We start from the raw sequence: 142,296 nt of genomic DNA, 5'->3' as shown, positions 1-142,296 counted from the left end.
AATGATGCAACTGACAAGGGATTAATTTCCAAAATATACAAACAGCTCATACATCTCAATAACAACAACAACAAAAATATCAAAAAATGGACGGAAAACCTAAACAGACATTTCTCCAAAGAAGATACACAGGTGGCCAACAGGCACATGAAATAAATGCTCAACATCACTAATTATTAGAGAAATGCAAATCAAAACTACAATGAGGTACCACCTCACACCAGTCAGAACACCCATCATCAAAAAGTCTACAAACAATAAATGCTGGAGAGGGTGTGGAGAAAAGTGAACCCTCCTACACTGTTGGTGGGAATGTAAATTGGTGCAGCCCCTATGGAAAACAATATGGAGTTTTCTCAAAAAACTAAAAGTAGAGTTGCCATATGATCCAGCAATCCCACTCCTGGGCGTGTATCCATACAAAACTATAAAACTATAATTCAAAAAGATACACGTTCATAGCAGCACTATTTACGATAGCCAAGACATGGAGGCAACCTAAATGTCCATGGACAGATGAATGGATAAAGAAGATGTGGTACATCAGTACAGTGGGATATTACTTAGCCATCAAAAAGAATGACATAATGCCATTTATAGCAACATGGATGGACCTAGAGATTATCATATTAAGTAAGGTAAGTCAAAGACAAATACCATATGATATCACTTATATATGGAATCTAAAATATGGCACAAATGAATTTATTTATGGAATAGAAACAGACTCACAGACATAAAAAACAAACCATGGTTACCAGAGGGGAAAGGGGGTTGAGGGATAAATTAGGAGTTTGGGATTATCAGATACACGCCACTATACAATATAGCACAGGGGACTATATACAATATCTTGTAATAAAGCATAATGGAAAAGAATATGGAATGGAAATGATGTATATATATGATATATATATCTATACATATGTAATGGAAAAGATATATGTGTGTATGTGTGTGTGTATATATATACATGAATCACTTTGCTGTACACCAGAAACACAACATTGTAAATCAACTATACTTCAATAAAAAAAAATAAAATACAAATACTGCCTCTTTTTCTTCAAAATATTTCTAAATCCCTGCAATGCTTTTGGGATTATTATGTACATGGAATTTTAGTTCCTATAACTCTTTGCTAATTATACTAATTTTTCTTCAAACACCATGCCAAATTAGTCCTGAACAAATACATTTAAAAGTAGATTTTTTTAAAGTACACCTTTGGCTGAAATCCAGAATTTATGTCTTTATTGGACATTGAGAATTTCTAACACAAAATTATATACAGCTTCTAGCTGAATTTTCATGGCATGAAGGCATCAGCTCAACTTTCCCACCACGTGTCCAACAATATTTCAAATTTATGTTTGGTAAATGTGCATTTCCTGCTAAGCTTAAAGAATGTTCAGGTGAAGTATCACAGTCCAAACAGAGTGAAAAGAGCTTCCCTCTGTGGGGCAGCCTGGCGTGGGGCCTCTGACCCACACGGGGTGGTTTGGGGTAGCAGCCCAGTGCACAGGGAGAAGAAGGAGTCCCCGTGGAGGGAAGCCAGGCTGGCCATCAGAGTCTGAGCAGGCCGAGGAGGGTGTCCACGTGAGTGGGGGGCAGTGCAGCCCCGAGAAGCTGAGCCAGCGTGAGGTGAGGAGGACATCGTGCAGGGAAGATGCAAGACTAGTTATGAACAGGGGAACTGATCAAACCATGTTAGTTTATTAAGGATAATGGGACCCAGGTTTCTTACATTTGGTGAAGGTAGTTACAAATATGCAAAGGGGAAAAGAACTAGAATTAAACCTGTGTATTGAATTGGGATTGAAAGAACTGTAGGAACGCAAGTCCAAAATATATAGATAGATAGAAGTAAACACAAATGGAAATGTGTTTATGTTTGCTCCAAAACACACATGTATGCATACATGTGTACACAGGCATATTTATATGCATACGTATATGTAGCACTGTTCTATAAATTGCTTGGAAACCATGCCATCTCAGTAGCGATGAGCACACCGAGGGTGCAGATCTTGGCTTCTAAATTGCTTTCTCCACTTAAAGGTGCCGGGAGAAGTTAACTGATTCTAGGGCTGGGCAGGGAAAGTACAAACCTGGAACACCTTGCTGCGCTGAAGTGCTCAAAGAATGATGGGACATGTCGAAAGCAACCCAAAGTCAGCGTGAAGGACCCCCTCTACTGGTCAGATTGGGGACAACGCGAACATCAAGATAAATAATGGTGGTAACAGATTGTACTCCATTCAACAAATTGGAAAACGTGCCTCCATACAAGTACAAAAAATAAATAATAAATTAAATGCTTAAAGAGGAATGGGATACTTACATCATGTTAAAATACCACTCTACAAGATAACTCTGAATTCCAAAAGGGAAAAATGTAACTTTGCAGTGAAGACTGGCACACTCTACCAGTAACGGGGCAAATCAAAATCCTATACCATGTCCTAGGATGCAGGGAGAAAAGCACAGCAGCACTACTGTGTTATTCCTGCCAAAGACACATAACCTGGATTGAATGTTGAGGAAACATCAGACAAACCCAAACTGAGGAACATTCTAGAACATAACTGGCCTGTAGTCTTCAGAAGTGTCAAGGTCCTGAAAGTGAAGGAATGACCGAGGGCTGCTGCGGCCTGAAGGAGATGGAGAATGACAGCTCCCTGCATCCCGTCGTGGTTATCAGGACAGGTGACGGAATGCACATGGGCTCTGTGCATGAAACGGTAGTGCTGTACCCAGGCGAATCTTCTCATTTTGATGCTTGTGTGGTAGCTGTGGAGGAGAACATTCTCATCTGTAGGAAATACACACTGAAGTATTCAGGAGTGATGATACATCAAGAGTATCAACGAACTCTCAAATGGTTTAGGGAAAATGTTCCTCATTATCTGAGTTTTTGTATCGTTTCAAAATAAAAATTAATAACGTACAGAAGAAGGGAATGTCCCAGAATATGCTTTAAGTATCCTCCTTTAATCCACTGTGTTTTCCATGTACATTTGCAGCAAAGCTGTAGGCCTGGCTCAAATTATTTTTTACTAGATTCAGTCTTTGTAAGTGTTTGGTAGTATTTTAACTTACAATTTATAAAATTTTAAGGTAATACGTAATAACATTTTAAAGTAATAAGTAAATGTAATTTAAAGTAATAATATATGTAACAAGTAGGCAATTTATGATACCAACAAAATTTCCATGTCATTGAAAGTAACCGCTATAGTACAATTAGTGGACCATTTTGTAGTAACTTCTAACTTATTTCTATGTAATACTTTGTGGCTTATGAATGATAAATGAATATTAGCTATTAAAAATGATTTGTGTCACAATAAAAATACTTACAGATTTAAACTGGGAACTCAAAATAGCATTCTGTTTTTAGCAGACAATTCCAGAAGATATGAACAACGAATCGAATTCAAAGATTAAATTTAGCCAGTATCTAACATTAATGGTGTATCATTTTTCACTTGAAGATAGCCACAGTCAGTAAAGGAATCAGAAAAGCAGCTCTTTGCCTAGAGCAGTTTATCTGAGAAACTGTTTGGGCAAAAAGGTCTTTCCTTTACCAACTTGTTTTTATTTCATAATGAAAGCAGAACCATCTCCCACTTGACAATAGTTAATCCATTCTTGACACTCAAATGTTCTGAACAACAACAGCAAAAAGTAATCTGTTCCCCGTTATTTTCAACGGGAAAATTTACTATACATTATACATCAACAGAAACTCCATAACCAACTTACTAAGACAACTAAAACACAGTGGAGTGCTTTCATGTAAGTGGCAAACACACAAAGCAGCCATATAAATGCTTTGAACACTGCTTCCTGATCACCCCACAATGAACGTGGTGTTAACCAACACTTGCTCTGTATTCCCGTAGGTTTGCATGCAATTTTGCATTTGTAGTATAGCACAGCAAATTACAAACAGCGATAAGTGGATCTACTAGAGAAAATGCTTACAGTATACTAGGGCAATTTCCTGCAGCGCAGCTCACCAAGCGAGGTAGACGCCTGGAGCTGACAAAACTCGAGAAGCTGCTGCTGGAGATGTTCCTGGATGCTGATAAATCTTCAGAGGAGGTGGGTGACACTATATAGAGAAAAAATTGCTAGTGGAGCTCTGCTTATACTGTCAGCACTTATGTGTATCCATTTCTTTGTAGGGTGTTAAAGAGGCATGAGGCCATTTTTCAAGCAAGGCTTTCCATCCTCTGGCCTCATGTTAAGAACAGGGATAGCGGCACTCATGGAATTTTTAAACCAGCAGCGTCCAGGGGCTTGGTCTGATGCTTTTCCAGGTCTTTGCCGTGGTCTTCCTCAAGCTCAGTGGTCAGTAATCCCGCAGCAGGAGATTTTTAGGAGCTTCCTGACATCTCTCTCATGCCTGCTGCCTCTGGAAGAGTTACAGCTCTGCCTGGGCACCCACCACCTCTTTAGAGCCTTTGAAATCAGTCACAAATTGCAGGGTTAATTTCTTCCATAACCATGGACTGCCTGTAGGAAACCTTTTTTCTTTGCCCTGTCAATAATAGTGAAGGTTTCATCTGCAACCTGGACCAGGTTTGGGAATGTTTTCTATATGAACATCAGCAAAAGTCTTTGTATTGAGAAGCGCCCATGTTTTGCAAACGCTAGGCTCTATTGCAAGGCCAATAGGTATGATATGCCTGTGTACGGACCCAGCTGGAAGGGGGCACTTTGTTTCCATCTTTCAGAAAATCAGTAACATACTGATTTTAATAAGAAATGAAGGTTTTATGCCCTCTACCAAAAAATTGTCATAATAAGCAATGAATTGCCCATCTTTAGAGTCAAAACTTAATATTTTAACATTTTCAAAATACTAAAGATATCTGTAATGTTAAGGGCATCCCCTCGGTGGTGGGAGCCGCTGGCACACACAATCTGAACCATTTTACACGCAGCCAGTGGTCAGATTCGTCCATCAACTCACTCGGCATCCCATTAAAAGGGAGCCTTGCGCATAATGCTGACGAGATGGCAGGACAGGGACCTCCCTGACTTTTTCAGGTATCCAGACATCTACCTAACCTACCGCATCCACTCATTGCTATGGTTACTGGAGAGTAAATCCCTTTTGTTTTCTTCTCCCCCCGGGGGAGGGGGGAATGGCTGCCCAGGGGCTCCAGGGCCCTCACAGGGCTCTCCTCTCCATGGGAAGTTGCTGGGTCAGATTCTACAACCTGGTCAGTTCTGATGCTACATCTCTCTCTTTTCCTCTGTACCGTCAGCCCTTTGGGGGTGATCAGCTCTCTGCTAAACTCGTTGTCATGTGCTATGTTTCTGCTTCCTCCTCCCAAGAAAGTAATGTGATCTTCCCAAAGGTTGGTTTGTCAGTTTCGTTTTGTTGGAAGGAGGCTGCAAACATTGACTTTGATATTGGGAGCACTAACAGCTAAAAGAATTTTGTGATGATATTGATTTTAAGTGAAATATGTTTTTAAAGCTTTGAGTTGGCGAGTCAGGGAGGAGAGGGCTTGTCCTAGAGCTGCAGCTTCGAGACCCGGATGAATGCCGCATCACGGACAGGCAGGCCAGGAACGGACTGGCTTCCCTCTTTATTCACTGTCAGTGTGTTTCTTTAAAAAGCAAGCTCTTTTCCCACTTTCCATATTAGTCCTGGGATTTAATGGTAAAAATCGAAGTGCCCTACCTCTCTTTTGAAAAGTGTTCTCCCAAGTGATGTTTGAAAGATAGTCTAGTATGGAGCAGGAAGAAAATATTAGAAGTTTAATTTGTATTTAATTTTCCACGTCATCCTTTTAAGTGTTTATCTTTTGTATACCATTTATAAGGCACATAGTAATTTAGTACAGCAGCATAAGTTTATAGTTTGTAAATAAGTATGCATACACAAATAAATATGCTTACATTGCTGGTATGTTCTCAAAAAAAACCACCTTTTTTTGAGAACGAAAGGTGCGCAGTCACGACCGTTTGGAGACCTCTGCTCTATAGACGCAGTCTATAGACGTTTTCCCCAGTCCTGGTTCCCTGTGTCCATTCTGTGAGCCCCTTTGCCGCCACATCTGCTCTCTGAAATACACCCCTTTCTGCATCCAGACCTCACCCCCAACTCAGGCAGTCACGGCCAGGGTGTGGGGAAAAGGGTGGCCCCAGGAGTTTGCTGTCTCCCCTCTGCCCCTGTCAGCAGCCCCATGGCCTGAACAGCTAGTGTAGCCCATGTGTGCCAACACAGGCTCTGGAATCAAAGTGGGTGCAGAGCCAGTCGTCTCCTTGGTAGTGACGTGATTCGGGGAGAGTCGTGGGACTTCTGCCAGGACTTAGTACTCATCCTTAATCTGGCGATGAGAACAGCGCCACTGTCGGCGGGCTACGGTGAGGGCGCTGAGAGAGCGGCCCAGGTGCACAGCAATACCTGGTGCGTCGTGTTGCTATTACAGTTATTATTATCCATAATAACAAAACATAGTTTGAGACGACTTTAAAGCAAAGTCTCTTTGCCTGGATATCCAAGATGAACCTGTTTTAGGATAAATTCTGCTCTACTAGGAAGAACGGTTCAGCCAGCTGTCAGTGGGTTTCTTCTGAATCCTTTTTGAATTTTTCAGGATTCCCCCTGGAAAAAAGCTCTCAAGGAAGACAAAGTGGAGAATGGCTCGCTCTTCAAAGGCGGTGGGGGAATGGTTAATTTTGCCATTTACTAGTGCCTTAGACACAGAAGATGCTCAGTGAATCCTGCTATAGATTGAATGCCTGTGTCCCCGCCAGAATTCCTATGTTGAAACTTAATGCCCAAGGTGATGGTGTTGGGAGGTGGGGCCTTTGGGAGGTGCTTGTACCACGAGGGTAGGGCCTGCCTGAAAAGGATTAGTGCCTTCGTAAAAGAGACCCTAGAGAGATCCCTCACCCCTTCCACCACGTGAGGGTATAGTGAGAAGATGGGCACTATGAACCAGGAAGCGGGCCCTCAGACAGACGTGAAATTGGCTGGTACCTTGATCTTGGACTTCCCAGCCTCCAGAATTGTGAGAAATGGATGTCTGTTGTTTAACTTACTCAATCTACAGTAATTTTTGTTATAGCAACCTGAGCTAAGATAAAGCTTGTCTCTTATTCCTAAAAATAACACAAATAGTAACCATAATGTTAAAAAGGCACATTGTGGCCAATGACATATAACTAACATCATCCCTCCTCTATGAAGCCAAGAGCTTAATTAGGTTTCAATGGCTGAATAGAGTATGATTAAAAACAGACACCACCGAGATGTCTAAGTGCTTAATTCCTCTTCCTGCTGATTTTCTGCTAGAACAAAAGAAAAGCCCCAAGTCTCTGTTTCCACTGAACAGAGAGTGGCCAAATCCCAAATTAGGAAGCCTCGGGGTCTGTTTTTTTTTTTTTTTTTTTTTTGTATATATGATTTTATTTTTGCATGCAGTATATTTTACTTCATTGTTCCTCCTGCTTTGCCCCATCCCAGCTTTTGTAAACTCCTTGACAATAAGTGAAGGCCAGGAAAGGTGCAAACTCTAAAACTTGGACCCAAGTAGAGGACATTGGTAATGTTCATTTTTTTTTTTTTTTTTTTTTTTTTTAAACATCTTTATTGGGGTATAATTGCTTTACAATGGTGTGTTAGTTTCTGCTTTACAACAAAGTGAATCAGCTATACATATACATATGTTCCCATATGTCTTCCCTCTTGCGTCTCCCTCCCTCCCACTCTCCCCATCCCACCCTTCCAGGCTGTCACAAAGCACCGAGCTAATATCCCTGTGCCTTGCGGCTGCTTCCCCCCAGCTATCTACCTTACTACGTTTGTTAGTGTGTATATGTCCATGACTCTCTCTCGCCCTGTCAAAACTCACCCTTCCCCCTCCCCATACCCTTAAGTCCGTTCTCCAGTAGGTCTGCGTCTTTATTCCTATCTTACCCCTAGGTTCTTCATGACATTTTTTTCCCTTAAATTCCATATATATGTGTTAGCATACGGTATTTGTCTTTTTCTTTCTGACTTACTTCACTCTGTATGACAGATTCTAGGTCTATCCATCTCATTACAAATAGCTCAATTTCATTTCTTTTTAAGGCTGAGTAATATTCCATTGTGTATATGTGCCACATCTTCTTTATCCATTCATCCGATGATGGGCGCTTAGGTTGTTTCCATGTCCTGGCTATTGTAAATAGAGCTGCAATGAACATTTTGGTACATGACTCTCTTTGAATTTTGGTTTTCTCAGGGTATATGCCAAGTAGTGGGATTGCTGGGTCATATGGTAATTCTATTTGTAGTTTTTTAAGGAACCTCCATACTGTTCTCCACAGTGGCTGAACCAATTCACATTCCCACCAGCAGTGCAAGAGTGTTCGGGGTCTGTTTTGACAGCAGATGTGTGGAATTACATGGAAGCTCTATTGTTCATTCCAAAGAATGTTTCACTGCAAGGCTGCAAATACATCTCAGTCTATCAACTAAGGGGCACAAAAAATACAATTTTACTTATTTTTAAATGTGTAAATTTCTTTATTGAATCCAGTTTTGCCGGTTGTCATGGGCTCAGTTGTGTCCCCCCAACTTCATACGTTGAAGCCTTAACCCCCAGGAACTCAAAATGTGACGGTAGTTGGAGAGGGCCTTTATAGAGGTGATTAATGTAAACTGGAGTCATTAGGGTGGGCCCTGATCCAATATGATAAGGAGATTTGGACACAGACGATACAGTCCAAAGGACAGCCATTTGATGACACAGGGAGAGGATGGCCATGGACCCACGGAGGAGAGCACCTCAGAAGAAATCAACCCTGCTGACACCTTGATCTTGGACTTCCAGCCTCCAGAGCTGTGAGAAAGTAAATGTCTAAGCCATCCAGTCTGTGGTACTTTGTTATGGCAGCCAGAGCAAACGAATACAGCTGTGTTTCAGAAATGGTCTCTTTCAATTTGAGGAGCCCCCCTTTTTACCCTAAAGTTTCTTTGTTTGTTTTTTGCGGTACATGGGCCTCTCACCACTGTGGCCTCTCCCGTTGCAGAGCACAGGCTCTGGACGCGCAGGCTCAGCGGCCATGGCTCACGGGCCCAGCCGCTCTGCAGCATGGGGGATCTTCCCAGACCGGGGCACGAACCCGCGTCCCCCGCATCGGCAGGCGGACTCTCAACCACTGCGCCACCAGGGAAGCCCTACCCTAAAGTTTTGCTTCAGTTTGGGGGAGCTTGTGTTATGCTGCTGTGTCAGGGCAGGAGGTTCATGACATTTACCCCACTGGGTCTTCCAGACACTGCACAGGTGTTCCCAGGGCTCGCTACATAATTTGCAGGCCCAGTGCAACATGAAAATGTTGGGGTCTTTGCTCAGAAGCTTGAACAAAGCATTGTTAAAGGTAGTAAAACAGAAGGCTCCTGTCCTCCATGGTCTCTCCTTGTTGTGGATGCTATTCAATGTCGATATAAGTAAATAATTATTCGCACGAATTTTACCATTCATCTTTATATTGGACAATGCCAGTTGTGAATAATTTGTACGGGGACTCACAGTTCCTATTTCACAGCTGGTAGGCGCACAAGTATCTTGTTCTCGCCAGAACAGTGGAAATCCTGCACAAGCCTAGCTCATTCCACTTGACATACACATCTGTTACCAACCCTCCTTCCCATCGTCGTACTGACCAGCTGAACAGTTCAGAAACAGGAGGCTGCTTTTCTGTCCCTTTCCTTCTATGTCACTATTTTCAGCTTTAGTGGTCGGTTAACAGAGAAATAACGTGAGTGAGAAAGGTGCTTGGTTGTTCGCAAAAGGCTGTTGCCTTCTTTCTGTGTTTAAAGCAAGCTCTGGTTTGCAGGGAAAGGGTGCGTGGTCACCGACGTGAGTGCTTACCCTGTACTCACTCTGAGCGTCAATGAGCATAGCATGTCCACTTCAATGCTGTGCTCACAGGCAGGGCGACCGCTCTATGCTAATGAGAAGGTAAGAAACCATGGACATGCACATAGGCCGTCTCCTCTGCTCACATATGTGCTCCGTTGTCCCATCCACTTCACTCACAAAACACAAGTTCAAAACTAAAATTACTGGGCTTCCCTGGTGGCGCAGTTTGAGAGTCCGCCTGCCGATGCAGGGGACGCGGGTTCGTGCCCCGGTCTGGAAAGATCCCACATGCCGTGAAGCAGCTGGGCCCGTGAGCCACGGCCGCTGAGCCTGTGCGTCCGGAGCCTGTGCTCCGCAACGGGAAAGGCCACAGCAGTGAGAGGCCCTCGTACTGCAAATAAATAAATAAATAAATAAAATAAAATAAAATAAAATTACTAAGAACTTCAAGGGACAGCTGAGCATTAAATCTAGTGTGGTGCCCTTCCGAGGGTGGGGCCTATCTGGGGGCAGGCCCTTCTGGGGCTGGAGCCTTTTGGAGGTGGGCCCTTCTGGGGGTGGGGGGTTCTGGGAGGGGGGCCTTTTGGAGGCGGGGCCCTGTGCAACTCCAAGTGTTGCCCACCGTGAAGTCCACCCTGCCTCTCTCTCCATTGCCCTTCCCCAAGGACCTTCAGGCTTTGGACACTGGAGTTGAAACTAAAGAAATATGTCCAATGCTTTACTGCTGTGGTGGGTTGGTGTTTTTTCAGGACTGATTGACTCTCTTTACTCAGTATTTTCGGTCCCCTCCCAATCCCCAGGCTTTCCCCTATAACGTGGTGCAAGGCTGGCCTTTCTGTTGGGTCGGACCATTTGGTGAATCACCGCAAAAACCTGCCCTTCTTCCACTGCCCAGGAGGGTAGTTCTGCAGCTCAAGCTAAATATAAATACACGTATTAAATGTATTTATGTGTTAATTTACATATACACACATTTCTATATCTACACATATAAAATTCAATATGATTTGCACACTATTTGGGTAAGATGGAATGCACAGCATTCGAGAGACTTTCCTCAATTCCGTGATAACAATTCAACATTGTCTTAATTAGTCCTCACACATTCCCCACCTTTCAGGTGTTACAATCAAGGTTCGGTGCAGTCCAACACTTGCCTAACGTTATTCGCTCCGTATGTGGCCTCTTGCCTCAGCCTAGAAGCCCAAGTGGGTGCTTCGGCCAAGTCTCTGGCCAGGGAGACAAAGCCAGAAGATGAAGGGAGGAGAAGTCTCGATCGGTATCTCTTCTTGGGTCAAACAAAGGGCCCTTAGCAAGAGCCCTGTTGGCCCTGGCTGGGCAGGAGACTGAGAGCAGAGGTCTCAGCCGCAGAGGGTGCGGGCACTCCTGGGAAATGCTCAGGTCAGCAGGGAGCACGGGCTTCTCCTTCCTGCCAGTGTCCCAGGCGCCCTCCCACCTGATAATGTCCCTTGTCACATGTCTGCCCACCTGTCACTGTTCCCCTTATAACAGCATGTTCAGGAAAGGGCCCGAGAAATACATTCAAACTGCAGAATCACAGCATATGGGGTAACACGTTGACCCACCCTGACAGCTTTTGATTATTATGAGGGGCCACGTGATCTTGGGGCAAACTGATATATTTCAAGAATCAGCAAAATGACGCCAAGAGTAACATAAGGGCTAGTGATCGTTACTGGTCCGGAAATACCTCCGGGAGCCCTTCTGAACATCCTCCCCTGCCCCGTGCCCCCCGTCATTCCTCCTTGTCACCAAGCGAATGCTATTTAGGTTTTCTGAAAGAAATATGGACGACATAGTACACTGTGTGTGACCCCTGAAGCGTAATTCATCTCTGAACAACAATTAATACTGATGGTTTGAAGGATGGATACTTTCCTGGGCAGAGGAAGGAGCAGAACATACGAGGCAGCCCTTCCACCCTGCATATAAATAATCAAAGCCAGCAGTCGCCCCTCATGCACGGCCACTGTGGTTTAGGTACTGCAGCTTGTCCCCAGACGGAAGTGGGGTTGGAGCAGGTTACAGTCAAACAGAATTCAGGCTGGAATTGGACGGTCTGAGTTCTAATTCTGACTCCCTCATAGATTACTCGTATGGCCGTGGAAAATCACCTCTCTAAGATCAGTTTTGTCATCCATAGTTACAATATTTTCACAAGAAATTTTAAGAGCTACCCTCTTGGCAACTTTCAAATATACAATATAGTGTTATTAAATATGGTCACCAGACTGCACATCACATCCCCAGAACTTATTTATTTTATAACTGGAAGTTTGTACCTTTTGACCACCTTCCTCCTTCACCTGTTTCATCCACCGCCACCCCCCTGCCTCTGTTCTCTGTATCTGTGAATTCAGTTGTTGCTGTTTGGGGTTTTTTTTGTTTGTTTTTCTGTTGTTGGTGGTGGCGGTTTTTAGGATTCCACATATAAGTGAGATCACGGGGTATTTGTCTGACTTATTTCAGTTCGCATGGTGCCTTCGGGATCCATCCATGTTGTTGAAAATGGCAAGATTTCCCTCTTTTTATGGTTGAATAATAGTCCATTGTATGTATTCAATATGTCTTTTCTGATACAACAAAAGTCATTTTGTTTGTGACTCAAAGAAACACTCTCTATGTTGATATTTTATAAGGAAAAGAGAAACAATATGCTACTTTATTTTCTTTTTCCTTTTTTGATGTACCGAATTCACATTTACAATCAGTATGTGAAACCCATTACATACATGCACTTCTCGGTATTAACACTAGAGTCTGGTCTATTGTCTTTTTTTGTTTTTCTTTGTCTTTTTTGGCTGCACTGAAGGCACGTGGGACGTGCCCCCTGCAGTGGGAGTGCGGAGTCTTAATCACCGGACCACTAGGGAAGTCTCCTGGTCTATCGTCTTTATTGAACGGCGTTGGGTGTTTCCAGCTTGCGACCATTATGAATAATGCACTATGAACCTCTCGATGTAGATTCCTTTTTCTTTCTTCTGAGTTAATTCTTTGAGCAACTTGCTCCAAAGTCAGGTGACCTGATTGAAGAACGGGAACAGTTGATACACCTCATTTTCTATTGCTCTGTGTCTTACCGCTCTCCTAAAAATCTGAGTCAAATTGCAAGAGCACATCTGTTTCTCGCAACTCTGCCAATAATTTATGTTCTCGTTTTTTGTTTTTTTTTTGCGGTATGCGGGCCTCTCACTGCGGTGGCCTCTCCCGTTGCGGAGCACAGTCTCTGGGCGCGCAGGCTCAGCGGCCATGGCTCACGGGCCCAGCCGCTCCGCGGCGTGTGGGATCTTCCCGGACTGGGGCACGAACCCGTGTCCCCTACCTCGGCAGGCGGACTCTCAACCACTGCGCCACCAGGGAAGCCCTATGTTCTCGTTTTTATGTAAATATTAATGGAAGCTTATTGTCATTTTAGGATGTTCTCTGCATTTTTAAGTCCTGCAAAAGTTATAAAATGTGCTACTTTAAATATAGCTGAACGTCTAAAGAATGTCTTATTTTGCGCTCATAAACTGGAATTGTACATATAAGTGTAATAATTAAAGGGTTAACCATGATTCTGTTAACAAAAAATGAGAATAATGAGAATACTGACCTCACAGGGTTTGTCCTGAGGATGAAATTAGATACTCCAGGTAAACCACTTAGCACATTTCCTGGCATTCAGAAGGCACACGTGACAGTTGATTATCATTTTTATGGACCTCTGTTTTTATCTTTCTAAAAGAGTCAAAAGGTATCTCGGAAAAATATCAACTGCTTCGGATGTTATGGGAAAGTGATATCTGTGTTGACCTAATTAGAATGAAGTGGAAAATCCTTTTTGTTTAAACCTTGTTGAAAATCTTCTAAATTCTGTTAGCTCTTCTGCTTTAGCAATTAGAAGAAACGTTAAAGTTTTTCTGATAATTGAGTTGCTTATTGTGACCAAAGGCATTATTAATCCGGACATGAATGCTTACAAAAGATTAGTGCAGATGAAGATAGAGAAGTGATGGGAGGTTGCAGTAAATTCGATGGAAGCCCTGACATGAGTGTTTCTTCTTTTCCTCCTGCGATTAGAACGCAGCTTACATCCTACTTAGGTGACGGTTCAGGTCCGCTACGTGCTTTTGGAGGCGCTTGGCCTTTCACAGACACCCTCGTAAGAATCATCTTCTGGTCCCTCTCACTGTAAGAAGCCTGAGGGACAGAGATGCTTTAACAACGAGTTTACAACGCCATATCAGTTCAGTAATCCAGACGGCATCTGACCCTGCAACGCCAGTTTACGCTTTGAGTTGTGTCAGCATCCCCTATAGGTTTGTGAATTTAGGAACGTGGAGAAGGTCCCCTCTCTTCCAGGAAGCATCTCTCCCCGTTTCTTAGCATATCTGAGTTTCTACTTCTAAGTGCTTCACTATCTTGTGTTAAACACTAACCTCTCACTGCAGTTTCTCCTTTAAAAGCAAATGAGTTTTAGGGATGGTGTTCATATCAGATCTCTTTCTTTGGTCGGAGAACAAGTTGTTGGTGGTGGTGGGGGGTGGGTGTGCTAAAAAACGGAAAAATGTCTCCAGAGGAGAAGGGAAAGGAACTAGACAAAAGTACGAAATTGTGGGAAGGGCTTTGGATTCAGCCCTGACTCCATAACTATACCATTTTCTAAGAATGTGTAAAGCTAACTTCCAATTTGTATTTTATTTTTCTTGTCTCTCAATGTCTCATATGTTCACTTGTGGAAAAAAATTTATTTCAAACCCTGGGAATAAAAGGTAGGTGGAAACACTGATCAGAGTTGTTTGTGATGCTTTGCAGGGGTCTAGCTGCCTTAAATTATTTTGTGGAAATATTAATGATCTAAACCACTCAGAAGAGAAAAAAATTCCTGTGATTAAAAAGCCATTTACCGGGCTTCCCTGGTGGCTCAGTGGTTGAGAATCTGCCTGCCAATGCAGGGGACACGGGTTCGAGCCCTGGTCTGGGAAGATCCCACATGCCGCGGAGCAACTGGGCCCGTGAGCCACAAGTACCGAGCCTGCGCGTCTGGAGCCTGTGCTCCGCAACAAGAGAGGCCGCGATAGTGAGAGGCCCGCGCACCGCGATGAAGAGTGGCCCCCGCTCGCCGCAACTGGAGAAAGCCCTTGCGCATAAACTAACACCCCACACACCAAAAAAAAAAAAAAAAAAAAAAAAAAAAGCCATTTACCCAACTCCTTTTTAATGTCCCTTAATCTTTCCCCAAATTCTCACTTGATAGATTCCAGGTCTGTCATTAAAGTCACTTTCTTGTGCTGTCACCCTCCATCACACACACCTGGCAAAATCCCACCTGGGTAAAACCCAGCAGTCTGTCAACCCTGTGTCTCTTCCTGGCAGCTGAACGTAGTTGGAGAAAAATACAACCATGCTGGCAGGTTTCACAGTAAATTCTCGACCACAAATCCAACTGTATATCTCTAGTCGACTGAGTCCCTGCGCCCCTAGAGAACTATTTCACACCTTCTTTCCTCAAACCCCCAACCGTGGGATCCTCAACTCTGGCCACACCTTTGAATCACCTGGAAGCCTGTAAAAAGCAGCAGTGCCCAGGCCCCAACTCCAGAAAGTCTGATTTAATTGTGTAGATAGAACAGGGGGCCTTGCTATGAATTTGCTTTTTTTTTTTTTTGCGGTATGCGGTCTCTCACTGCTGTGGCCTCTCCCGTTGCGGAGCACAGGCTCCGGACGCGCAGGCTCAGCGGCCATGGCTCACGGGCCCATCCGCTCCGCGGCATGTGGGATCTTCCCGGACTGGGGCACGAACCCGTGTCCCCTGCATCGGCAGGTGGACTCTCAACCACTGCGCCACCAGGGAAGCCCTATGAATGTGCTTTTAAAATTCTCCAGGTGACTCTTGTGTACAGCCAAGATTGAGGACCAACCCGTTCCTCAGACATAGCTGATCACCCTTCTGATGACTGCACTGAGAAAATCCAATCAGTAAGGAAAAAACACCCACAGACTCTCACCAAATCTACCTGCACGGGGCCTTCACTCACTTCTGAGAGAAGACCAACCCCTCTGCTTCTGCATTCCAGCCCATCACCATTCGAGCAACCAAGGGCTTCGTTTAGTCACTGCTCCCTCTCTCTCCAGCATCTCCCTTGTATCCTTTCTACTGAATCGTGTCCACAACTGTTCAAACTTCTCTTGATTTTAAGAAATCTCTTCTCCAATCCCAAACCCACCTTTGCCACCTCCCTTTTCTCTCCTCTCTTTGCAGCAAAATTCCTCAAACTTTGTCTTTACTCAATACCCAAATTTCTTCTCTCATTTTCTGAAATCCGCTCCAATCACAGTTTCATCCCCTCGTTGTCAAACCCAGTGATTAATTCTCAGCCCTCATCTTACTAGATCTCTCAGCAGCATTTGACAGTCACAGCTTCCTCAGAATACACGCTTAGCCTCTAAAACTTTGCTTTGTCTCAGGTTTCTGAATTCTCAGTCTCCTTTGGTGGTTTCTTCTCATTTCCCTCATGTCTAAATATGAGTGTGTGGGAGACTGGGATTGACACATATACACTATTGATACTATGTATAAAATAGATAACTAATGAGAACATACTGTATACCACAGGGAGCTCTACTTGATGCACTTGTGGTGACCTGAATGGGAAGGAAGTCCAAAAGGGAGGGGATAAATGTATGTGTATGTCTGATTCATTTTGCTGTACAGTAGAAACTAACACAGCATTGTAAAGCAGCTATCCCCCAATAAAAATTAATTTAAAAAATAATAAAATTTTTAAAATGCAAAGCTTAAATAAATCAATAAATATGAGTGTGCCCCGCAGACTTCCTAATCCTTGGGTGGTCTTGTCCACTATCTACCACTGACCTACTGATGACGCCCACATTTCTAGCTCCAGTCCAGGCCGGAGCCTTGAATTCCAGGTTCCTCTCTTCAACTGCCTGCTTTCCAGATCCACTTAGATGTGTTAAATCCAACACGTTCAAAACCAGGTTCTTATTCTTTCCCTACAATCCTGCCGCGCTTGCAGTAGCTCACGTAAAAGACTATGGAATCATTCTCGACTCATCTCTTTCACTGTCCGCTTTTAACTCTTCCGTAAAAGCTGTGGGTTCTACCTCCAAAATATATTCTCAGTCTGAGCAGTTCTCATCACCTCCATCACTACCACTCTGTTCCACTCTGTACCACTCTGACCCTTTTTATACGTCTTGGACTATTGCAGTGGTATCCTAACTGGTCTTCCGGATTCCATCTTTGCTCTGTTCCTGTTTATCTTCCACTCAGCAGCTAGAGCGATCCATTTAAAATACAAGTCAGATCTTGTTACTTCTCTGCTTTCAGCTCGCCAGTGGCTCCCCATTTCACTCAAAATCCAGTCTTACAAGATTTAACAGCCGACTTCCTCTGCAGTTTCATCTCCTACACTTCCCTCAGCGCTCTCTGCCTCAGCTGCACCAGCCTCCTTAGTGCTCACTGAATACAGCTAGTGTGCGCCCACCTCGGGGACTTTGCACTTGTGTCCTCTTCCTGAATGCACTGGACTTGCTCTCTCAAGGATATGCCCCAGTGTCTTCTACCAGAGCAATGTCTGCCACCACACATACACACACACACACACACCATTGTCACCACCACCACAATCACCATGATCTCTGTCCCTCTACTTTTTACCCCTTATCAACAACTGATGTATTACATATTTATTTGTTTCTCTTCTTCCCCTCTACTTGAATGTAAGTGCTATAAAAACAGATTTTTTTTTTCTGATTTATTCTCAGTGCTTAGAAGGGGGCTTGGTCCATAGTAGGTACTCAGTACATTTTTGATGAATTAGTGAATGAATCAATCAATCAGTTAATCAAGCAAGCAAGCAATGGAAATGTCAGGGCATCTCAATCCCAGAAAGGGATTTTTTTCCCCATAGTTTCCTATCGTGTTACCCTGTATCATTCTTTCTCTGCCTCTTTGGGTTGACTCCTAGATAAATTCTTCATATAAAATCATTTCAAGCAAGGTTAATCCTTAGGTCCCTATATCAGATATGACCCCAAAAGTCACACCTTGCCACGTACACTTGCCTTCAACCTCCTCCCCCCACATACTGGCCATGGTTCAGCAGCTGTGGCTCTTCCTTCCTGTCGGTTCCAGGAGCTCCTTTTCAGCTCTAGCTCCCTCCTTTTGGGTGATGAATTCAATGTGGGGAGAGGCGGCAGCTGCCCCGACTCCATCTCTGCCTTCTCTGCCCACCGTGACCCAGCAACACACAGACTGCCCAAGCCTGACTTGGCCTGTGAAGTCTGGGACTGGCCAGGCCAGTCTCTGGTGCGTTTCCATTCCCTGCAGCAGCTTGGCCATTTGCAAAATAAAAATTGTAAAAGTACCGACAGGAAGATATATACACCATATTTTATTATTCTAAGATACCCACTTTCTCTCCTCTCTCTCTCCTCTCTCTCTCTCTCTCTCTCTCTCTCGCACATTTCACATCTCAAACATCAGGAATCGTCTTGTAGTTGGTGGTGGGCAAGTGGGAATTCCTACGTAGCCTGAGCCTGTGTCAGCAAGATTACGATTCCAGGGCACGCCTGGCTGTCTATTCCCCTCGGTACTTTAGGCTGAGGACCTTTGATGACCAATTAAAGAAGGAAAATAAAGCTGGTTATTGTATGAAAACCTTGGATAAGACAAACAGATACCAGCATTAAGCCATGCAGAACAGAGGGCAGCAACTTGGATGACCTCAAGGCACTTCTATAAGAAGTGTGGTGTGACAGAGGCTCTGGTGCTCAGAGGAACATACCCATGGGGAAAACCTGGGCATTGAAAACTCTCAGTGGGAAAGTAAATAAGACTAGTGAGATGAAGTTTAGGAAAATGCTAACCAATTATTTTAACGTATTTTTATGTGCTCATTAGAGCGCTACATTATAAAATCTGTATCTGTATTTAGATTTGATACTATAAATAATTATCAAAGAGGTGTTTTTGATATGTTTTAAATTTAAATTATTAGGGAAAAAAAAAACCACTGTATCATAGTTTAAATGGTAGCATTTTTCTGTCGTGGTGATACATACAACAAAAGTGTACTATACCATGAAAGGAGGCCTAGACTCAATGAAATACGGCTACTAGCCCCAGGTACATAAAAGTACGAACCCCTGGTTTAACAAAACCTAAGCAATCTCCTACACAAATGAACTGCTTTTGCTACCTGGAGCTCTTTGAGAAGACTATAAACCAAAAGCTCAATATTAACCTACAATTATTAATTATATTACAAAGTTATATTATTTGGAAGATGTTTTCAAATGACTCAAAATTAAAAGACCTTAGTGTCACATTGGTTCTGTAATTATCCTCACAAATATGTTACTTATAAAAGTTAATGATGTAGAATCATCATGGTAGCTTCAAGTAGGAAGTTGCCAGGCAGATGGGAAAGTTTTCTTGCCTTTTGTTTTCCAATTGTTTTCTTTCTTTCTTCTCTTCCCTCCACAATGAGAAGCAGCCACTGTCTTTAAAGGTTGGAATATTTTTACTTTTCTAGGTTTTTACTTTACTGGGTTAAACAAAGTAACATGCTAAACATTGATTCTAAACAGGACTAGTCATCTAATTTTTATTTGACAAGCTTTGGGGTAACAATTTGATTTGGAAATTTGGTCTTTTGTGACCAAATAATCCTCTTCCCACTGTTACATGCTGTGTGAGCTACAAGCACTTTGAGGTCAGGAATGCACAAAGGCCCGGCATTTCCTTGGGATTAGTACCATACAAATGCAAATTAAGGACAGTGGAAGGCTGTGTACATCCCTGTGACTCTCACTGCTCTGTTCTGTGCTTCCTAGGGGTAGCAAAGCAATCCATTGTTTTAAAAACACACAATTAATTGCCTTAGCTGCTGACTCTTTCACTGGCTACCTGAAGAAGAGAAGGAAGAATTCTTTCCCATAGAATCCACCCCTCTGGATCCTATTCAATTATTTTTAATAGATAACATGAAATCTCACAGGAGTCTTACACAATTCTAATTGCAGGGATTTGTACTCGAAGTATGGAGTCTTATTTTGCTCCTTGCATCTTCAGTCTACGCTTCACATGACCCTCTGTGGTAAGCCTGAGGACCTGTACATACCCTCTTCAAACTCTTTGGCTGGTTGGCACAGTATATAGATATGTTGGAAATCAGTTCTTTTCTGTGGCATAATTTCTTCCAAGGGAGTTGAAATGCTTTGCAAACACTTTCTCATTTGTCAGTCAATCCATAAAGCAAGCCATGTTATGCGAATCCCTTCCTTCTTATATGTTGTCTTGCGGTGATTTTCATGAAGTTCTGCCTGTACAGTGGCTCTGGTTTGGGGGAGGAAACATGGGGGCTGGGAAGAGAGGTCAGGAACAGAAATTGCCTGCCTGACAGAACTGACCTCAGTTGATGGCAGAATGGTCCCCACATCCTTTATCCTTTATGCCTGCTTAGAAATAGCAACATGCCTTTCCATTTTGTGTAATTATTTAGCTAATACCCGGTAGGATTTGTAAGCCCTCACATTGCTGTGGATTTATTTTATTTCAGAGTGATAGTGACTTTATGACCCAATTAACACCAGTGTGACTTATTTGCACTATTTGTGGGAGGGAGAGGGGGCGCAAGAAGACAAGACAGACGGATCCTATGTACCACCATCAACAGGATGACCGCCACACACTCCTGTCCATGGAAGAGGGGCAGTTGGAACCTTTCTGTTCTATTTATCAGAGCCCTGAAGCCCGGGTGATTGTGCTATATTTTAACAGACGAGTGTGTCAAATGTCTGAGGGAAGGAGATACTGAAATAGCGGTGTTAGAGTAATCAATATTTGGTGGTAGTGAATATGTTGAATTTAAAAGACGTCAAACGTCAAAGACGATGACGAATGACTATCTACCTAACTGCAGATGCCGCCACCCTCAAATTACAGGGTAGGAAGGGAGACTGACCCCAGAAATGGACCGGTGGGGCCGGCTCCTAATCGCAGCAAGGTTCCTGGAAGCCGGACAGCCCTTGTATTTATAGGAGCAAGCGGCGCAGCCCGCCGTGACCCACGGCAGCAGCAGCGCAGAAGCAGCCGGGGAATTGTGACCCTCCGCCTACCTGGAGCGTTTCCGCAGCGCCTGATTCAGAACCACCGGGCGGACAGCTCCCCGGCGCCCTGGTGCAGGGCGCCTACTGCGGAAGGGAACGTGAGCGCGGAGGGTCCGCGCACCCTCAGCGGGCTCGGGCGCCGGAAGAGCACACTGCGTCCTCCTGAGGGAGACCCACTTGGTTCCTCCCTTTTCCCCCAGGGGCAGCGAAGGGCCTGCGGTGGCCGTCCCGGGCGGCGCGTCCCGACAGGCGAGGGGACTGGCCGGAGCCGCCCGCCCGCCTCCTGCCCGCCCCCTGCCCGCCTCCTCGGCCCCTCGCCTCGCCCGCTCGCCTCGCCCCGACCCGGTGGGGCGGACGGGGGGGCGTTCCCGGCGCAGGGCCCGCCCAGCCCCTCTCGCCCGGCCCGGGTCTGGCTCCCCATTGGCCGGCAGGCTGGAGGCGCGAGGAGGCGGGGCCCGCCTCTGGCGGCTCGCGCCCGGGAAGGTTGGCCGGGGAGCGCGGGGTAGCCGCCGCGGGGAGGGCGCGCGGCGAAGCGGTGGGCGCAGAGGAGACGCAGCGGCGACGGGAGCGGCGGCGCCTGGTCCGGGCCCGCAACCCCTGCCTCCTGCCGCGGCCCGCAGCCCGCGGCCGCCCGAGCTCCGAGGCGCTTCCCCGGGCGCTGGGCCCGAGGCGGCCAAGACGGCGGGCCGGCCGGGCGCGGGGCGGCGGGCGCTGTGCTGCGGGCTGCGCTGGTGGGGAACGGCGGGCCGCGGCGCGGGCCCGGGGCCCGGCGCGTGCGGCTGGGAGGCGCTGTGGGGGCCGGCGCGCGGGCGGCGGCCGGGGCCATGGCCGAGGGCGGCGGGGGCGCGCGGAGGAGGGCGCCGGCGCTGCTCGAGGCGGCCCGCGCGCGCTACGAGAGCCTGCCACATCTCGGACGACGTGTTCGGCGAGTCGGGCCCGGACAGCAGCGGGAACCCCTTCTACAGCACGTCGGCCGCCTCGCGCTCCTCCTCGGCCGGATCCTCGGACGACGAAGCCGAGCGCCCCGGCCCCGCGCGGGGGCCCCGGCGCCCCCGCCGCCGCCGCGCAGGAGTCGGAGGAGGACGAGGCTGGCGCGGGCTGGAGCGCCACGCTGCGGGACCGCCCGGCCCCGCGCTTCGAGGGCACCGGCGGTAAGGCGCGGCCCGGGGGCGGGGGCGCGAGAATTCCCGACGCTCCACGGGTCGGCTTGCGGGTGGCAGCTGTGCGTTTCAGGAAACACACGAGGCTGCGGCAGCGTGCTGGGGCTCCGCCGAGTTCCTCGGTGGGTGGACAGGATGAGGCGAGGCCGCGGCAGCACGGGGGAGTGTGTACCCTCACGTGCTGGGAGTGTCCCCGCGTCCCGCACCAGAAGCCACTCGCCCCTGGGGGTTGGGTCAGAGTTAGGTTCTCCTAGTTGAGGGATCCTGAAAACCTGGCGTGTCTTGGGGCGGGGAGTCATTTTGCGTTGCTGGCCCCAGAGCAAGCCTTACCCGGGCGCCACGGGTGGGGCAGGTAGCGGTTGGAGCGAGGCCCTGGGAGGGCTGAAAGGCCTCCCATGGCGTCTTTACTGGGCTTTAGTTTTCTACAGTTAATCTGAGAAACTTTCCGTGTCCGTGCCGTTGAGAATCTCTTGCGAAAAACAGGAAAGAGTGAAAGGACCAGTTGGGCAGCATTAAGGCGTATGCTTTTGCACCGGAAGGCACTTTCACGTGTGTCCTGCTTACTGTTACGGTCATAGACCAGCCCCTGATACCTGGAGAAGGGCTGGCAGCTCTGGCTGCTTGAGGTCCTCTTTGCTGCCTCCTTTCTTGGGAGGTGGTTTTAAAATATCTCCACTTTCCCCGCGGAAGCTCGGTAGCCTCTGCTCTCTCCCGGAGCTGGAGGCCAGCCATTTGCACTTGTCCTCTGATGCTTTTGTTCCTTGCTCTGCGCCGCCTTCCGTGGCAGCCCCTGGTTTCTGCACACTGTTTTCATGGGTGGAATGGCAAGCAGCCGGTGATGCTGACGACCAGGGAGTGGCCGCAGTGGGCATGATGCTGGGTGAGCTGCGGCTTACCCTGTGGCTCTCCCCGTGGCTCTCCCCGATTATTGTTTGACTGGTCGGGAACACAGCCCATAGAAGGACAGGGACCAAGGGACCCCTGGCTGGTGGCTGGACTCAGATCAGGACATCAGGCTGCAGCCTGCTGCCAGGGCTGGCTGGACTCTCAGCAAGGAGTGGTCTGCAAGCCTCCAGCAGTCAGGCTGCAGTGTGGATATTGCTAAGCTACAGCTAGGCCTCCAGAGTCCAGGTTAGCTGTGCAGTGTTGGAGGTGGGTACATTTAAAAGCAGGTTCTTGTTTGGGCTTTGATTAAGAGTGTGGGAGTTTTCAGTCACATCACTCTGTATAAATCCTTTTACCACCCCCCCCCCCCATATTTTCCAAAACGTCATAAAGTCTTCCAGCCCCAGACAGCTGTTTTTCATATCGGCTCTTAAGAATTTGTACCTCCCCAGAGCCCTGGTTTGGCAGGCTTATGCAGAGCAGTTTCGCCACTGCAGCACGAACGGTCGGGAAGAGCAGCGTCGTGTGTCAGTTGGCGTTAGGTTCAAGTTGCTTCCTTCACGTGTCCACTGAGTTCACACCTGGACCTGAGAATCGCAGTCAAGCAGCATAAGCAAAGACCTTAGCGGTTATTTGGTGGTATATTTATACTATTTTTGCTTTCCTATTTTTGTGTAGGAGCACAGCCCTAATTAAGAACTTTCTTCTTCCTTGCAGGGCCTTCTCCCTGAGGGAATTGGGGTAGCTAGCGGTGGAGGGATGACATTGATGGTTTATTAAGTAAGAATTCAGGTCCCTGAAACAATGGAATAGGGTTTACGGGGGCTGAAAATAGGTGCAGAAATACGCTGCTGGTGAGGGAAAATCCTTGTGCCTTACTGGTGCGGAGAGAGAGCTGTGTTAAGAGGCTTGAGAGCTGCATCCTGGATGCCCTGAGCAAAGAAGGGTCAGCCTGCAAAGTTTACCAAGTCCGTAGCTCAGACGCTCCAGCCAGAGTGTGCTCCCCACTTTTAAGGAACGCAGCCTGTACCTCCCTCCATCTTTGTTTCCCAGTTTGTTGATGGATCTCGCTGGGCTGGTACGGTGGGAAGGAGACCAAGCCGGAGGGTGGCATTTTGATCTGTAATCAGCCCTCATCAAAGAAAACCCCAAATGGAAATTGCTGTTGCTGCTAGAATCAGATGAGGAAAGCAAAGGATTCTAGACTCATGGAACAGGCTTCCTGCCTGCCTCCCGCTGTGAAAAACCACGTAGGCGTCTGTATGGAAATAGGCGTGTATGCATGTGACTGTCTTAAGTGAAAATGCGTTATCGCTTGTGCTGAGCCTGGTTTCTTCTATCAGAAAGAGGTTATGACCGCTGTCTGGGAGCCCTCTTGATGACCTGGAACCCTTTTCAGAGAGTCCCTGTGTAGGAGAGAGACGCTGGGCACCACTGTGCCTTTGATCTGCATTCAGAGCCGCCTTTGATCTGCATTCAGAGCTGCTTTTGGCCCGGCGTGGGAGGGAGAGTACACAGTAGGGAGACATTTGATGCCCCGGAGGAAGCATTTCTGTAGTTAAGGTTGTCTTCTCAGCCTCTTCGTTCTGTTTTTTTCAGTGTATTTAGCTCCCTAAGTGCACTTAGGGAGGCTCTCCAGAAGTGCACTTATGGGTGGGGAGGTCCTCTCTCTCACACCCCCTTCCCTTCTCTCTCCTCCCGCTGGGTCCCCTTGGGATGGTTTAAGTACAAAGACCCTGTGTGGGTCATTTTAACCCCTGGTGGATGGAGGAGTCTGCCTGGGAGCTCAGGGCCCAGGACTGTCTTCTAACCAGACTCGCAGGGTATCCCCCGAAAATAGCCCCCTCAAGCTGTCAGCCTCGTCTGCCCACCGTGCAAATAACCGGCACAGCATGCAAGCTCACTCTTTGGAAACAGCATGAAATTCAGCTGCTTTGGGAGCTCCTGCCCTTTCTGAGCAGTCTTGTGATTCGTTCTTTCTGAGGAGGCAAAGGAACAGGCAGATTGACAGATGCTCGGGGGCTTCTTCTGTTTGGCTTTGTGGGTCCTTTGTCTTGGGAAGCTGGGATCTGAGCTATTTACCCTTTCCATGAGAGCGTGGACTTCACAGGAGTTGTCTTCCCATGTCAGCCGCCCTCTGTCATCATGCAGTGGGGAGGTGTGACCTTGAGAAGCTGGGGGGGGGGGGACGTATGGCATTGATAGTTAACACTGAAATGTTTTATCTTTAGAGTTTGTTGTTGGTTTATTTGGTTTAGAGTCTTTTTGACTAACAAGGAAGAAGAGAAGCACCTTTCTCTTAAAACCAGAATTAAACCGAGACCTTCTACCGTACTGGAATTTGTCAGCTAAGATACTGGGCCCCTCTGGTGTCAGGTAAGCAGCTGCTCCCACCTTTAGCTCTGTGGCTCCGGGGGGAACTCAGATCATGATGAGCTATGAGATAAATCGCATGCAGTGCTACCTAATACTCAAGCGCATGCACGGCCACGCAGATTTCAGAGAAGGGAGCTTCCTGGGAGAGGTGTTTTGCTCTTTTCCTAGGAGTCTTCTCCTGTGGTGGGGAACTTGAGCTCATGAGGAGTATAATAACCCACAGTTTGCATCTGTAACTTGCTTTTTCATGCATTATCGCACTGAATCGTCACAGGTACTCTGTGTGGGAGTTCTCTTCTCCACTTTACAGAGAAAGACAGATGGGGCTTTTCTGCCAGAGTCTGGGGGCAATGAGATTACCTTGGTTAAGTGATCACCACCGTCTAACTGCTCAGACTTCATAATTCAGGAAAGGTAGTGGGTTGGGTTTGTTTGTGTGTTTGTTTTTCACCTAGAATTCTTTCCAGTCAAAAATATTTATATTGGTTTTCATGTTTATAAGTGGATTTGCCGTTCCCTTTTCTGGAAACATATATAGTCCTGTGAGGCTTAATGGAGGTATGGATTTGTGTATTTCAGTGGGATTTCAGTCCCACAGTCCGGGACTGAAACAGAAGACCTAGGATTTTATCTAGCTTCTGATTTAATCCCTGCTCCCCTGAGCCATGGTAATAGGAGGTCAGAGCTCCTCTGCGGGGAGCAGGGCTTTGAATACACCAGCACCCTGGGAGTTTAGTGTGGTCTAGTACTCAGTTTTACAGTGTAACACTCACCTTTATTTTTAAGAGCTGTGAGTGTATATTTTTTTCTTATTAACAAGTAATATATGTTCATTTTAGGAAAAAAACCAAAAAGAAAAACGATAAAATTTTAAAAAATCCCATAATCTCCCGTTACTCAGAGATAATCACAGTTAACTCATTGAGTGTACCCTTCATAAATCTTAGGTTACATATTATCGGGTCACCTGCTTTTTAGTTCTAATTAGTATGTTGTAAACATTTTCCATTTCAATTTTAAAGTGTCGTTTTGATGAAACAGCTCCCTTTGGGTGGGCGTTGGGTTCCTTGCTCCCCCCCCCCGTTTACATATATTTATTTATGTTTATTCTGCTATGTTAAATATTCTTGAAGTTTAAGTTTGTGTGCTCGTCTTTAATATATTCCTTAGCATAAAACGATCAAAGCAGAGTTGAATAAGGATTTTGTACAATTTAACATTTTTGATCTCTCTTGTAAAATAGCATTCTGGAAATGCAGCTACTTACACCCTGGCCAGCAGTGTACCATAAAGTCCATTAGAAAGTCTGGCTTCTAAGGCAGCAAACCAACGTGTGATTCCTGCTGGTAGTGTGGCCCTGAGAGGGTGTTCCCTGTAATAAAGCTTACTGAGGTATGACACACATGAGTCACCGTGTGCAGCACAGCCCTGCAGCTCCCCAGGTCAAGGTAGAGTCTCTCCAGCCCCTTCCCAGTCAGTACCTAGTACTTTTTTTATTGCGGTACCGCAGGCCTCTCACTGTTGTGGCCTCTCCCGTTGCGGAGCACAGGCTCCGGATGCGCAGGCTCAGCGGCCATGGCTCACGGGCCCAGCCGCTCCACGGCATGTGGGATCTTCCCACACCGGGGCACGAACCCGTGTCCCCTGCACCGGCAGGCAGACTCAACCACTGCGCCACTAGGGAAGCCCATATCCAAGTCTTATTTTTACAGTCTTTTTTATTTCGCCTTGTAGGATTCCATTGTATAAATACTACAGTTTGTTATCTATTATCCTATCAGTGGACTTTTGGACTGTTTTCAGGCTTTTATGAATAAAGCTGCTACCAATATTCTTGAGCATGTTTTTGATAGACATATACATAATTTCCCTGGGGCGTATATACCTAGGAGTAGGATCTCTGGGTCATAGAACAGGTGTGTCACTTCAGCCTTGGCGCCGTAGACACCATGGGCCAGGGGGATCCTTTGTCGCAGAGGCTGTCCTGTGCGTTGAAGGATACTCAGCAGCCCTCCTGGCCTCTGCCCGCTGAAAGCCAACAGCATGCCTTCCTCTAGTCGTGACAAACAAACTTCTCTCCGGGCACTAACAAGTGTCCCTTGGGGAGCAAAGTCATCTGCAGTGGAGAACCACTGCTGCAGTAGACACTGCCAGATGGTTCTCCAGTTTATACGTGCACCAGTGGTGTATGAGATGTGCCATGTATTCATTTAGCATGCATGTTGAACCCTGCTGGGATAAGTAAGGCATGTCTCCCGGGGTCCAGTAGGAGAGACAAAGTGAAGAAAAAGAGGTAAGGGTCTGTGATCAAAGTAAACCTGCATTTAGATGGGATTCCAGAGGTACCTCACCTGATCCAGCTGGGTTGCACCTAATCCTCTGGCAGAGGTGGCCCCGAAGCTGCATCTTGAGGAATAAAAATGAATCAGGTGAAAAGGAAGGAAAAAGGCATCTCAAACAAGGGAGCAACTTAGGCAAAGGCTGGGGTGGAAGGTGGAAAGAAGCTGTGCCATCTTTGCCTCGAGCTGAGCATCTTTACTTGAGGCCTTAGTGAAAATGGCTTGAAATTTGATGTTTGTCATTGTTACCATTGCAAGAAAACTGTAGCTGGAATCTGAACTTGAAGTCCAGGCATGGGTACGGATTTACCTAGCAAATGCTGGATCCCCCAGTGAGGGGAATTTGGCAGGTTTGGCGAGAAATAAGTGCTTAGAGAGGGTGGAATCCATGGAGAGGCACTGGGGGTTTTTCTTTAAGGAAGGAAGAGGGGATATGAATGACAACCAGAGTCAGTGTGGTAAAACCTTTATGGCCAAAGGATGTATAGTACCAATATTAACTTAGGGTGAGGGGGAGAATGTCATGCTACAAGAACAATAGGGTACCTAAAATATCCTGTAACGTAAAGGGACGCTCTGCCTGGATTGGCACGTGGTATAAAGAACTTTCTTCCCCTTGTTTGTGAATTCCAGGAAGAATTACTACAGAAGTATGACTGTCTGGCCATACTTTTTTTGATTTATTAAATGCATACTAAATATTAGGTGTGTATTTAATAAATCAGTTTATTAAAACAATTAGAACCACAAATTCTTTCTCTTCTTATATCCTTGCCATTGCTTCCAACTTTAACCAAGGCAACATCACTCATTGGTCAAGGCATTGGAGCCTTCTTCATCTGCTGGGATTCCCAGATTCCAGTTTTGTTGATGCCCCGCCCCCTGCTTCTATCTCTCTTCCCATTGGCTGTGGAAGAAGAGTGATCTTTACAAACCGGAGCTCATCCACTCACTTCTCTGCTTAAAACCTTTCAGTGGCTTCAACTTCAAGCCAAAGGGAATTCCCAAGTCTTTCGCAGGGCCTGCTAGCCTTCCTGTCCCACGTTCCTTTGGGTACCTGTCCTAGAGCACTCTCTCGCCACGTGACCTGTCCATCTCAGAGCCTTTGTGCCTGCCAGACCTTCACCTGGAATGTTCTTCCCAATACTGGAATAGCAGCCCTTGCTTGTTGGTCATTGGTGGTCTTGGTTCAAATGTCACTGCCTCCAAGAACCTAAAATCACTGCCTTCCCTCTGATCCCTTTTAGCACCCATATAAGCTAACTCCTTCCCAGGGCTGAGACCTTGGATGTCTTGGTCACGGTTAGAACATGGTAATTCCTCAAGTTCTGTTGGATGAATGAATGAACAAGAGACTAGATGGATGCGGAAGTAGATTTTTTAAATGGGGGTGGGAATTGGTGTCGGTGAATAAATGTTTACAAGGACCTGTGTGTTTTTAACATCTAAATTGTGGAAGCATGGATGGGGAATGAGTTCCTTCCCAGGAAGGCACTGAAGCAAGTCTAGGATGGGTTTAACAGGGATTTCCATCCTGGATGGAAGACTGAACTCGTTGGCCTCTGGGGAACACTCCAGCCCTGGGCTTCTACAACCTGCCCACTTTCTAGTAGCTGGAGACCTCCAAGACAGGACTGTGTTAGGAATTTGCAGGGAACCAGCTCCTTGTACAGCTTAATTGTTTAACAAACGCCTGTGTATCACTTACTGTGTGCCAGATAGCGTCCTGAGCACTTTCTAACCTATGTAATCCTCATAACAACCCTGTGAGGTCAGGACTATTATTTTTCCTTTATTTATTTTTTATTTTTATTTTTTTTGTGGTACGAGGGCCTCTCACTGTTGTGGTCTCTCCTGTTGCGGAGCACAGGCTCCGGACGCGCAGGCTCAGCGGCCATGGCTCACGGGCCCAGCCGCTCCGCGGCATGTGGGATCCTCCCAGACCGGGGCACGAACCCGTGTACCCTGCATCGGCAGGCGGACTCTCAACCACTGCGCCACCAGGGAAGCCCTATTTTTCCTATTTTCAACATGAGGAAACTGAGTCACAGAGCGGTTAAGTGACATAGTATGGACTGGTCCCTTTGATTAGGGTACAAGTAAGCATCATACTTAAGCATGAATTTGAACCATGGTATATGCCGGTCAGATCAACTAATTAAAAATAAGTCCCTTGCAGGGGGCTCTGAGTTGAAGACCATTGTCATTCTCCAAATCTGTCTCACCCATTGACTCTCATCCCAGGCTTTGGCTGCACTTAATTTTCCAACGCCCCCCTACCCCCCACCCAACCCGTGCAGCGAGAAGGGCCGATGCCTGGGTTCTGGGCAATGGAAGATGAGGCAAAGTGTGGACCCCATGCTCGGGCCTGACCAGGAGGAAGGGCTCCTCTGGGCCACACGTCAGAGATGCTGGGGCCAGCAGATGAGAGGACCTTGTGTCTGAATCAGCATTTGGAACACAGCCACCTGTGGATCAGTCATGTCTGTCATGGACTAAATTTATGAAGAAATGAACTTCCCTCTTGGCAGGGGCATGCGGTGGAGGGCGGGTTTTACAGGAGCCAGCAGAGTCCTATCTGCGCAGATGTTGAAGAACAGAGACGGATGGGGGAGGCGAATTCAGACCAGCAGGGCTCTCGCTGATCATCTGTACAGGATTCACGAGGGGAGACTGTGGGAAAAAAAGCCTAGAGAAAAAAAATGAATTATTTGCATTCTCTCCGTGAAGTTCCCATTGTAACTTTGGAACAGGTGAGATGATGCAGGTAAGCAATGTGCACGGAGTATTCTAGACGCAGTTATTCATTGCACATTGATGTTTTGAAGTGGTAGAGGGTTTGAAAGGGGCTTGGGGGCCGGTTTCTGGTGGGAGCAAGCATGCCCAGGGTAAAGGGCCTGGGCTCTGCTGGCCCTGCAGTCTTGGGCAGGGGACCCAGTGGAGCTCCGCACCGAGAATCAGTAAACACATGCGGGAAAGCACAGAGCTGGTGCTTCATTCCAGGTAGCTGATTCTCATTCCTTTAAACTACGTTTTTCCTATGTGGCCAAAATGGATGGATATTGTGCTAAGAAGGTTTTCAAAACCTTTTAGCAACCAGAAACCTCAGGACAAAACCAGGAGGCTCTCTTGGAAGCCGGAGGGAGAGGCCCCAGAACCCACCCAGCTGACCTCCCCACCCTCTCTGGCAGCCCTCGGTCGCGTGGCACCCTGTGAGGTGCTTCAGGATCCCTCTCCCATCTGCCGAGGGCCTTCATCTGGTGGAACCCAGGCTGGATGGGGAGAGAGACTCCACGGGCAGATGATAGACATCGGTGAGAAGCAGTTAGTGTCCTTGGCTCTGCTGGGCCCCATCCTCTTTCCCATGGTGGAGAGGAAACCAGTAGGTGAATGCAATATTGTTGCCTCAGAGCCACCAAAAAGCTTCCGTGGCAAAGGCGATTAAAAATTTAATTACTTTAGAAGAACCAGAGAGGGAGGAGACCTGTTTTCTCAAGTTTGGAAAACAGAGTTACAAAGAGAACATAAGGGATTGGGATAAAGGATAATTTTCTGGGAAGAAAACAATAGAAACAAGTGGAATCATTTAGAGAGTGGTTAATGAAGGGCTTGCTTATGTGAGCTCCTTCTACATTTGGGGAAGTGGAGAATCAGTTGTATCTTAAAGAAGCTTCCCTGGGACCCCCGCTGTGTCAGTGGGGTGTGCTGAGTAAAGATGCCGAGGATCCGTGAGTGAGTAGACCTTCACTTTAGAATTCACACTTGAAAAAATCTACCCCTTCTTCCTCATCTGCCTGTAATGATGCTTGCTTTCCTTGGGCCCCAGCGTTTGAGGTAAATAAAAATGTTCCATTTGGTTTGCTCTTAGCGCTCTTGTATTTCAGCAAAATTCCCAGTCAGGCTTCCTTGGCTAGCTGAGAAACCGGACCACAGGTGTTTCACCTGAGGGGACATGCATTCAGAATTCCAGTGGAATCTAGAAAATTACATAATTGGAAATTGGCGATAACTCCAGTGAGAAGCCGTTTAAGATTGGAAGAGGTGAATTTTAGGTAAAAATCAGCTAAGTGTAAATTCACAGCGTGTATCACACGTTTATAGACTCATTGTCTTCAAGAAGTTTGGCAGAGAAGAAATAGAAAGATTTTGAAAAGATGACGGTAAGTTCAGGGAGACGGCAGATTCCATCAGGGAAGTTGGAGTGGCCGGCTGCCAGGGTACAGCCCAGACTCCGCGTGAGATGCTTTGTTGGGAGGGAGGGGGACCTGTCCCAGCTCAGCATCCAAAGCGCCGCCTCCTGCAGGGCAGCGCCAGGCACCCAACGAGATCCTATGTGGTCTGACAGAGGAGGCACTCGGTGAAGTACCCTCCCCACTGTCTTGCTGGGCTCCTAAGAGCAATTCCCAGTGTCCCTGCTGCCAAAGGACCAGCCAAAGCCATGTGCCCCCTGGGGTGTGCCAACATTCTTTCACCCCAGCAGGGCTGGAAAACGTTTAAGTACAGCTGCCTGGAAAGCTAAAGTTAAATGGCCCCCAAAAGAAAAGCTCTTGAGTTCAGATGTCATCTCTTCTTTTGAATACACTTCATCCACGTGGCCTGTGATGGGCCAGGCACTGTGTCAGCAGCTGGGGCTTGAGAAATGGATAAGGAAAGCATGGTGCCCAGCCCTGAAGACAGGAAGTGCTCAAAGACTTGTGACCCGTATGGTGGGTGCTGTCGTAAGAAAGGGCATCCTGGTGCTGTGGGAGCTGCCAGGACCAGCACTTCTGTAGATCCGTAAATGTGACCGGCACACGGCACCGAGGGAAGCCAAGGATGGTTCGCTCAGATACCTGCTTCTCACCGGCTCCAGAGTGTCTCCCCCGGGATGGGATATCAGGAGCTGGGCACGCGGGATCGCTCTGCATAGAAGGATCACAGCTGTGCCTACGTTCTGACCTGCAGCCGATTCCCGTTTCCATTAAGGAGTCCAGCTAAAGGCGATACTGACAACAGATCATCTTACCCTACACTTGTTACTGGGAATAAAAAAAAAAAGTCAGTGATGGTTGTGGAGTTAAAAGGAAAAGGAATACTTCTTTTCTTGGTAGTTTTCATACTGTGCAGTCTTTAAAAAATTATACACATGAACTGTCTAATTTTATTTACATGCATTAATACCATACATGGAGTTTAACTGCAGTCCTGTTTCACCCTCTCTTGTTAGAATTCTCCTCACTGCCTGCCTCCGTGTAGTCTGTGTTGACCACTTGTTGCTCATTCACAAACACATTTGTGCATATACATCATGTGTAGGAGTTTTGGGGTCACTGTTTAACAAATACAGACTCACTTTATATACTTTGTATTATGCTCTTCTCATTCAAGAATACTTCATCAGTAACTTCCTCCTATTCCTAGCTTAGTTTATTTTTATAAGGAATGGCTGCCAAACTTTTAGCAAATGCCTTTATTTTTATCAAAATGCATTTATCGCTGTGGTCCTATTTTTTATTCACATTTAATTTATGGACGAAGTAGATTTCACTGATTTCCTGGTATTGAGATTCCCTTCCTTTCCTGGAATATATCCAAGTTGGTCTCTTTGATAGATGGCTGAATTCCGTTGTTTGCTGGTATTAGTTTAGTGTTTCTGTAGCTAATCCATCCTAAGCCAGATTTGTTCATTGTTCCCCCCCCCCACCATCTCTCTCAGGTCTGAGTATTAAAATAATGCTCAGCTTCATAAAATGAAGCTTATTATTGTTGGCTTGGCTTATTATTGTTTAATTGTCTGTTGCCATTCAGCCGTGGAATTATGCGTTAGACACAGCTCAGCTGTGAACCTGTCTGGTCCCAGTATTTCTGAATTTTCCACGTCTTGAATCATTTTGATGATTTATGTTTTCCTAGGAAATCATCTATTCTAGGTTTTCAAATTTGTTAATGTAAAATTCCATGCAGTTTTGCAAAATGGTTCTTTCGGATTTGCTTTTGTAATCTGCACTTGCTTTTATGTGTCTGTTCTCAGCCCTGGTCTTCTGTGTTTGTACATCCTCTCTCTCCCCTATCCCCTCCTCTCCTTCCCCTCCTTCCTTCACTTTCTCCACTTTTCCTCTCCCCCCATCACCCACCTTCTCTCTCTTACCTTTAATTGGGCATGTGAGGTTTTTCTGTATTATTGGTCTTTTCAAAGAATCAGCTTTGAGGGACTTCCTGGCGGTCCAGTGGTTAGCACTCCAAGCTTCCACTGCCGGGGGCCCAGGTTCGAGCCCTGGTCGGGGAACTAAGATCCTGCCAGCTGCGTGGTGCGGCCCTCCCCCCCAAAAAACCCAAAAATTAGCTTTGAGTTTATTTGTCCTTGTTATGTTTTTTTTTTAATTTAAAAATGTATCTTTGTTATAACTTCTTTCTTTTGATTTATTGAGCTGTCCTTTTCTAATTGGTTTAGATGAGTGCATGGTTTTTTATTTTTAAAACTCTTTAGTATTGAAGGCATTTGACACAAAAATATCCTTAGAGTATAACTTCTGCTGTATTCTGTAAGTTTTGGTATCCTTTCCATTGCTTTCAAATTTTTTCCATTCCTCCTTTTGATTTCTTCTTTGACCTAAGAGTATATTTCTTAATTTCTAAGTAGTTAAGAGTTTTTGTTACCTGATTATTTAATTCTAATTTTATTGGATTGTGATCAAAGAGCTGTCCTTTAAATCTTTAATTTGGAAGGTTTGTAAAGGTTTTCTTTGTTGCCAGATATCTAGTTAATCTTTACAAACATGGCATACATAGCTAAGAAAAAATGTATTTTTTATTTGAGGGAAGTAAGGGTGTCTGTCTGTTTCTCTATTCTCTCTGTTTTTCTTTTTTCTGTCTAGTAGATATTCCCATTTGAAGAGCTGAGTTTTTACCATATGCTTGCATATTTAGGAGTCTTTAGCTGCCGTGTTGTTTCGTGCATGAGTACTTATACCTTTTATATCTTCCCACCAAAGTGTGCCTGTAATAATGTCCCTCTTCATCTTGCTTAGTACCTTTAACTTTAAATCCAGCTTGTTGGCTGTTAATTTGCCTTTCCTGCTTTCTCCTCCCTTGCATTTGTCAGGTATCTCCTTGCCTGGTGCATTGTTTCCAACCCCTTATTGCCCCTATTTGTGTTTCACAGACAGCATGTAGATGGATATATATTTTTGACACAACATGATAGACTCTTTAGTTGGAGAAATCAGTCTGTACACACTTTTTTTTTTCCATTTTATTTAGTTTAAAAAAATTTTTTTTTAAAGATTTTTTCTATGTGGACCATTTTTAAAGTCTTTATTGAATTTCTTACAATATTGCTTCTGTTCTTTATGTTTTGGTTTTTTGGCCACAAGACATGTTGGATCTTAGCTCCCTGACCAGGGATCAAACTTGCACCCCCTGCATTGGAAGGCAAAGTCTTAACCACTGGACCACCAGGGAAGTCCCTGTACAAACTTAAAATGATGACAAACAGGCATGGTTTTATTCCTTCCATATTATTTAATTCACTTTTTTTTCTTACTCTTTCCCTGTTTTTGGTGTTTTGATCAAGTTGTTTATTCTTTTTTTATGCAATAAATATGGAAGTTCTTTCCATTTTGGGGATAAGAGCTTTATTGAGATATAATTCACATGCCATACAATTTACCCATTTTATGTGTACAATTTAGTGGCTCTTAATGTATTCCCAATTGTGTGAACAGTCAGTTTTAGAACATTTTCATCATCCCCAAAAGAAACCTTTAGCCATCACCCCGAGCCTTAGGCAACGGCTAATTTACTTTCTGTCTCTGTAGATGTGCCTGTTCTGGAAATTTCATATAAATGAAATCATACAGTATGTGGTGATTTGTGACTGGTTTCTTACCATTAGCGTAATGTTTCCAAGGTTCATCCACGTTGTTGTATGTGTCAAAATTTCATTCGTTTTAAAGGCTGAATGATATTCCATTGAGCTGATATATTTACATTTTGTTTACTCATCAGGTGATGAATATTTGGACTGTTTTCACTTTTTTGCTGCTATGAATAAAGCCAAAACCTTCATGTACAAGTTTTAGTGTGGGCATAGTTTTCATTTTTCTTGAGTATGTAGCTAGGAATGGAATTGCTGGGTTGTATGGTGACTCTCTGTTTAACTTTCTGAGGAACTGACAAAATGTTTTACAAAGTGGGTGGCCGCCAGCAGTGTGTCTTTTTTTTTTTTCGGATTTTTTTTAATGTGGACCATTATTAAAGTCTTTATTGAATTTGTTACAATATTGCTTCTGTTGTATGTTTTGGTTTTTTGGCCGTGAGGCATGTGGGATCTCAGATCCCCGACCAGGGATCAGACCCACACACCCCGCATTAGAAGGTGAAGTCTCAACCACCAGGACCGCCGGGGAAGTCCTGTTTTTTGTTTCTTTGGTAGTAGCCATGCTAATGAGTGGGAGGTGGTATCTCATTGTGGTTTTGATTTGCATTTCCTTAATGATTAGTGATGTTGAGCATCTTTTCATGTGCTTGTTGGCCATTCATACATTTGTATATTGTAGAAATGTTTGTTCACGTTTTTTGCCCATTTTGTCCAAATGGCTAAACATTTGCCTAAGGCAGGACTGAAGCCAACTGTAGAATGAACTTCTAGGATAAAGTCACAGTCTGAAGTTTTGTTCTTTTAAAAAAGCATTTATATTTTATTAAACATTTTAGGTGTCAAAATTCAAGAGGTTGACAGTATAGTACAGGAATAGCCATTTCTCATGCTGTCGGTGGCTTTCCTGTACCTATAGTCGCAGCACTGAGCACCTGTGAACACTTGTGTTCACCTCCTGTTGGGCTAGGGAAGGGGCAAGGTGGTCGTGTCTGCCAACACAGGGACTTGTGCCAGTGACAATGCACCTTCCTCCCTCACAGTAGCTCTTGAAGGTAGAGACTTACCTTCTTTTCATCTCCTAGACTTGAGGACTTGGTCACTCTGTGGGGTGATGCGATGTCATTGGCAAAATCCCACGAACTAAACCTTGGGTGGCTGCTTACAGGTATTCTTTGAGTATTTTTTAGGAGTAAACTTCAGATGTTGCCTCACTTGTAACTTTTACTTCTAATATTTCCGACTGCAATTGCTACCTCCTGCAGTCCCTTGAGGAAAAACTGGGAACGTGGCAGTGGAACAGTGTGCTTTTCTTCCACGATAACAAAATCATTTCTGAATTTCTGTCTGCACCTCGAATTTTGATATACGAGCATGGCTATGTGCATGGATTTTGGCGTCTTTCCGAGGAGACGATTCGTATCACGTAAAGAACACTTACGCTCTTGTGACACGTCAGCCTGGTGACCCAGGATTCTGCAGGCCAGCCAGAAAGGCAGGACCGGGGGTAACTCCCTCACCCCTGTAGGCTTTCGGCGTTCAGAGGCCTCTGGATGTGTTTGCAACCTTCACATGTGTGCTGTGCAAGATGCAGAAGGAGCACATTAATTCAGGGGAACAGATCTTCAGAATCACATTTTCCAGGAGGAACTTCGTAACTAGGATTCATAGTTTGGGTGATTCAACAGTTCTTCATCTTCTAACTACTGAAAATGGTAGTTATTATCCACATGGCAATCATTTCAACAGACACTTTGAGTGTAGCGTTAGTTTCCATAGGCTTAAAACTACAAGATGTTGTCTTCTTAAAGGGCACTCTTGTAAGGTTATTTTAAAACGTGACTAATGGAAACAAAATGATTCTGTAACACTTTCTTTTCTTCATACTCTATTATTTTTCATAGATTGAAAGTGATTTATTGTGGATGTTGTCATAAATGATTGTGGAATTTTTTTCTGTTCCTGAATTTTTAAGCTGGCAGAGTTGACTTTCTGATTTTAATTCATCTTCACTAGGTGAAGAATTCACAAATAGGACTTTTTCTTGAAATACTCATAGCCTGAATGAAATTGAATGGTTATAAAATTACAGTAAGTTCTCAAGGGCTGTTTGCTTTAGTCTTACGAAAGCTAGTGCCTGAAATAATTCTACACAGATTATAATGCTGATATAATCTAAACTATTTTTCTGCCTTCTGTCGTTACTTAAATTTTATGACTCAGTTCTAAAGGATAGATATTTTTTCTAAAGTTATCTGGACTACGTACGTGTAATGTTTGTATTAACTGTCATTCTGTTTCTTGATTTAAGTATTTGAAAGCTCTTAATCTTGCTACTTTTTTTTTAATAAAATGGTCAGCTATTCCAGTCTTTAATTACTGCAACATTTTACTCATACCAGTAAATATACATTTGTACTTTAACTTATAGAATTCCACCATAGAAAGCTTATAAGTTTATATTTTCAGCCTGAGTTACATCCTGAATGCTTCATTGTAGTGAAAGTGAATACTCAGATATTAATAACCAACCTGAATTGCATGTCCTGTGCCTTGTGCCTGAGATGGCTGTACTGCTTAGGCGTGATGAAAACCTACCTGACTAAATGGTGGCGATCACCCATTACTTCAGGGGTGTCAGAAATGACACTGACGCAGGCATCGGCCTTCAGCCTCGCCAAGGCCAAGACCGTTCAGCTCGTTAGTCATCAGTTTTCTCTCCTCTTTGCTCCATGGAGTCTTGTTCTATTCCATTTGTTGTTAGAGCTTTTCCTTCCTTGTTTTTCCTCTGCTGTGGTGCCTGGCGCCTAGTGGTATATACTCTGAATTCTTTGTCTTCAAAGACCTTTCCTTTTTATCGTGATAGCTGAGGAGCCTTTATTTTGATGCCTGGGGAGCTATTTTCACGTCCCGTGGTTCCCAGATGTTCTCTCACCATCCGGGCTGCTCTGACATCGTCCACAGCCAGTTCGTGTCCATCTCCATGTTCTGTTTCCTTTTTAGGTACGAGTTCGTTCTGCCTGAAGAACAGTCTTTTTTTTTTCTTTATCCTTAGATTCAGAAACTTAACTGGCATATGGCCCTTGTCTTATCCCTTATGTCCAGAGCTGGGTGCCCTGTACTGCCTGTCCTTCATCTGTCCTTTTCTCTCTCTCTGTCTCAGGATGTAGCTTGAAAGTCTCATAGCCTGTCCCTTATGCTTTTCATTTCTTCATACTTGGGCTTTTCTGCTTTATTTCTTGGACTCAGTCTTCTGAGTCAGTGCTTCAAGGGATCATCTGCGACCACCTTCCTCGTTCTCTTTGCCTGAAGAGTTGTTTAGTGCGGAAATCACGTTTTATAGTTACAGGAAATCTTTTTTCCCCCATGTGTGTTGCTGTTGCATCTCTTTGAGTGCTATTATTCCTGTTTTAATTAAAATTCAAGTTGGCATCTGTATCTGCCAGCAGCTCTCTCTCCCTGAGTGAGTGCTCTGTTTCTTCTGAGTCACCATACTCCCTGTGCTGTGAGACCCTTGGAAGGGCGGCTGTCTTTCTTTGTGGGCTTGTGGGCCTGGGTGGTAGAGAGAAGGCAGCTGACACGTCCTCGGCTGACACCTGCAGGACCTCCTGCTTGTTCTCACAGGCTCAGGGGCAGGAAGCCTCGCCTGTTCTCCAGCTGTTTCTCTACCTGTGGAGCCTGGGAATCTAGGTGAGTGCACAGGTGAGGCTGACCGTCCTCCCAGGTCCACAGGTGTCCTCAGGCCTCCTGCACCTGGGGCTCCGGGGTGGTCCCTCCAGCGTGAGGCAGGAAAAGGAGGGGGCAGGCTCCCCTCCCCCCGGAGCCTGCGGGTCTCCGCACCGGAGGGGCCCGGTGGGGACGGGTAAGGGCCGTGTCGGAGTCACCGTGTTCTTTCAACGAGAAACGTCAAAGACTATCTGAAGGAAAAGAATAAAGGTTTATTGGGTAGCATTTAAAATGTTTTACTGCACGCTTGGGTAAGTATTGTTATCCCCATTATACAAATGAAACAGGCTTTGCGAGGTTAAGGGGTGTATACCATAAGCAGCAGTGCTGGAAGCAGGGGTCTAACTCGGCTGCTTGGGCTTTCCGCGAGAAGAGGCCTGGCACGCAGTGAGCATGCCCTTGAATGCTGGCTCGTACTGTCCTGTACTGCTCTGCCATCCCCACGGTTACGAACGTGGGTGCTTTGGAGGAAACAGCGGAGAGGTGGGTGGCTTTCCGATGAGATTCATGTTCAGGGCTTCCATTCCTCAAACTTTCTTTCTTTTTTGGAGGGGGGGGGGATTTCTTTCTCTTTTATTGGTGGGGGGGGAGTATATAATTGCTTTACAACGCTGTGTTAGTTTCTGCTATACAGTGAAGTGAATGAGCTGTATGTATACATATATCCCCTCCCTCTTGGACATCCCTCCCTCCCACCCCACCATCCCACCTATCTAGGTCATCACAGAGCACCGACCTGAGCTCCCTGTGCTATACAGCAGCTTCCCACTAGCTGTCTATTCTACACATGGTGGTGTATGTATGTCAATCCTAATCTCCCATTCCTTAACTTTCTAACAAGGACTTGGTCTGGTAGTTGCTGGGATGAAGACAAGAAGCCATTAAAGAAGGGCAGGAGTCTCCCGGAAGACCCTCATTCTGGAACCCCAAAGTCATGACCATGTGAGCAGTGGCTTGAAGTGGCCTTTGGCCGGAGGGACGGGTGTTCAGCTGGGCCAAATATTACATAATTGAGGCCTATTAAACGTTGTTCTTGCTATCATAAAAGACTTTTAGTTTTGGACTTTTAGCCTCGCTTAAAATTATTTTGACCTATTTTCCACGCTTTCTACGTGGAGATTAAAAGACTAGTTCCTCAGAGCCAAGAGAAGGTGGCCCCAGTTTTCTGGTCTTGTCTCGGCCGGGTTCCGTGACCTTCAGCCAGCCCGTGTGTCAACATCGGCCAAACAGCTTATCAGACGCCTCGGAAGCTTCTGGCTTCATATTGGGTGAAGCTTGAGAGTGTAAAGAACTTTTTGAGTCAAAATTCCCAGGTCTGCTGTGAGTCCAGCCAAATTTTTGAGTTCTCAGACTTCCCAGCCTCCGGTAACTCACTTGGCAAAGTAATTTCACCCGAGCCTCAGTTTTCTAATCTGTAGAATGGGGACATAGTGGGTCCTCACAGCCTCGTCGGAAGGCATAACATGTTTGTAAAGTGTCTGTGTCTGACCCTTAGCAAGTCCTCCGACAGTGTTTGTCCCCTTCCCCTGCTCTGTCTGTCCCCTGAACCCTTCCCAGGCCTTTCTTGAGGATGAAGAGGAGAAACTCTGGGCCATGTGGGCAGCTTCTACGGGCTCCCCAGGCTCACTCCCTTCGGGTGACCAGTCAGATGTGCACGTGGGTGTCGGTTTCCTTTAGAATCCGTTCATCTGGACAGCGTTGCTCGTGAGAAGTGTGGATGTAGAATATGTTGAGTAATGTTTGGCACAAGCATTTCTTTTTTCAGGAAAGACCGGGCAAGTCTGAGAATTCACAGGTTTAGGCTGGATGCCCTGTTTGGCAGACGCCCCTGCTTCTATCAGCCATCACTCCTGGCAGGGGCTCTGTGGCTGGGGTCCTGCTCTCTTACACCGTAAGGCAGTTCTGGCCCTTGGTCCCCCTTCCCCAGGCCCCGCCGCATCACACTTCCGTCCAGGTGCCTCTCCCGCCTCGTCTGGGGTCGGCAGGTGTTTGCTGCCTGGGCACTGCCGGCCGTGCAGATGCCCACACGGCCTCTAGTTCGGGAGATGCCCGGGCAGCAGAAATCCTGATCAGAAGATGAAGAAGCGTGTGAAACCTGGTTACTTACTGATGCCGGCGTCTTTTCCGTGTTTCTTTAACCCTCCGGAAGTCAGGGGAGAGCGGAAACTCTATACACTTCTTTTCCTCCCTGCTCTGGCTGCCATCCCCACGTTCAGAAAGAAGATACCTCGCGCTGGATCCCGGCACCCCGGGCAGCTCCCCGGCCTGACCGTGGCAGGCCCTCAGCTCCGACGAGCCCTTCCCAGCACCACGGCCCCTCTCTGCCCTTGAACTTGGCCTGTGAAGGGTCTGCTGCTCGCCCTTCTGTCCTCAGGCCGCAGGCACTGAGGTCCTCCCCGTGCCAGGTCAGGAGTTCCCTGTGAGAACTGAGGCAGTCACTGAGCTTCTCCCGAATGCCGAGGACATGGACGTTCACGTGCCCCACGGGCTGGGCGCGGGCCGCGTCTCGTGGGCGTTGTGTGCACCCCACGGTCGCGGGTGGCCTGTGACCCGGGGGCCAAAGCCAGCATCCTTTCCTCACATCCCACAGCCTCCCGAAAGGTGGACGTGGCAGTCCATGCCCGACAGTCTGCACGGGGCTGCCCCTGCTGGTAAATGTCAGGCACGAGGCGGGAGGGACAGCGTGAGTGCTGCGGGGACAGCGGTGCTTCCCAGGTGACGGCAGACAGCACACGCCTCTCGGGATGATGGAATCGCCCGGGCTTTCACGTCTCGTCCGAATTCCCAACCGTGTGCCTTGGTAGCCAAGTGACCCCCTCGGAGGCAGGTTTCTCACGTAGGAAATGGAGGGCCCCTCGCCCTGCCTGAACTGTCCAGCATTTGTAAAGCCCCTTCCGTGGTGCCTGCATGTAACAAGGCGCCCAGGAAGTGTTGGCCCTTTTCCTGTTCCTGGTCTCCCGTGCCCATGCGGTGGACGGTGAAGTAGACAAGTGTTTATTGAGCACATCTGTGTCTCAGTCACCGTTCTAGGCTCTTGGAATTCGTCAGCGAACAAGACAGATTCCTGCCTGCGTGAGGTATACGTTCTTGAGGGGGAGACAGACAGTTAGCGATAACCAGGGCGAACAGATGGTGTGTTAGAATGGAAACATTAGGAAAGAAGCAGTGGACAGGATTAGGGGGCTCGGGGGTGCTGGAGCAGGGGACAGCAGTCCGCTGCACGGTTCAGTAGGGCGGACGGGATTAGGCCCCGTGGAGAAGGTGAGATTGGAGCAAAGGTGAGGGAGGTGGATATCCTTCCCGGGCGGGCAGGGGAGCAGCTAGTGTAAGGCCCCAGGTGGAGGTGTGCCTGGAGGGGAGGGAGGCCGAGTTGCTGAGAGTGGGTGACGGTGCGGAGGACAGGCCGTCCCAGAGGGACAGGCTGGAGGCGGATCACGGAGGGTCTTGCTGGCCGTCGTAGGGGCATGGCTTTAACTGGAGTGGGATGGGGAACCTTTGGGGTGTTTTCAGCAAAGAGTAGCCTGGCCCAACACAACTTTTAAAGAGATGCTCTGGGGCAGGTGTAGGATCTGGCCACGTAGTAACCTGAAGAGCGGGGCTGGAGGAGTGCAGGCTGCGATGGGTGTGTCTTGAAACTAGAATCAACCACGTGCCCTGATGGATCGAACGATCTGACCTTGGGGACTGAGCTTTGGAGGAATCGTCAGCAGTGTTGACAGAAGAAAGATGCATCATTTTCCCAAAAGCTTGGCTTGACGCCGGGTGGAGCTGACGTCAGCAGGGTCTCCTGACATCCTGCAGTTGAGTCACCCTCGGCCTCCCCCGTGCCCTTGTTAATATCGTTGTCACTGGTGATGGTGGTAGTGGTGTTGGTAACAGCTGTCTGAGAACCAGACCCCAAGGGCTGGTGTGCGTTGGCCGTTATGGCTGAGTTCCCAGGCATGAAGGAGGTGGGCTTAACCACTTTCCCCTATGAGGTGAGCATGTGCTAGCATCACCGGGCCAGTGGGAGGGGCTCTGGAAGAGGGGCCAAGGTTATCCCTGCTGTGGAGCCCTCCTGAGAAGACCTGCTCCCCTGGGCATCCCCGGGCAGGACCTCCAGCTCTCTGAGTAGTTGGCTCCTGAGAAGATGCCAAGTGGCCGTCGGCAAAGCTGGGAGGGCTGTTCTTTTGCAGGAGGGCTGCCAGATAGAACACAGGGTGCCAGGTCAACTTGAATTTCAAATAAACAGTGAATCATTTTTTTGAGTGTAAGTTTGCCCCGAATACGGCATGGGGCATACTTGTATGAAAACATTACTGTTGTTTATCTGAAATTCAAAGTGAAGTAGGCGTCCTGTATTTAAATTTGCTAAACCTGCCTAGCCTCTGTTGGTGTGTCCTTGCTAATGGGCGAGGTGCCCCTTCGTAACCTGTCAGAGTTGCCGAGTAACCGACTTGACTTTGGAAGAGACGCTTCATTGTGTGGGGAGAAGATTCTGTGTGTTCTTGGGTCCGTCTTTCCCCGTCGTCTGAGCAGAGAATCAGGTCTCATCCCGAGCTCTCATCAGAGCCCGGTACAGCCTGCCCTTCCTCTCCTATTTCTCCCACGTGAGTTTTGCCAGGGGACTCCCTGCTGACCCACTGCTGGGTTTTAAGTCCTCCTGGATGAGGCAGTGCTGAGGACCGAGGCTCAAGGTCTTCAGCCCTGGAAAATCCAGGACTAGGAACCGTGGGAGTGGTGTCAGGTGCCAGCGGCACAGAGGCCTTGGGCTGGCTCTGCCCTCTGAGAGCTTATGGTCTGCTCTGCTGGGGAGACCTCTGCTTCCAGCCCTGTCCTGAGCACCTACTCTGCTAGCTATCCCCTCCCTCTGTTATGGGCTGATTATGTCCCCTCCCTAATTTTGTATGTTGAAGTCCTAGGACCGCAGAATGTGACTGTGTTCAGAGATAGGGCCTTTAAAGGTGGTTTCATTGAAGTGAGGTCATTAGGCTGGGCCCTCATCCAATGTCACTGGTGCTTATAGGAAGAGATCAGGACACAGACACACACGGAGGGAGGCCCCTTGGGGACACAGGGGGAAGACGGCCGCCACAAGCCAAGGAGAGACGCCTCAGGAGAAACCACCCCTGCAGACACCTTGACCTTGGACTCCTAGCTTCCAGAACTGAGAGACAATAAATTCCTGTTGTCTAAGGCTCCCAGGCTGTGGTACTTTGTTTTGTTAAGTCCAGCCGATGACTAGACCATCGGCAAGGAGATGCGAAAGGCAGACGAGAAAGCAAGGCAGGGAGGCTGGCCTCCCAGGGTTGAGATGAGACATCTTAGCTCTGCAGGAGGCAGGTCTCGCAGGGAAAATACCATCCAGCTCCGAAGCTACGGGGCTGTCGCTCTTCCTTGAGGACCCTGAACTTCTTTACGTGTCTTAGTTGTCACTTAGTCGGTTACATGTAACGGAAGAGTCACAGCTCAACCGAGTTTTGCATGTGCATATACCCATGTGTTCTGGGGGAGGCTTCCAAAGAATGTTATCCTAGAGCTATTTTTATGGCAGTGACATCTCTGGGTAATTAAAATTATTTTTATATCGTTGTTCTTAGGAATGAATTTGGTAAATATTCTTTAATACCCTCTGTTGCTTAGGCTAGTTTCCCATTTAAAGACTCATTTTCTTTTGTAAAAATGTCACCTCCAAGGTCAAACACTAAGAATTTGAAGCCTGGATTAATTTGAAGGCTGTAAAACCAGCACTTGATTCTAGGTTACTGGTGTTGTTATGCTGTAGAACTTCACGTTGTAAAATTTTTAATGTTTTCTATGTAAGTGCAATTGGTGAGCTTTTGCTTTAGATTCCACAGTTAGGGGAACAGTGTCCTAAACTTAAATTGGACAAGTTAGCCCGTGAGGGTAGCAGAGCACTTGGCAAACCATCACAGCTTGACAGCTGGGCGTCCTCTCCCTCCTTACAGCTTCCCGAGCTGGGATGGTGGCCGGGAGATTTCAACCGCAGGGGCCAGGTTGAAGGTTTCAGGTGAGCGTACCGGTGTGGGTGGCCGGGTAGCTGTAGATCCCAGCGCCCGGAATTGGGCCACAGAGAGCTGAAGATTCGGCCTGAACAAAATGGAACTCCCTCATTGTGGCACCAGTGGCACCAGTGGCACCAGTGTGCCTCTCAGCTGTCATCTTAGGAAGGACCCCGAGGTGTGACTCCAAACCCCTGTGGCCCCCAGGTGCATGAAGGTTCAAGGCACCCTTCTGGGTTTAAAACTCGAGTGATCGGTTTACTTAAATACCTCATTAGTGGTTACACTAATCCTCTCGTCCTCACACGGCCCACGGGTGGCTCTGTCCTGGTTTAAAGGATGGAGGCTCTCAGTGGTCCAGGGGCGGGCCAGGTGCACCCAGGGGCTTCCTGTGATGCCCCTCAGGTATGCTGATCTCAGCATCCATGGGGCTTCCTGGAGTACCTGTGGAACCTACCAGTCCAAGAGGACCTCCTGGGGGTGTCCCGAACCTGCCCCTGCTGTGGAGGTACAGCAGCACACTCCATGCAGAGACGGGTCTGCAGGTCCCTAGGACGGAGAGCCCCACAGGGGTGGCAGATCAGGGAGGGGGGAGAAGTGAGGAGAGAGGAGGGGGGAATGAGGAGTTCAGGCAGAGGTGCTTGGGGAGGGGAGGGGGTGAGTGGGAGGGGAGGGCGTGGGGGGGGCCAGGGGGTGGAAGAGGAACGGGGGGGAACCGACGAAGGGAGCATCTTCCCCTGCCGGCGCTCAGAAACACTGCCCCGAATGCAGCGGCAGGGCTGGCTCAGGCCTGGGCCCTGTGGAAGCTGTAAGGGAAACCACACCAGGGCTGGTGAGGGCGATGGGCAGGGTCACCACGCGTGCTTGCCTGGTTCACGGGTGGGAGGGGCACCTTACCTTCGTTCTTTGGGAATAATCCTGACCAAGGGGTGGGTAGTCTCCAGGGAGATAAAAAGATAACAGCATGTTTCCCTGAAAACCTGGGTAAAGGATGTGGGCTGGTCCTTTGGGGAGCCATAGGTAGGGTTGGAATAAGAGAAAGGGATTATGGAGGGTCCACAACCCAGCTGGGGATGAGAGAGAAAGTAGGGCTAGGAGCTCGGGGCCCTGGGTGCTGGGTGCCAGGGCAGGACCCCACGGCCAGGGGCAGCAAAGCCTTTAAAAGCCACCTGGGTTTCTAAGCAGAGCGGGCTGTGTGGGACCCTAATGGGTAGCCTCTCTGCTGAGCTCTGTCCCCAGCTGGTGGCGGACGCTGGAAGCAGCCAGTCTGTGCCCCAGGACCAGACCCTCCCGTGTCCCCTGAGAGCCCCCAGAGCCGCCTTTTCCTCCTCCGGCACGTTGCCCTCCAGGGCCCCTTGAGTGAAAGTGACAGAGCTCTGGGTGCTTTTTAACTGACTTTGGAGGGGGAAAGAGCTGCCTGGAATTAAACAACACTTGACTCTTTAGGTTGAAACAGGCTCAGACGGCAGCCATCAGAGCCCTCCACCTCATCGGCTGGGCTGCTCCCACCTAGTGGGACAGACTGGGGGGTAATCCCAGCCCTAGGCCCCTAGGGTGCGGGCAGAGGCGGCCACGGGCATCCCAGTGGCCGCAGGGCTTCTTCTACAGGGCCAATCCCCGGTGACACCTGGCTCCTCCACACCTCTCAGTGCCATGCCTGTGGAATAGGGGTCAGGAGGTGCTGAGGCCACCTGGAGCAGGTGCCCAAGACCAAGTCCAAGGCTTATCTTCTCTCGTTTCTGAATCCTCTCCTCTTTACACCTTGCTGCAGTCCGCAGACACCACAAGAGCAGAGTTTTTCAATGATGCCTCGAGCCCTTTGGTGGGAGACCCTGGTGGCTGCTAAGTGGCCGTTGCCTTCTCTCTGCTCGATCTTTCAGGATGCAGGGCATGTGAGGAGAGGGAGGATGCTGGTGCGGACCCGGCTTTGATGCCGATGCAGATACGGATCCTCTTTGCCCGGTAGATGTAGCCGTCTGTTGCTTGACCCCAGCTGGGGCCCCACCAAGCATTCCCGGCTGTGGAGCTAGTGTGAAATGCACCCGGCTTGGGTACACCCAAGGGGAGAGGAGCTGTTGCTGGTGTGCTGGGCGCGGAGTCGGGTGTTCAGCATGCGTTGTATTAGAGATAAGTGGGAATCCCTCATTTCACAGATACGAGCGCAGAGGCTCAGGGAGGTTCGGCTTTGGGCGCAGAGCTGGGTCTGGCTGCACAGCTCCCTGCAGGGCAGTGTGTGGGTGCGCCCAAACCGTCCCAAAGACCATTCAAGGTGGTGGGAAGCAGGATCTATTGCTTATACCGAGGACTCCCGAGTGCCAGCCTGCAGACCACTGCTGGTCAACGGGGAAGTTCCTGTTGGTCCACAGTGAAAAGAAAATGAGTCAGGACCCTGGGGTCATGGTCTCGTAATGTGTCCTTGACTGAGAGTTCGTCCTTTCTCCCTTTTTTTTTTTTTTTAATGTTAAAATGGTTGAGGGTTTTTTTGTTTGTTTTTGAGGGGGAGGGAGTTTATGGCAAAATAAACTCTGGGACCCTATGAGTACTCTTCTGTTTTTCAGATTGTTATTGACGTGTGTGAAATTGAGAAGCCTGTGGGCAGGGACACCTTTAGCAGCCCCCTTCCTGCCCACGATCAGAAGGGTCCTCACCTGTCCCAGAATTGGGACCAAATCCCTCACCTGCTCCCGCCGGCCGGCACCTGCCTCCTGGCCCTTGTTCCGCCCTGAGGCCCGGGGAGGGCCAGCTGTTCCTCTGGACTCAGCACCAGGGGAGCTCACCCAGGCACTTTAAAATAAAAGATTCAAAGCAGGTCAGGTTTTCATTTGGGCTTGAGATCTGGGAATGAAGCTTCATGGTCCTGGGAAGCGTCAGTCCTGCCTTTTCCAGTAAAAAGTTCATTTCATCTTCCGCTCCTTTCATATTCTGCTTAACCACATCATTAAATGAGCGAATGCCCGGCAGGACACCTGTGTCTGGCTCCCTGCGGCCCCTTCCCCGGGGCAGGCTTGGGCTGCCGCGTAGCCTGGAAGAAAGGCCTGCCGTTCGTGGCTTCCTTTTTGTCTAATGCTGTAATGAGGATTGGCGCCAGGCATTTGGGGGCGCTTCATAATTGTAAAGCCCGTTCTATTTATTGGCTGTTAGAGATGGTGAGGATGAGGTTTGTTTCTCTTGGAAATAGCGCATTCTCTTAACTGCACCAAAAATACTGTCGGAGCCGTATTTTATGGATGACCAAAATACAGTTCTTTGTCCTCTCGGCATCACACAGTTTGGTCTTGGACACTGTTCTGGTACAAGGAGAAAAGCATGTTAGGACTTAGCCCGTCAGGTGTTGACGGGCAATAGTCGGTGTTACATTTGCGTAGCGTGTTACACTTTTCACTGATACCAACGTCATGTGTGGGTTACCCCACAGTATGTACCATTTTATAATGTTGCTGTCTGAGACGCAGTCCATCTATAAGACCTCTGTTACATCCCTGTGGGGAAGGAGAGAGCAAACGTATTTTTTGCTGGGGGGCAAAATTGGAAAAGTGCTAAACAGTGGTACCATATACAGTTTCTGAATCCTTCCTAAATGTTTTGATGACTAAATACGAGAGTGAGTCAGGACCCTGTCTCGGACCCTCACTTTGAGCTGCGGTCACGAACCCCCTTCTGCTTCGTTCCAGATGTCTCCCGTCAGCAGCCCCCACCCCCAGTCACACAAACGCCCAGGCAAACTCCATCCTCGGCCACGTGCCCTGTGCTCTCCTGAAGGACTGAGCCCAGTACCCGACCCGTCAGTATGAAATGGGGGTGGAGAAACGGCCACTGGGCCCTGCTAACTCCCTGGGTGACTCTGAGCGTGGAGAGGCTGGGCGGCGTGGGAGCGCGCCAGCAACTGATGGCAAGGCTGGGACACCCAGCCTTAGACTAGGTTTGCCCTCTCCTTGTTGGAGGTCACCGGCAGAGACAGCCAGGAATACCACTGGCTAATAAACGTGGATCGGTGTAGTTTGCTTTGGCGGGGCGTGGGTGGGATGGGAGGGGAGCACCCCAGGGCCTCAGGTGAGAGGTCAGAGGCATCAGGAGGGCTCTGCACGGGGTCTGGGCTTCTGCTGGGTGATTCTAAGGCAGGTTGAGGACACCAAGCCGCAGCCAGTTCTCGACCGGGAGATGTCCAGACTCATCAGTGACAGAGCATCTCGGTCACCTTTATGTAGAAGGTGGAGGGTGATCGTGGGCCGGGTTTGCAGCATAAAGCAGCAGTGCCCGCCGTGGCAGACGGAGCCTGGGACGTTCGGTTATTTTATGGTGTGGACGCCGCCTGTGCATGTCCCACCTCGTCTGTTCCGGAGCCTTGTTTATGGTCAGTTGGGAGCATCCCAGCCTGGCGGTCACTGCGAACTCCAAAGCTGTGCTTTATTTTCTGCCCTTCCCCCCTCCCCTGGACCCCACTGTCCATCTTTATAAAAGGGATGGGTGATGCCCTCCTGCCCTAGGCAGGCTCACTTTGGGACAGGGTAGTGTTCTCCAGTCCCATCCCAAATGATGGCAGACAGGTCCCATTCTCCACATCGAGTCACCTGGGAATTCTAAGTAATAGGAGTCAGGTTGCTGTTGACCAGTTGACACAAGGCCACACTTTACATGTTTTAACGAAACGTTTACTGACTGGATTTTTCAGTCCTCTTTCTGTTTTACGGAGTCGGTAAAACCTTTTTCAGGGCTGGAGCATTTCCACAGCCCTTCTGAAGGTGCTGTGTCTGCAGTGCCCAAGGAAGGAAAAGGCCCCGCCTGCCTGCCTGCAGAGATGCTGGACACCTGTGCTCGCAGGTCCATAGACGGGGTTTGGGGAGTCCTTGGACCCCTTCATATTTTATGGAAAGTTTTACATGTAAGTGTGCATGTGTATGTTTATACGGAGAAATTTCATCGATCTTGCAGAATCTCCAAGGGATTTGCACTGCAGCAGAAAGCTCGCCTGAAGCCCTGGAAACGTGGAGCTTTCGGTACCGACATGTGCGGGGAGGATGCGTGGCTGGAGGGCCAGGCCCACTCGGCCGCGCTCCCTGCAGCTGGGCCCATGCCCCAGGCCGGTGTCTTCCCGGTCTCCCTGGCTGGAGGGGCCAGAACAGGAACCCTGGCCTGAGGTCCCCCTAACTCCGTCTGTTCCTCTCTTCAACCAGGGCCCCTCCTTTCCCACTTGGGGACCTGACTCACCAGAGCCCGGGGTGGCCACAGCTCCTCCCGGCCATTCCCTGGGTTGGGAGGGCTGCCACCGTGCACGTAGGCAGCCCTAGGACTGTGTTTAAAGAGAAGCCAGCGGGTCTGGGTGTTGTAAATGACTTTGACCTTCTTTGTTTTTGAGGACCTGTTCTCGACTGTGTGTCTGACTCCTGAGGCATGTGCTGAGGGGCCTGGTGACGTGCGGACATGCTTGTCTGTCTTTTCATTTCTGCCTGTGGCCCGTCTTCTCCCATCTCACAGATTCCCTGGGGAACATCTGCCACCCCCAGAGGACACACTGCAAACTGTGTTCCCTGAACTTGGTAACTGCAACTCAGTCACCTAAACTCCTACCTGAGTCACTCCTCTTTTGAATAGAATTGGGGAAATATTTGGTCATTGGCCGTGATTCAGGGGGCAGAACTCCGCTTCCTGCCTGCTCCCTGATCCACGGCCTGGCGCCTCCCAGGCCGGGCATCACCCGGGAGCTGGTTGAAATCCAGGTCCAACATCCAGACCCCCGACCCGGCAGCGTGGCAGGTGCCCCGAGGTTTCCAGCACATTCAGGTTTGATGGCTGCTCTTCACACATTTCAGTATTCAGTGAAGCGAATGTATCTGAGAAGCAGAAGGAATTTGGAGAAATAGGCCTGTCGGTCCTAAATCTCTCTTAGTGCCGCTCTGAGATAAGAGAGCGGATATAGGGCTTCCCTGGTGGCGCAGTGGTTGAGAGTCCGCCTGCCAATGCAGGGCACACGGGTTCGTGCCCCGGTCCGGGAAGATCCCACATGCCGCGGAGTGGCTGGGCCCATGAGCCATGGCCGCTGAGCCTGTGCGTCCGGAGCCTGCGCTCCACAACGGGAGAGGCCACAACAGTGAGAGGCCCGCGTACCGCAAAAAAAAAAAAAAAAAAAAAAAGGAGAGAGCAGATATAAGCTAAATGGAGAATGTCTCTAGGCTGTTCCACTTAAGGCTGGTGGTGAGCGAACCTGCAATGTGGCGAGATGGCTGGAATTCATGTTGGGGGCCCAGGTCCCACACGATCTCAGCCTCTTAGAAACGCTTCTTCCCCTTCCTCCTTTCTCCCTGTTAAAAGACATTTAAGAAAGAATCTTTCTGTCTAGGTGTTAACGCTAATGATTTGTTTCTCTTCCTGAGCATTTTGAAGTATTTTAATTTTTATCAAGACACACGGGTCTTGACCCAAAGCAGTGAAGTCCTAGTGATGGAATTTCAAGGTTTTCCACAAGTGGGAGGTTTTTCAAAGCAATAACGTAAAGAGAAGAGCCGTGAGTGCCAGGCCCATAGTTTACCGTCTGTGAGCACTTGTTCTGGACTGAACAGGTGGAGCTGGTGATGGCCAGGTGGAGCTCCGGCTGTTGGGATCTGGGCATCCCGGACCTCACGGAGTTGGTTGATTCATTTGCTGTCATAAGGGTCACAGGGTGACCAGACGTCCAGGTTTGCGTGAGACTGAGGGGTTTCCTGGGACCCAGGACTTTCAGCGCTAAAACTAGGACAGTCCTGGGCAAACTGGGCGGTTGGTCACTCGAGGAGATGAGTCTGTTATGAAAGCACGTGTGAGGTGTTAAGGGCTCTTTAAATGCCAGATGCTGTGGTCACTTCACTGCAAGGATGCTGGCCTCTATTTAAACTTTCCCATTGGCGTTTGGTGGGGAGCTCTCTGGCCGGTGGTCCTGTACCATCTCGCTGTCTCTTGAGAGACCCACACGCGTGAGTTTGGGGGCAGCACAGAGCCAGCATCTGGGACTGGTGGGCCTTTGAAGAGGCCGAGTTCTGTGGGTGTTTGAGAGCTCACTGCTCAGAGCCTGGCAGCCATCAGCTGGCTGTACCTGGCTTTTGCCTCCATTCCTGGCTTCCCCGACGAAAGCACCTTCCTATCGGAGGCACCGTGCGTGCTTGTGCCTTGGGGACAAAAGGCCACGTGGGCTGCCAGGGTGAGCAGTGACGGGAGCGGAAACCCAGGCGTGAGGACAGCAAGGTGCCGATGGCAGGTGAGGCTCTGGACCAAGCAACAATGGTGATGGAACCTGGGGGACCGGCGGCATCCTCGTCCGTTCCAGGCGAAAATACCTTCGTGTCCAGTCAAGCTGTTGAAAAAGCTTCTTGACTTTCAAAGAAACTGGTTTGCTGTGTGGATAGGAAGATTCCTGATTTTTTCGGGGGGGAATACTTTTCGGAAAGAGGATCTGGGACAAGCAGATGACAGTTGGAGGAACATTGGATCATGCAACCATTAAGATTCAGTTTGAGGGCTTCCCTGGTGGCGCAGTGGTTGAGAGTCCGCCTGCCGATGCAGGGGACACGGGTTCGTGCCCCGGTCCGGGAAGATCCCACATGCCGTGGAGCGGCTGGGCCCGTGGGCCATGGCCGCTGAGCCTGCACGTCCAGAGCCTGTGCTCCGCAACGGGAGAGGCCACAACAGTGAGAGGCCCGTGTACCGCAAAAAAAAAAAAAAAAAAGATTCAGTTTGAGATTATTATTGAATATCATGTTAATAAAAACAAGAAACTAAAGTAGTCAAAAGAGGGAACGTGTGTTAGTACTTGTGATGTTTTGACCGGAGAGTTTGGTGAGATGTAGGTTTCACAAGTGGGAGACGGGGAGGGAGAGGGGTTCTGAGGGAAACAGTGCAGTGAGATTGTGTGCAGGGACTCTGGGGAGAGAAGGACCCAAGTTCAGATCCGCCCTCTGGCATGTAGGCCTGGGGTCCTTGGGCCAAGTATAAACCCTCCTCCTAGTGTTTTCCATCTGCTGAGCACCCGCCGTGTGCTGGGCACTCTGCTAGAAAATTGCCATATGTGCCCTCAATCCAGCTTCACAAATATGGCAGATAGTTTTATTATCCACATTTTACAAATAAAGAAATGGAAAGTGAGAGGCTAGAAGTGATTCGTGCAAGCCTACACAGGACCTTGGGGCAGGATCTCAGGTCCGCTGGACTCTCCCATTACGCCATGGTGCCACTTTACCTCAGTTTCCTCATCTGTAAAATGGGCATTCTTGTGATTATAGGAAATAGTGTTTCATGTCCTTAACACAAGTCTCTGTACCCAGAGGTGCTTCCCCATCTTCCTTCCCCCTTTTAGTGCTGAACCGTTGCTCTAAAGAGCTGTTTCCCAAAATAGCACTGCTGGTCCAGAGCCTGCTGACTTTCTAGGCATCGTGACTTACTCACTCTTCCTTACTCTAGTTAAAGGACTATTGTTGAGTAAACACGTTTTTAGTCACTGAACTCAACTTTGCTCTTTGCAAAGGTGGCAGTTAGAATTGCTGCCTTTTATTTTGCCCAGCGGCGTAATGCACCAAATGAAAGAGGCCTGCTTTTCTTTCTTTTTTGCTCATGTGATGTACTCACACCCAGCCTTAGGTTTGAAGTTTCAGTCTCCCGCACATGGTATTTCAGGATTCGGGTGTAGATTCCCCCATAGCTCACGCGGTCCTCTTGTTCTCTGAATCACAGTGGCTCCTGGCTGGGGAGCCTTGACTTTGAATTGAGAGACAGATGCTGGGTAGTTACAAGGTTTCCTTCCTGCAGCAGGGGCTTGGCAAGTAATCGCCTTGTTTTTTAAGGGAGAATTTTAAGCCGCATTTTAAAGGGCCAGACCCACAGCTTTTACATGGCAGAAAAAAAATGAAACGAATCTTTAAAATAACTTGTACCCCCCTTCCTGATGCAAAAGGGATTTTGGAAAAGAAAGCTTGACTTCCATTGAAGTGATGGCAGGATGAGAAAGGCGGGAGATGGTCCAGGCCGTCTCCGATGGGCACCATGTGCGGAGTCAGAGTCGGTTTCTGCTCCCACCCCTTCCCGAGTGCACAAGGAGGGCTGGGTTATTATAGGGAAAGTTAGAGAATACAAATAAGCAAAAAGAAAAATACCCAACATTCCCACATTTTGGTAAATATCTTTCCACATACCTGGATGTGTGTGTGTGTCTACGTTCACTTTAAAGATGAGCTTCTCTGAACGTATAGGGTTTGTACAGATTTTCACTTTTATAACCAGTGCTGTGGTGAGCATCCTTATACCGAATGTCTTCGTCTCCCTGTCTGATCACCTACCTGGGATACATCAGTGGAAGAGAAGGTCTTTGATGACAGATGCCAAATTTCACTCCCGTCTGAAGCGTGAGTGCCCATTTTCCCATGCTGATTCTGGCCGTTACCCTTTTGAAAAAAAAATCTTCGATAGCTTGATAGAAATAAATGGTGCCTCATCACCAGTGGTTAATGTATCTGCTTACTTGTGTTGTTAAACATGAATTCATTTACTTATTGGCCTTTCGTTTTATGCCTGTTGTTCAGTCCTTTGTGGGTGTTCCTTTGAGGTGGTTATCATTTTTCTTCTTGATTTGGTAAGAACTCTTTATATATTTAGATATTATCTCTGTGAAATATGTTACAAATGTAGTTCCAATTTCCAACATGGTGTTTTGTCCTGTTACTGGATTATGTTCCAAATGCAGGAGGGGATTTTCGGAAAGGAAGCCTGAGTTGGGAGAATGTTCAACGTCACTATGGAGACTTTCCTCCTTAAACCCACCTAAAACTCATGGCCTTAGAAGAAGTGAGTTTGAGGTTACGGCTGAACAACTAACTCTAAGCCAACGTCATCTGTCCCTGCTGCCTTAGGGGCTCTGAAGAACCTCACCAAACTTTGGAAACATGCATTTACCATTTCCTTCTATTTTTTGATGCTGGATTTTTTTTAGAACATGGAGCTGGAAGAACTTTTAATTTTTAAATAAAATTTGTAGTTTAGCAGACAGGTAGTATGTATATGTGTGCATGTACGTAGAGTGTCCTTCGTATAAAATTTTTAAATTTCTAAATGGGAAGGAGTAGAGGCATGGACAAAAAAAAGACAAGACATTCATATTTTGAAATGACCTTACCTCATTTCCAGGATTCATTATTTCTGAGCCAATAATAAAGTCACCTTTAACTGAGAGTACCTGTCTCTCCTGACCCCGATTCAGTTGCTTAGTAAGGAGCTGGTATGGTTTAGATTCAGAATTAGAATGAAGGACAAGACAGGCAGAATACAGGCTGGCCCAGGATGGCCTGTGGACCTGGGGAGATCCGCTCCCCCCAGCCTGGGGATGCCTGCGAGGCTGTGCGCACAGGGCGGCCCAGGCTGTGTCTGAGGTCAGGAAGGCGCCCTGTGCTGCATTTCTGCCTGTGCAGGGGACACACGGGGGCTGTGAATGGGGGCTTCTTGAACAACCAGAGGTAACCCCGCATCGAAACCTACAGGGCTGAGGAGCTTCCCCGTGACAGGCTCTGGGCTCACAGGACGCACTGGGCAGGGCTGAGAATCCAGAGGAAGAAGTGGTTGTTGTTGCTTTTTTTTTTTTTTAATTTGAAGACAATAAGAAACGTTTCACGGAGGGTCGGTGACCTGTCCTCTGCAGGCAGTGCGGCCCGCGGCATTTCACGTAGGGCTGCGAGGTGTGGGGGGTGGGTCACGCCAGCAGAGGCGTGATGGCAGGCTGGGGGAGGAGCTGCGAGAAGGCTGGGCAGCCGTGGCCTGAGGGGCTGCGCAGGGGCCTGGGGGAGATGTCGTTCAGGGTGTGTAGCTGCACGGCCTGCCTTGGGAGAGGCAGGGGGTGGATGGAGGGCTGGGGTGGACGGAGGGCTCCGGTGGCCCGAACGACCGTCCCGGGGCAGGTAGGGGGCGGGGAGGGGAGGAGCCGGGGTCGGGCAGGTTGGGTCGCGGGCGCACGTGGAGCTGCCAGCTTGGAGCGTAGCCGCCGGGGTGAGCGCGGGAGGCCGTGCGGCGTGGGCTGCGGTCTGTGGACGCGCGCCCACTGGTCCTCGGGCGGCCTTACTGTCTCGTGCGGATATCACAGCAGGGCCTTGGGCGACGGCTGTCTCCTTGGGTTGTCTCTCTTGTCTTCATCCACAAAGGAGGATAAGATCGGCCCCCGTCTCGGGGATGACGGAGGAGATGGGCCCCCTGCGGGCCTCGTTCCACACGGACATCGTGGTCTTGGGGGCGGTGGCCGTGCCGAGATCCTGCGGCTGCGGGGGAAGCCTCGTGCTCAGGGCGGAGCTTGACGGGGACGTTTGCCCCCCGGGGTTTGTAGAGCAGGCGAGGAGCAGGGCAGTGTTCCAAGGGAGGTTAAGAGAGAAGCAGCATCTTCCCGCGGAGAACGGCACAGCCTCGGGAGATACCCTAGCTCCCTGCGGGCCCCCCGTGCCGTTTCTTCCCCGACTCTGAAGCATGCTTTGGGGACGTAGGGGAGCAGATCTGAACGAGCCGCACGACTCCAGGTGACTGGGAGGGTTTTCAATGTCGAGAGAGAGGGAATGGCAGGTATGGCCATGGGGTGGGGGACCCTGTTTTGCCCCCATTGCGGACAGCATCGACTTGACAGCATGTCTCATGAGTGAAAGGACCACCAGAGGACCCTTTTTTTAATAATCCCTGCACAGGAGATGATGTGATTCCTTAGTGCTGTATTAGATCCTGGCCCTACCGAGAGGCAGTGGAAAGTAGGAATATCGCTTCGTGTGTGGTGGCTTAAAATCATAGTCAGAAACCCGCGTGCCAAAACAAGGTGTCCCCAAAATAACTAACGTTGCCCTTGATCCCCAAAAGCGAAAGTGCTCTCGTTACGCTGTGATGTGCTCTCCTGATGAGTTCCTGGCCTTAGATGGACACCCACAGTGGGACCTTGATGAGGAATCTTCAGTCTCTGGCTGTAGCATCCCTCCTCCTCGCACTCCGATCAAGCCGGGGGTGCGTCCTCATTTGGCCTCGCTGGCCTTTAGGAAAGAGGCTTGAGTCTCATCATCACGTCAGTGTCGGGAGGCACATGCCCCGTGGCAGCGCTTGGCAGGCAGCATTAATAGCAGTAGCTGGTGCTGTCTCCAGTTTTAGTGTGTGCCAGCTGCTGCGCTGTGCTTTCTGGGCAGTGTTTAATTTTGTCCTCGCGGTTGCTCTTGGGGGCAGATGCTCCGATCATCCCCATTTTACAGACGGAGAAACCGAGGCTCTGCTGGGTTACGTGCCCTGCCCGAGGCTCTGTTTGACGGTCAGCTCTGCCTGACTGCAGCCCCCGTGCTCCATTTGTGCAGAGCATCCTCGGAGACTTTGCAGGGCCAGGAGCAGCAGCTGGTCAGCTCGGTGCTCGGCCAGGGTCTGCGGTCGAGAGATCCACTCCCAGGCAGAGCTGCCCTGGCGAGACCCTTCCATCTCTGGGAACCGGGTCATCCTCCTTGCGTTGCTGGCGTCATCAGCACCACAGCTGCTTCTCCTCGCATGCCTGGCACCGTCGGCGGCAGCATTTCACACCGATTGCCATTGCTTCTCCACTTCTGCCGCCACCACTCGCCTCTCCGATTCCACAAGCCCCCGCGGCACACAGCTTTAGCGTCCAGACTGAGTTGTCTGCAGGACTTTGGTCCCTCTCTGCTGTGGGAGATGAGCTTCACCCCCTTTATCTCAAGGAATTTGCTTCACAGGGATCCACACTCGGCACCTTGCACCTGCGCGCCTAGGCTCTCCTCCCGCGGCAGGGGGCTGTGTGCACCTGCGATTAGGAAGGGGCTGGCCTGGCCCGGGAGGACTGACCTCATGCCAAAGGCAGGGCAGTTCCTCACCTCCCTTCTAAGATTTCCCTGGGAGAAGGGCCCTCCCTGTAGGAGCAGGCCTTCCCCACTGGCTGCTGTGCACGGAGCACGTGGGCTGCACCAGGCACTGCGCTCAGAACTGTTCGGATACCGTCTTGATGGCCCTGTGAGGGAGAGGGGATGACCCCTTCTTCCAGCAGGAGCAGTAGCCATGAAGTCAGAGCCTGATTCTTTTTTTTCTGGGGGATAACAGCTTTTTTGAGATATAATTTACGTACCATACAGTTCACCCATTTCCAGTATACAATTCAGTGGTTTTTAGGACGGCCGCAAATACGCGCAGCCATCGTCACAGCTTTAGAACATCATCGTCTCAAGGAGAAACGCCTTATCTGTCAGCTGTCACTCCCCTACCCCTGCATACTCCTTGCCTCCACTTTCCAAGGAGCCAATAATCAACGTTCTGTCTCTGGAGATTTCGTAGGGCCTGCTTCTTGGCTGTGGACAGCAATTATGTTTTTGAAAGAGCTGGAAAGAACCTGAGGTGGTCTCAGTCCAACCCCTTTATTCTGCAGACGAGTATTTGCCTGGCATCAGGCTGCTCGTGGGCGGTGCAGCTGGCCGGGGGCCCATCCGTCTCCACGTGCTGCCCCGCCCCTGCTCTGCCCCCTAGCGTCGGAGCTCTCCCGTGATGCCCGCCCCAGCCAGCAGGCAGCAGGCCCCGGCCCTGCAGTGTGTGCCAAAAGTAGTCCTTGGGGTTAGAATAAGAATTCTCAGTAACGGTGACGTGAACAGACCATTGGACGATGACAGTGACGGCCCTGGGGCCGCTCTGCAGAGCGCAGGGGCCGCCAGAGGGGAAACCAGGGCCCGGGCCCTCAGTTTGCCCACTTGTAAATAGAACTGCTGTTTGGATGATCGTTATATTTTCTGTAGTCACCCAGGACCTCAAAGTGTAAGAACCCTGGCCAGTGGATGGAGCAGGTCGGGCGGGCTGAGTCCAGGAAAGTAAGGCCAGTAGACGCTCAGGCCAGCTCCAGGTTTGGTGAGAGGTAGGGAGCTGCCTGCCTCCTGGGTGGCTTGGGATTCTCGCCTTAGCGAAGAATAAATAATAAAAGAATAATAGGGCTTCCCTGGTGGCGCAGTGGTGAGAATCCGCCTACCGATGCAGGGGACCCACGGGTTCGAGCCCTGGTCCGGGAAGATTCCCACATGCCGCGGAGCAACTAAGCCCGTGCGCCACAACTACTGAGCCTGCGCTCTAGAGTCCTGAGCCACAACTGCTGAGCCCGCATGCCATAACTACTGGGCCCGCACGCCTAGAGACCATGCTCCGCAACAAGAGAAGCCACCGCAATGAGAAGCCCGCACACCACAACGAAGAGTAGCCCCTGCTCGCCGCAACTAGAAAAGCCCCGCGTGCAGCAAGGAAGACCCAACGCAGCCAAAATAATAAATAAAAATAAATAAATTTATATTTAAAAAAAAAGAATAATAAAACTACACAAAGCTTCTCCTCTGTAAAGTGTTCCTTTGGAACGATGCCTCCTTAGAAGGGAAGGAGTCTGTACAGCTTGGCATCCCACGGCCCTCTGCCCACGCTCTGCTCTCCATTGATTCCATGTCACATCAAGAGACTGTGGCTCGACCATGAAAATAATAACAGCAAGAGGAGAAGTGACCCGTGGTTCCTGAGTGCATCCTGATAAGTGCTAACTCATTTAATCCTCACAACAGCTCAGTGAGGTAGGTGGCCTGAGGCCCACAGAGGAGGCATCGCGTTCAAGGTCACACAGCTAACAAGTGGCAGATTCACCCCTGCGCTGCTGGTGCCGGAAGCTTCACTCTCAACCCCCCATGGTCGTGGGAGGATGAAAAAGAAGTCTCATGTAGAAGCGCCCACGACGGCTTCTGACACTGGTGCCTGTTTAGAAAAGGGAAGAGAGACGCCCTCTCTTGCTTAGGTCTGCTCACATCCTCCTGGATGTTTTTGCTATTTCATTGTGAGGTTCTTTGTCTCTCTCTCTATATATGTTTTTTTTTGGTTTTTTTTTTTTCTATTTGCGGTACGCGAGCCTCTCACTGTTGTGGCCTCTCCCGTTATGGAGCACAGGCTCCGGACGCGCAGGCTCAGCGGCCATGGCTCACGGTGCCCAGCCACTCCCGCGGCATGTGGTATCTTCCCGGACGGGGCACGAACCCGCATCCCCCTGCATCAGCAGGCGGACTCCTCAACCACTGCGCCACCAGGAAGCCCTTGTCTGTATTTAAAAAACACAAACAGGAAGGAAAGCTCAGATGAAAACTCAAAGCCCAGCCCAACCGGCCATCTCTCTCACATGTAAGGGGTCGCGAGGATGGAGAGTTTTTCTCCTTAGTGCATCTCCGGCGTCCAGCGTGGAAATGTCAACCTGGAAACCTTCTTTCTGATTTGGGGAGCAGCGCACAGCTGATTAGAAAACAAGAGTCTGGGGTGCGGAGCTTCCCCGCCTCTCCCCTCATTGCTACAACCCCCCTCCTGCTGGGCGCTTGCGTTTTGCATTTTGCCAACATCTGCTCAGGCTGCCTTTTCTTCCCCAAGTCTTGACAAAACCACACCCTTGGTTACAAAGAGGATATCTGTAACCAGTGGCAAGCACAAACAAGTGTTTTGACTACCATGTTAACTTTTGAGGGATTCTTATATTTTTTCCAGCCTCATAAAAATTTACCCTCTGAGGTCTGGACTGCATTCAGTCTCCATAAGTTGGGTGTTTTGGCTTGTTCTGCTCGCTTATTCCTCCTTAGAAACTTAGGTTGGGGAGGTGGAATCCAAAGAGGAAAAAAGGGGCTGGAAGTCTTTGGAAGCCTCTGAAGAGCTCTCGCCCCAGGGCCCTCTGCCCCTCGCTGCCCAGTGGGAGTGCTGTAGGCAGTGAGCTGGAGCCTGGGGGCCGTGGGCTCTAGAAGGGGGCCTGGGGCTCGACTTCTCTCCTGCTCATGTGGCCTCCTGTCTAAGGAGTAGAAGTTGGTGCTCGAGGCAGATAGGCCGTGATGCACAGAATATCACTGTAGAAAGGATTCTAGAAAACCCCATAATCCCATTCTAGCTTTACAAGTGAAACCAACCCTTTGCCTTGAAAGGAAGGGTAGAAGGACACCAGGACCTCAAGTGCCCAGTCTTTAAAATGTCATTTGCTGTTCTTTTCTAATTTTAAAGGACCATATATTTAATTATATCCATTAGTCCCAGAAATCACATTCAGAAAAGTATGAAGAATGGAAATTGCTTATAATGGCGGCCCTGCCCCTGGCCACCTGCCCCCACAGCAAGCATTGCTTGTGAGTCAGCACCACCTTCCCCCAGCCCCCAGACAGGGCTTCAGAATCCTCCTTAACATGTATGCAGGCAGCTGCTAACTACTGGGATCGACACGAGCTCTGGACCGGGGATTGACACCTATGCTGAAGTGGAGGGTGAGGTCCTCCTTCTGTTCACTCCTGGGGAGGTGAGCGCCTGTGTATGCGCTGGGTGTCGGGTGGCACCTGCACAGATGGGTTTTGGACCACACCCTGGGCGATACAAAGGCTACAAATCTCAGCCCCACTTTGTTGTCATTCTCCATACCTACTAGCCACTCTGCCACTGGAGTGATTTAGGAAGTTGAAGCCTTTGATAGTCACTAAAGACTTTATTAAAATGAAAACCCCTGTGGGAAGGGTCATACCTGAAGGTGTTCTCCGCTGGAACTTCAGTTCTCTAATAAGATCCTGGCAGAGCCGCAGAGCTGGAGTCGTGAGGGACAGACGGGGGTGGGAGACGCACCGTGGAGAAAAGGCCGGGCCGGCAGGAGGCGACAGGAGACCCCAGGCCACCTGCTGCAGGTCATCCTCACCCGGCTGACCACAGTGAGGCTCTCTGGAAGGGACCTCGTGGTGTCGTGTATGCTGATTGGCTTCCTGGTTATGAACAGGGTGAGTGGAGTACCAACTTCATCCCCATCGACATTTAGCCAGCGGAGTGTGTTGCAGAGAGCATCTCTCTAAGGAAGATATGACGTAATCCGAGTTTCTATAGGAGGAGGACAGCCTTTCGGCATCTGCTCCAATTGGAAGGGCTACCATTGGAAAGGTGCATTCTGTGCTCTTAGCACATACGTGGGGCGAGCTCCTTACCAAATGAGAGGACAACAGGGGGACGGTGGTGGGGAAGACACGTAGGGCATTTGCTAGGTGTGGTTTATAGTGTTCTGGGTCTCCTAACTGCTTCACTTTTGATTTTTCACTCTAGTTTTTTACCTTTATGCATGAAAGTGAGGAATCATTGTGTATGTGCTTTGCACTTGCCTTTCTGGTGTTGGAGTCACCCTTAACAGGAAGGAAATCTAAACAACGCAGTAGCTCCAAAAGTGCTGGTCTACGTGGTCTGGGTGCTGTTTCATCCGGGTGGTGTGACGGTCGGAGGGCGCGCTGAGCTGAGAGCACCCTGCTTTTTCCTGGCTCACAGCATTACAAGTGCAGCTGCCTGGGCGCCGTGGGCCCTTCGCCTGCCTGGAAGACCTGCTCCTCAGTTATGAGACGCTTAGGTGATAGAATCACTCACCTTGGCTGGGGAGGGTGCCCCACAATGGGGACCTGTTACTGCCTTCCATCCCACCAGCCTGCGTCCTCGTGCTCGGTGCCCAGGGAGCTGGTGCCCGGCTGGATGGCACTTGGGGCGCTGTGTGGTGGGGAGGCGTGCTTCCGTGACGGGGGCAGCGGCCACGGAGTCAGGAGGGACCTAGGGCTCACGCTTGGGCTCTGACCTTCAACAGTTGGCCCGAGGTCTGTGTCTCTTCTTCCTCATCCGTAAAACTTCTTAGAAATGTGGTGCTAACGTACATGAGTCTCCAGTGCAGCTCTGGGCACATCACCAGCCCTAAATGAAGGTCCCCTCCCCACATCGGACACCTCAAACTCAGGTACGTTGTGGAATTAAAGGATGTACCTCGGAGGCTCCCCTCCTGAAGGAATAATCTGACTACTGTCCAGCTTGAACAGACCTGTTGGGCACGAGACAACTGGCTCTGGGTTTCTGTTCTCAAGTTCTCTGAAGCCGGGCCTCGGTGGCGGTCACCTTTGCGCCTTCTGTTCCTCAAAGACTAAGTCTTTTTTTTTTTTTTTTTTTTGCATTTTTGAGTGTTTTATTTATGTCAAATTGGATAAAATGTGTGTATTTCTCAGACAGAAAAGACATGTCGAGGTAGAAATGTACCTTTCAGCTATTCATGGGTTCACAAGTACACTGGGGAGGACTGTTAAAAGCGTAGATTCTGATTCAGTAGGTCCGGTGGGCCTGAGTTCTATTTTTTTTGGGGGGGGAGGTGGTTTTGAGTAATTTTTATTTAAAATTTTTACTTCCTTATATCTTTTTTTTTTTTTTTTTTTTACTTCTTTATTAGAGTATAATTGCTTTACGGTGGTGTGTTAGTTTCTAAAAATATGGAACGCTTCACGAATTTGCGTGTCATCTTTGAGCAGGGGCCACGCTAATCTTCTCTGTATCGTTCCAGTTTTTTAGTATATGTGCTGCCGAAGCGAGCACGACTACGTATTTCTTAAACATCCCTGAATCCTTTAGAATCCAGGCGTCAGCTGGTTGTCTTTCCAGTGGCCAGGGGCTGAGCCCATGGCAGCAGGTGGGCCTTTCAGGCAGAGCGGCCCACGATGCACAGGTGATCGTGTTTCTAGAGCAGGTCTCATCTGGGTAATTTGTCCTACCGATAATTTTCGTACAAACTTCATCCTGAAGCTGCATGATTTAAAGCTGAGGAGAAAATAACATTGCCACGAGATGGGCGACAAGAATAGCATTTGTGTTGGAAAACAAACTGCAGTTTAAAACAGCAGACACTTGTCCGAGCTCGTGCTGCCGTGGACAGCCGGGCACTGGTGCCCGGACGTGGGTTTGGTCAGGTGATGGTGGAGCTCCCGGTGAAGGGAGAGGGCTCGGGCCCAGGTTGGGGTCTGCGGGCGCCCAGCCCCACCCAGGCCCAGAAGGGGAAAGGAGGTCCTGGTGACACAGCCTTTGCGGAGGGCTGCCGCCTGGGCCGAAGCTGGCGGTCCCGCCAACATGGGCCGTCGAGGGGCAGCTCTGGGCAAACACACGCGAGCCCTTAGCCTCTCTGCCTCACTGCTGCAGAGGCAGCCTTGTGCTTACACGTAGAAACATCAGGGTCATATAGGTCTTTGTTAAGTAAAATAAACGTGATTTATTTCTACTTACTGATAAATATATAAATATCTCCCTGGGCAGCGTTTGTGGAGTTGGGCTCCGGAGTGTGGCCTGAAAGCGGAAAGGCTACCAGCAGGCCAGAGGCCGGAGTCACCCCAGCTCACTCACTGTGACCGTGACCGTCTCTGGTCCTTGTTTCCTGGTGGGAAAGTGAGGCAGACGTGCCATCTGTCTTGGAGGCCACGGGGTGACCAGCGGGATGGGGTCAGCCTCTGCCCACAGCGTCTCCGGGGTCGCCCTCCCGCGTCTGCACCTGCAGCGTCCTGCCCGTCCCCGCCCGGCCTCCACGCCGAGAGCGGGGATCCCGGGCCCGTGCTGCTTGTCCCTCATTTGCCCAGGCTTTTTCTCCCTCCCCCCCGCCTCAGGGCCTGGTTCTCCATCCCAGCACCCCTTTCCTTATCTCCTCCATCTCTCATCCTGCGTTCTCTCTCCCGCCAGGGTGTGGGCGGATGTTTAGGGAATTAGAGGGATCTCATCAGCATCCAGGGACCAAGCGGCGCCTGTGCCTTCATTTGCGCTGAGCCAGGGCCGGCACCGGCCGTCTGTCTGTCTGTGGGGCGTCGCGGGGCCCTGGGATAGTAGAAGCTACAGCCCTGTGCTGTTGCGACTTCCTCCTAACCCGAGCTACTCTGCAGCACCCCCTTGTCCCCAGCACACACAGACGCTCGGAGTAAATCCAGAGGGGCTGATGGTGGAAGAGGAGGAGGATGGGGTGTGCGGGTCTGCAGACCTGGGCTGTGTGGCCTCAAGTGACTGACGAGTCTGTAAGAGGGGGTAATGGTTCGCACCAGTGATTCTAAGCCAGGAGAGAGGGAGAGAGAGAGAGAGAGAGAGAGAGAGAGAGAGAGAGAGAGAGAGAGTGTGTGTGTGTGTGTGTGTGTGTGTGTGTGTGTGTGTGTGTGTGTGTGTCGGGGCGTTGCCCAAGAGAACCAGGGTGGGGGGCTATCACCCATGTCCTGCAGGTCCGCCTGCAGAGGGAGTCCAGTGCCACCCACCTCCCCATCACTGCGTGCATGGACCAGGCGGAGCCCGCTGCCCTCTGGAGAGGGGAGCCTGGAAGACAGCAGTGCCTGGATTGTAGGGGCCAGCAGAGTACGGACCAGCTGTCCCCACCCACCCCCACCCATCAGTGATCTAACGGCCGTCATGTCCACATACATCCTTGACCAAGCTGCTCAGGCCGGGCTAGGCCCCAGAGAGGAGGTCCAGGTTTGACCTTCCGAGGCCCGCTGTCTGGGGGCAGGCTGCCACGTGACCGTTACTTTCTCATTTGGCTTGGCAAGGGCCGGACCGTTTCCCTGGGGGCCTCGCAGGGCCTCTGGATTCTCCAGACTCATCCTCTCTGGCCTGTGGCTGAGATGTTCCAGGGCTCGGGACCAGCCTGTGCCACTTGCTTCTGGTTTGTTTGCTTCTTCAGGCTCCCAGCATTTTTTCAGTGCCAAGACAGGATTCCCAAAACGGCGCATTTTCTGTGCGCGGCCCAGCGTGTGTGTCTCTGTAGCCACGTATTTAATCTCATGTGTAGGTAAGCACAAAGGTCCACATCTAGGGTCCTGAGGAGTGTGAGGCCCGGGTCCCTCACCTCTTTGGATACATACACACACAGGCATGCACGCACACACAGGTGCTTGGTAAGGGTCCCCGGCTCCAGGACCTGCCCCTTTGTCTTCTCCCTCCCTCATCGGGTTCCATAACCCTAACCCTCGATGCTTTTGACCTCCTCTGTTTACTGCCCTCAAATCCTAAAGAGCCATTTCCCTTTCACTCCCTCGTTCCCTCATTCATTCATCACTCACCCGACAAGGTATCTGCTGAGCACCTCCCATGGGCCAGACGGTGTTCTAGGCGGTGAAGATGCAACAGGGAACAGAAGAGACAGAGACCCTCGCCCCTGGACCCTACACGCACCCCTTCTGTTACCCTCTCTCCCGGGAGTCACCGTAAGTGACAAAATCACCCTGACTTCCCCGACGGTATCCTAACAATATCCACGCCTTCCTGTTGGCACATCCCCGCCGGCTTTCAGGGAGGGGCCGTTTCACGTCAACAGCACACAGTTCTTTGTGAGGATCTACCTCAGCCACGAGGAGACGTCCCAAGCCCACGTGCGTGCCGGTGGTCGGCTTCCAGCTTTCCCTCCTTTCTCCTGATCAGCCGCTGCCTCACAGCCATCCCCACGGTCAGAGCTTCATCGCGTACGTGGAGGGTCGCAAGCCACCACAAAGCCAGCGGGACCCACTGTGTGGGGCGTCTGTGCCCCTGTGCGCAGGGGCGTCGGGGCGAGGCCCTCCGGCGCATCTTTCCCCAGGTCTGGTGACCTCACACGAGTTGTTCCCGTGAGCCTGAGCCTCCACAGCTGCGAGGTGGGCATCCCAGTGCCTCCTTGGTTGACCGTTGTAAGAGGAAAATACTGCCAGTTACACGCCCGCTGTGGTGCTCGATGCCAAGAAGACCCTCCACCAGCGCCTCAGGGTCTTCTGTCCTGTCAAGGGCACCCTTCTAGAAGCCTAGGGTGGTGACATCCTTTTCACTGCTTCTGCCCCGGTGCCTGACGGCGTGGTCCGCTTCTGTCACCTCTCGTGGAGGAGGGACTAGGGTGGTCCAGGGCGGTCTGAGGGGTGCGGGTGAGGTTGCCATGCTACCTGGAACTGGCCAGGGCTGGCAGCAAGTTGGGGACCTCAGTGGCCTCAGCTGAGCCCTCATGAACGGGAGGAGGTAGGTCTGGGGAAGGAGCCTGAGGAATAAACAGTGTCCCGGGTGGATGGAAGTTGGGCACGGACCCGATGCGATTGGGGCTGAAGAGCTGCATTGGGTGTGGTGGCGTCAGGGAAGATCTGGGAAGCGATGGGGGATGTTAACTCGGCATCTGGGTGGCCCATCCCCCCTGGCCACTCTGCACGAACTGGGGCTGGAGGTGGGCAGGCCTTGGACTGCTCATCACCACCACGTCCCTCCCCCATCAGGTGCTCCCCAAGTGGGAAAGTGCCCGTCTGTCCTTTCTGTACCCAAGCAGAGCTTTCAAAATACAGCCTCGTGTGAAAAATAGACACGGTGTCTAAATGAAACACAAAGTGTGGCCGCCAAGCCTGCTGTTCTGTCACAGCCATCTGGTACGCGAGCTCCTGGAAGAGGGACAGGGGCCGGGGATGCGGGGTTCACGGATGCCGTCCGCAGGTGGTGAGGCGCTATTACTGGGTGTCGGGCGTGTGCGACGCACCTTAGGCTCCTGACCTACGTCGCCCCACTTCATCCTCACCCAAACCCTGAATTTCATACTGAATTTCTTCCCTTTACTGACGTGGAGATTGCAGATCACGGTGCTGCAGATGGAGCGTTTGTGCCCCCAAATTCATATGCTGAAACCTAACGCCCAGTGTGATGGTGTTGGGAGGTGCTCAGGTCACGAGGGTGGAGCCCTCGTGATGGGATGTGTGCCTTATAAAAGAGACCCAGAGAGCTCCCTGGTCCCCTCCGCATATGGGAACACAGCGAGGAAACAGCCCCCTATGAACCAGAAGGCGGCCGGCACCTCGCCAGACATCAAATCTGCCTGCACTCGATCTGACCCTGCACTTTTGGCCTCCGGAACTGTGACAAGTACATTTCTGTTGTTTGAGCCCCTGCCTGTGGTATTCTGTTGTAGCAGCCCAAACAGACCAAGACAGAGAGGTTAAGCAACGTGCCCAAGGTCCCACGCTTGGCGAGTCATGGGGACCTGGGCCCAGTACGGGCTGTCCTCAACGTGTCTGGACAGCAGCTATTTCAGAATGACGATATGAGACTTTTATGCGATTATTGACATTCCTCAAGATAACTTACATCATCGTCTTGTTGTTCCGTTAGTCTTGGAAGGGAGATGATGCAAGTTACCAATAAGAAGCTGAGACCCAGAGAAACAGCAGCTTCCCGGAGGTTCAGGTAGACGAGAGCCTGGAGCAGGGCAGCTCCTGACCCAGACCCCGACCCAGACCCAGACCCAGACCCAGACCCAGAGACCCAGACCCAGAGACCCAGACCCAGCACCAGCCCCAGAGACCCAGCCCCAGCACCAGCCCCAGAGACCCAGCCCCAGCCCCAGAGACCCAGACCCAGACCCAGACCCAGAGACCCAGACCCAGACCCAGAGACCCAGACCCAGAGCCAGCCCCAGCCCCAGCCCCAGCCCCAGCCCCAGCCCCAGACCAGACCCAGACCCAGACCCAAACCCAGACCCAGACCCAGACCCAGACCCAGCTGTGCGCAGCTCTTCCTCAACCCTTAACACCACCCCACCCCCCAGCACTAAGGGAGAGGGGAAGCTCTGTCTTGGTGCCCAAGTATCTTAGTGGGATGAGCCTGGTCCAGGGCGGGTGGTGGGTTGGGAATGAGCCTGGGCGGAGGGTGGGTGCAGGGGGAGCCTGGTCCAGGCTTTCTCAGTAGCGTGGACTGTTGAAGGCCACAGCACACTGGGCATGGCAGGACTCACAGACTCACAAATTGTCGCAGAATAGCCTTGTTGCCTCCTGGCCTTCGGGCTACTGCCAATAAAGGAGTCAGTTACAGTGACATCTGTCATTCATGTGACCTCTGCGTCTGCTCTGCGGCCATCACCTTGCTACTCACGCTGAGAACCAGATCCGGTCGGAGGGGGAGGAATTCCTGTTCTGTCTGTACAAACGTGTCTGACCTGACCTCTCTTCACGAACGGAGTCCAAAGAATAGTTTGTGCCGTGAGCTCGACTGTAGAGACACCGCTGCTCCAGACAGAGAGGACACGGTCGGGCTGCGGGGTTCCCCGGGCCCAGGGGAGCGGGCACTGCCGTCCTTTCTCTCCAGGGCTGTCTTAGCTCAGTGCACGTGGAGATGGGCACGGCCGCCTCTGCCCGGCAGAGCACTCCCAGGAGACCCCTCGGAGCAGGTTGACTGGGGGTGGAGGAACTCGCGTTGGCTGTCACACAGGAATCTTAACGTTTCGTGTGAAATGGGGCTTTCTTACGTGTGTATATGTGCCTCATACAGTGAGTGTTTCTGAAGGTGACACGTCGGGCCCGGGTGCATGTCACCCCTTCTCTGTGCTTTGCCACATGACGTCGAGTCAAGGTTCTGGACTTAGTGTCTCCATTAGCCCACTAGCCTCTTTCTGTAGGGACTACACGCTGCTATTCTATGGTCTGTTCGCTATGAACGGCATCAGCTCAGGTGCCCGGCGCCAAAACTGTTTTCTTTGTGTGGTCAACTGCTTTGCCAACCACTGGGCTGCATCAGCTCGAGGAAGACCACACGCACGCACACGCACACACGTGCACAGTTTACTGTTACGCGTCCCTAACAAGGAAGCCCCACAGCTGATACGTTACGTGACTGATGCCGTTCTCGGGGTTTTCCGGCCAGGTTTCTGCAGGTTTTCTAACGGCTGTGGAGGATGGTCAGCCTTCGATGTTCCTCTGTTGGAAGACACCATTTAGGGGACTGTAGCACTGATCTGAGCTCATTTCCCTATGTTGGTAAGCGTTGCAGATCAGGCCTAAACAGAAGGGGAGCCTTGGTGCTGCCTACAGCCGCCCAGTGACATAGGGCAGGGTATCCCCCTTCCCCCTGCCACACATCCAGGGATGTCGGGAACACAGCCGGGACTCCTACCCCTGCCTGGAGACCCCTTGATCCGGCTGTGAATTGCATTTGTTACCTGTCACTTAGCTGTGAGCAAAAGTTACGCAAGGGAAGAGGCTTTAGAGCTCTCCCGTGGCCGCCTGGCTGCGTCCTGCAGTGGAGACTTAGACCTCAAGTGTTTGTCAGATAGCTGGCTTGTCCTGCCTATCAGCCACTGGGGGAAGGATAGAAGGATGCGAGAGACAGGACGATTACGTCCACCGAAGGTGAAGACCAGCTGCAGCTGGCAATGAGAACAACGGGTCCGCCTGTCTTCTGCGTTACCCATTTATGGACTGTTGCCTTAAGGTTTTTCAGTGTCTCCAGTGAGAGGAATATTTTTGTGACGATGCAGGATGTTCCCGTTATATTTTTTTATTAATTTATTAATTTTTTTTTGGCCACATTGGGTCTTCGTTGCTGCGCGTGGGCTTTCTCCAGTTGCGGCAACGGGGGCTACTCTTCGTTGCGGTGCGTGGGCTTCTCATTGCGGTGGCTTCTCTTGTTGCAGAGCATGGGCTCTAGGCGCGGGCTTCAGTAGTTGTGGCACGTGGGCTCAGTACTTGTGGCACGTGAGCTTAGTTGCTCCGTGGCATGTGGGATCCTCCCGGACCAGGGCTCAAACCCGTGTCCCCTGCATTGGCAGGCGGATTCTTAACCCCTGCGCCACCAGGGAAGTCCTCCCGTTATATTTTTATACCGTTTGATTTGGCCTGGAGATAAGTTTTTTTGAAATTTTTAAACCGTTCATTCAAAATACTGTGTTCCTCATATATGTCGCAAAACTGCTGACTATTTGTACCCCAAAGTGCCAGTGTATGCAAAATGCCGATCTCATCTCAAAATGAAAGCTTCAGTCTCTAAAAGGTTACGCTTTCGAAAGCACACAAAGCCAGCCTTTTCTTCCAGACAGGGCAGAGGTGGGGGTCAGTGCCACACGCGGGGTGCCCGCTGCCTCGGGTCTGGGTGGGGCAGTGCGTGGAGGGAAGGGAGCAGCTGGAGAAGCTCCTTGGGGACCGGGACCCACGCCCCAGCGGGCCTCAGGGCGGACTGGCCGGGACCGGCCATTGTCTGACTTCCACTCGCTCTAGGGCGGTTATTACTCCAGTCTGATTGATAAGGAAACTGAGGCACAGAGAGGTTATGTGGCCTGCCTAAGGTCACACAGCCAGCAGCTGTGGACAGGGAAGGGGGAAAAAGCATCAGAAGATGCAGAAGGGCCAGGGGGGGTTCTGCAGTGGTTTCCCTCAATTCAGGAAGGGAGGGAGGGAGGAAATTAAACCCAACAAGATCCCAAGCCAGCTCACCGAAGCTGGGCACCTGGTAGGTGTCTGTGACGCACCCCTTCCCACATCCTGTCCGTGACCAAGTGTCTCCCACCCAGGGCTCACCTGGCCACCCCAGCTTGGTGTCCTCAGGGAGGTGCAGCCAGGGGTGTGCCAGCTCTGCCCCGCCCTGCCCACCCACTCAGGCCTCCTGTTACACACAGAAGCTGCTGGCTGACCTGGTCTCTCCACCAGGCATTAGCACGGGGGGCTGCTGTCCAGACACGAGACCCTGCCTAGGGGGCTTAGCACCGATGCCCCTCCTCCTTGGTGGGCGTGGCTCCTTCCTCCCTGCCACTCACGTTCCATCCACCATCAGCGGGAATGTGTTGAACATACCGTGTACTGGGCTCCGAGGCTGCAGGGTGATACGACGGCCTCGACCTCTGAGGGTGGGGCAGCAGAGACAGGCCACAGCAAGTGTCAGTCCCTAAGAAAACCACCGTAGGCTGATGAACATAAGCGGGGAGACCCGGTGGGGGCCGAGACTGAGAAGCCCGGCGCTGGTCAGCTTGCAGTTGGGTGGGCAGGAAAGCCTACCGGGGATGCTCAGTGAGTCCAGAGGCCAGGAGGGCTTTGTCCCCGCAGACGGGCCTGCGTGGACGCAGGCCCTGTGGTGGGAAGAGATGCCGGGGCCCAGGCCTGACACCAGCTCCTCCACCTATGAGCCGAGCACCTGCCCGGCATGCAGCGTGGCCCGGGACGAGCCTGGGGGTGGGGCATGCAGGGCCCTGAGCCCTGAGCGCTTGGGGAGGAATGTGGCTCTGCTTGAAGTGCAGTGGGCGCTCGTGGGGGCGTTTTCCTTACGCTGTGATCCGGTTTGTGTCGTTAAAATAATTTCCCTGTTGCTGTCAGTTATTTGTGGAGGGGGATGCCCGTGCGGGAGGCTGCTTTAATCGTCCAGGCCAGAGGTGGCGGCCGCGTGGGAGGGCGGGCCGCATGCGCTGGTCGGTGGGCACGGTGTGGCGGTGAGGGTGGCAGGACGTGCCACAGAGGTGGGCGTGGGCTGCAGGAGGCGCAGGTGTCTGGCCCAGGTAACCGGGGGGCCGGTGGGGAGGAGCGGAGGGTGGGGGGCGCAGTGGGGGACCTTGGGTTTCGGTCCAGACACCATTAGCTTAAGGTATCAGCCTGCGTGCCAGTCCTGGTACCAGCAGAAGTGATCAATGGATGTGGCCGCTTTTGCATGGAGGCTCCTGGGCTCAGGCCATCCCCACTGCCCCCTCGCCTGTAGTCCATGCCCGTGCCCAGCACACCTGCAGGGGGACCAGGGGAGGAGCCCGAGAAGTACAGGGATGGGCCGTGGCCACCCTTCCCGCTCCGTTGGGTCCCCGCCGGGTCTGAGTGACTTCAGGAGCTGCCCAGACCTCCCCCACTCTGCGGCAGCGAGGACCCCCCGAGGTGTGGTCCGTCGTGCTCACGGTGCTTCACTGGCCCAGCCCCGGTGCCAGCCCAGGTCCCGTGCCCCTCGACGCCTCAAGCCGCTTACCCTCCTCCCGGGGCCTTTGTGTGAGATGTTCTCTCTGCCCGAAATACTCTGCAGCCCCGCCCCACGGGCTGATGACTTTCCACCCATGAAGCCCAGCTCGCGTGGCCCCTTCAGGGAGCCTCCCGGACCCTGTCCCCAGGCCCTGGACTCAGGGTCCCCTCGTGGGCACAGCCTTCCCCAGCCTGACGTCACCGGGTCACTCTCCGTGGCCTGCTCCCCTCACCCCATCAAGAACGTCTGGGGAGGGACTACCGGTCGCACTCCTTTCTGTTCCCAGGGTCACCACGATGTTTTCCACTGAATGGTGGTTCCCTGCCACCCTCGAGTGACCGTCCCCTTTCCAAACAGCACATCTGCTTTTGTAGCCGCTGCTGAGAAGGGGCGTTAGGGTTTCCTCGCATGTGGTGGGCTGGGGAGTCTCTGGGGGATGGAGCTTCACTGAGCGACTGTCGGGGCCCCCCGGTCTGCAGGCCTGCTGCCACATCCTGGGTTTGATCCCCTGGAGGCCTAGGGAACCAGGTGGGTGGTGGCGATGGGGCCTTGAAGGAGCAGCGTGGTGACACGATGGGGTGGGTGGCCGTGAGGAGGGAGGGGAGGGAGACGGCTGTGTGAGTTTATAAGAGGGTATCAGCTACTTCCCGGTTTCTTCATTAAGCGGTTGGCCAGGCCCCTGTGTGAATTCATTTTGAAATGGTCTGAGAGGCAAAATGACTTTAAACATAACTTTTGGAAGAGAACATTTCATTCTGCTTACTCAGCATGGTGTAGCCATTAAAATGCTGCTTTTCCTCCTTTTTGAAAGCTACCCCTGAATAATTTATGGCTTCACCTACTGCAAGGTTCGCGGAAATAAAATGATTTCAGTCAGGGCGGCCGTGGAGCCGTCTTCCCGGCCTCATTGTCAGGTCAGCCAGGGCCGGTGCCCATGGCACCAGGACCGCCTGGAGCCCTTCCAAGAAACGACTGGTGAAAGAGAATATGGTGGCCACTTTGCTCTCTGGGCCTTGGTTTCTTCTTCTGCAAAATGAGGGCAGTTAGAGCATTCTAAAGCCCTCAGCCTGCCGTCAATGGATTTCTGTGGATAATGTCTCAGTAAAGGTTACCCAGTTGTAGGTACCTCCGTAGGGCCAGGCACTGTGCGCGGTGCATCCCCTGCGTCCCCCGTTCAGCCTGCCCCACACGACAGCCTGGCAAAGCAGCTATTACTGTGCCCACTTTATGAACGGGAGAGATGAAGAAATCTATCCAAGGCCGTGCAGTTAGCGAGCAGTACATTTAGGGTTGCACGTCCCAGATCTGTCCATCTGCATTTAAGACCTGGGATGCCTCATGTACACTGTCAGTCTTAATTTTGCTGTAGGAAAGTTGTTTTTCAGAGACTGCCTAATTCAGTCGTACAGGAAAGTTGGGGGTGGGCTGGGGGTGAGTTTAAGCTTCCAAAGAACGTGCACAGCTTTTATTAGAAGTCACTATGAGGATGCAGTAGAAGCAAAGCTTGTCCCCTTCAAGTCTCTACGTACTGTTAGCCTGGCTTACATGGAGTTGACAGCCATGTCTCTTTAAGGATGTGTGTGTGTGTTTCAAAAGGCCGTCCTTGCATTTGTAAAAAACTGTGAGGTTTTCATTGCATTGGTGAAATTATCTAAACAAGACCCTTCAGATTTATTTACTAATAAATTAAGAGTCACCACCCAGACAGTACCTAATAGGTTGCCGTCTCGCTTGAACGGAATCTTTCGGGCCCCGAGTGGTGAAAGGATTCTTATTTCCAAAGTCACCTTAACTTACAAGGAGACGAGAGCCAGAGCGCCACGCCGAGCTCCTCTGTTCCGAATTCGCTGTGTCTCTGGTGGGGGCCCTCCACGCTCCTACCCCGCGGGCCTTTCTCTCCGATGGTGTTTCTGGTCTGCCAGATCTGTGAGGCGGGGCCGAGTGCAGGGCGCAGTGGGGAAGCGGGGCGGCGTGTCCCGTCGGGGGAGGGATGGAGAGCAGGACGCTTCGGGGCGCGTGTTCGGGCTCCTCCCTGGAGGGAGTCGGGAGGGAAGGTGGCGCTCGGGCGGAGGCCTCGAGGGGACCCAGTGGCTGTAGCAGTGGCGCTTGGCCTGCCTGTCCAGGTCCCATCCGGAAGATGCCGCCCAGCGCCAGTGCCGTGGACTTCTTCCAGCTTTTCGTCCCTGACAACGTCCTCAAGAACATGGTGGTGCAGACCAACCTGTACGCCAAGAAGTTCCAGGAGCGGTTCGGGAGCGACGGGGCCTGGGTGGACGTGACGCTGCCGGAGATGAAGGCGTTCCTGGGCTACGTGATCTCCACCAGCACCTCCCACTGCGAGTCCGTCCTCAGCATCTGGAGCGGCGGCTTCTACAGCAACCGCAGCCTTGCCTTGGTCATGAGCCAGGCCCGCTTCGAGAAGATCCTCAAGTACTTCCACGTCGTGGCCTTCCGCTCCAGCCAGACCACACACGGCCTCTACAAGGTCCAGCCCTTCCTGGACTCCCTGCAGAATGGCTTCGACGCCGCCTTCAGGCCTTCCCAAACCCAGGTGAGGCCGCCAGCCAGGGCGGGGCCTTCAGGGGTGGCAGTGGTTTGGGGAAACGGTGGGTGGTGCCCTTGGCACCCTCCCATCCTGCCTTGACCCCGAGGTCACCTCCGAGGTATCCCTGCTCGTCCCCCAGGCCACCAGCCCATCCATCCCCATCCAATCAGAGGGAGCTGATGGAGGAACAGCTCCAACCCACATTCAGCGTTTTGCTCCGAAATGCAGTTTCCCTCCTCTTTTTTTTTTTTTTTTTTTGCGGTACACGGGCCTCTCACTGTTGTGGCCTCTCCCGCTGCGGAGCACAGGCTCCGGACGCGCAGGCTCGGCGGCCATGGCTCACGGGCCCAGCCGCTCCGCGGCACGTGGGATCTTCCCGGACCGGGGCACGAACCCGTGTCCCCTGCATCGGCAGGCGGACTCTCAACCACTGCGCCACCAGGGAAGCCCCTCCCTCTCCTTTAATTACACTTTCTTTGTAAACGATGGTTTGCTCAGGGTAATGTTAATTTTCTTGTATCCTCCGAGTACGTGCTCATCTGCTGGTGGTGAAAGGAGGCGAGAGGCCTTCTAGGGGGTGAAGGGAACGAACCTGGGGTTGCAGCCGTCCTCAGGCCGTCGGAGTGGCTCAGGTGCTGAGGTGCCCTGGCCTGCGTGGAGAGCTGGGTGCCTTTGGACTGGAGGTCACAGAGCCCCGGCCCTGACTGTTTACAGCCCCTCACCTTCCTCGCTTCCTAAATGGAGGCTGTGTGTGCTCTCAGCTCCCAAGCCCCGGCCTTCTGGTTGGCTGAGGCAATCGCATTTGGCTGTGGTGAGACAGTCTCAGAATCGTCCTCAAAGTTGCTCTGCGGGTCGGGAAACTGAGGAGGTGGCTCTTTCTAGAAATTTCTCTAAGGAAAACATCAGGAGGTTCTTGGCCCACGTGAGCCCAGTTCCTTTTGACCTGTTCCATACGGAGACAAAATCTTACTTCTCTTTTATTTGTACATTTAAAGACCCACCCACCCAACTACTTTTCCTCGTGCTTTTCCTTAAAGGCCTGCGTCACGAGCCTCAAGTTCTTTTCGCTGTTCTCTTTGCGATCCTCTCCTAATTCCCTGTCTCACCTTCTCCGCACAGCTGGAAAGCACAGGGTTTCTGTGGGGAAGATCATGTCCTGTGTCAGGTCCGCGGTCCCTGCACGGTTCTCCTGCCTCTGCTCTGCTGTCCTGTGAATGTGCCGGCTCATGAGGGTCTCCAGGTGTCTGTGATGCGCCTTCTGACTCCTGGGAGGTGCTCCCTCCTCTCTGCCTTTGCAGGTTTCCCATCTCCAGGACCCCGTGTGACTCCAGGCTTCCCAAATCCCCCGACTATTTATAGGGCAACGAATGCCGTTTTGTCTTGTCACTCACCTTCCTTCTTACCAGGAGGTGGGGTCTTTGGGGACACACGCCCTGCCTTATAACAGGCCCTGCAGGACCAAGTTCAGGGCTGGGCGTGGTTTTTTTGTGTGTGTTACTGAATATTTGCTTGGTTGAAAATGAGCTAGACCAGAGACACATGGGCTGGGCTGCAAGGGGAAAAACACAATGTTCTGGCCATTCTTGGCATCAAACATTTGAAGAGCTGCTGGAGGGCTGTGAGCTCACTGAGACTAAGCATCTTCCCGGAGTCAAGCAAGCAACTCCATGGATGATTGATATTTAACAGCCTAAAGATAAGGCTGCCCAGGGTCCTTCCGGCCGCTAGACGAGCTGTACCCATGATTACACCCATGTCTGTGTGTGCCTGCCGTGTGCCGGCCCCGGGCGGTCTGATCCCTCTGGAACTACAGCATCAGACACCTGAGACCTGCGTCCCGGGCGATCACCATGCTGTGTGTGTGTCCCCAGGGTCCGCTTAGCCGGTGGGCACGCTGGAGCACCCACTAGCGAATTCTGAGCTGTGTGGGCTCACCCCTTCCCAACCCCAGACATGGGTGCCGTGAGGGGGGGCAGGTGTCTGGGGCGGCAGCTCTGCCCTCCTGTGTCGTACGGCTCAGATGGGTACGAGGGGAGACCCTCGAGAGACGGTCACTTCATTCTTGCCACCCACATCTTTTCTTCGCGTCCACTTGTTGAGACTGAGAAAAGAGGGGCTGACGTGAGATTTAGTCTGGGGAAGGGCTTTCAGCTCTCTGCTCACATTGGGTTTTTTTGTTCCCCCCACTTTGCTTTTTCTTTTTAAAATTTTACTTTGTATTTAATTTTTATTTTTACCTTTGTATTTGCAAACTTATGTGCTCTTGTTGCTACCATTTTCCATCCCGTGCTCTATATGTTGGTCAGGATCCCAGCAGGAAACAAATGCTATGTTCCAGAAGGGCAGTTGCAGAGAATTGGAAGCAGGGACTGTGGACAGTCAGGGTTTAGGGGCATCACCAGGGTGGCGAACACCTGGGCTGGCAGCAGCGGGAAGCCGCCGTGAGCCTGTGGCGCTGGCGTGGGCAGGCAGGCAGGGCTCGCATCTCTTGTTCATCCCTCCCTCGTGGCCACACAAGCCAGGTGCTGGGGGCAGGGCCCTGGGGTGTGCGGTTTATAAGAGGTTGGCCACCAGGACACAGCGCAGGGTAGGAAGATGGAAAGGGGGTCTGGGGGGCAAACAGTACCCGGTAGAGTCCACCCACCAGACAGGAACATGAGGCAGAGGGGAAGTCCGAGTCCCTGGGATTGGCTTTCCAGTGCGCTGGTAATCACCTGGAATTTCCTCTTCCTCCCGACTCTGGGCCCCATTGAGCCAGCTCTGCTTGAGGAGGGCCAGCCAAAGGACGTGAGACCAGAAAGTGCAGCGTGGATTGGAGCGTGCTCGGGCCTTCCTGTGGGCTGGTGGTCCCGCCAACGCGGGCCGTTGAGCGGCGGCTCTGGGCACACACGCGCATGCCCTTAGCCTCTCTGCCTCGCTGCCGCAGAGGCTGCCTCGTTCTTACACGTAGAAACATCAGGGTCATATACGTCTTCGTTAAGTAAAATAAAGGAAACCCTCAAGGTTTCCTGGCTTTCCAGCTCCTCCTTTTCTGAAGTCCCTGTTGGCTCTGGAACATTCCATTCAAGGAGAAGGTGTGTTTTCAAGTTGCAGTCCTCCACCCCGAGGCCTCAGGGCTCCACTGACCGGTCTTCACTCTGCCTGTTGAGACCAGTGGGAACAGTCCCCGTCCCATCCCCCAGCAGACTCCGCTCCAGGCTCCGGGGAACAGCTCTGCATCGCCGCCACGCACACACCGCACCTGGGCACACGGCACACGGCACACAGCACCCTCTGCCCTGCAGTCTCTGGAGCCTTTTTATTCCAGCAAATGTGACCCTTTGGGATGAGCTTACAGAGTCTCCAGACTCGATCAGTAACCCCAGCAGTGGGGTGCGCCCAGGCACGAGTGTTTATACACAGCTACCAAATGGGGAGATGCTGCATCTCCTCAAGCCCGGGGGCAGATTAGTTAAAGGAGGGTTGGGGGAGGGATTGCGGAAGTCAGTACATGGCTGCCGTGTCTCCCCTGCATAACCACTGCCCCCCCCCAGCCTGAGCTCGTCATACCCGGAAGGGACTCAGAACACACAGCTGGGCGACAGCAGTGCTGGCCGACGACAGCCTGGCAGAGGAGGGGGCAGTTTTTGGAGCTCTGGAGAGTGCCCTACCCCGTGCTGCGCTCAGCTGTGACCCGTTCCACATGCCTGTAATGAGGGTAGAAAAGAGGAGAAGCCATGGAAGGCCAGGCGTTCCTGCTGGCTCTTTTGCTTTGGTGATTAAATAGAAACTTGAACGGGACTCTGTGATAAGTGCAGGTGGAGTAGAGGACGTTGGCTTTCTGGAGAGCAGAGAGAGGGCCGCATCTTCCTCACTCCCCACTCCACCCGCCCGCCCCTCCGTGTGTGGGACGTGGCCATCCTGCTACAGTGGTTCCACATGGGCTTTGAAGGTTTGGGGAGCCGCACGGAACCGGGCACGAGGTCAGCCTCTCCAGCCTCCCCTTCGTGAGCTCAAGGCAGGGGAGGCCGGGCTTAATGCCCCCCGCTTCCAGCAACAGAACCCTGGAGGGGCTGGTATGCACACCTAAGACCCAACACTGCAGGGCCGTTATTTCTTAAGTGGAATTCGAGGTAACATTGATAGGAGAGTGGAAGGCCACTGTCCATCTCACACTCGGTCAGTGTTATCCCCTGTTCTGCCCTCGCCAGGCCACTTTCTGACATCACCTGGGAGCTCGCTGGGAATGCAGAAACTCAGGCCCTGCCCCAAGCTTTCCGAAACAGAACCCACATTTCATAAGATTCCCAGGTGACTTGTTTGTTTATTCAAGTTGAAAGGCCCTGATGGAGAGCGGGCATTGGCACGCTTTTTCCGTCAGTGGCCAGGTATTAGACTTTGGGGGCCGTGTGGTCTGTGTTGGGACCTTGTAGCCCAAAAGCAGCCACTGACAGCACGTCAGTGAGGGGCACGGCGGGTTCTGGGAAAACTTCATTTAGAGCGGGCAGTGGGCCAGCCCCTGACCTGGAGTTTTGTGGAGAGTTCTTGGAATCATAGTACTTCCAGCATTCTTCATTTCAGTGAACGACACATGTACGTACCAATCCATAAGGAAGCTTGAAGTTGGATTGGAAGGGAAGCGTAACAGCTTCCTAAAATTTACCCAGAAGTCCCCCCAAAAGCTTTAGCTTGAAGAAACAAAACTTGGGGAACCCCTGGAACCTGTTTTTATGCCATTTCTTTTTACTTTATTGTCTTGTCATTGAAAAAGTCCTGTCACCGTGCCATCTAGAAGTGGAAATAGGTGAAGTAAGTTTAAAAATTGCCTGGGGAGTCCCACGTCAGAAAGGACGTGATGACCCAGAGGAGAGCGAGAGGCTCGGTCGTGGCAATGAGGGAACTGGGTCATTTCAGGAAGAGTTTTTAAAAAGAGAATGTTTAGCCTGGGAAAAAGAAGGTCGTGGGCCAGCATGAGAGCTGTCCGGAAAACCTAAAGAACCTAAAGAATCGTGTGAAGTTGGGTCGGTAGGTTTAGGTTAGATGTAGGTCACCTTTGCGTCAGTGAACGGTTGGAGCGTCCATCAGTGGAAAGGTCTTCCTTGAAAGGAAGTGGGTGTCCCCACCAGGCATGTCCAGCTGGAAGTCAGGACCCCTGCTGGAGGTCCCTCTCCCAAGTGAGAGTTTGGACTGAGGACCTTGGGCCAATAATAATAACTGTCATGATGATTTCCATTTACTAAACACCTGCTAAGTGCCAGTTTCTCATTTAATCCTTCCCGAAACACTGGTATAGACAAATGAGGAGACTCGAGGAGACTCAAGGGGACTCAGGATCAGAGAGGTAAAGTAACTTAGCCAAGGTCACACAGCTGGTCAAAGGCAGAGACTAGATTTGAGCCCAGACTTGAAGACCCACCCTGCGCTCACGCTGCCTTCCGTGAGAATCTCTGCTTTTTCTTTCCCGGCAGGTGCTACACGAACCCCTGATTGATGAGGACCCTGTGTTCATTGCCACGTGCACAGAGCGGGAGCTGCGGAAGAGGAAAAAGCGGAAATTCAGCCTCTGGGTCCGGCAGTGCTCTTCCACTGGCTTCATCATCCAGGTGAGCCCCGGGCTGGCCCTGGAGGCCGAGGGAGGATTTGGTAACCGGTGAACTTGCCCACTTACCCTTTTCACTGCACCTCACAGATGCTGCAGCTTCGGCTGGGCTGCGCTGCTCTCTTCCTTGCTGGGGCCCGGGGCTAGCTGGCGCTGTCCGCTGCACGTTCTTCCTGCCCACTCCGGCCCCTGGGGTTAAACAATAGCCGTAAACACCGATCAGGGCTCAGGCCCTTACAGTGTCAGCCAGAGGCTTCACCAGAATGCTGGGCACAGAGGTCGCTGCCATGGCTCTCGAGAGCGTGCCGTGTGACGTCCCAGAAACACCCCCCAGACCCCGCCGGGGCTCTGTCCTAAGGACACCTTCTTCAGAGGCCTGCAACGGCATCAGGAGCCCGGCCCTCTGAGCCTGCCTTGCTGCCTGCTCCCTGGCTCTGCCCTGCAGAGGTGGCCGAGCTCTGCTGCGGGAACAGTGCCAGACGCCGCCGAGCTGCCGGAGCGGCAGGGTGCGGGGCGCACGGAAGGAAGAGATGGGGCTGGCGAAGCGGACCCCGGCTGGGCTGGTTCCTCCCGCCCTGCCGCTCGGGCCACTCGGCGGCCCTCACTGCCCTGCCCGGCTGCAGCCCCAGGCCCAAGGCGCAGGGGCCTTGCACCCCCCTCCCCCGAGCCAGGGAAGGATTCGTAGGGAGGTTCAGCTGACATCTCCGTGCCGCATGTGCTCGAGCCGCGGCAAGGAAGGTGCATGTGCCCCAAGCAGCAGCCCGCCCTGCCCCGCAGGCCGGGGGGCTTCAGGTCGGGCTGGGCCCAGGCTCTCCAGCTGGGCTCACGCACAGGCTTCAGGCTGTTGCTAGACAGACCCACCCCAGAGCGGGAAACACTCTGGACGTACAGCCTGGGCCCTCCCTCCCCACACAACCCCTGCCATCACTATAGTATCTTTTGCCGTGACACTGCCCTGGGGACAGGGGAGCCCGTTTCACTGTATATATATGACATTCAGTCATTCTTTGAATAAATACTTAACCGCTGAGTGCTGTGGCCTGCAGCATCGTGCCAGGCACCGGGGTACAAAGTCATGGCTCTGCCTTCCCAGGGTTCTGCCTGTGTGGGTTTTGAAGGAATGTGCGCATGTGGGTTCTGCGTGCATCTGGCACCACTTCCTTTTTTTTTGCGGTACGCAGGCCTCTCACCGCTGTGGCCTCTCCCGTTGCAGAGCACAGGCTCTGGACGCGCAGGCTCAGCGGCCATGGCTCACGGGCCCAGCTGCTCCGCGGCATGTGGGATCTTCCCGGACCGGGGCACGAACCCGTGTCCCCTGCATCAGCAGGTGGACTCTCAACCACTGCGCCAGCAGGGAAGCCCACCACTTCCTTTTTACTGTAAACTTGATGAGTAGCGAGGAGTCACGACCATTACCTGCAAGGCCTCTCTCTCTCTCTCTCTCTCTCTCTCTCTCTCTCTTCCTCTCTGTGCGGGTTCCTCCTAGTTTCTGTGAAACCTATAAAATCCCCATCTGTCAGATAAAAGGTTTGGATGGTACCTTGAAATTTCCTTTTATTTCTAAAACTCTCTGATCCTAGGAAGCTTTGTGCAGCTTGAGGGTTTGAATTTAGATGTCAGGATGGAAGCTGGCAGCTCCCGGTCCCAAGCAGTCTGGCCTCCGCCGAGGCCGGGGTGACTGGAAACCCCGTGCACGCAGGTGCTGAAGGGGTACCTACCCTTGACTGCAGGCTGTCCTGTGGCAGGTGGAGCGAGGACTTTCGTGGCCTCCCCAGTTCGTTGGTCGAGATGAAGGTGTTTGTGGTGGCAGCAAAGCAGGGAGGGACACCTCTGTCTGAGAAGGACCCATGCGGCCTGAGGACGGTTGTCCTTTTAGCATCCTGGCCCTTGTCTTGGTCCCCCAGACCCTAATCCTGGTTAGGCAGTGGCCCAGGCAGATCCAGCCATGGGGCGAGGGGCAGGGGGAGCCTCCCACCCCCGAGCTTTCACACCTGCATCTCCTCTGTTCTCACACCAGCCGTGAGGTACAGGGGGCAGTGGTGTGCACACCCGTTTCCCAGATGAGTTGGCTCAGCTCTGCTAATGTTTAGGGACCCCCTCCTCAGTCCTGGGGGCCAGCTACAGCCCAGCTCTGCTACTTCCTGTGTGAACTAAGCCGGCTCCCAAATTGTCCTGGATCTTAGTGTCCTTAGCTGTATAGTGAAAGGATGGGGGGCCTTAATCAGTGAGGCCCCTTCTACTGCAAGGTTCTGTGATTCTTCTTTTTTAACGTCACCTGTGGGACGGTGTACACAAGCCCATTTTCTTCATTTTAGTTTGTCAAATAAATTCTTCTTCTAAATAACTTTCCACTGGAGGATCCCGGTTACTGAGCCTAAAGAGGCTGTGGCCATGCTGCTGCCCTCCCGCTGGTAGCAGGTCTGAGGCTGGCCGATGGGAGGCCGGCAGACGTGGCGCATGAAGGGGTTGGAAAGGGCGTGTGCATGGTTCTCCTCTGGCCTCTCCGCCCTGACCCTGGGCAGATATCCCAGCTGGATCGCCGAGTCCTGAAACCATGAACTCATAAAAGTGATCGCGGGCCACTGAGGCTTTGCTGTTGTGTGTGACACAGTTAACAGAATTGCCCCGGGGCCTGCCAGTTAGGGTCTGCAAAGCTGACCAGACAACTTTCCTCCTGTTACCCTGTCATGGACACAGCTGATACCTGGAAGGGACAGTGGATTCCAGGAGACCCATGGCCTGGCTTTGGCTCTATAGTGTCATTCGGCCAAGACTGTAAGGTTTGCTGACTGGACTGCATGCTTCTGAGGTAGGGCCGCATTGGGGATTAGCTCCGCTTGAAAGATTCTAGATCAAGGTTTAAGTGAGGAAAAAAACATTCCAGATTGGGTCGTGGTTTCTCAAGTGGTCCCAGTAAAGGTCATTGTGAGAGCTGACCAGGAGCTCCAAGCCTCAGAAGCGGTGAGTGCTTCCCCTAAGGGCACCCGAGCGAGGAAGGAAAACCCACAGTTTGACGGACACTGCTGCTGACGGGGAGGGTGTCCAGGGGAACCCCGGTATTTTCAGTACTTTTATAGGCTCACTACTCTTGAATTCATCTGAAGGGGAATCTCAGAATCAGATGAAAGTGGTTGAGAATCCTGGGTGATCTAACCCGTGAGGAGACGGTAGGGAGGTGTGTGGGAGAAGAGGTGAACTGTGTCGCCCTGAAAATGAAGGAGTTAATGTGTTTCACTTCTGGGGGTGCAAGAGGGAGGGAGGGATTTCTTCCAGGAGGAAGAAGCCATCAGAGGAGGTGCGGTCACTGCAGAGAGAGTCACACCCGCGTGGAGATGCTGTCCCGTGTGATGAGGTGGTGTCGCCTCGTCTGTCCTCAGCTCTCTCCTCCAGCCCTCCTTCCAGAATCTTGTGTGAGAGGCCTTGATCGTGGTGGGGCCGGTCCCCCACTTGGCGTTTGTAGAGCTTCCCTGCAGGCCTACTCACCACAAAAGCCCTCGGACCCAAGGTGTCTACCTTGGGGTCTGCCCCTGCACCGAACGCTGAATACCGAATCAGTGTGTGACGATGGCAGCCAGGAGACTGCTGCCTGTAGGACTGGGGCCACGAGTCTGAGGTAATCTGTCAAACTCATTCGAGGACTTTGAGGGATGAAATTTGTATTGTGTCTTGTGGGCCTATCCTGAAGGAGCGTATCTTTTTTTTTTTTTATTGTGGTGAAATGTACGTCACGTGAAATTTACCCTTTAGGCGGCATTAAATACATCCCAGTGTTGCGCAACCATCATCACTATCCATTTCCAGAACTTTTTCATCATCCCAAACAGCTGGGAGCATCTCTCTTAGCTGCGGGATGATACACGATCACACAGAAAGAGTGAAATCCCCCCAGGCAAAGGCATCCTCCGGATACACTGTGGATGCTTCTGGAGCTCAGAGGCGGGGTCACCTGGCACCCTGGTCTGGTTGAATGTTCAACTCTGGTCACACTCCCCCTGGTCGGGCTGCTCTACCTGCTGTGCCTTTGGGACTCCTAGTTACGGGCAGGTGAGTGGTCGGGACAGGGTATGTGCTCGGCTTTTGGTCCCAGCGCGGGCCGTCTGCGTTCCGTGCAGGAGAGGTGCTTGCAGTCACGTGTAGTGTTCTCTGGCAGTCTGTTGTCAGATGGTTCTGGTGCCGGGGGGAGGGGAAGGGGGCGGTTGCAGGGTGCCCGTGAATGCCTGCTCTGCTTCACCTCTTTTCTGACCCGGCCTTTCTGGCTTTACCCTCTGACGTTAGCAGGGCTCGGAGGGCGTGATGGGTAATTTCGTGCCAATTTGGCTGGGCCACAGCACCCAGTTATTTGGTCAAACACTATTCTGGATGTCCCAGTGGAGGTATTTTTAGATGACGTTACCATTTAGATCAGTGGACTTTGAGTAAAGCAGAGTGCCCTCCCTCATGTGGGTGGGCCTCATCCAATCAGTTGAAGGCCTAAATAGAAAAAGCCTGACCTCGCTGAAAGGAGAGGCAATTCTGCCAGCAGACGGCCTTTGGATACGAACTGCAGCTCTACCCTGGGTCTCCAGCCTGCCAGGCTGTCTTGCAGATTTTGGACTTAACGAACCTCCGTAATCACACGATCAGTTTCTTGAAATAAATACCTCTGTCTCTTGCTAGATGGATAGATGGATAGAACTCTCTCTGTATCTCTGTCTCCATCCCGTCGGTTCCACTGCAGAGGGATTTCCGCTACCACCTAACTCACACAGCCTGTTTGTGTCTGAGGCTCCCTGGCTTCCTAGAGGGCAGGGACCACGACTTCTTCAGCCTTCCCTCTCTACAGCCTAAGGGGCTTGCCAGCTTTTTTTTATTTCTTCTGAAGTCAGAGACATCCCTATAATCAAGGAGTTTACAAAACAGATGGGAAAACAAGACGTCTACAAAGGAAAACCTAAGTGCAGGTTGTTTTCTAACCACATTTTATGGGATTAACATTGTGCTCAGCACTGAAGACCCAGGAGTGAATGGAGCCCTAATGGCCTCCCTCCTAGGAGAGATGGACGTATGAAAAATATTCATGAGTAATAGATACAATGGAATACTACTCAGCCATAAAAAAGAGTGAAATAACGCCATTTGCAGCAACAGGGATGGGCCTAGAGATTATCATACTAAGTGAAGTGAGTCAGACAGAGAAAGACAGATACCATATGGTATCACTTATATGTGGAATCTAAAGTATGACACAACTGACCTTATCAACGAAACAGAAATGGACTCACAGACATAGGGAACAGACTTGTGGTTGCCAAGGGGGAGGGAGGGTGGGAGAGGGAAGGATTGGGAGTTTGGGGTCAGCAGGTACAAACTATTACATATAGAACGGGTAAACAACAAGGTCCTACTGTACAGCACAGGGAACCATATTCAGTATCCGGTGATAAACCATCATGGAAAAGAATATGAAAAAGAAAGTCTATATGTGTATAACTGGGTCACTGTGCTGTACAGCGGAAATGAACACAACACTGTAAGTCAACTACACTTCAATAAAAAAGTAAGTTAAAAAATATTCCTGAGTGCATTGTGACCTGTGTGCGAGGGATGTGTGGAATGTTGTGAGGCTGTAGGGTGGCGCCTGTGGGGCTAAGAAAGGCTCCCGGGTGCCCCAGAGGGGAAGGTGGATGGTGCAGGCAGGGATTGAGGTTGACAGGTGAGAGCCAGTGTCACTCGCCACAGGCCAGCCCTGAGCATGGCCACTGAGAGGACGCAACCTTGACAAGCGTCTTGCTGTCCTTACTTTACACCTGGGAAAACCGAAGAGACTGAGTCATTTACCCCAGATCGCCAGGCGATGATAGGTGGAGGCAGGGATGTGAGCCACAGGGCTGGCCGGCCCCCTACTCCGCGGTCTCCGCTCCCAGGACCCCTTCAGGGAGGGAGAGGAGACACCCGGTGACCCGGCTCAGGGCCAGTGCGCGCCCATGCAGTATCTTCTTTCAAACATGGGCGGGCGTCTTTGACACCCATCGGAGTGTTTCTGTGACTCACCTTCGAAGTGTCCTTTTCAGGAGAATCAGGTGATCCGCGGCGTTCCTGTCCACAGTGGAGAATCCTCGAGGCAGACGGAGGCGCCCACAGCCTGGAGTACTTGTCGCGGGTCCCCTGGAGGATCTGTAGGCTTTGTGACCCCAGGTTTTGACGGCAGTGGAATGAGCAGGTGGGGGAATCACTGGTGACGTGAGGCTCTGACCATCCCGAGATGCACTTGCTCCTCGGGTACAAAGCTCTGTGCTCTGAGACCGCGGCCGATGCCTTCTTTTTGCAAAACCACTGTCGTTTCCACACCAGAGGCACGTGGCGCACTGGAGAGAATGTTCTTGGTGTGTCACAGGCCTGCCGAGAGCTGCCCCGACCCCAGCAGGTCCTCCGGCCCGTGCCGTCTGCGAGCCGAGGGCCCAGCCTGTGCCCTCGTCCATGGCTCCCAGTGAGCTGCGGGGTGCAAGGAGGGGTTTGTCCAGAAGAGGGCATGTCCAGTTTCAGGGGAAGCCGTGTCACCGGGCGTCCGTGGGTTCTTAGTCTGCGACACTGAGGTCACTCATCTTGGAAGCCTGTGACCCTTCCATGGGCACAGGAGGAAACTGTCTCTGTAGAGACTGCTGTTCTGTCTCTACCATGTCAGAAAGATTGAGAATAAAGTGGGGAAAACGAGCACAGTTGAGTTAATGCTGTGTTGACCTATGGTGGTTATGTGCAGCCCTGAGACTCTTTGGGGAAGAAAGAAAAGAGTCTACTAATGAAAAAAAAAAAAAAAGCTGGTATGGTCAAAAGCGCCGAATTCTCCCATTTGAGTGTGTTGAGATAGGCCGCCTGCCTCTGCAGTGTGAGACCCAGGGTCCCTGAGCCGGAGGTGGTGGCTGGGAGAGCACCGGGCAGAGGGGGGCACAGAGCAGAGGCCTGGGAGGACCGTGCGGGAGCTTTAGTTAAGGGCCGGTGCTCTGCCCGCAGAGGACACCTGGACAGTCTCTAGAGGGTTGAGTGCTGGGTGCCGAGCGGGGGCAGAGCCGTTCTAAATGGCGAGCGTGGTCCTACCGCTCAGTGAGTGCGCCTACACCAGAGACACTGGGCTTCAGAAGCCGGAAGCCAAATGGAGCCCCCAGGCCAGGGGACCCTGCCGCCTGACCCCGTGCACATCACCGGGGGTGTCCAGGAGACCCTGGGAGCATCTGTGAGGGGCCGCACACTTGGTGTGGCTGGACCAGCTGCTCTGGGAGCCTTTTCCTCCCTTCAGTCTAATCAGTAGATTAGGAGCTGCTTCTTCAGTTCAGAAAAGGACAGTTTGCATCCACGGAGCGCTTGCCGCGGGCCAGGCTCCACAACTAAGCGCTCTACGTGCATTGCTCACTTTCTGTTCACAGCCGTCTTGGGAGGTAGGGGTGCTCCTGCCTCTGTTTCACGGTAAGGAAGCCAAAGCCCAGAGAGATTCGCTACCTCGTCCGAAGTCTCAGCCTAAAGGGACAGACCTGGGATTAAACCCAGCCTTCCCGACCCCGGAGCCCACCCTCTGGACCACTAGGGTATGATCTGTCCCCAGGAAGATAACTTTTCTCCCTTTAGACAAAACCCAAGTCTCTGTTTCTTACCCAACTTGATTGTTGTGTGATTGATGTTCTAGCCTCAGATTGTCACTGATCTCCCTTATTTTGAGACATGCTTTTTATATTGAAAGAACTTGAGGATTTTGCACTGAAGGTGTTTTTTTTTTTTTTCTTATTTGACTTCTAATTTTTTTGCGTACTAGTGAATTGCTCCTGACCTAAAACGAACCGGATTAGCTTGAAAAATGAGGCTCAGAATGGAATTAATTAACAAGAGTGAAATTTTGCTTGTGGAATCAAAAACTGGGCAGCGCGTATACCCATCTGTTTAATTGTGCCGTGGCCGGGATGCTAGCTTCAGTCCTGTCCAGGTTGAATGTGGCTATGTCCCAGGATGGAACTGGCTGGGGCCCGGGACATCTGTCACAGACCTGAGTGTCTTTGAGCAAGTGGCTGAGCGCTAATCCCTTCCTCATTCTGTGGAATGGTTTAGTCTGTCCAGCCCTTCTTACCGTATAGGGAGGGAGAGACAGTAAAGAACGTAAGTGCCGTGTAGGTGCATCAGGCACTAACTGGATCAGATTAAACCCTGGCCCCCTCCCCAAGGAACTACCCTCATGCGAGGGGTGCAGAGCCCACCTTCTCCTCCAATCCGTTGTTGTTGTTTTATTGAAGTATAGTTGGTTGATTTACAATGTTGTGTTAGCACAGCAAAGTGATTCCGTTATATATCTGTTCTTTTTCATATTCTTTTCTGTTACGGTTTATTACAAGATATTGAACACAGCTCCCTGTGCTCTACAGTTGGTCCCTGTTGTTTAGCTATTTTATGTATAGTAGTGTGTATAATTTATCCCTAATTTATCCCTCCCCCTCTTTCCCCTTTGGTAACCATAAGTTTGTTTTCTATGTCTGTGAGTCTGTTTCTATTTTGTAAACAAGTTCATTTGTATCATTTTTTTAGATTCCATATATAAGCAACATCATATGATGTTTGTCTTTCTCTGTCTGACTTCACTCAGTATGACAATCTCCAGGTCCATCCATGTTGCCGCAAATGGCATTATTTCACTCTTCTTTATGGCTGAGTAGTATTTCTTTTTTTTCTTTTTTAAGAAAGCATTCTTTTTTTTTTAATTTATTTATTTATTTTTGGCTGCATCGGGTGTTCGTTGCTGCGCGCGGGCTCTCTCCGGTTGTGGCGAGCGGGGGCTGCTCTTCCTTGCGGTGCGTGGGCTTCTCATTGCTGTGGCTTCTCTTGTTGCAGAGTGTGGGCTCTAGGCGTGCAGGCTTCAGTAGTTGTGGCTCACGGTCTCAGTAGTTGTGGCTCGTGGGCTCTAGAGCACAGGCTCAGTAGTTGTGGTGCACAGGCTTAGTTGTTCCGCGGCACGTGGGATCTTCCCGGACCAGGGCTCGAACCCGTGTCCCCTTCATTGGCAGGCGGATTCTTAACCACTGCACCACCAGGGAAGTCCCTGAGTAGTATTCCATTGTATATAGGTACAACCTCTTCTTTATCCATTCATCTGTCGATGGACATTTAGGTTGTTTCCATGTCTTGGCTGTTGTAAATAGAGCTGCTCTGAACATTGGGGTGCATGTATCTTTTCGAATTAGAGTTTCCTCTGCAATCCGTCATTTTGAAAGACGGACTCACCGATTATTTGAGCTTTGGGATAAAACAAAGCAAGGTTCTTGTAAGGGCCTGTAGTACCGAAGGTGCTGGAGAAGACGGGGTAGAGAACGGTCTCAGTGCACAAGCCCTTCCTGGCCGTGGTCGTGGCGAGAGGTGACCTGAGAAAACACTGGTAGTAAAAACCGTCCACAAGGTGATGGCATGGAGACTTTGCTGGAAAACCAGGCTGGTGAGCCAAGGATGGTGTAAGGCAGCACGTCCAGTGGAACTTTCCGTGAGGATGAACGTCCTGTACCCGCGGGCTCCACCACGGCAGCCACTAGCCACATGTGACTGCTGCGTACCTGACCAGTGTGACTGAGGCATTGAGTTTTTCATTGTACTTAACTTCAGCTAATTTAAATTAAAACAGCCCCATGTATCTAGAGGCTACAGCACAGATATGGAGCTTTGCCATAAAAAAAAAAATCACTTCTGTGCACACGACCTGCACGTAAAGACAGTGGCCTTGTGAGGTACAGAGAGTAGTACTATCCTTACAAATGAGGAAATCAAGGCTCAGAGCAATTAAGTAACTGGCCCCAAATCACATAAGCCTCTAAATGGCAGAGGCTTTGCCCATCGAATCCAGGGCTTCTGCCCTCATCGTCTCCTGGTGGCAGACTCCGTTCCTCGCGAGATAAGTGAGCATCCTTTAAACCTGATGGCTCTCACGCATGGCCGTCCCCCCGCATGGGTGACAGCCCCACCCATCTCCACGTGCTTGTTCCGCATGGTTTCCATGAGTGCGGCCCCTGCACTCCTGTGCTGTTGCCCCACTGCTGGGATTACAGCCTACACCTGCTCTGTGCACCGTAGTCCCCGACGAATGACTTCCCCGTCCGCAGGTATGCCCTCCACCAGCCATGGAAAAGCCCGATTCTCTTCTGTTCTGCGAGAGAAGTAGGGCCAGTGGTCCAGACCAGCAAAGCCCAGGGACAGCTTAGTGGAGGCATCAGCTGGTGCATCTTCATGACCCTTGAGTCCATCCGTGATGGCAGCTGTCACCAGTGTTCTTTTGGGGGAGGCGGTGATGAACTAGGTCCCACCTCTCGAGGTCTTGGGGCATTTCAGAAATAGGGCTAAGATAGACAGTCACGTGGCGCAGGCATCTCCCAAGGCATTACCACTGTACTCCGTGTTTCCTAAGATTCCTTCTGTTACGATGTCAATAAAAAACACACAACATTAGTAATAACATCCTGGGGCAAAATGTAATACCGTATGATATCATATATCAATAAATTTTCTTCCTTCTCTTTCTAAATCTGTATATGAAGAAGTTAATAAATCCTAGGAGGAAGAAGAACTTTTTTGCAGGAGAAGTGAAAAGCTTGGCAACTGAAAGATGCATTTTTCTGCCCTAACGACACTTGTCAAACGAGCTTGTAGCTCAGAGGGGAACGGGCTCAACCGCACATTCCGTTTTACGCAGTGATGGGAGCCCCCCCCATGCCCCTCCCTGCTGGAGGAGGGGCTGTTGTACAGCGACGGTGCTCTCTGCGTGCGTGGACGGAGAGAGAGAACGTTTGAAAAGCCAACGAGGCAGCAATTACACATTTAGGTGTGTGGCGTTTCCTTGGCCGCCAGCGCGGTGTATGGGTGTGTGGGGGTGCTCAGTGCGGCTGCCTCTGTCGGGGTGCTGATGGGATCGTCTAAGGCGGGCTTTCAAATCTGCACATGATCGGCCGCCTGTCTTCAGCAGTTGGAGCAATGGCGTGTAGTTGGGGTAAGATTCCATGGGAGCTTATGACTTTTTTCATAGAGTCACAGATTCATTCATCCAACTCAGGGTTACAGGTTCACATCTTAGACCAGCTGAAGTTATTCAGTCAAAGCAAACCCAGACCAGTGGGAGCTGGACCAGGGTGACCCAGCGGCACTGGTCAGGCAGGTTGAGTCCTTGTGTGGCTTTTTTTTTTTTTTTTTTTTTTTTTTTTTTTTTGCGTTACGCGGGCCTCTCAATGTTGTGGCCTCTCCCGTTGCGGAGCACAGGCTCCGGACGCGCAGGCTCAGCGGCCATGGCTCACGGGCCCAGCCGCTCCGCGGCACGTGGGATCTTCCCGGACCGGGGCACGAACCCGTGTCCCCTGCATCGGCAGGCGGACTCTCAACCACTGCGCCACCAGGGAAGCCCTGTGTGGCCTTTTGACTGCCCAGTTTAACACTTCATTGGAAACCGTGCCCCTCAGCTGGGACTTTTGAGGTTACTATTTTTGTAGATCATATAGATATATTTTTAAAGACTTTTTGACGTGGACCATTTTTAAAGTCTTTATTGAATTTGTTACAATACTGCTTCTGTTTTATGTTTTGGTATTTTTGGCCCCGAGGCATGTGGGATCTTAGCTCCCCGACCAGGGATCGAACTCGCACCCCCTGCATTGGAAGGCGAAGGCTTAACCACCAGACCGCCAGGGAATTCCCTATTTAGATCCTATTTTATATTCATTTTATTATTATTATTATTATTATTTGCGGTACGCGGGCCTCTCACTGTTGTGGCCTCTCCCGTTGCGGAGCACAGGCTCCAGACGTGCAGGCTAAGCGGCCATGGCTCACGGGCCCAGCCACTCCGCAGCATGTGGGATCTTCCCGGACCAGGGCACGAACCCGTGTCCCCTGCATCGGCAGGCGGACTCTCAAACACTGCGCCACCAGGGCAGCCCTATATTCACTTTAAAGATAAACTCACCTTACCTTCTAGTACTGAGTGCCATAATTCAATACCCTCCTTGAACTCCTATTGATGCCACTTTTTGGTCTCAGGCTTCTTCCAGATTTCCTAATAGGAACAGGGAGATGTCTGACCCCATACCTCTCCCCTTCTCCTGATGCAGCAGCTGAGTGTCTACTCCTTGGGAAGGGACTGGCTGGAATCTGGGGAAACACCAGTGTTCAGACTTGCCTGTGTGGGCATACGAAGCTAAGTCATCTGAGATGGTCCTGTAACACCACCACACGTCATGGCTTTTGGAGAAATGTGTTATCCCAGGGAAGAGGCGGTCATCACCTCCAGGTGTGGGCTTAATGCAGTGCATATTAACAAGCGCTAACTGAGGTGGGGCTGTCTCGGGAGTAGATACGAGTTCCACGTGGGCCTATGCTTGGGTAACCCTGATGGGGGGGCTCTTCTATAATTATATTTAGTTTGTCTTTTTTATTAAATTGGCTTGAGTGTTTAGCATCCAAAACAAAAATCTCAAATTATCTATACTTGCAACATATAAACATAGCCATTTAAGGGTCTAGTCAACATATCTACACGCACACACACACACGCACGCACGCACACAAAGATTGTACTACCAAGGCAGCGTTCCCAGCTGTGATGAACACTCCCAAACCCTCACCCGTGTGGGGTGTTTGGGTAGGGAGGTCTCACTGCTGGTCTCCGTACGTTGTACATGGAACCAGTCTATTTTCAGGGAATAAAGTTGACATCATCCACTTTACTTTTACATCAACAGCTTTATGACATCATCAGCGCCCTGCTGGTTTCATTACTGAGATGGGGGCGCGTTGCCTTCATCAGCCGTGGTGTTTGGGTCCGTCAGGTGCACAGGCACGTGGCTGTTGAAACGCTGTGCCCCCGTGGGTGGCAGGCGGAATCGAAGACGCCCACAGATTCCTGCCCCCGTGTAATGGCCCCAGCTCTTCACTCACACGCTGATCTAGGTGTTGCTGTGGAGGGAATTTGATTTTGCGGGTATAATTACGGTCCTAAACCCGCTGACTTTAAAAAGGAAATGATCCCAGGTGGACCTGACCTAACGAGGTGAGCCTTTAAAAGGAACAGGGCTCTCCTTGGCAAAGGGACTTGTAGCACAGGAGGGATTCAACCCAAGGGAGAGTCTCCACTGCCGGCTCTGAGGATGGAGGGGCCCCTGGGGGGAGAGGGCAGGGGCCTCTAGGAACTGAGAGCCCCCCCGGCTCGTGCCAGCAGGGGACGGGGCGCACACAGCCAGCGATGCTGATTGATTGCAGCCCCGAAGTACCCTGAGCAGAACCTTGACGGTGCCCTGCAGAGCCGGGGTGCCAGTGGGTGTTGTATAAGCCACTAGGCTTGTGGTGACTCGTGACCCAGCAGAAAAGGAGCGCCAAGTGCACAATGTGTCTACATTTGAGTATGGATATCTGTACAGAAATACTGAATAAGTTGCGTGAGGAGAGGACAGTTGTGTGTGTGAAGGTAGAAATCGTCCTTTAGACGGGATTTTAAATAACGTGTAGTTAGAAACAGAATTTCTGTTTCAGTTCTGCGTCGAGCCCCGTGGCCTTGGAGGAGTCACCAGCGTCCTCAGGTGTCCCCCCCGGTCACTGCTTTCCAGCCGGGCTGTTGGGCCTTCCTGAGCCCTCCCTCCTCTTCCGGGTGCCCTCCCCCCCATCCCCCCGACGCCTCCCTGTGAGCCTCTCCTCCGCGGCCCGCCCCCCGATGCTGGCGACCCAGGGGCCCGGCTCAGCCCCTGGCACCCACAGGCGCCGACTCTTCCCCTGTATCTGCCCGCCCGACCGGCTCCTCTTTCCACCTTCCTCTGTGCGTGGCTGCTGCCCGGACGGCCCTCAGCGCCACCACGCCGGGGCCCGCGCATCCCGCCCGCACCACCTGCCGCCCGGGCCACCGCTTCACGGCCTTCGTGTGTTCCTCCCTCGCCCGCCCGCCTGGGGCCGACGGCTCCACAGCACGACGGGATCAGTGCCGAGGCCCACAGCACTTCAGGGGCCTGCGACGGTGTTTCTGTTTCTCTTAAAATCAGAAGGGACAAAATAACGAACTTGTAAGTTGCAGGAAGTGCTTCGACGTGTAATACTTCTCTGTATGCCAATGCACTTGTAAAATATAATTTCAAATACTTTTTCATGGAGGAAGAGGCCCGTGGAAGCAAAAGGGCCCACGAAAGTCACAACGCAGTCCTGACACCTCACTGTTTTGCGGAGTGACGACGTTTGCCCTGAAGGGGGCACGCGTCACCTTGCCCGTGGCCTGGCAAGTAGGGGAGGTACTTTGAGACACGACCTCAGGGGATGTCTCGCAGCTCTGGGTCCTGGGAAGGGCTGCACATCACTGCTAAGTGGGAGCTGGTGCCTCGGCCCTCTTCTGCCCTGACGGGTGAGTCTGAGACAGGACGGTCCTCCCTTGCCTTCAGTTCCTGGCTCACATACCTTGGTGCATGTCTTGGGATGAACAGAAGCGGCCAGTCTCTCGGGGCCGTGTGAGGGATCCACTGTCCCCTGACCGGGCACCCCGGTTCCCTTCCCAGCATTGTCCCAACAGGGACTGTGGCAGGTCCTCACCGCCCCTGCGTGCCACCCCTTCCCCACCCGCCGACCCCGAGGACATCCACGCTTCCAAAGAGGGCGGGGGCGGGACGGCGGAGGACACCAGTCTGTGCAGCTGAGTCGGGTCTGGAAATCCAGCGGGGGTGATGTTTTGAAAGCATCTCATATCCGGGAGCCTGGATAACCCACCTTCCAAAACACTGGCTTTATTGCTGGAAACAAGTTTATAAGGCCCTGGCTCACGCAGTGCCTCAGCTGGGAAAGCGGTTGGTGAGAAAGACGTGATTCTCTCCAGGGTATTATTAGATCCAGGAGAGAAGCGGTGTTCTCTGAATTTAGACTCCAACACCCTTTGCTGTTAGGACTGACGCAGGGCAAGGTTATGCTTCTGGTGTCGCTCGCCCTGCGATGGCCGCGTTTAGCCTTGCTGGCTCCAGGGTCTTATGTGCCGCTTTGTTGGGGCACCTGAACTTGGCATCTGTGTGGTTCTGAACCGTCCTCCGACACTGGCATACACCCCCTGCGCTTGAAGCTCAGACCTCCCGAGGGGCCACCAGCTTGTCCTGGAGCCTCTCTGAGGGCACCCATTCAGTGTTTGGACAGCTCTGAGTGTTAGTAAGGGCTCTGATGCTTGCAGATCTGTTTTCTGTTTGTATACATTCATCTTGGTTTTGCCTTAGAAAGCTCTTAATCGTCATTCCATGACACAGCTCTCTAGCCAAAGCAAAGTTCTTGGAGTCCTCTGTGCTCCTCTGTGGTTCTTTGTCATGGCAGCCCTAGCAAACTAATATGCCGACCACCACCCTTCTCTTTACGCCTGACCAGGGAAGGATGAGATGCTCACCACCCTGGTTTTTAATGCGGGTCATGATCACTTAGGCCAGTCATGGTATCTGAGGCCTGCAGTTGGCCATCTCCAAGGGTTTAGTGTTTGTTTTCCAAAAATATTCTTGCTAAGTCACGTTTCTTGCATCCTGTACTAGATGCGGTTACGTTTTTGAACTTGGTTGTAGGATTTTGCATTTCATCCTATGAAATATTGCCTGCCTCGGGCCGAGTATGCCACGGTCTGCCCGTCTCTCAGGGGGACTTTGGAAGCCACATGGGGTGTCATCAGGGTTGGCCTGAGAGTTTCCAGCAGCACACCTTCTATTTCCTGGTGAGAATCCTGGGTGTGTGTAGCCAGATGATTGCTTTTCGAGGGACACACGGGACAAAACTAACTGTCCCCAGGTAGGTTTGGGGACACAGTGCCCAGCGTGGCTGTGCCAGCAGTTCAGGCAGGATACCTGGGAGGGGCCGTGAGTCAGAGCTGGCTTTGGTGCAGAACCCATGGTGGGAGCCGCAGGACTGGGCTTTGCTGAAGGAGAGCAGGCGGGTTCTGAGGAAACATCCTTGCTCGGTCGCAACCTCACGTGACACGTGGCCAAGACGATTGGCTTCTCTGTGTCAGTGTTTTACTCTCTGTCAGAGAGGTTCCTCCTGGGAATGAGGTGGTGAAGGCGTAAAGACCCCAAAATGAAGTGCTGGGGTCCTGCTGCGTGATCCCGCTGTTGCCTGCCGGGCTGCGGGCAAGTCGGTCCTCCCTGGGGACGTCTCAGATGAGTATTCGGGACAGAATGCGCCTTCGAGGATGAGCTGCTTTTAGAGAAGGACCTACCCCGCCCGCTGTTCGTCTGCCTCAGGAACCCGAGACACTGTATTTTGCGAATGATCGTCCGCAGTCGTTTGCCCGAGGGCGGTACCGTGGACTTGCCGGTCCTCCCTGTGCCCGCCCTCGGCTGTGCTCAGTCTGCACGGACGGGCCTGCACTCAGCAATTCCGCGCCTCAGAGGACAGTCAGGGTCCCTGATCAGTGTGACGGGCACACTGTCTGTGAACCGCTGCCAGCAAAGGCACCCAGAACATTCCATGAGAAGAGCTGTTCTCCCTGAAGGAGGTCAGTGGTTAATACCATATGATAATTCTGCGTGGCTCAGTCAGCCGTAGGGAGGACCCCACGCTTCTTGACTCCGTTCCCACTCCCTGCACCCACCTCTTAGATGATGTTCCTCGAGGATGTTCACGGACAGAATTTAAAATTATTGTGTACTAGTTGCAGCATATCCTTGCTGGTCCTGGGACGTCAGGTGAGTTTTAAATCCCTGATCCTGTCCCCTCCTCTGCAGTATGACGTCAGTATTACCCCTTCTGCCCACACGGTGATGACTGTAAAGAGTAAGGAGGTAATTGTGGATGTGCTCTGTGAATTACAAAGCTGTATTCACACAGAGTGCGCACGGATATGTTTATCTCTTACAGGCGAAGCAGCCTTCACTTCTGTTGACTGTGAACGTGACTCCTGGGCCTCAGGATGGGGGGATGTGTTTGCTTTTGATCTCAGCTGCCAGATTCATTACTTGTAACAGTTTGACCTTTCCCTTCTTTACCTTGACATTTCTAAATCGCAGAGTCTGGGGCTGAGGCACCAGGCTGATGGGCAGCCTTGGGAGTGACCGGTGGCCTCTGTGGGCCACGGAGATGCTGGGATCGGTGGGGACTGTGGAACCGGAAGCCCGAGGAGGGGTGGCTTTCCCACACACCCGGCCTGGAGACGGAAGCCTGTGCTTCCAGAATGGTTGGACCCCTGCCCGACCCTTCTGTGAGCTCCCTGACCCTTGTGTGTTTCTGATGCAGATTTACGTCCACCTGAAGGAAGGCGGGGGCCCTGATGGGCTGGACGCGCTGAAGAACAAGCCACAGCTGCACAGCATGGTGGCCAGGAGCCTGTGCCGGACCGCGGCCGGGAGGAACTACATCATCTTCACGGGGCCCAGCATCACCAGCCTGACCCTGTTCGAGGAGTTTGAAAAGCAAGGTTTGGCAAGTGGGGAGCGTGTCCGAGCGCAGTCCCCCGCCCCCAAGAAGTGGTGGGCAAGGCTGGGGATGCAGGCGTGTGGCGGGCAGCACAGAGCACAGGATGCCGGGCGGGAGGCCCTCCCCCGGGGGGACAGGTCATGCCAACCTGCCGGCTGCCTGCACCCTGCTGGGCACTGGAGGTCTGGAGGGAGACCAGACTCATGGTCTGGGGGACAGGTCAGTTCAGGTCTTCCGGGCACATCTCTTTGTGTCCTTTGTGGTAAGGCCATGCCATCCGAGGAGTCTTCCTAGTGTTTTAGTCCATTCGGGCTGCTATAACAAAGTACCACAGAGTGGGTGGTTTATAGACCACCCTATAAATCCTTTTTATAGTTCCTATAAATAGGAATTCACTGCTCACAGTTCTGGAGGCTGGATGTCCAAGATCAGGGTGCCAGTGTGGTCGGGTGAGGGCCCTCTTCCAGGTTGCAGACTTCTCCCTGTGTCTTCACATGGTGGAAGGGACTAGGGAGCTCTGTAGGGCCTCTTTTATAAGGGCACTAATCCCATTCATGAGGGCTCCACCCTCATGACCTAAGCACCTCCCAAAGACCCACCTCCAAATACCATCACTTCAGGCATTAGGTTTTCGGCATAGGAATTTGGGGTGCGGCGGACACAAATGTTAAATCCGCAGCACCAAGGCACAGCTCTTACTAAGACTCTTAGGAAGTATGAACTCCCCACCCCAGTCTGTAATGTGGCCCCTTCCAGCTGGGCAGAGAATTGTGTGCATTAATACAGGCAGCAGTACAATGGGCCTCAGAAAGGTGTTAGTTCCCCTCAGTGCTAAGATGCCTGGTTCGTTTGTTGCAAAGACTGGGCAAGCCTTCCAGGGCTCTGGCAGAAATGGGGCTATAGAGACAGACCTGGGCCGAGTCAGGAAGCCCCATGGCAGGTTGTATCTGCCTTCACTTCATCCTACATCTGGGATTTATATCCAGTCCACTCGGGAGAAACACAGAAAGCCCCCACTCAGCTACTCCAGACGCTGGAATTGCAGACCTGTTGCTTAGCAACAGATCTGATGTCTGCCCTTAAAACCAAACCTCCTCTGGACTTCCCTGCTGGTCCAGTGGTAAGGAATCCGCCTTCCAATGCAGGGGATGTGGGTTCAGTCCCTGGTCGGGGAACTAAGATCCCACCTGCTGCAGGACAGCTAAGCCCGTGCACAACTACTGAGCCCACATACCTCAACTAGAGAGCCTGCGTGCTGCAACTAGAGAGAAGCCTGTGTGCCACAACTAAGACCTGACGCAGCCAAAAAAAAGAAAAAAAGCAAACCCTCTTAAGTAATGGGGAGCCCACAGCTTCCGACCTACGGCCTCAGCCTGGACCCTGTGCTCTTGCCGGCCTGGGCTGCATCTCACTCATCTGTAAGCCTGGTCCCAACGGGGCTCAGGGCTTAATTGTTGAGAGAATTCCGTGTGGAGAGGTCAGACTATGTGAAGAGGGGCCGTGGAGTCACGTTGGAGAAAACTGGCGCTGACGCACTTTAACCCAGCACAATGGGTGCCCGTGTCAGAGCGTGGGGTGAACCGCTGGCCCGCTCGTGCGGGTCCCAGGGTGAGTGTCACGTGCATGGCCGCCGGGGTTTCCAGAACTGCCCCCCACAGCATCCGTGTGCCCTGCAGGCCCGCTCCCTGCCCCACACCGTGGGTGTCCCTGTCTCCTGGGCCAAGAGCCGCGTGACGTAGTCAGGACCCGCTTGCAGCATGTGGGCTGGTGGGGTGCTGAGTGAGGACGCCAGAGGCTTCCCTGAGAGCTGGGCTGCTGGCCTGGGCCCTCCCCTCACAGGGAATTAGCGGAGGATGGAGGAGAATCTTCCAGCAGGAAGAAGATAATTAGACATGGAATTTGAAGTTTTCCGAGAGCAGACAGATTTCTTCGCCTGTTTGTTAGAAGCATCTGAGGCTGTGAGTCCTCCCACACGACCTCCTGGGCTTCCCCTGTGATGACTGACACGCGGGGAGGTTGTCTCCACGTCGCTCACGGATGGCTGCCCCCCATCCGCAGGGACTCTGACTGCCTTGTCTGGCCTGGTGCCCCCAGGGGCGTCTAACGGGCAGGGTGGCCGGGGTTGAAGACAGGAGTCCCAGCTGAGAGTCTGGCTGTCCCTCCTGGGTGCACAGAGACTGCCCTGGCAAACAACAGCCAGGAAGGATATTCACGCAAGATTGGCTGTTTTCATAAGTAAACTCGTGTGCTGCTGGATTCTCTTCCTCCCCTGTTAGGAGAATGCAGGTGCCCTTTGGGTGGGTGGGTTCACCGAGCCCGATGGGCGATTTAAAACGTTATCCCCATTCGTCTAATCCTCTTCCCTGTTTGGAAGACACGTTCTTCTTAAATCTCAAGGCCAGCGGAGTCTGGGTAGTTGGATCTGTAGAGATGGGAGCTGCAGGGAGCCCTCTTTTTTCTGGCAGCAAGACTGGGCCTGCCCCCCCCCCCCCCCCGCGGGTGTTATTCCTCACCCACTGCTGCTCCTGGGGCGGCAAGGAGGACAGGAAGTCATCAGCCGTCCTTCCAGCATTGGGGGGGATGCAGTGGAGAGGAGCGCATGGGCCCGGGACATGTGCCCACAGTGTCAGTGAGCCCGGAGGGGCGGACTGCTCGTGGGCCTTCAGTCAAAGTGCCCCTTCACGTCCCCCTCCCCGCGGGTGTGGGGAGGGGCGGGCTTCCCCACGGCTTCCTGGGCGCGGGGAGAGCCGGAGACCACGAGCAGGGAGGGCTGGGAAAGACCTTGAGTCCCGGCGGAATTTAGAGAAGCCTCCTTGTTCCTGCTGGTCTCTGCCTGGAGGGTCTCCTGCCTCGTGGAACGTGCTGGGCGTTGAGGCCCCCCAGGAAGCCCCGCCCCATGGAAGCCCCGCCCCGCCCCCCCAGGGGCCTGGCGTACAGCACAGGCAGGACCCCGTCTAGCGCGTGTCCTGTGAGGACTCCCTGCCTCCTCTGCCTTTCACTTGGCAGCACGCGGCCGGGGCTGCCCGGGTGCCCAGCGAGTCTTGGTGAGGGGGCAGGGTGACTAGCTGGGTCAGGCTTAGATGGCAGACAGACCTGTGCTAATGATGCCTGTCTCTGCCCGCCCAGCCGGGAGCCTGCAGTTCTGGTGCATCGCATGTGCTCAGAAGTTTTTAGAAGCAGGTGGCAGGTTGGGTCCTCGGGCTCAGCCCTGTGCTGGCAGGTAGCCAGCCCTCTGGCCGTGAGAGCTGCCGTTGTTATTGCCGACGCCCTGCTTGCGTTAGCTCTTCCCTGCGATCTTAGTACGTCCGGAAGTTGGGGGCGGCGGCACATCTGGGATGAAAGCCCCCGGACTTCACCATCTCTTCTAGGGGGGCCCCCGAGGGCCGAGCCCGGGGCGTCGGGGGGAGCCGCCCTGAGGCCGTGCGGTCCGTGTCCCCGCAGGGATCTACTGCTGCGGGCTGCTCAGCCCCAGGAAGAGTGACTGCACCGGCCTGCCGCCCTCCATGCTGAACAGCCCGGCCTTGCCGCCCGCCCGGGGCCAGCACAGCATCCGAACGAAGGGGAGCATGTCCCTGATCTGCTGGTACAACAAGGGGCACTTCCGCTTCCTGACCAACGCCTACTCGCCCGTGCAGCAAGGTGGGCACGCGGTGGGCGCCGGGGCAGGGGTGTGGGTGAGCTCTGGCGTCGGGTGACCCCCGCCCCTCTTCGGCTCTGGGCCGCAGGGTGACGGCTGCTGCCCTTCGCGGGGCGGCAAGCGCTTCCTGGGCCCGCAGGCTGTCCGCTGCCTGGGACTTGCCGGCCGTCAACAGAAGCCGTGAGGCTGGCCTTTGCAGGTCCCCCAGGTCGTACGCGGTGTGATTAATAGGCTCCGTTTGAACGGTATTTACATGATCATCATCTAGGCTTCTGTGAAAAATCTGTTCTGATGGGAGGGGGGGAATAGTCAACCATTCTTATCTCTGAAATGTCTTCCTTAGAAGTTAATCGCTAGCGTTGGGTTTTTGCGGGGTTCAGCTGGTGTCATCATTGATTTTCCTTGGGATTTAAAATCCATTGCTAACAAGGGGATTCATTTAGCAAGGAGCCTATATTTAAGGTAACCTACAGCTCAAACACGATTAAATAACAGAAAAGGAAATTGCAGAGACAAAGGGACCCTTTACAAAAATATTTATCGTTGCGTAGTGTATTTGAAAAGTCCCTTGTGTTCCTTTACATTAAGACGTCTTTCCTCTTCTCTATTAAAGGAACATTGCCAAGGAGCTCAGGGGCGTGTGATGTGTGTGTGTGTGTGTCTGCGTGTGCGTGGTATGTGTGCATGTATGCGGTATGTGTGCATGTATGTGGTATGTGGGTATTTAGTGCCTCTTGTTCATTTATTCCCATCCTTCACCCCACACACACACCTAAGTTGTGTTACATTTCAGTGGAGATTGCAATCGAGGGACTCAAGCACGTGGGTGTCGTTACCCTACTTATGTGTAGGGGGTGGAGAAAGCGCCCCCCCCCCCCACCGAGTGCTATGTCAAGGGCACTTAGAGGAGAGGTTTGGAATTGACCTTGTCAGCTGAAGGCCAGTTTGAATTGGACTTCGGCTCTCTTGCGGTTGGGGCCTTGGGCCCAGAGAGTCTCTAGGAACAGGTGTGGGTGTAGGGCGTGGGAGCTGCTTCCCACCAAGTTATGTTAAATGATAGTCTCTGAAACGATGTCCCGAAGCAAGGACTTCGCACCTGTCTGAGCTGGGTGAAATGAGGTAGCAGAGAAAAGACCGCACCTGGGGAGGTTAGGGAGAAGCCTGCGATAGGACTGAAGATGACACACCTGAGAACCCTTAAATCAGGCACCAAGGGAAGGAGGCGGGAGGCTGTGGAGGCTAGATGAGAAAATTGGGAGGGGTGATTTTTAAATACGCCGAAACTGGTATTTGTGTTCAATTCCGTGGTAGTTTTCTAAAGTACGTACCCTATTATACATCATGCAGTCCCCAATCCTAGTCGCCCTTGAAAATCCCATGGAGTGTGTCCACAGCCTGGCCACAGACTGACCCCCACCGCCAGGCCCCTGGGCACCCCCAGGGCCTGTGGACACTGGGAGCCCGGCAGGTGAGAGGAGACCCTGGGTGCGGCCCAGGGGGCTCAGAGCGGAGGCCGTGTGGCCGGCACGCGCCCCACCGGGAGTCCTTCTCCTGGCCCACATCCTAGGGCCTCGTTTCTTAATGAAGGAGGTAGTTTTCCTTTCGGTGTACTTCAAAGACATGGTTTTTAAAAAGCACCTCGTGGGCTTCCCTGGTGGCGCAGTGGCTGAGAGTCCACCTGCCGATGCAGAGGACACGGGTTCGTGACCCGGTCCGGGAAGATCCCACATGCCGCGGAGCGGCTGGGCCCGTGAGCCGTGGCCATTGAGCCTGCGCGTCCCGAGCCTGTGCTCCGCAACGGGAGAGGCCGCAACAGTGAGAGGCCTGCGTACCCCCTCCAAAAAATAATAATAATAAAAAGCACCTCATGTTCCATCCTTAGGTGTATCACAATTTCTTTATCTTGGCCCCTATGAATGATCCTGTTTTCATAATATGAAGAATGATGTAGTGAAGGTCTTCTTATGTAAATCTTCAGGTACATCTTTGATCACTTCCTCCAGATAAATCTAAAAGTTGAACGGCTGGGCCAAAGGGTCTGAACGTTTTGAAGGCTCTTGATGCTGTGTTGCCAAAAGGCCGTACTTATTGCCGTTGCAGTGGGTTATTCCTCCTGCTTTATCAACACTAGTTTGTTTTCTTTTCTAAATTTGTCAATATGATGGCTGAAAATGCTGCAGAATTTTAAATATATATTGCGGTGACTGTTGGTGGGATTGGACATCTTTTCCTGTGTTTTTAGCTAATTTTCAGTGCTTTCTTCATGTTCTTGTCAATTTTTCATTGGAAGTATTTGTCTTCCGAAATTGAAAGCAGATTTTATGCCTATAGCAGACATTTTTCTTCGTTTGTTTTCCTTTTGCTTTTATTTATGGCCAGTAATTTTCACATCAAAAGCGTTTTTCGTTTCCGCATAGGCATAGCTGTTGATCATGTTATTTGCTCTCATGCCTAAAAGCCCCAGCTCTGTCCCAAGGCCAGGTAAGTACAGTTCACCTGGTTGTTCCATAGGGTGAGTTTGTGCTCTTTGCAGCCATCCACTTGGAATTTATTTTGGTCATGGCACCAGCTGGGCTGCTACGATGTTTTTTTCTCGTTAAGTAGCAAAGGTTGGTTGACCAGGCAGCCCCACCCGTGTACCTGAACCATTTATCAAAGAATTCTTTTATTCCCTACCTACTTTACATGTCACCCAGATGACAAAGTCTCCTGTCTTCTAAAGGCTGCTTCTCAGCTTTATACCGTCTTCTACCGTGACCGTATTTGCTCTTCTAGAACATGAGCAGAATTTCGAATTTTAGCAAACATGTAACTAGTTATGAACATTTTAGGGATTGATTTATTATTCTCTACCCAGGTTCTAAGGGGAAATGAGCCCTCTTTCAGAGACGGTGAGCACACGCAGGCTTTTAAAATTACATGCTGTCATTCATCCAGGGACATCCCCGTTGAGAACCACATCCTTTTGCATTTCTTCTAGAATCCATTTCGAGTCTACCATCTCGTTGCCATCTCCGTCTTTGCCCACTTAGGGTTCGGTTTCCATGAGGCTAATGTGAGTGTGGAATGTCTGCATGGGTCTGTGAGTCAGGTCTTGACTCATTCATTCAAACTTACAGAAGGACGGAAAGAAGGTCAGCCCAGCCAGAAAAAGCCTGGGGAAGGCAGGAGACAGAACTCACTGGAACATGAAGACAACGTGGTTCTCTCATAGGCCCACGTGGACCTACAGTGTCACAGAGGTAGACACGTGGGATAAAGCTGTGCGCAGAGGGTCCCCCACACGGCTGTAAATGTACAGGGTGCACCCAGGAGAGCACGGCATTCCTGGTTATGAGGCCAGAGGACACAATAAATGTCACATCACCTCTTGTCAGTATTTCCAATGTCTAAAGCTTTTCAGTCCTCAGAAAAGGATACTATAGGACAGCAGTCTTACCCTTTGCAGCTCGAATAGTATCTAAAATCCAAAACGTCAGCAGGGAGGAGCGTGGACTGGCTTATGAACTTGGGGAAATGCTCAAAGAGACTGACGCACACCTGGATTTTGAAACCAGTCCCCTGAGATTTCCAGCTGCGATCCTCACGTTGAGTTAAAACATTCGAAGGGACGGGAGGGGAACGGAGAAGGAAAGCAGGCCTGGCACGGCTGGGTGTGCTGGGACAGCGGCGGCCCTGGCTGTGCCGAAGGCGGCAGCCGGAGCTGCAGGCGGGGAGCCCCAGGGGCACGGTGCTGGCCGAGGCCCTCGGACAGTGGGCCTGACCCGCTGGGAGCCCTGGTGACTCGGAGTGAGTTGTCCTCTTCCTCTGGGAAAAGAACGGAGGGGGTTTTATTTCCTTATGGGATGGTCTGATCTGCTCATACACACGTGGACTCCGGGGAGCCCTACAGGCGCCTCCTTAGTCCCAGAGGAGGCTGTGGTCGAAAGTCGGGCAAATTAAAATGGAGCTGGAGGTGGGAAACCTCCCAAGGCCATGTGCCTGGGCCGGGGTGTGAAACTGGGGCGTTTGCCCACTTGGACTTGAGGTCGGGCGGGGTGGTGAGCAAAGACAGCAGCACAGGTCCCCTCAGGAAGGGTGCTGCAGACACAGCCCTCCTTGGAGGCAGGAGCCCAGCCGTGAAGGATGCACGTGTGGCTGCATCTCCCGACCACAGAACGTCTCTCTGAGTGGGGAAAGGATCCCTAAGCAAACCAGGGCCCAGGACCCTCTGGCTGGGCACGGAGATCCTCTGAGCTTTGGAGGTTTTAGGAAGTGTGTTGCCCGGGTCCTGCCCCGGGCTTCCCCAGACCACAGCTCTAGGGGCGGGGCCTGGCTTCTCAGTGTCTCACAAGATGTCCAGGTGCTTCTTCAGTGCAAAAATTCAGTACTGGGGAAGCGGGGTGGGAGACAAAAGAGATCCCGGCTCAGGGCTCAGCCTCAGCAGATGGACCTGTGCGACCATTTTTACTTCGGTTACGCCTATTTAAGTAGTGCTGAAAACCCACAGCCCTTTGAATGGCACTGTTCTGCTAATCACACCGTTCTGCGGGCTGCGCGGATGGGGGCGGGCTGCGCGGAGGAAGCGCTCTGTAATCCCGGCCTCGCTCGCAGCGCGGGAGCGTCCTTCCCGCCGCCGCGTCACCTCCGTGGGCGCAGTGGACGTCCACCCAGGCGGGCGGGGCAGGTCTTGGAAGACAGGTTGTTGGGCAGTAGGCTGAAGAGGACTGATGGCCTCTTGCTTCTCATGCCCGGTCAGTGGGCCGTTTGAATCTTGCCGTGACCTTTGCGAGTGGCCCTGGGACGCGCGGTTCCATGTGTATTTGGGAGGAAGAGGCGTTTGAAGGCGTGTGAGAGAGGGAGCGCCGGGGGCGGCTGGGTGTGAAGCACTCTGTGCGCGGCACGAGGCGTGGAAGAGCCTGGGGTCGGGGCAGCTCCTGCCTCTCCTGAGCCTCTAGTGCCACCCTCTGCCTTGATAGGGGCGGCGGGGCAGGCGGAAGGGACCCCCGGCTCCCTGACCTTGGTGGCCACCTCCTCCCACCCCCCCTCAGACCCTGGCGGGAGGGGTTGAAGCCCGGTGGAGGGAGAGAGGGAGGGGGAAGGTGGGTCCTGAGCTCCCCTCCTGCTCTCAAGGCCCCATCGGGTGCAGCAGGCCCTGCCGTGGCCCGTGCCATGGCCCGGTGTCCCGCACTACCCTGAAGCTGCGGTGGCGGTGTTGGTGGTGGTTCCCCTCCATCTCCCCCCCTGCCATGCCCCTGTGCCGTGGCCCTGCCATGCCCCTGTGCCGTGGCCCCTGCTGTGGCCCTGCCATGCCCCCTGCTGTGGCCTATGCCATGGCCCTGCCATGCCCCCTGCCGTGGCCCTGCCGTGGCCCGGTGTCCCGCACTCCCCTGAAGCTGCGGTGGCGGTGGTGGTGGTGGTTCCCCTCCATCTCCTCCCCTGCTGTGGCCCGTGCTGTGGCCCTGCCGTGGCCCGGTGTCCTGCACTCCCCTGAAGCTGCGGTGGCGGTGGTGGTGGTGGTTCCCCTCCATCTCGTCCCCTGCCGTCTATTTGACGAGCAGGCAGGGGGAGGGGCGCATTTTGCACGGGGTCTGCGGGGGGCGGCTCAGAGGGGATGTCCCGACTGTCTCCCGCAGGAGTGATCATCAAGAGGAGGACTGGGGAGATCCCCTGCCCCCTGGCCGTGGAGGCCTTCGCCGCCCACCTCAGCTACATCTGCAAGTACGATGACAAGTACAGCAAGTAAGTGAGCCGGCGCCCCGGCACGGGAGGCCTCGCCGCCGAGAGCAGAGGGGCTGCTGGGCGGTCAGTCTCCCCAGGTTCAGAGCTGACAACGGGAGATCCCGAGAGAGAAAATCCCGGGCCCGCGGCCTGGCCCGCCCAGCCCCCCACCTCCTGCACCAATGCCCTCTCTGCCCCTCCCCCCCCCCGGCCCAGCCGCTGGCCTTCACCCCACACCCTCTGGGCCCTGGGCGCCGTCGGGCCGGGCCGCGTGTTTTCCGGCACTGGTTACGGAGCTCTTCGCGTGCGGGCGCGGTCTCAGGTGTGGCGTCGTCGTCAAGTGCCCGCACGGAGTGCATGTACACGGCCCCCTGCTGTCTTGGGGCGAGCGCCTGTGTCCACAACAGGAGGGAAAAAGTGATTGCCCTTGAACCTCGGTCTGCCTATGAAATGACTGGGCCTGAGCCTCACAGCCTGAAGCAGGGTTGCACTAACCCCAAAGGTGGTGGGCATTTTCTCAGCCCTCCTTGAGGGCCACGGACGTCTCCCCGGGCTGCTTGTGGGCGAGGAGGGCAGCACGTGGACCTGGGTCTCCTGGGAAAGCCCGGGTGTAAGAGGGAGCCCCGCTGCCCAGGGAGTCACTGGACGGGCTCCGCAGAGCCTGCAGTGTGCTTGGCACCTCGCGGGCCTGCGCGGTGGCTCCAGGGGAATCGGCACGATTGAGAGAATGGACATCCATGGCCGCCCTGGCTGGGCGTCTCGGCGGTGCCCCTGGCCCCCCGGGTGCAGAGACACACGTGCAGACGGAGGTCGCGGTGCAGGGATGGGTTCTGAGTTGGCAGTCCGGGGGGAAGCGCCGTCCTCTGCCTCGGGGCAGAGGAGGCCTCCATCTGAGGGGAGGCGGGCGTGGTGAAGAGACACGCACAGAGCTGCGGGCGGACGCGGCGCAAGATGGCTTGGGCCGTGCCGCAGTTGCGCAGGGCCCTCGGCGAGCAGGGGAGCCCCCAGGCCCGGTTCCCGCCAGAGCTCCGGGCTGCACCGCAGAGGCCCGGCTCCTGGTCTCGGTGTCCCCTGTGGTGACCCGCCTCCTCCCACCTGATCTTTGATAGGGGTTGTTTGCACGTTCAAGTACGGTTCACGTGACCGAGCCTCAGAGAGAGGCTGCCCCTCCCCACAGCCGGCTTCCCACCGCCGCGTCCCCTGCAGCATCTCGCTGACCCCAATGAGGCCTTTTGGGGATGTCTCTCCTGCACCGGGTCCCCGGGCACCGTCTGAGCCAGCCTTTCTTGCCGTTCTGTCCTCGTAGGTATTTCATTTCTCATAAACCAAACAAGACCTGGCAACAGGTGTTCTGGTTTGCCATAAGCATTGCCATCAATAACGCCTACATCCTGTACAAGATGTCGGAGGCCTACCACGTGAAGAGGTACAGCCGGGCCCAGTTCGGGGAGAGACTCGTGCGAGAGCTGCTGGGCCTGGAGGACACTTCTCCGAGCCTCTGATGCTGGGGGCACGGCCCAGGTTAGGTAAGAACCAGGTCCAGGGAGGGGAGGGGGAGCCTGACGTCCGACCCACCGGCCAGAGACCCGGAGACGCCCTGCGTGGGGCTGCGGCCCAGGAGGGATGCTCGGGGCCTCTGGAGGGACCAGGACGGACCTGGTCAGAGGATGGCACCATCCCGCTTTCCACGCAAAGAAGAGCACGGCCTCCCTCCGGAGAGCGGCCACCGCCTTGGAGCGAGCAGCCGGCAGGTGTGGCCCTGAACCAGACCCTCCGTGCCGCCAGCGAGGGGCCATAGAGGGCACCCTCACGACCCCCCGGAGGCCACGGGAGAGCCCGCTTAGCACAGGGGACCTGGGAGGGCTGCTGCCACCAGGGGCGCCGGGGATGGGATGAGATGAGCCGGAGCGCGCTCTGCTTGGTGAAGATGGAGAGACATCCGTGACATGGTCCGCGTCTCGCCATGCCTGCAGGTGGCGGGAAGCGAGCCGGGTGGGCTCTGCGCAGGTGTGTGCGGGAGCCCGGAGGGAGCCCGGAGGGTTTTCCAGCGTTTGCCTTGCGCAGGCAGCTTAGAACGGGGCTCGTAGAAGAAGAAACACAACCCGGCGCCATTAAAAGGCAGCGACGGCGTGGGGAGTGGGGCCCTCTGATACGTCCACGCGGCCTTCCTGCCCATCCCTGCGTGGCTGGTGGACACGGAGAAAGGGAGAACGGCGATAGGGTGACAGTGAAGTGTGAGGCTGCTTTTTGTTTTTAAATATGTCTTCAGGTTACTTTCTTACTGTTGCTTCAGATCTTCTGTAAAAGGAGAGATCCCTCTTCTTTTCTGCCCTCCCCCTCTCACCCCACCCTGTCGTGGCTCCTTGCATATGATCACAGGCCTAGACCTGGGCCAGAGAGGGCACCTCGCCTCCATCAGGGCACGGGGGCCTGCGGGCCTTGAGCTCTGCCATCATTAGCAGAACTACCTGTTTTGGAAAACACACGGCATGGCCGAGACACCAGAATGTCTCTGCGGATGACCACTGGCTAACTCTATCCCTCGCATGGTCACCGGGCAGTGTCTGCCGGCCTCACAGCACCCCTCAGAACGCTGTGGTGGGCACTGACGAACCCACCGGTGCCAGCTTGGCTGGGCGTGATTCCCGCGGGCCGGGGGCCTGCTCACCGCCAGCCAGAGAGGCCTATGTGACGGGCATCTGTCAGCAAGGGCTTTGCTTACTGCCCAGAACACTTGGGCCTTTTCTGAGCCGAGGTCCACCTTCAGCCAGGGTGGTCGGCTGGTCTGGCTGTCCCCGCAGATAAGAAGCAAGTCATTCCTAGAGTTACGCGATCCCCCTTCGACCCAGTTTACGTCGCCCCCTTATTTTTACAGATGCAAACCTCTACTCAGGCTTTGGGACGCTCTTCCTTGTCACTCAGTTAATTAAAAGTGTTGCTGACGGCATGCTCCCAACTCCCATTTCTGTCCCCGGGTTCATGACGGTCACCTCGCCTGTGGTTTTCATCCGATGCCACGGATCGTAGGCCAAATTTTAAACCGCGTCTCAACACACCTTCGCCGTGTCCTTTACTTGGATTGGAAGCACTTTTACCACGTGGAGAAATCTATTTTTAATTTGTGATGCTTTTCTACAAGGTCCACTATTTCCGAGTTGAATGCGTCTCCAACACTTAGGGAGACTCTAATGAAAGCTGATGAATTTTCTTTTCTGTCCAAATAAGTAAAAGAAAAAAAATAAAAGTCTATTTAGATGTTGACTCTTCATTAATACGTGAGTTTGTTGAAAAGGTCAGGGACAAAAATCCAGGCTCCTTTTTTAAGTCTTGATTTCTCGTATAATCCCACGTACACGCTCTTGACCGTTCTAGCACCATGAGCCCGTGAGCAGTTTAGAAGAGGAATTCAGCTAAAAGTGTTGACTGGTAGACACGTGTACGGAGGCCTGGTCCCCCCCGTGAGTGCTTAGGAGTGACTTGTTAACGTTCACCAGGCACCGTACCTCCCTGGGTCTGAGGGACGGCGGGTCCCCGCTGGACGGGCTCATTGAGAAGCTCGCCATTACTGGTGACCAGGAAGGGGCCCAGTGCGAGGTTCGCAGGGGAGGGGCGGCCAGCACAGGCCTGGCAGAGGCTGGGAGGCAGGTGGCCTCCCTGCATCCCGCGGCTGCTGGGACCCCTGTCCGCGCAGGTCCTGCCGCTGTGGCATACCAGTCCCGGTGGGAGGTCTTTGCTACGGGGTCTAGGAAGGAAGGACAGACAATGAGCTCCCAACCTGGTTCAAAACAAAGCACCGCTGGAGCGTCTAAGCTTCTCCAGAGAACATCTGTTAGACCGAATGCAGGTTAACCTGTTTGGTTCCACAGTTTGTGACGTAGTCAGCTGTCTCTGGAAGTAGGTAAGATAATTCTTAGGAGAATATGACTTGGATGAATTTCTGATTGTATTTGGTGCTTTCTTTCTCCGGGTCTATATTCCAGACGCATCGTCTTTTCTCCCCCGCACTCTGCTTCCCCAAAAGTCTCAGATTTGAACAATATCTTATTTTGGTCACGGGAATATTACATGAGTATTTCAAAACTCAGGTGAGTGACATAGGAAGACCTTGGTGTCTGGATCATTCTGGGCAAAGGTATCCAGTTTATTGACTAAATTAGACAAGGCCTGGCCACCAAAATCGAGTTAACTCTGCAGCTGTGACCAACGTGAGAAGGTCGCAGAGCCCGGCCGGAGCGGGGGGGTCCTGGGTCACAGTGTGTGGCCGGGCACCGCTGTCACCCTCCGGAACCCCGCCCCGGCATCCGCAGCGAGGCGGGTGTGAGGCAGGCTCGCCATCACCAGTGAGTAATGCCCCTCCAGCCTGCGGTTAAGGGGAAAAGCATCCCTCCCCGCCCCACAGCAGGTCCTGGAGGTCCAGGAGAGCAACTCAGCGACAGGGTGATGGGAGAGAGAAAGGGCGTGCCGTCCACCACGAGGCAACCACGGGCGGCCACGAGCAGACAGCCAGGGCCACGTCCGTGCAGCACAGAGAGCTCCCTGTGCCCCAGCTCTTCTCCTTCCAGGCTCCCTGCTCCCTCCTCCCGTCACCATCCCCAGCTTGCAGGGGGGGACGTTGGACAGCTTTCCCAGGTAAGCCAGTGGACCTGACTTCAAGGCCATGTTCTCGCCACTGCACACGCTGGCTGCCCAGATCCAGCGTGAGGGTCGGCAGCTTTAGGCCTGATTCACGTAATGCCTTTATACGGTGTTCTCTCCTGTCTGGGGCTTTACAGAAAAGAGATCAAACCTGTCTTCTGACCTCAAATACTGCAGACAGTCAAGGTGCACACCCTCCCTGTGTCGTTCTCACTCAGTTGTGTTGCCTTCTTGCCCTGGACCAGGTGGGTGTTTTTTGGCTGAAGGCCTGATGCAGCCCAACTTGACCTGGTGGTGAGCTGTGGTCTGGGGGGCGTTCGGCCAGAGAAGGGCCCTAGGCTGCAGCTGGCCTCTCCTCACCAGGCAGCACGAGGGGAGGGCCGGCCTGGAGCCTCTCCCCAGGTGCCCAGGTGCATGCCGTCCTGTGGGTGGTGGGCTGGGGTAGGGGGTGCGTCTCCAGAGCGGCCTCAATCCCTCTTCCTCAGATGCTGCCCACTGGCCAGCATGTGTCTGGTGTTGTCCCCATGTTGGGTAAAGGCTCGTCAACAGTCTTGGGTATAGAAAGCCAAGGGTACCAGAGGAAAGGGAACCCCCAAAAGATCACAGCACGGTTCCCAGGAAGTGACCCCAGCCCTGCCCCAGGGACGCCACAGCCCCCTCTGGAAAAGAGCAATGTCGAATAGCCCCTGCATTTCTGTAGCCTTCACTGTCACACCCAAACACCTTCTGTCTGGTTTTGATAGATCTTTATTGGAGTATAATTGCTTTACAATGGTGTGTTAGTTTCTGCTTTGTAACAAAGTGAATCAGTTATACACATGCATATGTTCCCATATCTCTTCCCTTTTGCGTCTCCCTCCCTCCCACCCTCCCTATCCCACCCCTCTAGGTGGTCACAAAGCACCGAGCTGATCTCCCTGTGCCACGCGGCTGCTTCCCACTAGCTATCTATTTTACGTTTGGTAGTGTATATAAGTCCATGCCACTCTCTCATTTCATCCCAGCTTCCCCTTATTGTATCCTTATTTCTCGAGGGGGGGAAGGTGATGCCTCACAGCCGTGAGGGCTCCAGGGGGCAGGGGCGCGGGGTGGACCTCAGTCACTCCCACCAACGCCCGGGCGGCTCAGCTTTCCCGGCAGGCGTGGTACCAAGAGCCACACCGCACGGTCTCTGCCTCGAGGGCGTTGGGGTGCAAGTACGTCGGGGCTCAATGGAGGCTGAGATCTGCCCAGAAGAAAGGTTTCCATGAGGGGCGAGCCCCCCGCGTGATGGAGGTGGCAGTCGGCGTTGCTGCTGGGTGCACGGCACAGCCCCCTCCGAAATGTGGGGTGTTTCACGTCCGCAGGCACCAGACGCACCTGCTTACAGAGACCCGGAAAGATGGGATCTGAGCATCTCGGAAGGCTGGGATGAGACTGCCTCTGACCAGGACTTGCCGGTTTATACATGTGTCTTTGGAAAGCGTGGCATCTGTGGGGCAACAAGGCAAAAAGTGGTCTTAGCTATTCAAGAGGTCATCACCAAGCACGAAGAAAGTTTCTCATCTCATCAGTACTCTTATGCAGTTATGACCCTTCTCTTCCTTTCATTCCCCCAGCAACTTGTACCTGGTTCTGCTTTCTCCCAGGAAGCGTGGTGCGCTCACCTCTTTCCCCACCTTCCTCCACTAAGAAGGGGCCGCAGCTTAGGCAGAAAAGTGGTGGAAAAAATGATTAATTGGGCAAATGAGATTTTTAGCTTTTTTAATTAGCTCTTTCCCTAGACTTAGCTGTTTAAAAAGAAAAAACTGCATCTAGCTTCGCAGTTGGGAGCTTCCTTCCTGTGAGTAGAACACAGAAGGAAGGAGGGGAAGGGGTTTCTATGATTTCAGTAGATTAAAAAGGTGGACTCAGAACAGTTGTATACATTTTTAGGTGTGAATTTAAGATCTGGAGCTGTGGGATTGTGGGAGTTTTGATTGAGGCGTTTTGGGGTAACTTTCGTCCATTTCAACATAATGCCAGAGTATGATGTGACTCAGAAGTTTTGCCCCCTTGTCACTACTCATCACTAGAAGTACAGTATCCAAAGTGGGACGGGTGCCCTTGCCAGCTCCTGTACCAGTCAAGCCACGCGTCCAGTCCTGGCCCCTCCCTACAGCAGGAGACATGGACCAGTCAGGGGTCCAGGAGGCAAGGACAGTGGGTCCACATCGAAGCTGGATGCTACGAGGGGCAGTGGGGCAAACGGGGTGATGAGTGTGGTGCAGCCCTGGCAGGGGTGCATGCCAGGGGTCTCTGGGCTCCTAGTCTCTCTTGGGATACAGTGGACATCACCAGCAGGCAGCCTTCAGCTCAGTGGGGAAGCGCTTTCCAGCACTTAGAGCTGCCCCACGTGGCACTTAGAGCTGCCCCACGTGGGAACAGGACGCCTCCGAAAGCGAGGGACACCCTGCCTGTTGCTAAACATCCCGCACCAGAGGCAGCGTTCTTGGTGGGCAGGAGGCGGGACTGGGTGGGACACCCCTGCTGGCAGCTGGACGCAGGGTCTCTGCTAGGCAGATCCTGGCTGGGGGCGGCGGCTGACCCACCTTCCCTGTCACCCTCCCCCCATGCCAGGAACTGGAAAAAGGTGGGGTGAGCTCTGCCCTCTCATGGCTGCCCCAGCTCTTAGCAGCAGCCTGACCTTGGCCATTGGCCAGCCTGCATCAAGCCAGGTGGTAGCAGTGGCTTTTTTTATCCACAGTCACCATCCTCCAAGGCAGAAAGTCTAGAGACCACAAGTAAGCAGAGCCCTAAATTGAGACGGCCGGCCAGATAAGTGTATTCATGAAGATAACAGGATGGAATATTTTCAAACCTGGAAGGATTGTTGTCCTGCTGTAGACTGTACAAGCGCTGGGAAGGTGTGGGCAGCTTTGTTTGTTTTCAAGAGTGTTAGAATGAAAAACGATGTTTTCACACCTGGTCTTTGGTCCAGCCCCTGCCTTCCCAGAATCCGCCCGCCTTCCGTGAGCCTCTCCACGTCCGCCCAGCAGAGGGCGGCAGAGGACACCTCGTGCGCCTCTCGCGGCTGCAGACACAGCGCGTTCCTTCCATAGAGGTGCCGAGTTAGGGTCCCACAGGGTTCTAAGGCACCGTGGATGCCAAGGTAAGAAAGTCACACGAGGTCTCTATTGCTCCAGAGCGAGGAGAGAGAACCATAAACAAGTCATAGACCTCCAACCGTGCTGTCACGGGGCGGGAGTGGGAAGGGAACTTGGTGCTGAATTCCACGTTCATTCCTCCCGCAGATGTGTGCTGGGTGCTTCCTAGGTCCAGGCCCTTGTGGGTACAAGACAAAGACCCCTGCCCTCCTGAAGGGCGGAGAGGACATAGCAAACCAAAAAGTGCCTGTATAGCATTTGTAAAGAGATCCAGTTCTGCAGAAGACGGGAAGGTTCAGGTTTGGGGAGCGCTGAGGCAGCAGGTGGGCAGGTTAGGCTGAGAGGGTCTGTTTGGGGCGAGTCCCAAGGGGAGAGTCGGCCCAGCAGCTTCAGGGACCCACGACAGCCTCGTCTTCAGCCGGGCTGTGCGGGGGCGCGAGGGCCGCTGGGCCCATCCCAGGCCGAGGTTGGGCGCTGCGGGTCTAGAGCAGCAGCGCCCGCTGCCCTTGGGGAAGAGCACGACCTCAGGCCGGACAGGCTGCGGTGGGGGAGATGACCAGCCCAGCAGGACGGGGAAGGCTCACTCAGGGACCCCCGGAGGGTGTCGGAGCAGAAACTAGCGTCGTGTTTTGCATGTAGTAGGCATTCAAAGAATGTTAACAAAATATAAATGCACTCTCGCATTTGGGTTAGAAAAAACACCTGCACGTGATAGAGGAAACCGACTTTAACAGTTTCATGGCTTACTGACTGCTGACCCACTATCAAGAGGAAGTGGTTCCTGGATGTGGGGAGGGGAGGGAGGGAGGGAGAGAGAAGAGGGTGGGAAGGGGAGGGGGAGGGAGATGGAGGGAGGGCTGCGGGCCGGGTGCCCTCGAACAAACTGCCGTGGTCTCCGGGTGATCTCAGCTTCCAGAACCGTCCCCTCCTCTGGGGTCCCCCCTGGGCGAGCCAGGTGACCCTTGACTTCTGACTGGGAGTCTCCCAGCTTCCATTTTGGCCACACCCCCAAAAGGCCAAGGAGAACATAGAGTCTGACCCCGCAGAGTTGGTGGGTTCAGCATGGGCCCCCGACACCCTTTGGAAGTTTCCAGAGGGCTGCCCAGAGCTCTCTGCGTGTCCCCTGTGTGTCCCTGCAGCCTCAGAGGGGCAGCCTGGAGCATCTCAGGAAGCTTCTCCCCACCATCGTGACAGTGGCCGAGCGGGAACGGAGGACAGGATGCTGCAGGGCCGGGCCGTCCGGGGCAGAGAGAACTGGCCCACAGGGAGGGGGAGGCAGAGGGAAGGTGTCTCCTGTGAAGCCCAGGTCCCGCCGGCCCTGTACAGCCTGGCCCTGCCGCGGGGGTCCTGGGGATCCCATGCTGGATGACCCCCTGCAGGGGGGATGCTCTCTGAGGTTTCGGAACTTCCAGCCGAGCACAGGCTCCGCCCTGAACGCGCCCACTGCCTCTCTGGGCCTCGGTTTCTGGGGATAAAATACCTACCTGGCTTCCTTCCCAAGGTTACCCTGATGATGTGAGGGGTGTAGACACCCAGGCACTGCTGACCCCATTAACGACCGCGAGCTCGGCGGCTGAGTGACAAAGCCGGTGACACTGGAGGTCAGCTCTGTCCCACGCCTCCTGCTCTCAGGCCCTCCGGGGGCCTGGTGTGCAGCTACGCACACCCCCCATTCCCCCACCTCCCCACCCCCCGGTAACGGAAGGCCAAGTAAAGGATGGAACACGCAGGGCACGTTCCAGGAAGAGGCCGATCTTTCCAGGGTGAAAAGTTAGACCCCCTGAAAGATGAGATCCCGGGGGGGCGGGTTTCATGGGGGATCCCGTGTCCCCTTTTTCTTCCAAGCCACGCACCAGCAGAAGCCGGTGGAGACACAGTCCGGCTCAGGCTGGGGTTAGGGGAGCCGAGGGACCCCACGGGTCCAAGGCATGTGGGCAGCGGGATGACGGCAACGGGCAGGGCGCCGTAGGGGGCGCCCCCTGTCCACATCTTAGGAGCTGGGAGGCCGGAACAGATTTCGGAAGCCTCCTAGGTCCTTCCACCCCCAGCCCTGTAGGGGTTCCTTTCTTCTAAATCTGTGTCTTTCACCAGCCGCCCCTGCTTGCAGAGTGCCCACCCTTCCTTTTGGTAACAGGCGACATTTGCTACTAAAAGGTTCACTAATGTGTGCACATCTCAGGGCACAAGAGAAGGTGCTCAAAATATGGGGATGGATAGAGGACACCCAGGGGCCCAAAGCTGACCGTGGATGTCCAGGTGCTTTCAGAAGAGGGTCTGCCTCCAAGTCAAATCAAAAGGCTTTAATTAGGTATTAAGACTGTGCTCTCTTGACCAACTACCATCAGCGTCCAAAGTAGAAAACAGAGGAGTCTCCAGGCTGGTTTCCGCAGCCGCTGCACCGCTTTGCATCCTCCCAGAAGACGTCCAAGGCTCCCAATTTCTCCACATCCTTGACAACACTTGCTGTCTTTGTCTTTTTGGTAATAGCCAGTCTAACAGATGTGAGGTCTCATTGTGGTTTTGATTCGCATTTTGCTGATGACTGCAATGTTAGCTCCCCCCCACACCCCGCCCGCCGTGTACCTGTTGGCTATTTGTATGTCTTCTTTGGAGAAATTAAAAATAGAACTGCCACATGATCCAGCAATTCCATTTCCGGGTATTTATCCAACAGAATTGAAATCAGGATCTTGAAAAGACATTAGCACTCCCATGATGATTGCAGCACCATTCACCACAGCCAAGATGTGGAAACAACCCGACGTCCACCGACAGATGAATGGATAAAGAAAACGTGGAACATACATCGTTGATGAAAAGTTGACCAATGGTCAACCAAAGAAAGAAGTGGAAGTTTTTATTCAAGCCAACATGAGGATTATAACCCAGGAGACAGTCATTCAGAAAAGCTCTGAGGACAAAGCACAGTTGTGTACATTTTTGAGACAAAGGATCCCACATCACGGTAACATGTGGACAGAGTACATAGTCCAGCAAGGTGAGTAGCGGGTCACTGTGACCCCTTACAGGATTGAGAAGGGAATGTTATCTCCTGAACACTTACTACGCTGGCGCCGGGAGGAAATTGTCTTTCTCTTTTGGCGAGCAGGCTTTCCTGCATCCTCTAAGGGACGTGGTTAACACGTAATGCAGATGTGCCACGCACACTACAGAGGGGTAGGGCCCAAACGGACAGAGAGAGCATTTTATGTTTAAAACTTTCGCTTGTCCTGCCTTCAAAAGAATTTTTATTTCGTCAACATAAGATGGAACGTTAGTCTTTGAAAAGAAGGATATTCTGCAAGAGTGACAATGTGGATGAAGCTTGAGGACCTTAGCCTTAGTGACAGAAGCCAGACATGGCAAGACAAATATGGCAGGACTCTACCTACATAAGGTCCCTAAAATAGCCAAATTCACAGAATCAGGGAGGGGAATGGTGGCCGCTGGGGCTGGCGGGCGTGGGGCGGGGGGAGGGAATCGAGTTGCAGTCAGGGGGCATAAAGTCTCATGGGGGCGAGAGGAGTGGGCGCTAGGATCTGCCGTACGACATCCTGTGTCACGTTGGCCGTGGTCAACAGCACCGTGTTGGACGCGTACAAACCCGTCAGCTCTAGGTTCGCGCTCCCGCTGTGCTCTTACCACAATAAGATAAAATGTAAAGACAGAAGACGCAGCAGCCAGACACCCGGCAGGGAGAAGCTACGCTCCCCACCCGTCTCCACTGTGTGCTGGGCTCCAGCAGCTGAATCAGCAGGGCTTCCCCGCCGTCCAGGGGGGCTGCGGCCTCAGGGATGTTGCGGGAAGGACTGGGTGCCTTTCTTTCGGGATGTCTTTTGGGACAAGCGTAAACAAACTGAGAATGAACAGCGTGGACACAGGGACCTCGCGGGTCTCTGATTACCTGAGGATTGGCTCACTCAGCAGGAGTGCGTTACAATAAGCAAGTTCTCTGCTCCTGCAGATGGTACCCGAGGGACAGTCACAGCTGACACCACGCTCTATGCAAGGAGCCCGGCAGTGGGCAGTGGGCGGGGTGGGCCTCACCCCTATGATCTCATAGACCCTGCACTGTCCCCTGCCCACCTCACTGCCCACCGTCTCTCATTTAAGATAAAAAGTCCCAGGCTCCCCTGGTGGCGCAGTGGTTAAGAATCCGCCTGCCAATGCAGGGGACACGGGTTCGAGCCCTGGTCCGGGAAGATCCCACGTGCCGCGGAGCAATGACGTCCGTGCATCACAACTACTGAAGCTGCGCTCTAGAGCCCACGAGCCACAACTACTGAGCCCGCACGCCACAACTACTGAAGCCCGCGCGCCTAGAGCCCGTTCTCCACGACAAGAGAAGCCACCACGATGAGAAGGCCATACACCGCAACGAAGCGTAGCCCCTGCTCGCCACAACCAGAGAAAGCCCGTGCGCAGCAACGAAGACCCAACGCAGCCAAAAAAATAAAATAAAATAAATAAAGAAAAAAAATTTAAAAAGAACAGCATATTAAAAATTAAAAAAACAATAATGTCTTCCATTAACTGTTTAATGTAAGTTAGTTCCTTGCCATCATTCATTCAATACATTCAACCAGTCATTCAAGGAAGAACCTTGCACAAATAAAGGATCTTAACTATTTCCTAAATGCCAGCGACACCCCTCGGTGAGACCCAGATCCTCCACAGCAGCGGTCCTGCCAGGAGGGGACGTCCTGATGCAGAAACAATGAACCCTTGCACACTCAGGTTAGAGTTCTGTGCAAAGTGCCTCGAAACCTGAAAGCCTGCCCTAGGGAGAGCAGCTGACTGAGGGGAAGCTGGGGCTTCAGGGGAACCCGCTGCGCCCCCGGGAGAGATGTCCGCTGGACAGCCACTGTGGGGTGAGGGAGCGCTGAGAAAGGGACCTGGTGGGGACGGCAGGGCAGGGAAGGGTTTGTTCTGCTCCCCTGTAGGGCAGGTGTAGGGGCTCCAAGGCTAAAGGAAAATAGTGTTTTGTGTATGCATATGTTTGGTTTTGTTTTCTGGAAAGACGGCTGTAGAGTTGATCAGATTTGCAAAGGAATCTGTAAGCACCCCTGCCTTGTGTGAGGGCAAGACTTTGGGAGCTTTTGAGTAGCGGTGTGTCTGTACAGAAACACACCGCGCTCTAGAAGGCCCGGCAGACAGCTGCGCGGCCAGAGCAGGACGGCGGCAGTACCACGAGCGTCCGGGCACAGACAGGCCTTTCCTCCTGGACCTCGGGACCCCTGGGCCCTGTGTGAGGGGAGGGCAACCGTCCACCGTCTAGAGCACGAAGCTGGCGTTGGTGCAGTGATTCTCTCTCCGTGTAGAAATTGTGTGTACAGCTCTGTGAAGCCACATCACGTGTGCAGCCCCCAGATGCCACCACCACTAGCAGGATAGTTCCATCTCCACAAAGAAATGGCTCATTTTTTTCTTTCTTCTTTTTTCTTAAGAGAGAAAACGTGTGTGGTAAGCTGTGTCGGTTGCACTAATCTTAAGCATATAAGCTGTCGAATAAAAAAATAAATGGCGACGAAAATTCACTTTTAGTGTATAGCTGTATTGAGACGTAATTTAGATACCCCAAAACTCCCCCATTTGAAGTATACAGCCCAGTGGTTTTTAGTATATTTATAGGGTTGTGCGGTCATCACCGTAATCGAATTTTAGAACGCTGTCATCATCCCCGAAAGAAACCCCCTACCCATTAGCAAACACTCCCCTCTCCCACCCCCGTCTCACCCTCTAACCCTGGGCAACCACTAATCTACTTTCTGCCTCTATAGATTTGCTTATCCTGGACATTTCATATCAGACAATACGTGGTCTCTTATGACTGGCTTCTTTCACACAGTGTAATGTTAGCAAGGTTCATCCATGTATCAGCACTTCATCCCTTTTCAGGGCTGAGTACTATTCTCATATGTATATACCACATTTCATTTATCTGTTCATCGGTTGGTGGACATCTGGCTTATTTTCACTTTGACCATTTGAATAGTGCTGCTATGAACATCTGTGTACAAGTTTTTATGTAGACATATATTTTCATTTCTTTTGGGAAGATGCCTTGGAGTGGAATTGTTGGGTCATACGGTAAGTCTATAGCTAACCTTCTGAGGACCTGCCAGACTGCTTTCCAAAGCAACTTTGCCACTTTACATTTCCACCAGCAATGTGTGAGGGTTCCAATTTCTCCACATCTTTGCCAACACTTATTACTATTGTCTTTTATATTATAGCCACCCTAGTGGGTATGAAGTGGTGTCTTCTTATGGCTTCAGTTCGTACTTCCCTAGTGATTTCTGAGGTCGAGTATCTTTTCCGCTTGTGATCTCTTTCTAACAAATCACTTTAGATGTTGGGAAAGACAGTATTGAAGAAAGGCAAGCATGGATGCAAAGGGGCCCATCTCGGGGCTGCTGGCCGGCCAGAGAAGGTAGGGGCTTGGTCTGGGGTAGCTGTGGAAGATAGCGTCACCCCTGAATCGGGGTATGTTTTGGAGGAAAGAGTGATGAAGCCTGACTCCCAGGCCTCGGGGAGCATGTGTGGACTGGGGGTCAGGAGCAGAGTCTCTGTTTCCGGAGGTACATGAGCCTGGCTGAGGGGCCTTGACTATGTTGCTTAACTTTTAGCTAAATCACTTATTCTTGACTTGTAACTTGGAGCACCATTGCGGACCCTCGAAGAGTTCCTCGTTGTCAAGTATTTGAAGGGCTGTCAGATCAAGAGCAAATGGACTAATTCAGTAAAATTAGTGGTCAGAGTTAAGGGCAGAGTTGGGCTCCGTGTAAGAGAACTTGTTCTGATAATGTGAAGATCTGCTGTGAGCTGTGCCATCCTGGCAGCTGGGAATCTGTTCACCGAATGGTGAGCTGCTGGCATGGTTCGAAAGGGCTTCTCTCAAAGAAAGTGCGGGTAGACTTGATGGAGGGTGAGGTCCACTATGACCCCAAGCTCTGGACTCTTCCTAGATTCCAGTTTCACCATCCGTAGACGGAGAATTGAGACCAGACGCTATGTAAAGTCATGCGGGTGCTTTCACACAAGTGTTCTTTCGGAATCATTAATAGTTACTGAGTGGAGGCACTGGGTGCCTAGTATATTTCTGGGTGCTGCAGGGCTTATAGAAAAGTTTAATGATAACAGATGACATTGTTTTCAAACCACTTATTAAGTACCACACACTATATTAAGTGCTGTACATAAATTAGTTCTTTTTAATACTAACAACAGCCCCAGCAGCAGGCACTGTCATGGTCACTAATCTGTAGATGAAGACACTGAAGCACAGAGAGGTTATGTACTTGGTCAAAAATCACACAGCCAGTCAGTGATGAAGCCAGGGCGTGAACTCGGGCAGCCTGACCTCACCCTCAGCTATCACACGGCACCACTGAGATGCGGCTTCAAGTCCGTTTTAGCCAGTTTGGGAAAACAGGATTTCACCGTACGAGACCATTTAGAAAACGCGCAAGGCAACACAAAATCCAGGTTGGTTGTTGTGGCTTCTTAGAAATGCAATTTAGGGACTTCCCTGGTGGTCTAGTGGGTAAGACTCGGTGCCCCTAATGCCCCGGTTCCATCCCTGGTCGGGGGACTAGCTCCCACATGCACGCCCCAACTAAGAAAGATCCTGACTGCGGCAACTAAGGCCCAGTGCGGCCAAAATAAAAATAACTAAATGAAAATGCAATTTACGTTGAGAGAAGCGAAGGTTCAGAGTAAGAGCCCCTGCCCCACATAGCGAGGGGTAAGGGGGCCTGGGAAGCTGCTTCCCTAAAGGAGGGGGGCTGCGGGAGCCCTGGCTCAGCGCCGGGGGGAGGGAGGCTCCAGAAGGGCATGGAGACAGGACCCCAGCCCCACGCCCCGGTCAGCTGGCTCGTGCCGGGCATCTCGGGACAGGGGCCCAGCGGTTCTGACCGCACCACCTGACCCCGCGTCCTGAGCAGCCCGGGAGCCAAGGAACCTCCGAGAGGTGCCTGGGAGGCCTCTGCCCCTCGGGACAGCATCTGGCCCTTGGCCCCGGGGATCGGGCCCGGGACACAGCAGCGCCCAGCACCCTTGCCCCCGCCAAGCAGTGACCTGCTCACGCGATTCTGTCACCAACCGGTGATGCTAAAGCTTCGCGCTGAGCAAAACCCCCGCTGTTATTTTTCTTTTCTTTTTTCTTTTCTGGTGGAAGTTCACAGGGTGGAAGTGGGGCTTTGACCCCTGACTCTCCTGGGAGGTCAGCCACCGGCCAGCGCTTCCCTCTCCCCAGGCTCTGTGAGGGGAGGAGGTCTGCTGGGCTTCCTGACCCCGGAGAGGTGGGATGGTGGTGGGGAGATGGGAGGGGTCTGTTAATACAGCCCCCGGAAGCCGGAGCTGATGCTTTTTCTTTCACAGCAACAAATTTGAGAACACCCTCAGCTGCACCTTTCTCGGGGCGTCTCTAAGCAGGGGTGTCCCGGATCCTCCCTGCACCGCAGCTTCCCTCATACAGGAATCCGATCTCTCCATACCCAGAGGCTTCATTTCTCTTCCTAAAGTTGCAGGCATTTGTGAGCACAAATTTCTGCCTGTCTTCACATCGCCTTCTCCTTGGTGGCAACTCTCCCCGCCTCTCTTTTATAAGGACATTTGCTATTGGGTTTAGGGCCCTCTTGCACAATCTAGGGTCATCTCCCCATATCAAGATCTTTAAATTAATCACAACTGCGGAGACCCTTTTCCTTTATAAGGTAACATTTACAGGCTCCAGGAATTAGGAATTAGGACCTAATATCTTTGGGTGGCCATTATTCAGCCACCCTACAGCAGTCCATCCTCTGGCCCCTAAAGTTCATGTCCATTCCAATTACAAAGTATATTCACCTCGTCCCAACATCCCCCAAAGTCTCAACCCATTACAGCATCAATTCAAGCTGAAAATCTCATCTAAATCTATAAGCTCAAAAGCCTCAAATCACAACATGTAAATCAGGTTTCGGTAAGACTCTGGATTTGAACCGTCCTGGGGGAAGTTTCCTCTCCACCTCTGGACCTACGAAACTAGAAAATAAATTCTTTATTCCCAAAATACAAATTGTGGGACAGGCCTAGAATAACAGCTACAGAAATTCTCATTCCAAAAGGGGGAAAATGAAAGGGGAAAGGGGGCCACCAGTCCCAAGCCCTTTGGAAACCCAGCAGGGCAGATTCCATTAGGTTCAAGGTCTGGGAGTCACCCTCTGGGGCTTGAGGCTCCATCCTCTGGTCCCGTGGCTCAGGCACCAGGGATTAGGACCTATTATCTTTGGGTGGTTATTTGTTGACTCTGCCGCTAGCACTATGCTGGTGTCCGTTGATATTATTGTGTCAAAGAGTATCTTTATTAAGAGTATTTAGCACAATTGTATCTTAGCTGATAGAATACATTTTAGCACAATTGTATCTTAGTTAATAACAGACAAGCCTGACTGATGCAGGCCGCCTGACCTTTACTGAACTAAACTTTCCAGCCCCGTTTTCTTTCTGGCCTGTGGGTCAGCTCTGGGGTAGCCGTCCACAGCTGTTTCTTTTTTTTTTTTTTCGCCGTGCGCGGGTCTCTCACTGTTGTGGCCTCTCCCCTTGTGGAGCACAGGCTCCGGACGCGCAGGCTCAGCGGCCATAGCTCACGGGCCCAGCCGCTCCGTGGCACGTGGGATCTTCCCGGACCGGGGCACGAACCCGCGTCCCCTAGCATCGGCAGGCGGACTCTCAACCACTGCGCCACCTGGGAAGCCCCCACAGCTGTTTCTTTCCCTTCTGAGCAAGGGCCTCGGCGAATGTGGCCGCCCCGGCCCTCCGCAGGCCCCCTTGGATGCTGAGGAAGACAGGGGCAGGGGCGCCCGCCTCTCCTCTACTGGCCACCTGTTTGCTCACAGCGACCTGTGAGGCAAATCACTTTGCACAGGGAAGTGACCACTGAGCTGGGCACCCAGCCCTGCCGGGCCAAGTCTGAGCCCTTCCGTCACCCTGGCCCCCAAATTTCCCAGGAGGAGCCCCACGGATTCCTACGTGAACGACAGCCTCCTGTGAGACCCCATCCACAGCCTCTCCCCGCACACGGTGCCTTGGAAGGACCCACACGTCACGTGCTCTGAAGAAGCCAGCTGAGTCCGTGCAGGGCAGGAAGGAGGCAAGTTGGGGCGTGGCCTCGTGGCGTGAACGTTCCTGGGAACAACGGGCCCAATCACAGATCCATGTCCTCTTCAGCTGCCGCGAGACCAGGATGTCCCGAGTCCGCAGGGGTGACCAGGGCTCTGCCCTGCAGCAGTGTCCCCGCTGCCCTCTGCCTAGCATCTCACCTCTGCCTCGATTTCTCTCCAGGTGCCTTCCGTTGCCCAGTGTCCCCTCAGCCTCTTCAGAACTCACCTGCCCGTGTCCTCAGAGCCCGCACGCTAGTCTGGACGCCAGCATGGCATCTGGCTTAGCCTTGTGTGCGGTGAGAAGCCGTGTGTCTTCTTAAGAGGAGAATGCCTTAATATAAAGTGTCTTAGGAAGAAGCTTTTATGAGCCTCCTGGAAGTGAGGGCTCTTCATTTCCATGATGACGGATGACTCAGAGAAAGAGCCCTGGGCCAGGCATCGGGGCACAGGCAGCATCTGTCAGGACCCCCATTGCCCCATCTTGTGATTGAACGGGGGTTCTGGCTCCCCTGCAGGTGTCTGCCCACTCTCGCTGCCTGTGAGGCTGTCATCTGGTTGTCAGGGGAGCTCAGTCTGTGAGTAGTTGATGGTCAAGTTAAAAAGCACCGTGGTCCTCCCTTCGATAAGACTCATATCCATTGAGGGACAACTGATTTTAATGATAATACTGCTGGTGGTGTGACAGATTGACAGGTAATGATAGTTTGAGGTAAGGGGATCTTTTAAAATCCCATCACCCAGGCAACCTCTCCGTGTAAGAGCTGGCTTTAGACGCTGGCCACTGGGATGCAGACACGGACCTGGCCATCTGGTCCTTCTGCAGTGGTGTGACCACGGGCATGCTGGAGGCCCTCGCTGCCACAGCGGGCTTCTAACTATTGGAGACATCCCTCACAGTCTGGATCCTCTGTCTCTTGGGGTGACTTGGCTAAAATAAAAGGATGCATCAGTGAAAGCCTGTGTTGGGAGGGAAAGTCTGAGTTTTCATTGAGTGAGAGAGAGAGATGCAGCTAATAAAATTCAGGTCCGGCATGTGGGACTCAAGCTGATGGTCTGAGTAGCTCTTTCCCCAAAACTATCGTCATGAAAAGAGACTTGACAGACGAGAGCACTTACCACTTTGGCAGTTCTGCTTCCGGCCCTCCCTGGGTGGGAGCCACCGGCCCTCTCAGGACCCCTGCTGTCCCAGGAAGGCAAGGACGCGGTGGGTGTTTCTCGGAGGGAGAGGTCGGCTCGGCCAACGTGCCCAGGGCCTCAGGAATGCATCTCCTCCCCTTCCGCACTGTGCTCCTTGCAGCTGAGAGCACGGGGTAAAGGCCCGTTTATTACAGGGACAGAGGGACACGTGGTGAGCTCTGGCTGCAGGGCTTGTGAGAGCAGCCACCCGGAAAGAGGACCCGTATCCCAATCGGATCCTCACTGCTTCCCCTAAAGAACTGGCCTGAAGTCCATACGCTTCCTTAAGGAGTTGATACCAAAAAAACCCACTGAGCTATCAGCACAGACCAAAAGAAGAACCTGCACTAATGTACTTTCTGTAAATACATTTCTCAGCTCTACCTCCTCCCCCTTGAGGGAGGTGATGGAAGTGGGCCTGTCTATGTTAGTTTATTTACCACCTAAGTCCCCGATCCAGCAGGGCTGGTTAGAGGTGTCGGAGATACACACAGACCTTCTCCCAGAGTCCAGGAACGAGCCGTCGGCCCCAGGCTTGAGCCCAGGGGCCACATGGAACTGGATTCTCTGGTCCCTGCTCCGATCAAGCCGTTCTTTTCCCCCCAAGAAGCTCTCACTGTCTATATTTGAATGCTTTCTGCAACCCTTATTCATTTATTGTCTACTTTATCGTTATGATAATTCTGTCTCTCAAAGGCCTCTGACCCTAAGGATACTGGCTTGCAGGATCTTAGTTCCCCAATCAGGGATTGAACCTGCACTCTTGGAGCTCATCATGGGCTATGAGCTTAGAGGCCCTGTCCAGTGCTGAGGGCTGTCCCTGCAGATGTGTGCACCCTATGGACATCTGGTTTGGAGCTGGCAGGAGGCCAAGCTGAGCTGTGCACGTGGCTTTGGGGATTCATGAGGGCAACAGTGTATTAGCCAGTCAGAACTGCTATAACAAAGTAGAGTGGTGGGGCAGGCATAGGATAGACATTCACATTCCAAAAGGGAGAAATTGGAAGGAAGAAAGGGGTGACAGTCCAAAGGAAGTCTGAAACCTACCAGGGCAAATTCCATTAGATTTTAAGGTCTAAGAATAATCCTCTTTGATACTGCAAAGAAAGAAGATTGCAGGTCAATATCTTTGGTGAATATAGATGCAAAAATCCTCAACAAAATATTAGCAAACAAATTCACCAATATATAAAAGGGATCATACACCATGATCAAGTGGGATTTATTCCAGAGATGCAAGGATGGTTCAATATCCTCAAATCAATCAATGAGATACACCACAATAACAAAAGCAAGGATAAAAATCACATGATTATCTCAATAGACGCGGAAAAAACATTTGACAAAATTCAACATCCATTCATGATAAAAATTCTCATCAAAGCTGGTATAGAGGGAACGTATCTCAACATAATAAAAGTCCTCTATTAAAAACCCACAGCTAGGGCTTCCTGGTGGCGCAGTGGTTGAGAGTCTGCCTGCCGATGCAGGGGACACGGGTTCGTGCCCCGGTCCGCTAAGATCCCACATGCCGCGGAGTGGCTAGGACCGTGAACCATGGCCGCTGAGCCTGCGCGTCCGGAGCCTGCGCTCCGCAACGGGAGAGGCCACAACAGTGAGAGGCCCGCGTACCGCAAAACAAAACAAACAAAAAAACCCACAGCTAACATCATACTCAACAGTGAAAAGCTGAAAGCCTTTTCTCTAAAATCAGGAACAAGAAAAGGATGCCCACTCTCACCACTTTTCTTGAACATAGTATTGGAAGCCCTAGCCATAGCAATGAGACCAGAAAAAGAAATAAAATGTATCCAGATTGGAAGGGAAGAAGTAAAACTGTCCCTATTTGCAAATGATATGATACTATATAGAGAAAACCCTAAAGCCTTCACCAAAATAATTTTTGAGCTAATAAGTGAATTTAGTAAAGTTGCAGGATACAAGATTAATATACAGAAATCTGTTGCTTTCCTATACATTATAATGAGCTATCAGAAAGAGAATTCAAGAAAACAATCCCATTTACAATTGCAGCAAAAATAATAAAATACCTAGGAATAAACTTAACCAAGGAGGTGAAAGATCTATACTCTAAAAACTATAAGATATTGATGAAGGAAACTGAATGATACAAAGAAATGGAAAAATATCCCATGTCCATAGATTGAAATAATTAATATGGTTAAAATGTCCATACTACCCAAAGTAATTTACAGATTTAATGCAGTCCCTATCAAAGTACCTCTGACATTTTTCACAGAACTAGAATAAATAATCCTAAAATTTATATGGAAACTTAAAGACCCTGAATAGCCAAAGCAATCTTGAGAAAGAAAAACAGAGCTGGAGAAATCAGGCTCCCTGACTTCAGACTATACTACAAAGCTACAGTAATCAAGACAGTATGGTACTGGCACAAAAACAGAAATAGAGATCAATGGAACAGGATAGAAAGCCCAGAAATAAACCCATGCACCTATGGTCAATTAATCTATGACAAAGGAGGCAAGACTATATAATGGAGGAAAGACAGTCTGTCTCTTCAGTAAGTGGTGCTGGGAAAACTGGACAGCTACATCTAAAAGAATGAAATTAGAACATTTTTCTCACACCATATACAAAACAAAAACAAAAAACCCTCAAAATGGGTTAAAGACCTAAATGTAAGACTGGAAACCATATAACTCCTAGAAGAAAACATAAGCAGAACACTCTTTGAGAGATACTGTAGCAATATTTTTAAGGATCTGTCTCCTCAGGCAAAGGAAACAAAAGCAAAACTAAATAAATGTGACCTAATTAAACTTAAAAGCTTTTGCCCAGCAAAGGAAACCATGGACAAAATGAAAAGACAACCTACTGAATGGGAGAAAATATTTGCAAATGATATGATAAGGGGTTAATATCCAAAATACATAAACAGCTCATACAACTCAGTATCAGAAAAACAAACAACCTGATTAAACAAATGGGCAGAAGACCTGAATAGACATTTTTCCAGAAAGGATATACAGATGGCCGACAGGCACATGAAAAGATGCTCAACATCACTAATCATCAGAGAACTGCAAATCAAAACCACCATGAGATATCACCTCATACTTGTCAGAATGGCTATTGTCAAAAAGTTAAAAAATAACACATGTTGGCAAGGATGTGGAGAAAAGGGAACCCTAGTACACTCTTGGGGGGAATGTAAATTGATGCAGCCACTGTGGAGAACAGTATGGAGGTTCTGCAAAACACTAAAAATAGAGCTACCATATAATCTAGCAATCCCATTCCTGGGTATATATCTGAAAAAATTGAAAACAGTAATTTGAAAAGATACAAGCACCCAATGTTCATAGCAGAATTATTTACAATTACCAAGATATGGAACCAAGCTAAGTGTCCATGAACAGATGAATGGATACATAAAATGTGGTATATATATGTATATGTGGTGTATACATGTGTGTGTGTGTGTGTGTATAGAATAGAATACTACTCAGCCTTAAAAGAAAGAATAAAATTTTGCCATTTACAACAACATGGATGGACCTAGAGGGTATTATGTTTATTGAAATAAGTCAGACAAAGGCAAATACTGTATGCTATCACTTATATGTAGAATCTAAAAAAATTTTTAAAATGAATATCACAAAACAGAAACAGACCCACAGATATAGAGAACTAGTGGTTACCAGTGGAGAGAGGGAAGGAAGATGGGGCAAGATAGGGGGAGGGGATTAAAAGATACAAACTACTATGTATAAAATAAATAAGCTACCAGGAAATATTGTACAGCACAGGGAAACATAGCCATTATTTTATAATAGCTTTAAATGAAGTGTAATCTATAAAAATATCGAATCCCTATGTTGTACACCTGAAACTAATACAATACTTTAAGCCAACTCTACTTAATAATTAAAAGAAAATAATCCTCTTTGGCTCCATGCTCTTCTTTCTGGGTCCACCAGGGTGGCAGCCGTGACCCTTCAGCCCTGCAGTGAAATAGAGAACTCAGCTCTGCCCCCCCGCGGTGCCCTGGGTCGTGTGACAGGCAACCTTAAACCACTCTTCAGGGTCATTCTTCCCTCTGCCTGGAGGATGAGGCATGTTTGCCGGGCTGGCGCTATGGTCCTGTCCTACAGAATCCTGGACAGCCTTTCCTTCATCTCATCCTGTCTCAGTCTCCTTCAGTCCAAGCTGGTGGCATTTCTGCTGATATAAAACTCTCAGAAACCTTGGGTCTGGTGGGCCTAAGCCACCAAACAAGAGGGTCTTCCACAGATCTCCCCTGGAGAAGCTCCCCTCTACCCTGGCTTCTGCTGAGATGGCTGATTGGATCCATCAGGCACATGTCCATAAGCTTCTTAGCAAACACTGCCCAGCACCACTCTAAGTGCTCTCTCCAGAGCACAAGCTTTTCTCATTTTTTTATAGTGTGGATTGGTTGGGAATTTTCCAAATCTACACGTCCTGGTTCCCTCTTCAATTTATCTCTTTCCTCTTGAATTTTACTATAGGCAGCAAGGAGAAAATAGGCTGCACCTTCAACACTTTGCTTGGAAACCTCCTCAGCGGGACTTCCCTGGTGGTGCAGTGGTTAAGAAACACCAGTGGTTAAGTGGGGACACTGGTTCAAGCCCTGGTCTGGGAAGATCCCACATGCTGTGGAGCAACTAAGCCCGTGCGCCACAACTATTGAGCCTGTGCTCTAGAGCCCGCGAGCCACAAATACTGAGCCTGTGAGCCACAACTACTGAAGCCCACATGCCTAGAGCCCGTGCTCCGCAACAAGAGAAGCCACCGCAATGAGAAACCCACACACCGCAACAGAGAGTAGACCCCGCTCTCCACAACTAGAGAAAGCCCGCGCGCAGCAACGAAGACCCAACACAGCCAAAAATAAATAAAATGAAAAAAAGAAAAAGAAACCTCCTCAGCTGTGCATCCACGCTGGTCACCTGCAGGTTCTGCTTCCACAAAACACTAGAACACGTGATGCAGCTGAGATCTCTGCCGCTCTGACAGGGAGCGCCTTCCTCCAGGTTCCCTTCCCCTTCCCGTCTCTTGTTCCTCATTTCCTTCTGAGACCTCACCGGCGGCACCCTCAGCGTTTATGTTTGTATCCTCTCTGTGATGGTGTGTGTGCTCCTCCAAGACAACGGAGGCGGTCTCTGTAGGCCCCCTCTTCTCTCTGGATCACCTTTCACACCCACAGTTTCTTCAAGGCGACCCAGGCTTTATCTAACACGCTCCTCGAAACTCTTCCATTTCTGCCCACTATTAGTTCGAAAGCCCCTTCCATACTTCTTAGGTATTTGTTACAGTAGCACCTCACTTCCTGGTACCAACGTTGGCATTAGTTTGTTAGGGTTGCCAAACCAAAGTACCACAGGATGGGTGGCTTAGTCAACAGAAATTTATCTTCTCATGATTCCGGAGGCTAAAAGTCGGAGATCAAATGGTTGGCAGGTTGGTCCCTTCCAAGCCCTCCCTCCTTGGCTATTAGACGACCGTCTTCTCCCCGTGTCCTCCTGTTGGTCCTTCCTCTGTGCTTGTCTGCGTCCTAATCTCTTCTTATAAGGACACCAGTCATACTGGATTAGGGCCACCCTGATGGCCTCATTTTAACTCCCGTCTTTAAAGACTGTCTCCAAATAGAGTCACATTCTGAGGTCCTGGGGGTTAGGATGTTGAGGTCCTAACTTCAACATATGGATTTTGGAGAGGACACAATTCAGTCCCTAACGAGCCTCCATACACTTTCTACTTCCGAAAAGCTGGCCCAGTGGTTTTGTGTCGTCACTCGGCAGCTGTGTCCCCCCTCCCCCTCCCCCAGCCCTTCAGGCCCCTGTTGTCCCCGATGGGAGACACGTGGACCACGTTCTCGCTGTGGTCGGTGGCGCGTGGCCATGGGGAGGGGAGCCCTGGAAACCCAGGGGCGCTTAGCCGCCCTGAGTCCCGGCAGCCGTCCTGTCGGAGGGGCTGGAGGGCAGTGGGGTCCATCCTCCCTCCCTCCCGTCTTCCGCAAACCCCCAGGGCCGCCGGCCTGGCCCGCAGACCCCAGCCTGACTGCGTGCGCGGCCTCTGTCCGCCCACCCCACGCGCCGTCACCCGCTGCCCGCTGGTCGTTGGCCCTGGTGGCGAGCCCACTCGACGTCCCTGCGCCCACGCTCACTCGGCAGCGGCTGGGCCTGGCTTGACGCGCCTCTTCCCCGCCTCGCTCGGCCCTCGTCGGGGTCTCTCCTTCCCCGGCCGGGACTCAGCCTCCCCGTCGGGCCCGTGCCTCCCGCCTCCTCTTCTGCGGCCGCTCGGGGCGACGCGACAGCAGTCTCCACGCCCCCCCCAGCCAGGCAGTGACATGTCGCGGGCAACTCAGCACCTGTAACAAGCCTCCCCCGGGACCCGTCCAGGGCCCTCCCTGTACGACCGCACGCGCCCACCGCCCGCCCGCCGTGAGGCCCGCCCCGCCGGGGCTCTCACATCTCACGGGCCGCATCTCACCGTGACCGTGCCCCCCTCTCAGACCCGGTGAAGTGACTTTCCTGTGCTGACCCGGGGGCTGGGAGGCAAGAACGGCGCTGAGGGCCCCTCGGCGCTCGCCGCGCACCCCAAGCCTCCCTCCCCCCGCCGCCCCACCCCGCCGCCTCCCCAGCTTTCCCGGGCGCCAGCCCGCCCCGCCCCACGGCGTCCTGCCCGGGCTCCTTGCCCTCCCGCTGGACCAGGAGGAGGACAGTCTCACTGTGGGTAACCTGGGCAACAGGCTTGTCCCACTTGGCCCTCAGAAAGAAGGCTGGAGCCAGGCCCGGGGTCAAGGTCAGCTCGGGCCCTGTGCAGCTCCCGAAGGCCCTGCGGTTCTCCCCTGCTTCGCGCTGCCCCACCTCCTTCTGTCCTGCAGGGAGAAGAGGCGGCCGCCGAGGCGCAGAGCTGGTCCCAGAGCACAGCTGTGGGTGACAGGTGTCACCTACTCCGAGATTCTTAGAGTTTTCCAGAAGGTTTATTTTGTTTTGCCTTCAACTGAACGTACGTAGCCAATGAGCTGGAAGCTTGGTCACACACACACATCACAGGTATCTTCACATCACGTTAACTAGATTTTTCAAACTACTGCTTACGCGCATTACTACTTTGAAATTATGGCAGCAATCAGACATGAGGCCTCGTTATTTAACGCATTCAGAAACACATATCATAAACATATTTTGATAACCGTCTCAGCATCATTTGTCTTTGCGACCCCAAGCCATACATCTCACTCACCTGAAAACGAAGAGGCCCCACGTGGCCAGCAGGCGCCAGCGGACCAGGGTGAAGCCGCCTTCCACCGAGGACGCAGGAGCCTGTGACCACGTGGCCGCCCCAGCCATTCGGCCGTACAGACGTCTTTCAGGGACGACAAATGCGGCAGGTGCTGCGCCCGCCCTAGCGGCTGCCCCGCCCTGTCCTCCCCGCCGGCAGACCCCACCCCATGACACAGGGCGGTGGCGCTGGGAGGGGACTGCTGCCCCCTGCCCTGGCACCTGGGCGCCGGGTTCTGGGCAGTGGGGCCCGAGAGGTTCTGTGCAGGGGGTGGGGGGGTGATCACTGGGAAAGGGGCGTCTGCGCCGGCGGGAGGGCAGGAAAGAAGGAGAAAGACGCACAGGGCAGCAGGAAACGCTTCCTTCTCGCGGAGGGTTTTCCCGTGTCTGGGACGGACGGGGGAGGGCACGGTCGGGCAGACGAGGGTAGTTGCTCACAATGAAGTCACGTCCCAGAACCAATCCAGAACCCTGTCACCTTGGGCCTTGCTGTCCTATGCGATAATAAATGTCTCCATTTATACTACGTTCAGTTGGATTTCTGACACCCTTCACTGAAAGTGCTTCAGCAGAGAATTCTTCACAACTTCAAGAACACCGCGGACAGTTAACGTCTGGAAGTTCTTCAGTGAGCCTGCGCCGGCCACTCTGAGTTCTCACATCTTGGCCCTCGACGGTGAACCAAACCGCCGCCCCTCAACACCCCCCCGGCCCCCCTCCCCCCCCCCCGTCAACCCCGAGGATTCCTTCCATGACCTTCAGGAGGCCAGCACCTTGCTGTGACTCAGTCTATCTTCCTGTGTTCAAGATCTGGTTCCAAGTCGGACTCCCCTGGGGGTGTAACCTGTGGCGGGGACCATGACGGTCTTTTCCGCAGCCCCTGCCCAGCACCCGGGGCCAGGCCCCGCAGGTGCTCAGGCAGGAACTGCTGGGGGAATACTTCTCATTACTTCTTTGGGACCCCACAGATGCGAGGGCTTTTGGAAACATGTTTATCATGAGAAGGCACACGTAATACATAAAATCAAACACATATATATAGTATTATTAGTAAGTTGCTCAGGAATATGTAAGAACATCTAGGAAGAAAATCTTCTTTTTTCTTTCATGTAAGTCCGTGGACAGAAGAGGGCATGCAAACATCTTATTTTTCTGGCTGAATATTTTTTAAAACGTGAAATATACTGCAGAATCAAAGAGCCGAGGTGGATTAAGTATTTTACTCTAAATATATATTTTAAAATATTTCGGCCACGCTGGGTCTTAGTTGTGGCGCATGGGATCTTTAGTTGCGGCACGCGGGCTTCTTAGTTGCGGCATGCATGCCGGATCTAGTTCCCCGACCAAGGATCGAACTCAGGCCCCCTGCACTGGGAGTGCGGGGTCTTACCCACTGGACCACCAGGGCAGCCCCTTACTCTAAATATTTTTGCAAACCTGATACTCCCTGTTCTAGTCCAAGGCTCATATAGCTCCCCTCTCCCCAGAATCGGCCCAAAGTCTTTTCTCAGCATGCGGGACTCCACCTCTGGCCAGACTGACCCAATCCTGTCTCCAAACGCCCCAGCCTGAGCCTGCCAGACACTCTGCTCATCCTCTTCTTCTGGCATTGAACACGTTCCCCCTGCTCTTAGGTCTCCAGGGCATCAGGGCAACATAGAGAGTTTCTCAGAAAATTCCTGTTGTCAAAGCGGTAAACACACACACACACACACACACACACACACAGTTCCTAAAGGCCTCTGATGGGTCCTGCACAATTACGCTAAGAGCTCTTCCTGTTTCTCAGATGGCAGCGGAGCAAATTTTGGTTGTCTCAAATAATGGAGAAAGAGGATGCAGAAACAGGGCCTCCAGAAGGTTCAAAACACTCATCGGGGCCATCTTTTCAGCCTCCCCAGTTGCAACCCAAATTGCTAAAGAACTGGACAGTATTGTGTTTCCTTGACACACCTGTGGGGTTGTCCAAAGGAAGGTACTTTTAAAGGCCCAGGAAGAGGGGCAAGGACTCAAGTTTGCCTGGAATGGAACTGGAGAGCCCTGGTAACTGGTAAATGGAATAAGCATTTAAAATACTCTAAAAGCTGTGATGATATTGGCCCTTCAGCCTCTCCCCTGCCCTGGTTTGGAGGGCAGGCTTTGGCTCTCAGCGCCTGGGGCTGGCCAGGGGAGTACTTAGGAGTGGCGTGACCTTGGGCAGGTTAGCCTGTGACGCTGAGCAGGCCAGCAGCTTTAAGCACCAGCTTCCCCAGCCAACTGTAAAATGCAGCCCGTAATGCTATCTCCCAGGTTACTGTGAGAAGGCAACGAGGATGTATTTAAGTGCCTGGAGTGGGGCCTGGCACATCATAAACACTCCACAGATGATAACGGTTATTATTCCAAATAAGAATAAACATCCGGGGCTTCCCCGGTGGCGCAGTGGTTGAGAGTCCGCCTGCCGATGCAGGGGACGTGGGTTCGTGCCCCGGTCCGGGAAGATCCCACGTGCCGCGGAGCGGCTGGGCCTGTGAGCCATGGCCGCTGAGCCTGCGCGTCCGGAGCCTGTGTTCCACAACGGGAGAGGCCACAACAGTGAGAGGCCCGCGTACCGCAAAAAAAAAAAAAAAAGAATAAACATCAAAAGGTGCAGCAGTAAAAGGTGAACGCATTTTAAAAGTGTGATCAGACATGGTAATCGAGCAGCACCCCTCTCCCAAGAGAGACCATAATCACAGCCCCCAAACACCAGTCAAGTCCATCCTATAAAGACCAAGAGGGACTGCAGCCGCCCGCAGAGCGTATCTATAAAGTATCTCCTCTTTATTTAAGTTAAACAATTTTCAAGGATGGTTTCCATCTATAAAATGGACGAAGTACAAGCTCTGTACAGCAGTTCTTTTTAAAAATCAACTGGAAAAAAAATTACCAAACTATATTTTGAATTTGCAAAACTTATCACAGATACCATCATTTTAGCTTTTATGAAGACATAAGAAAGACCAGCACAGAGAAGACAACTAACTTCGCCACGCTTTGCTCCAAGGGCTTTTAGGAAAGGATCTTTACTTGTAAAAACAAGAGTGGGAGAGGGGGACAGTCCCGATGACTAGAAAGTAATGCAGCCACAGTAAGTCACTTTGGCACACTGTGTCATGTAAACATAGCTCACCCAAGGGAGCCCTCCCAGCCCACCTCAGCTCACAATGCCCACGCCTGCCAAGGCCGCCAACCATACCACCTCAGGGATGGTGGAGCTGCCGCCCAAGGGCCCCGGGGGGACGCATCTCAATGGTACAAAGGTTGGTAAGACTTCTGGGTGGGGTGGAGGTGTGTGGGCAAAGAATTTGTCAAGAACCTGATTAAAATTTGTGCTACTTTAAAGCCAGATTTGTTTTCCGTCCATGGGATTTTTTTCCTAACAGTAGAAGTCGCCTGACAACGGAACCCAGGATCCGGGTGGCTGCTTCCTGCCCCACCTGTGCTCAGCAGCCTTGCACAGGTACCCAGGACTCTCCCTAACAGCCTACTGGTGGCCACGATCAGCCTCTGAGGATACAGTTGTGCCGAGTTAATCCTACTACGGCCTCCCGGTCCACCGAAGATACACCTGGTTGCTCGGCAGGGGGCAAAAAGACGCAGAGCAAGGTCACCCAGCCATGCCTCCAGGCCCAAGCCCACCATCATAAAGCAAACACGTGGGGGGCTTCTGCAGTGGAGGAAGAAAGACCAACGTCCCCTTTCCTAGAAGAAACAGGCAGGAGAGAGCGGCACTTGGTCAAGTGCTAACCTGGCAGAACTTTCCGGGGCCACTTCTCTGTGACCTCCCAGAGGGGCCTGAAGGAGTGCCCGTGTGACGCCTCTTGGACACTGGGCATCTGTGTGACGAAGTGCTGGGTGAGGGGGGTGCAGGAAGGCAGTGACCACGAGAGTGACCGGGGCGCCCCATGGGGTCTGCGGTTGGGCTACCCCTGCGTGTGTGCACCTCGGAGGCAAGGAGGGCTCTGCGGGGACACGCCTGGGTGTCAGGGCCGTGCCCAGGCCACTCTTCCTGCTTTACTGTTAGTTCACGACCGTCTTGTGGTTTATGCTGACCTGCACCTCCTAAGCCACAAAGCTCCCGTTTTGTGCCCCGAATCGTCAGCGTCATTGATCGGGTGTTGTTTGGTTTTCACTTTTCCTAACTCTTGACCGAAAGCCCCTGAGGCAGGCAGGACTGGGCCCAGGTGACCTTCACAGTGGTGCCAGCACACCAGGGTCCTCACCATGAGCCCAATGCTGCCTGGGAGAGCTTCCCACCGTCACTGGGAGCCGGCAGATTCTTGTTTACTCATTTTATCCTCAGAGAAAAGAAATCTAATTTACAAAGACCCAAAGCAATAATCTGTCAAATTAAGTAAACCATTCAGGGTTTACAGACACCAAGGGCACGAAAAGTGGATTCCGACACAGAGCATGACACGACTCCCAGCTGAAGCCAAACCGAGATGCCGCCGGGGTCCGGGCCTCGGGGCAGGGCTAGCCTCCCGGGGTGGCGGCCACAGCAGCACCTACCCACCTATAAGGCTCCGGGGGCGAAGGAGGCCCTTCCTCCCTCGGGCGCTGAAGGGCTCAGCCCCTCCTCCTGATGCTGTGATCTGCTTTGTGGACAACTTACAGGATGAGGGTAACCTACAGAAACCATAGGAACTGACCGTACATTCTTTCTTCATACATGTGTGTGTGCAGTGTCCCACCACAGCAAAGTTCATATCCAAAGAGAGCAGGTACGCCACGTGGAAGGGGGTCTGCACCGGGAAGACAGCTGGGAGGGCGGGGCAGGGCGAACGCCATGACGTGACCGTGACCGTGACCCGGATGGAAACCGGACGTGCTATCCGCGGATCCGAGTGGAGGTGGAGAGCTCCGCTCGCTGTGCTGCGGCCGCCGCCCCTTCCCTCCCAGTCCGGCCGCCCGCAGGCGTGGGGCTCCCGCATCCATCCGCGTGGTGCGGGGCGGGGAGAGGCGGCGGGGCCCGGGGTCGGGGTGGGCCAGCTCCCCCCTCCTCGCCGCCCCGGTGCCGCCCGCCCCGCGCCGAGGTCCTCCGACCTTCAGACCATGATGGAATACTGAGGTATATAGTTTCTCCGAAAGTTTAAGAAACAGAATCAATAACGTCGGGCTCGGTCGGGCTCGTCGTCGGGCCCGACGGCGCGGGAGGACGCGGGCGGCTCGCTCTACTGCTGCAGGTTGAGCGAGAACTTCCACTGCTGGGACAGCGCGGGGCCGCACACCTCCACGCTCAGGCCGCCGTTCTGCGCCCCGCGGCTGTCCAGACACAGGTTGCTGCCCACGTGCCGCAGCTTGGAATTGCCCTCGATCTGCTCCCATTTCTGCAAGAGACAGGAGAACACCTTACAGCAGGGGCGCCGCCAGGAGAGGGCACAGCGGGGCTGCTCTCAGGGTCTGCTGGCTGCACTCACCACAAGGTCTCTGACCAGGACGGACGGGCATCGCAGCAGCCCGGGTGAAACCACGCACCTCAGACTGGGACCTGAACCCACGCGGCTGGAACTCCAACCCGGCCAAAACCCACAGGCTTCCCGCTGAGATTACACTTCCCTCCTCAGGGTCTTGATGTCTCATCGCAGAAAGAATTCAGCGAGAGACAAAGTGATAGATAGGTAAGAAGTGGATTTATTTAGAGAGACACACACTCCACAGACAGCGTGGGCCACCTCAGAAGGCGAGAGTGGCACCAGGGTCTGGGGTTGTCTGTTTTTATAGGGGTGGTCATTTCACAGGCTAATGAGTGGTGAGAGTAGTCCAGCTGTTTGGGGAAGGGGCGGGGATTTCCAGGAACTGGGCCGCCGCCCTCTTTTTGACCCTTGTGGTCGCTCTTGGAACTGTCATGGCGCCTGTGGGTGTGTCATTTAGCTTGCTGATGTGTTACTGTGAGCGCATACTGGGGCTCAAGGTCTAGTGGAAGTCGACTCGTCCGTCATCTTGGACCCATCTGGTTCTTATCAGTTTATGTCGTGTCCTCGGGCTATGTCATTCTTTCAAAGGTTGTGCCCTGCCCCCTTCCCTCCTGTTTCACGGGGACAAAACAGGGTCCGCTGAGGGCCCAGGAAGAAACCAGCACTCTCCGCTTAGTTTGCAGCCCCAAACCTCCTCTCCGGGCCCTGCTGGAGACCGCTTCCCTGCCCCATCCTTCCCCCTCTTCGGGCACCTCCTCGACCAAGCCCCATGCTTGGGCCCCTGCCCCTCCTCGGTCTTAAGGACTCGACACACGGGGGAATTTCCTGCAGAGACTTGGCATTCTTTCACAAGACGGCCTCATCTGCGGATATTTCCCCTCGAGGAAGCAGCCACAGGAACCAGGGCAGCTCCAGGAGGGACCAGGCTGCCTGCCCCTGGCTGTTGAAAGCAGCCCTGCTGAGGCCGGTGCCGGGCCCGGGCCCCTCAGCGTGCCCGCGTACACGCAGGGCCTCGTGCTGCGCCAGAGGGATGGGGTGAGGCCAATGGGAGGGAAAGGGATGCTTGTGTGGACAGAATGCCGTGCTGTGGAGACCACCTCTTCACTGTCTGTCTCTGCACCCTCTCCACCCTGGCGGCTGTGGAAGCCTGTCTCAGCTACCCTAAGTCCCCGAGCGCTACCTGCCGAGTTCTGCGTGTGCCACCCGTACAGTCCAGGGCGTAGCGCCTTTGTACGCCTGTGGGTACGCACCTGTGCCCCACTAAACCCAAACCGGCCAGGCAAAGAAGCGAACAGGCCCACAGCCCAGCCGTGGGAAACCTGAGGGCCTCTCATGTTGTTTATCCCCATGTAAAAATCTCAAATGTCTGTTCTTTACAAAAAAAAAAAAAAAAAAAAAAAAAAGAACATGCTTTTTTTCTTACATAAGCTCTCCCTTCATTAATGCAGTCTGTGATTCTAGTTAATTTTTTACACTATGCACAGAAGCTCCCTTCCGTTGGTATTTTTGCAAATCCTTTGGACGTCGTGGAATTACATTTTCTTACTCTTGCTTTCCTTTCCCCCTTGACTCTGCAAATGCACACCTAACACAAACACACAGATGTGCCTGGAAAGCCAATGTTCCAACTGGCAAGAGGAGTGCAGCTTTGAGACAGAACCAGCCGAGAAGCCTCCTCTCAAAGGGCAAGTGAATGAGGTGCAAAGGAGGCAAAGCAAGGCAGGGAGGGGCCCTGCAAGGACACCCCCGTGGGGACCCTGGGCCGCTTGTGAAGCCAGCCTGCCGGCCTGGAGTTTCTACCAACAGTGAAACGCAGCGCAATCCGATGGGCACAGGGAGAGGGGCTGCCCGTCACCTCCTCCTTCATTCCTGTTCCCTCTTTGCTGCCATTCCTCCCGCGCTGTCATACGCTGCCAACATCCACGTGTCACTGAGTGGCCAGGGCTTGCCTGACAAAGAATCTGGAATGGGTGAACTTGGACTCCGTTCCCTGGGGAGCGCTGCCTGTGTCACAGCGTCAGCCAGGTGGAAGGCCTCAACAACGCCCAAACCCCAGCTCCGTCCGTGGGAGGCGGCCTCGGCAGCCCGGAGCCCTGGGCCCAGACGGCTGTGGTGGGGTGGGCAGATTCCCAGATGCAGAGGCTCTACTGAAAGGGCCACATCTTCTCTACCAGGCAAGGAAGGGCTCGGGGTTGACAGTTTAAGAGATCCCCACTTATGTTCACCACACACCCAGAAGAGCTCACTGTGTGCAGGCCTTTCTCCCTCTTAATGACGTGAGCCTTTCAGGGTGAGAGCCAGACGGTGGCAGGAACACGTCAGCCCTTGACGTACAGCAAGCTCTCACTAAAGAAGACCCCTCCAGAGATGGAGCATCTGTCTGTTCTTAACAAAGGTTTGGAGCCCAGATAAAGCCATCACCTTATCCCTCCTTTACCCTGGACGCCGCTGCCTTTACAGCCGGGGCAGGGCACCTGGCCCAGCACCATGCTCACCCGACGCAGGTCCCAGGAGGTTGGGGCTGGGGACAGTGGCCTCCGTGTTTACCAGCCCCTCTCCTTCTCACTCGGGTGCCACAGCAGTCAACACAGATGGGCATTTAGGGACCTGCTGGTGTTCTGCAGAGCAGGGCGGGGGGCACCTGGAAGCAGGCGGTGGGGGGCGGGGACAGAGGAGAGACGGCCCTTTTCAAGTGTTTCCTGACGACTGGGCTCCAAGCAAGGGACCTTGGTGTGGGCCTCGGTGCTCCTGGGGGACCCTGGAGAGGACCCCAGGCTCT

General features: G+C 52.2%; 2 protein-coding genes and 1 non-coding gene across 3 annotated transcripts in view; 1 reads left to right on the top strand and 2 right to left on the bottom strand.

The window, feature by feature from the left end:
• Window positions 1-21,847: 21,847 nt before the first annotated feature.
• PGBD5 (piggyBac transposable element derived 5) lies at window positions 21,848-110,918 on the top strand. Its single transcript, XM_032608458.1, is given in 10 exon segments — window positions 21,848-21,925; window positions 21,927-22,057; window positions 22,059-22,174; window positions 74,982-75,409; window positions 80,851-80,985; window positions 98,190-98,370; window positions 101,811-102,008; window positions 107,622-107,727; window positions 109,013-109,232; window positions 110,582-110,918. Coding segments are annotated over 9 exon segments (1,569 nt in total). The 3' UTR covers window positions 109,209-109,232; window positions 110,582-110,918.
• LOC116742094 lies at window positions 63,630-63,738 on the bottom strand. The gene has a single exon (XR_004346365.1). It is a non-coding gene; the product is annotated as a U6 spliceosomal RNA (small nuclear RNA).
• A 25,941-nt stretch (window positions 110,919-136,859) lies between the features above and the next one.
• GALNT2 (polypeptide N-acetylgalactosaminyltransferase 2) overlaps window positions 136,860-142,296 on the bottom strand; it is a 174,482-nt gene continuing 169,045 nt past the window's right edge. The window contains exon 16 of the mRNA XM_032607356.1: window positions 136,860-139,430. Coding sequence (XP_032463247.1) covers window positions 139,275-139,430 — 156 coding nt within the window. The 3' untranslated portion in view covers window positions 136,860-139,274. The remainder of the gene's footprint in view (window positions 139,431-142,296) is intronic.

The sequence above is a fragment of the Phocoena sinus genome, chromosome 16, assembly GCF_008692025.1.
Source record: "Phocoena sinus isolate mPhoSin1 chromosome 16, mPhoSin1.pri, whole genome shotgun sequence".
Taxonomy (NCBI): Eukaryota; Metazoa; Chordata; class Mammalia; order Artiodactyla; family Phocoenidae; genus Phocoena; species Phocoena sinus.
The sequence above is the reverse complement of the archived record's forward strand: the minus strand, read 5'-3'. Positions and strand labels throughout refer to the sequence as shown.